Genomic DNA, 144,179 nt, shown 5'->3' on the forward strand with positions numbered 1-144,179 from the left:
CCACAAAGTTGGAGCATGAACTTGTCCAAAATGTCTTAGTATACTGATGCCTAAAGATTTCCCTTCACTGGAACTAGGGGGCTAAGCCCAATCCCTGAAGAACAACCCCACATCATAATCCCCCCTCCACCAAACTTTACACTTGGCACAATGCAGTCAGGCAAGTACCGTTCTCCTGGCAACAGCCAAACCCAGATACAGCCATCGGATTGCCAGACAGAGAAGCATGATTGGTCACTCCAGAGAACACGTCTTCACTACTCTAGAGTCCAGTGGCGGCATGCTTTACACCACTACATCTGATGCTTTGCATTGCTCTTGGTGATGGAAGGCTTGGATGCAGCTGCTCGGCCATGGAAACCCATTCCATGAAGCTCTCTACGCACTGTTGTTGGGCTCATCTGAAGGCCACACCAAGTTTGGAGGTCTTTAGCTATTGACTCTGCAGACAGTTGGTGACTTCTGCGCACTGTGCGCTTCAGCATGCTCTGACCCCGCCCTGTCATGTGACGTGGCCTACCACTTGGTGGCTGAGTTGCTGTTGTTCCCAGTTGCTTCCACTTTGTTATAATCCCACTAACAGTTGAGCGTGGAATATTTAGTAGCCAGGAAATGTCACGGATGGACTTATTGCCCAGGTGGCCACCTATCACGGGACCACGCTTGGAGTCACTGAGCTCCTGAGAGCGACCCATTCTTTCACCAATGTTTGTAGAAGCCGTCTGCATGCCTAGGGGCATGATTGTATACACCTGTGTCCATGGAGGGGATTGGAACACCTGAATCACATGATATGGAGGGGATTGGAACACCTGAATCACATGATTGGAGGGGATTGGAACACCCGAATCACATGATATGGAGGGGATTGGAATACCTGAATCTCATGATATGGAGGGGATTGGAATACCTGAATCCAATGATTTGGAGGGGTGTCCCAATACTTTTGGCAATATATGGTATGTAACAATTAAATTCTCTTCAACAAAATGGTGGCCATCTGCACACAGACCCCAACTCCCTGTTGCATAAATGTAATGTTATAGGTAAAAGATGACCTCAGCTCCTGTTCTCCACCTGTTGGGAACTCCTCAGACACGTTTTGCCCCTTTTGAGGTTTAATCCTAGAATGGCCACCATTTTGTTGAAGTCTACTGGATCCTGACAGCCTGTCTTGCACCAGAATTTCCACATGCTGATCCGACTGACACAGTTTGGAGGGACATTCGACCCATTCTCTTCTCTTTGTTTTGGGCTACAAATGAATTTCTCTTATTTGATTCCTTTTGGTCTGTTCAGTACACCATTGAAAGTGTTTTTTAGACAGTATCTGTTTGAGAAGAACAAAAATGTTGCAGAAGATCTCAAGAAGAAAGTAGGAGGAATACGTCTCTTCCTGTCTGCTTGAGACAACCTCCAACACTCTGGGGGTGTGGATGGAAGAAGAAAAGTGCAGACACTTCCCTGACAAATGACTTCACAAGTTTTCATTTTCTACTTCAGTTTCAGACTTTTTATGTAAAGAAACATGAAGCTTACCAGACTGATGTGATATTTCTCCTTGTGGGCACGGAGCGCAATTATAACAACACGGGTGATATCCTTCTCTTACAGATCTCCTGAACCCCGGAAGACATTCCTCGCAGCACCGACCTTTTGGGACCTAAGATAATATAAGATGATATGAACTATTCAGGAGCAATCCTGCAGATATAATAGTCCGATCTTCTGGTGTCCGAAATGTTATGTTAAGCATTTGCTTTGTGAATTTATCATATTTTTCACTCCATAAAACGCACCTAGATTATAGAGGAGGAACACAAGAAAAGAAATATTCAGAACCAATGGACTGTGGACATAGTACAGGGGATGACCAGAGACTGCGGACATAGCACAGGAGATGACCAGAGACTGCGGACACAGTACAGGAGATGACCAGAGACTGCGGACATAGTACAGGAGATGACCAGAGACTGCGGACATAGTACAGGGGATGACCAGAGACTGCAGACACAGTACAGGAGATGACCAGAGACTGCGGACACAGTACAGGAGATGACCAGAGACTGCGGACATAGTACAGGAGATGACCAGAGACTGCGGACACAGTACAGGAGATGACCAGAGACTGCGGACACAGTACAGGAGATGACCAGAGACTGCGGACACAGTACAAGAGATGACCAGAGACTGCGGACACAGTACAGGAGATGACCAGAGACTGCAGACACAGTACAGGAGATGACCAGAGACTGCGGACACAGTACAAGAGATGACCAGAGACTGCGGACACAGTACAGGAGATGACCAGAGACTGCGGACACAGTACAGGAGATGACCAGAGACTGCGGACACAGTACAGGAGATGACCAGAGACTGCAGACATAGTGCAGGGGATGACCAGAGACTGCAGACACAGTACAGGGGATGACCAGAGACTGCGGACACAGTACAGGGGATGACCAGAGACTGCGGACATAGCACAGGAGATGACCAGAGACTGCGGACATAGTACAGGAGATGACCAGAGACTGCGGACACAGTACAGGAGATGACCAGAGACTGCAGACACAGTACAGGAGATGACCAGAGACTGCGGACACGGTACAGGGGATGACCAGAGACTGCGGACACGGTACAGGAGATGACCAGAGACTGCGGACACAGTACAGGAGATGACCAGAGACTGCGGACATAGTACATGAGATGACCAGAGACTTCGGACACAGTACAGGAGATGACCAGAGACTGCGGACACAGTACAGGGGACGACCAGAGACTGCGGACACAGTACAGGAGATGACCAGAGACTGTGGACATAGTACAGGAGATGACCAGAGACTGCGGACACAGTACAGGAGATGACCAGAGACTGCAGACAAAGTACAGGAGATGACCAGAGACTGCAGACAGTACAGGGGATGACCAGAGACTGCGGACACAGTACAGGAGATGACCAGAGACTGAGGACACAGTACAGGAGATGACCAGAGACTGCGGACATAGTACAGGAGATGACCAGAGACTGCAGACAGTACAGGAGATGACCAGAGACTGCAGACAGTACAGGGGATGACCAGAGACTGCGGACACAGTACAGGAGATGACCAGAGACTGTGGACATAGTACAGGAGATGACCAGAGACTGCGGACATAGTACAGGAGATGACCAGAGACTGTGGACATAGTACAGGAGATGACCAGAGACTGCGGACATAGTACAGGAGATGACCAGAGACTGCAGACAGTACAGGGGATGACTAGAGACTGCGGACACAGTACAGGAGATGACCAGAGACTGCGGACACAGTACAGGAGATGACCAGAGACTGCGGACATAGTACAGGAGATGACCAGAGACTGAGGACACAGTACAGGAGATGACCAGAGACTGCAGACATAGTACAGGAGATGACCAGAGACTGAGGACACAGTACAGGAGATGACCAGAGACTGCGGACATAGTACAGGGGATGACCAGAGACTGCGGACAGTACAGGGGATGACCAGAGACTGCAGACAGTACAGGGGATGACCAGAGACTGCGGACCTTTGGGGAGCGAGGGGGTACCTGAATTTGACAGGTACCCACTCCCACTTCCACGGAGTTGTCCTCCCTTTAGTGTGAGCACCTGGCTGACAGCCGGGTGCCCAGTGTGCATGCGCGAGAAGCTTTTAGCTTTGCGATTGGTCCGGCATCTTCTGGGACCTGTCACGTGTCATGCGCACTGGGCACTCGGCTGTCACAGCCGAGAGCCCACACTAAAGATACCGACGTGGAAAGACAGCGCAGTGCTGGACTGAGGAACAGGTAAGGTCCCGCTGCAGAGAACAGCTGAGCAGCCGGCCACAGCGGTGGAAATACTGGACTGGCCGCTCCATATTCGCTCCATAAGACGCACTGACATTTTACTCCCTTTTTTTGGGGGAAAAAAGTGCGTCTTATGGAGCGTAAAACACGGTAATTAATAAATCTTTGCCATTCTATCATGTTATGTATTTGCAGAGGGGATGCCCCAAGAAATTCAAAAACGTTTGGCAATGTTGGACTCATCTCCTGCCGGATGAGACTTTCCCACTGACACATAAGTACTGATTTGGGTCTGGATGTTGCTGGATTGCTTGTTTGTCTGTATATGGAAGGATTATTTGGGGTTTTACTTCTGCAGTATAAGTTGCTGACGAAGGGTACCTGTCAGGGCTCCATCCTCTGCAGAGGTGTTAGGAGACCTTGCACCCCTACCAGTACCTTGCATGGCCGCAGAAGTTCACAGCGGCTCAAATTTGGCACCAAACGGCATTTATAAGGAAACCCTTCCCTACTCTCAGGTGCTGGTTGATCTCTGACTCCCCAGTACCTGGTTCCTGTTCCTGTGCTATTGTGATCTGTCATTTCCTGTTACCGACTCGGCTTGCTCCTGGACCTGTCTACTCTACTTAAATCCTGACCTGACCTCGGCTTGGCTAATGGATATTCTCTCTCGCTCCTCTGTGTATGACCTCGGCTTGGCTAACGGATATTCTCTCTTGCTCCTCTGTGTATGACCTCGGCTTGGCTAATGGATATTCTCTCTTGCTCCTCTGTGTATGACCTCGGCTTGGCTAATGGATCTTCTCTCTTGCTCCTCTGTGTATGACCTCGGCTTGGCTAACAGATCTTCTCTCTTGCTCCTCTGTGTATGACCTCGGCTTGGCTAACGGATATTCTCTCTCGCTCCTCTGTGTATGACCTCGGCTTGGCCAACGAATATTCTCTCTTGCTCCTCTGTGTATGACCTCAGCTTGGCTAACAGATCTTCTCTCTTGCTCCTCTGTGTATGACCTCGGCTTGGCCAACGGATCTTCTCGCTCGCTCCTCTGTGTATGACCTCGGCTTGGCCAACGGATCTTCTCTCTCGCTCCTCTGTGTATGACCTTGGCTTGGCCAATGGATATTCTCTCTCGCTCCTCTGTGTATGACCTCGGCTTGGCTAACGGATATTCTCTCTTGCTCCTCTGTGTATGACCTCGGCTTGGCTAACGGATATTCTCTCTCGCTCCTCTGTGTATGACCTTGGCTTGGCCAATGGATATTCTCTCTCGCTCCTCTGTGTATGACCTCGGCTTGGCTAACGGATATTCTCTCTTGCTCCTCTGTGTATGACCTCGGCTTGGCTAACGGATATTCTCTCTCGCTCCTCTGTGTATGACCTTGGCTTGGCCAATGGATATTCTCTCTCGCTCCTCTGTGTATGACCTCGGCTTGGCTAACGGATATTCTCTCTTGCTCCTCTGTGTATGACCTCGGCTTGGCTAACGGATATTCTCTCTCGCTCCTCTGTGTATGACCTTGGCTTGGCCAATGGATATTCTCTCTCGCTCCTCTGTGTATGACCTCGGCTTGGCTAACGGATATTCTCTCTCGCTCCTCTGTGTATGACCTTGGCTTGGCCAATGGATATTCTCTCTCGCTCCTCTGTGTATGACCTCGGCTTGGCTAATGGATCTTCTCTCTTGCTCCTCTGTGTATGACCTCGGCTTAGCCAACGGATATTCTCTCTTGCTCCTCTGTGTATGACCTCGGCTTGGCTAATGGATCTTCTCTTTCGCTTCTCTGTGTATGACCTCGGCTTGGCTAACAGATCTTCTCTCTCGCTCCTCTGTGTATGACCTCGGCTTGGCTAATGGATCTTCTCTCTCGCTCCTCTGTGTATGACCTCGGCTTGGCTAACGGATATGCTCTCTCGCTCCTCTGTGTATGACCTCAGCTTGGCCAACGGATATGCTCTCTCGCTTCTCTGTGTATGACCTCGGCTATCCCATCTCACTACTTCTGCTCTGCTCCCCACCTGGTACCTGACCTCGGCTTTTAACCATCTATCCAGTAATCCTCTGTTCCCCGGAAGGGCTTGCATACCTCACACAGGAGCCACCTGTCTGCAGACCTCATCTCAGTGCATCAGCTGTGCTCCTGGGTGGACCACCAACAAGCACCTCTACAGGTGACCTGTGCCATTTTGGGCCTGACTCCTGCTGTCCCACTCTCAGGGGAGTCTGGAACGTAGCCACAAGGGAAGCCCTCTCTCCATTGGCCTCTCATACCAGGTACGTGACAGTACCATGTGGCCTTTAAGGCCCTAGTCTTATGATTATGTTTCTTTTTGCTCCACACTGGACTGACCATGTTCCTCTCTGATCATGGCAGATGGTTGTGCAGGGGGAGGGGGGAGGGAGGTTTGTAGGAATTATAGCTAGGATGTTTTCTGTATAGATAGGCTTGGTCCTTGGGCCAATGTATGTCTATGTCTATGTTTTGTATTTTTCTTTTTTTACTGTAGAACAACAAACAGCATTTTCCCACCAAAAAAAGTTTGTTTTTGGAGCTAGATAACTGTGAACGGGGAGTTAGTACTCAAAACTCAGTTTCTTTTTGTTTTAAAAAGACAATTGATTTCAGTAAGCCTCAAAAGAATCTGGCCAAAGATTATATTAGCAGTCTTTTCTCTTCTTCTTCTTCTTCGTGGGGTCCTTCTTTGAATGTCCATGTCACTGCCTGTGTGGTAAGAAAGGGGTTAGGTTGTACCCCAAGATGGGCTTAAAGCTCAAAACTAGTCTTTTTATATCCTACAGTTCAAGTCTTCTGGTTAGAAATATTTGGAATCCTTTCACGGCTCTTCAATACCCCCAGAGCCCACCATGGCCATTCTGAATAACAAAGCTGTGACTATGACCCACCATCAATTCAAGCTTCTCCTCCAAATCACCGATCGTGAAAGCATGGAAATCTCCCACCCTCTGTGCCCATGCAGCTAAGCATAGAATAACACCATCCATGATCCACGCTAAGACAGAGGTCTTGCTGCTGGACGGAATGGCCAAATATGAAAAATGTTGGCACCCCTGGGGTACATAAATATTTACCATCTGGCTTTGACCAGTCACTGCTACTCCCTTAATCAGAAATACGGGCACACAACTCACTCGCTTAGCTGAAGTTTACCGAAAACCTAGCTACCCCTGAGGAAATCCCTCTCTTCCCTCCCCAGCCCACCTAGGGGGATCCTCCTCTCCTTTCTCTCCCCCACCAGCTACGGATAATTCCTCTTTCCTTCTCTTCTCTTCCTCTCCCTTTTATACTCTCAAGATGTTTCTGGAGGCCTCCTCCCCAGGCCGAGTGGACTAGCGACCCTTTGAGCAGGTGCCTCTCCTCTCCCAGGACAATCTCCCTGGGTGCAACTGCTTAGCCACGCTTGGAGGGGATGCCTTCACCGCCGCCACCCTCCTCCACCTTCTATACTCCACAGCATCCTGGCATAGTATATATGAGACACCCTCCGGAAGGCCCGGGATCTCTTGAAACCTTTTCCTCCAGCTTTCCTTCTTATAGGGTTCTCTTGAGGGTTACTCCCATCATCCCCTAGAATGCCTTCAGATCCCACATGATTCTAGAAAGACCTTTCCACTTTCACCTGTTGGGTCATTATCACTTGGTTTATAATCTTGTCTTCTTGTTACTAAACCCCCAACAGTGCAATCAGTCTGTAGATGCAGGAAAGCACGCTTGTTATACTCACTGTGGGACCTAAGGGGTTAATCCTCTGCATTGTGTAAAAAGGCTGTTTGTTCTGTGTACTGTGGGAGATCAGATATAGTGAACACCAGGTCCGGGGAGAGCGGATATAGTGAATGCGGGGTCCGGGGAGAGCGGATATAGTGAATGCGGGGTCCGGGGAGAGCGGATATAGTGAATGCAGGGTCCGGGGAGACCAGATATAGTGAATGCAGGGTCCAGGGAAAGCGGATATAGTGAATGCTGGGTCCGGGGAGAGCGGATATTGTGAATGCGGGGTCCGGGGAGAGCGGATATAGTGAATGCGGGGTCCAGGGAAAGCGGATATAGTGAATGCGGGGTCCGGGGAGAGCGGATATAGTGAATGCGGGGTCCGGGGAGATCAGATATAGTGAACACCAGGTCCGGGGAGAGCGGATATAGTGAATGCGGGGTCCGGGGAGAGCGGATATAGTGAATGCGGGGTCCGGGGAGAGCGGATATAGTGAATGCAGGGTCCGGGGAGACCAGATATAGTGAATGCAGGGTCCAGGGAAAGCGGATATAGTGAATGCTGGGTCCGGGGAGAGCGGATATTGTGAATGCGGGGTCCGGGGAGAGCGGATATAGTGAATGCGGGGTCCAGGGAAAGCGGATATAGTGAATGCGGGGTCCGGGGAGAGCGGATATAGTGAATGCGGGGTCCGGGGAGAGCGGATATAGTGAGTGCGGGGTCCGGGGAGAGGGGATATAGTGAATGCGGGGTCCGGGGAGAGCGGATATAGTGAATGCGGGGTCCGGGGAGAGCGGATATAGTGAATGCGGTGTCCGGGGAGAGAGGATACAGTGAATGCGGGGTCCAGGGAGAGCGGATATAGTGAATGCGGGGTCCGGGGAGAGCGGATATAGTGAATGCGGGGTCCTAGGAGAGCGAATATAGTGAATGCGGGGTCCGGGGAGAGCGGATATAGTGAATGCGGGGTCCGGGGAGAGCGGATATAGTGAATGCGGGTTCCGGGGGGAGCGGATATAGTGAATGCGGGGTCCGGGGAGAGCGGATATAGTGAATGCAGGGTCCGGGGAGAGTGGATATAGTGAATGCGGGGTCCGGGGAGAGCGGATATAGTGAATGCGGGGTCCGGGGAGAGCGGATATAGTGAATGCGGGGTCCGGGGAGAGCGGATATAGTGAATGCGGGGTCCGGGGAGAGCGGATATAGTGAATGCGGGGTCCGGGGAGAGCGGATATAGTGAATGCGGGGTCCGGGGAGAGCGGATATAGTGAATGCGGGGTCCGGTGTTCAGTAACACTTTAATGAACACCCCGCCTGGCATGTTCTCTGACATTACTATAGATCCCGTGGTCGGTGGCTCTTTCCGTGTCAGACACAATATCTCACAATACGATCATTCCCTTTATTGTACGCAGTTCTCTTGCACCCATAACATCTTTAATAAAAATATATGAACAAAAAACATTTTTTAGCCTTTTTTGTATACATTTTGAATCCACTTCTCCGGTGTCACTCACCTTGTCACCTTTCCATGATATTCGCTCTGGTTCCAGTGTAAGTTTCTGATCCTCTGAAAGGGACTCATCAAAGTGGCCCACGGGCCTCCAATGGATGACATTGTTACCTCCTCCTTCTAGTATTACCAGACTGTTGATTTCCATTGGGCTGGGCAGTTCTCCTTTATCATTAAATCCCACGACGTTGTCACCCGGATCCCGGTACCGCACTTTCTTTATATACCGGGGCAGCTTAGAGATGACAGAAACGATTATAGGTGACATAGACTGTCAGTACGACATTTCAGCGTTTTTGTTTGTTTCAGATTGATTGTCTAGTCGTACCTCATGTAGGGGATGCCATCGGTATGAGGTGACCTGTGTGCTGAGGGCAGGAGCAGGGCCGTGGATAAGGGGGTACAACCAGTCCTCCTGTATGGGGCCGGCCAGAAGGGGGCCCAGGCAGCTAGTTGAATCAGATGTTGGTTGGAGGGTGATTGGTGCAGTGGGGGAGGGGAATTACTGGAACCAATCCCCTATATGGCTCTCTCTGCAGCAGCTGAAGGTATAATTTATTTAGCTCTACCTCCTACCGGCTTTCAGCTGCTGCAGAGAGAGCCATACAGGGGATCGGTTCCAGTAATCCCCCCCCCCGCCGCACCCATCATCCAGCCTCCTCCCCTGCAGTGCTGCTATCTTCCCTCCTCTCCTTCCCACCAGCAACTGCAAGTACACATTAGGATCCTTCAGGGTGGAGAGTGGGGGAAGGGTCCAGTAAACATGTGACATTTACTAGCCCCTTCCTTCACTGAATGAACACAATGAGTGATTGGTATTGATTGCTCACTGTGTTCATTCTTACCTAATGCATAGTAACCCACATGGAAAAAAAATATATTTGAAGTATATTTTAAAAATATTCTTCCCAAATATATTGCCATATATGTGAAAGGCTACAATTGTGTCCGCATTCAATATATTTCAAAGCTCCGAAGAAGGGAGTACGTCTCCCGAACCGCGTTAGCACCCCCTGCTGTCAGAATTACCGTTTTCTCTGACCCTCACATTGGCTCTTAGCTTGTTTTATGAATCTGGGTTTGTGGGTATACATTTTTGTCATTTTTAAATAAATTCCTTTTAATCATGTAATGCACGAGGAGAGTGCGCCCCTTCTTCCTTTCTTCCAATATTTCAAAATATATTTCAATACATATATATATATACTGCATGTTGAAATGCGTTGTGTTATACAGTGGGGCAAAAAAGTATTTAGTCACCACCAATTGTGCAAGTTCTCCCACTTACAGAGATGAGAGAGGCCTGTAATTGGCATCATAGGGAGACCTCAACTATGAGAGACAAAATGAGAAAACAAATCCAGACAATCTCATTGGCTGATCTGGAAAGAATTTATTTGCAAATTATGGTGGAAAATAAGTATTTGGTGAATATGAAAAGTTCATGTCAATCCTTTGTTATATATCCTTTGTTGGCAATGACAGAGGTCAGACGTTTCCTGGAAGTCTTCACAAGGTTGGCACACACTGTTGCTGGTATGTTGGCCCATCCTCCATGCAGATCTCCTCCTCCATGCAGATCTCCTCTAGAGCAGTGATGTTTTGGGGCTGTCGCTGGGCAACACGGACTTTCAACACCCTCCAAAGCTTTTCTATGGGGTTGAGATCTGGAGACTGGCTAGGCCACTCCAGGACCTTGAAATGCTTCTTACGAAGCCACTCCTTCGTTGCCCGGGCGGTATGTTTGGGATCATTGTCATGTTGGAAGACCCAGCCACGTTTCATCTTCAATGCCTTTGCTGATGGAAAGAGGTTTGCACTCAAAATCTCACGATACATGGCCCCATTCATTCTGTCCTGTACATGGATCAGTCGTCCTGGTCCCTTTGCGGAGAAACAGCCCCAAGACATGATGTTGCCACCCCCATGCTTCACAGTAGGTATGGTGTTCTTTGGATGCAACTCAGCATTCTCTCTCCTCCAAACACGACGAGTTGTGTTTCTACCAAACAGTTCTATTTTGGTTTCATCTGACCATATGACATTCTCCCAATCCTCTTCTGGATCATCCAAACAATCTCTAGCAAACTTCAGACGGGCCCCGGACATGTACTGGCTTAAGCAGGGGGACACGTCTGGCACTGCAGGATCTGAGTCCCTGGCGGCGTAGTGTGTTACTGATGGTAGCCTTTGTTACGTTGGTCCCAGCTCTCTGCAGGTCATTCACTAGGTCCCCCGTGTGGTCATGGGATTTTTGCTCACCGTTCTTGTGATCATTTTGACCCCACGGGGTGAGATCTTGCGTGGAGCCCCAGATCGAGGGAGATTATCAGTGGTCTTGTATGTCTTCCATTCTCTAATTATTGCTCCCACAGTTGATTTGTTCACACCAAGCTGCTTGCCTATTGCAGATTCAGTCTTCCCAGCCTGGTGCAGGTCTACAATTTTGTTTCTGGTGTCCTTCGACAGCTCTTTGGTCTTCACCATAGTGGAGTTTGGAGTGTGACTGTTTGAGGTTGTGGACAGGTGTCTTTTATTCTGATAACAAGTTCAAACAGGTGCCACTGATACAGGTAATGAGTGCAGGACAGAGGAGCCTCTTAAAGAAGAAGGCCCAGGTCTGTGAGAGCCAGAAATCTTGCTTGTTTGTAGGTGACCAAATACTTATTTTCCACCATAATTTGCAAATAAATTCTTTCCAAATCAGCCAATGGGATTGTCTGGATTTGTTTTCTCATTTTGTCTCCCATAGTTGAGGTCTCCCTATGATACCAATTACAGGCCTCTCTCATCTCTGTAAGTGGGAGAACTTGTACAATTGGTGGCGGACTAAATACTTTTTTGCCCCACTGTATATTGCAAAACATATAAAAAATATTTTTAAAATGTATATTTTTTTTAAATATATTCTTCACATTTTTTTTAACATATAAAAAAGTAATTTTATCATATATGTTTACACATATTTGTAAATGCATTCCAAAAATGTTGATTAAATATATTTTTAATGTATGGGAATGTATGTTTCTAAAAATTGTTCATATATTTTGTAATAAAAACGCATTTCAACATACAGTGTATATATATATATATATATATTTTTTTTTTATTTCTTGAAATATATTTTGAAATATATTGATTACAATCAACATATTTGTAGTATTTCAAATTTATGTCAATATATTTGGGAAGAATATTTTAAAAATATATTTCAAATACATTTTTCTTCCATGTGGGTTTACATATATAAACCTCAGGCTGCAGTTAACGAAATAAAAAAATGGTGCGCTCATTGACCAAGAATCTGGTACAATAAATGTTTTCACCGTGTAATAATTAAACATTCACATCAGTCCCTAACCCTCCAGCAGTGTACAATCTAAAGTCCCTAACTTTTATAGCTTGGCCTGAAGAATATCTAAGTCCTCGTTTGCACATAGTTCTTGTCTTTGGAGAATTCCACCTAATTCCCCTCAACCCTATCCAAGTTCTCCAAAAAAATAAAAAAACATAAAAACAACCTCCCTAGACTGGCCATTGAAGTGAATGTGCTGAGTGCCTGGCTGCAGGGAAAGGTTTGTGGAGGAACCTGGACAGTATTCCTACGGGTGTAGCGCTACCTTCTTTTTGTCATACTTCAGTTTTCTTATTACTAGTGGTCTTCGGACAATGGACAATGGTCTTCTATTCTTTTGGACAATGGACAAAGGTCTACTTTTTTTGGACAATGGTCTTCTACTTTTTTGGACAATGGTCTTCTACTTTTTTGGACAATGGTCTTTTACTTTTAATTGGACAATGGTCTTCTACTTTTTTGGACAATGGACAATGGACTTCTACTTTTTTTGGACAATGGTCTTCTACTTTTTTGGACAATGGACAATAGTCTTCTACTTTTTATGGACAGTGGACAATGGTCATCTACTTTTTTTGGACAATGGTCTTCTACTTTTTTTGGACAATGGTCTTCTACTTTTAATTGGACAATGGTCTTCTACTTTTAATTGGACAATGGTCTTCTACTTTTAATTGGACAATAGTCTTCTACGTTTTTGGACTATTTTAGCTTTTTTGTTGTTTATTTTTAAAGAGGAATACATGTCATGCAAGGCTCGAGCCAAAATATAGACTGCAGAAAAAACTCTAAAATGTGTCTTATTTACAGAAAACTTTAAATTCAATGAAAGTCTCTCCAATGGTCTTCTACTTTTTTGGACAATGGACAATGGTCTTCTACTTTTTTTGGACAATGGTCTTCTACTTTTTTAGACTATTTTAGCTTTTTTGTTGTTTATTTTTAAAGAGGAATACATGTTATGCAAGCCCCGAGCCAAAATATAGACTGCAGAAAAAACTCTAAAATGTGTCTTATTTACAGAAAACTTTAAATTCAATGAAAGTCTCTCCAATGGTCTTCTACTTTTTTGGACAATGGACAATGGTCTTCTACTTTTTTGGACAATGGACAATGGTCTTCTACTTTTTTGGACAATGGACAATGGTCTTCTACTTTTTTGGACAATGGACAATGGTCTTCTACTTTTTTGGACAACAGTCTTCTACTTTTTTGGACAATGGACAATGGTCTTCTACGTTTTTGGACAATGGACAATGGTCTTCTACTTTTTTGGACAATAGTCTTCTACTTTTTTGGACTAGCTTTTTTGTTGTTTATTTTTAAAGAGGAATACATGTCATGCAAGGCTCGCGCCAAAATATAGACTGCAGAAAAAACTCTAAAATGTGTCTTATTATCGGAAAACTTTAAATTCAATGAAAGTCTCTCTAATGGTCTTCTACTTTTTTGGACAATGGTCTTCTACTTTTTTTTGGACAATGGTCTTCTACTTTTTTTGGACAATGGTCTTCTAATTTTTTGGACAATGGACAATGGTCTTCTACTTTTTTGGACAATGGTCTTCTACTTTTTTGGACTGTGAACAATGGTCTTCTACTTTTTTTGGACAATGGTCTTCTACTTTTTTGGACAATGGTCTTCTACTTTTTTGGACAATAGTCTTCTACTTTTTTGGACTAGCTTTTTTGTTGTTTATTTTTAAAGAGGAATACATGTCATGCAAGGCTCGAGCCAAAATATAGACTGCAGAAAAAACTCTAAAAGGTGTCTTATTATCGGAAAACTTTAAATTCAATGAAAGTCTCTCTAATGGTCTTCTACTTTTTTGGACAATGGTCTTCTACTTTTTTGGACAATGGACAATGGTCTTCTACTTTTTTTGGACAATGGTCTTCTACTTCTTTGGACAATAGTCTTCTACTTTTTTGGACAATGGACAATGGTCTTTTACTTTTTTGGACAATGGACAATGGTCTTCTACTTTTTTGGACAATGGACAATGGTCTTCTACTTATTTTGGACAATGGTCTTCTACTTTTTATGGAAAATGGTCTTCTACTTTTTATGGAAAATGGTCTTCTACTTTTTTTGGACAATGGTCTTCTACTTTTTATGGAAAATGGTCTTCTACTTTTTTGGACAATGGTCTTCTACTTTTTTGGACAATGGACAATGGTCTTCTACTTTTTTGTATTCTCTCGCACTCACCTTGTACTTTATTGTGTGTAAATCTATTTTAGCTTTTTTGTTGTTTATTTTTAAAGAGGAATACATGTCATGCAAGGCTCGAGCCAAAATATAGACTGCAGAAAAAACTCTAAAAGGTGTCTTATTATCGGAAAACTTTAAATTCAATGAAAGTCTCTCCAGATCGCATTTCTTAAGAGGCCTCCTAGTCGTGCGTGGAATCAGAGAATTTTTAATGCGGTTTTTTGAAAAGCATCCATATTCAGATATGAGAATATCTTCCATCAATGGGTCATCTGGGCGGCTGGATGGCTTACAACTATCAAAATATTTCTGCAATCCTTTGATGTTGAAATGGAAGTACGTAAACACCAAGCTGCAGTTAAAGAAATTAAAAAATGGTGCGCTCATTGACCAAGAATCTGGTACAATGAATGTTTTCACCGTGTAATAATGGGCGTTCCTCAATAAAAACTTGTAATAAGGCATAGTGACTGAGCCACAAATAATAAGGACTTCTGTGGTTGAGGTCCGCAGCTCTAAAGGAATTTTAATACAATTCTCTTTAGTCATCAGAATCTTGAATTCGATACAAATTCCACGATTGGATAAATGTTTTCCGAGTTGTTGGATCTCCCTCTCTCCGTATTCATCATCAGATGTGAGGATCCCAACCCAGTTCCACCTCAACCTTTCCAGTAACTTCGCTATGGCCAAATATTTCAGCTCATCATCCGGAACTGTCCGGAAAAAGGTTGGATACGTTCTTCTATCACTCAGTAAAGTGTCTCTCGCTCCATAACTAATCTACAAAGAGAGAAAATTGTCTGTTTAGTAACGAGCAACCTCATCCTACAGACATTCTAAGCTTTCAAATGTTTTAGTTCTTTTAATTAGACGTAGCGCCCTCTAGTGCGCTAATAGGATAGTGCTACAGGCAAAATCATTGTGGATGACTCCTGTGTGAGTCTGTGATTAACGATGGCCATACATTATACAATTTTCTTGAGATTTTTGGTTTAGATTTACCAAAAACCATATAATATGAGGTCAAACCTAAACAACACTGTCAATTGTATCCAATCAGGCCGACTACATAGTTGAAAGTAAATCTAAAGGAAATTGGACAGAAAATTGTATAGTGTATGGCCAGCCTAAGGTTGGGTTATTTAAGGTCAACTGGATGACTCAACAGGTTGTGGCTCTACTCACATTGAAGAAAAATATATTTTAAATACTTTTTAAAAACATTCTTCCCAAATATATTGACATACATTTGAAATACTACAATTTTGGCCGTATTCACTATATTAAAAAAAAAATATATATATATATATATATATTTTTTTTATATATATTGAATATATATTTACTGTATGTTGAAATGTGTTTTTATATATTACAAAATATATGAAAAATATTTTTCAAAATATATATATTTTTTTAAATATAGTCTTCAAATTTTTATAAAAATATAAAAAAAGTAATTTTAACATATATTTGTAAATGCATCCCAAAGATGTAGATTAAATGTATTTTTAAAGACATACAGTATATTTGAAAATGTGTTTTTAAAAATATTTTCATATATTTAGAAATATATAAAAAATGCATTTCAACATACAGTAAATATAGATTCAATATATGAAAAAAAATAAATTATATATATATATATATATATATTTTTTTAATTTTATTTTTTTATATATATTACACATACACAATGATTTATGGCCAGGACCTGCTGATCAGCTTAACGAATGACAGTACAGAGCCCTGTGTCTCCCACATGGAAGAAAAATATAATTTAAAAATATTCTTCCCAAATATATTGACATATATTTGAAATACTACAATTCTGGCCGTATTAAATATATATCAAAATATATTTTTATATATACATATACTGTATGTTGAAAAGCATGTGTGGTGACAACCAGGTGAGGAGTACAAAGACAAGTGTGTCTTGCCTACAGTCAAGCATGGTGGTGGGAGTGTCGTGTTCTGGGGCTGCATGGTGGTGGGAGTGTCATGGTCTGGGGCTGCATGGTGGTGGGAGTGTCATGGTCTGGGGCTGCATGGTGGTGGGAGTGCCATGGTCTGGGGCTGCATGGTGGTGGGAGTGTCATGGTCTGGGGCTGCATGGTGGTGGGAGTGTCATGGTCTGGGGCTGCATTGTGGTGGGAGTGTCATGGTCTGGGGCTGCATGATGGTGGGAGTGTCATGGTCTGGGGCTGCATGATGGTGGGAGTGTCATGTTCTGGGGCTGCATGGTGGTGAGAGTGTCATGGTCTAGGGCTGCATGGTGGTGGGAGTGTCATGGTCTGGGGCTGCATAGTGGTGAGAGTGTCATGGTCTAGGGCTGCATGGTGGTGGGAGTGTCATGGTCTGGGGCTGCATAGTGGTGGGAGTTGTATGGTCTGGGGCTGCATGGTGGTGAGAGTGTCATGGTCTAGGGCTGCATGGTGGTGGGAGTGTCATGGTCTGGGGCTGCATAGTGGTGGGAGTTGTATGGTCTGGGGCTGCATGGTGGTGGAAGTGTCATGGTCTAGGGCTGCATGGTGGTGGGAGTGTCATGGTCTGGGGCTGCATGGTGGTGGGAGTGTCACGGTCTGGGGCTGCATGGTGGTGGGAGTGTCATGGTCTGGGGCTGCATAGTGGTGGGAGTGTCATGGTCTGGGGCTGCATGGTGGTGGGAGTGTCACAGTCTGGGGCTGCATGGTGGTGGGAGTGTCATGGTCTGGGGCTGCATGATGGTGGGAGTGCCATGGTCTGGGGCTGCATGAGTGCTGCCGGCACTGGGGAGCTACAGTTTATATGTCAATATATTTGGGAAGAATATTTTATTGAGGGAACCATGAATGCCAACATGTACTGTGACATACTGAAGCAGAGCGTGATCCCCTCCCTTCACAGACTGGGCCGCAGGGCAGTATTCCAACATAATGACCCCAAACACACCTCCAAGACCACCACTGCCTTGCTAAAGAAGCTGAGGGTGAAGATGATGGACTGGCCAAGCATGTCCCCAGACCTAAACCCTATTGAGCATCTATGGGGCATCCTCAAATGGAAGGTGGAGGAGCGCAAGGTCTCTAACATCCACCAGCTCCGTGATGACGTCATGGAGGAGTGGAAGACGGAAGGTGGAGGAGCGCAAGGTCTCTAACATCCACCAGCTCCGTGATGACGTCATGAAGGAGTGGAAAAGGACTCCAGTGGCAACCTGTGAAGCTCTGGTGACCTCCATGCCCAAGAGGGTTAAGGCAGTGCTGGAAAATAATGGCGGCCATACAAAATATTGACACTTTGGGCCCAATTTGGACCTTGTCACTTAGGGGTGGAGTCACTTTTGTTGCCGGCGGTTTAGACATTAATGGCGGTGTGTTGAGTTATTTTTAGGGGACAGCAAATTTCCATGTTATACAAGCTGTACACTGACTACGTCACATTGTAGCAAAGTGTCATTTCTTCAGTGTTGTCACATGAAAAGATGGAATCAAAGATTTACACAAATGTGAGGGGGGGGGGCTCACTTCTGGGAGATACTGTATATATATATACATACATGTCAATATATTTGGGAAGAATATGAAAAAAATATGTTTAAAATATATTTTTCTTCCATGTGGGAGACACATCACTTAGTAAAAGCAGCACATATTACACATTGGTAGGCACACATTTAACCCTTTGATTGCCAATAGATGCTAACTCATTCCCAGCCAGTGTCATTAGTACAGTGACACTGTATCGGTGTGATTGGTGGTCAGTGTTAATTAGTCAGTTCCCACTCAGCGTCATTTAGTGTCAGATTGCCCATCGTACTATCACAGTCCCATTATAAGTTGCTGATCACCACCATTACTAGTATAAAATAAATAAATTAAAAAAGTTTGTAGACGCTATAACTTTCACACAAACCAATCAATATACACTTATTGGAATTTTTTTTTACATGTAGAAGAATACATTTTGGCCTAAATTTATGGAAAACATTTGAGTTTTTAAATGTTTTATTGGATTTGTTTTATAGCTAAAAGTAAAAAAATATTGCTTTTTTTTTTTCTTTTATATAATGAAAAATAAAAAAAACAGTGGTGAGCAAATACCACCAAAAGGAAGCGCTATTTGTGTGAAAAAAAAATTATATAAATTTCACAAAGACATGTAGAAGAATACATTGTAGCCTAAATTTATGAAGAAATGTGATTTTTTTAAAAAAAAGTTTTATTGCATATGTTGTATAGCCAAAAGTAAAAATGATTGTCTTTTTTTTTTCTTTGCTTTATATAATAAAAAATAAAAAAACAGTGATGATCAAATACCACCAAAAAAAATGAAACAAAATTATATCAATTTCACAAAGACATGTAGAAGAATACATTTCGGCCTAAATTTATGAAGAAATTTGATTTTTTTATTGGATATTTTTTATATGTGGATATAAAGGTACTGGGGGCATCTCATGGGTCCCCATACTGACCCCGGGCCCTTGGGCAGTGCCTGAGTTTCTAAATGGTCAGTGCGCCCCTGAAACCCACACAAACACAAAACCTCCGGATCACAATCTTACACCCACAGTTGATCCAGAGGAAGGCAAAGAAAACCCAGCAAAGCACGACCCAATTTGCTCCTGCAGGGGAAAAATTCCTTCCTGATCCCCCGAGAGGCAATCGGATATTCCCGGGATCAACTTTCCCTATAAATGTTATATCCAGTTATATTCTGTGTATCCAAGAAAGAATCCAGGACTTTCCTACAGCAATCCACTGAGCTGGCCACAACCAACTCTGGAGGGAGTCTATTCCACATTCTCACAGCTCTTACTGTGAAGAAACCTTTCCGTGTTTAGAGATGGAATCGCTTTTCCTCCAGACATAGTCTCATGGCGCGCTCCCAGCACAAAGTTCCGGGTGTCACTGAGAGCCCCAAGTCCCGTACTAATGATCGGGATTCGGAACTCACAATTCCAAGTCACCTGATGGCTGTGGTAGCCTTTGATTGACTATCACAGTGATTGGTCGGGCAGCACAATGGCTGAATGGTTAGCACTTCCACCTGGCAGTACTCGGGTTGTTGGTTTGAATCCCTACCACAGCACCCCCTGCCTGGAGGTTCTCCCTGTGCCTGCGTGGGTTTCCTCCAGGTACTCTGTTTTTCTCTCACACTCCAAAGACATGCTGGTAGGTTAATTGGCTCCTGTATAAATTGGCCCTAGTATGTATTATGTGAGTTAGGGACCTTAGATTGTACACCCCTTGAGGGTTAGGGACCTTAGGTTATACGCCCCTTGAGGGTGAGGGACCCTAGATTGTACACCCCTTGAGGGTTAGGGACCTTAGATTGTACACCCCTTGAGGGTTAGGGACCTTAGATTGTACGCCCCTTGAGGGTTAGGGACCTTAGATTGTATGCCCCTTGAGGGTTAGGGACCTTAGATTGTACACCCCTTGAGGGTTAGGGACCTTAGATTGTACGCCCCTTGAGGGTTAGGAACCTCAGATTGTACGCCCCTTGAGGGTTAGGAACCTTCGATTGTATGCCCCTGGAGGGTTAGGGACCTTAGATTGTACACCCCTTGAGGGTTAGGGACCTTAGATTGTACGCCCCTTGAGGGTTAGGAACCTTCGATTGTATGCCCCTGGAGGGTTAGGGACCTTAGATTGTATGCCCCTGGAGGGTTAGGGACCTTAGATTATATGCCCCTTGGGTTAGGGACCTTAGACTGTACGCCCCTTGAGGGTTGGGGACCTTAGATTGTACGCCCCTTGAGGGTGAGGTAACTTAGATTGTACGCCCCTTGAGGGTGAGGGACCTTAGATTGTACGCCCCTTGAGGGTGAGGGACCTTAGATTGTATGCCCCTTGAAGGTGAGGGACCTTAGATTGTACGCCCCTTGAGGGTTAGGGACCTTAGATTGTACGCCCCTTGAGGGTTAGGGACCTTAGATTGTACGCCCCTTGAGGGTGAGGGACCTTAGATGGTACGCCCTTTGAGGGTGAGGGACCTTAGATTGTACGCCCCTTGAGGGTGAGGGACCTTAGATTGTACGCCCCTTGAGGGTTAGGGACCTCAGATTGTACGCCCCTTGAGGGTTAGGGACCTTAGATTGTACCCCCCTTGAGGGTTAGGGACCTCAGATTGTACGCCCCTTGAGGGTTAGGGACCTTAGATTGTACGCCCCTTGAGGGTGAGGGACCTTAGATTGTACGCCCCTTGAGGGTTAGGGACCTTAGATTGTACGCCCCTTGAGGGTGAGGGACCTTAGATTGTACGCCCCTTGAGGGTTAGGGACCTTAGATTGTACGCCCCTTGAGGGTGAGGGACCTTAGATTGTACGCCCCTTGAGGGTGAGGGACCTTAGATTGTATGCCCCTTGAAGGTGAGGAACCTTAGATTGTACGCCCCTTGAGGGTTAGGGACCTTAGATTGTACGCCCCTTGAGGGTTAGGGACCTTAGATTGTACGCCCCTTGAGGGTTAGGGACTGATGTGAATGTACAATATATATGTAAAGCTCTGCGTAAATTGATGGCGCTATATAAGTACCTGAAATAAATAAAAAAACAGCCAGCTTCTTTAGCAATGACCTTTTTTGTGACTTACCTTCCTTGTGGAGGGTGTCATTGGCAATCTTCTATCCTCCCAAAGACTGTAACCTACTGAACCAGACTAACCCCCGGGTCACATTAAAAAGGTTGTGAGAACCACAATCGGGCTCAGGGTAGGATTTCTGCTGCTGTTCCTAATTTTGAGATATGGATTGCGTGCCGGAAAATAATTACACGGACAACTGTCCAGTACAACCACCTTCACATCATCTCATCTCTGTTTATTGCAGGGCGGTGCTTAACCTTTTATACATAGACAACAATAGAGTACACGTCACTATTACGTATATACAGTCACATTCTGAAAGGCACATTTTGCTTGGTTGAAATTTAGGAGAAATGTAGAAACTTGATGCTTGCTTCTCATCCCGTTATCTCTTCACCCCCCCCCCCCCCCCACATTCCCAAAGTAAAAGGTCCTCTCAGTGCGAAGGGAGGGGTTGAGAGCATCGCTCTGAGCAAAACAAGTTAAGGAGGACTGCAAAGCCCAGCAGACAAAATATATATATACGCACAACACATATATTTAGAAATATAAAAAAGTATAAAAGTAAATATGTATAAAATGTATATTTTAAACAGAAAACAGAATAGGCATTTTACCAAATCCATCACAACATCTCTGCGTTCCTGAGGGCCGCATGTTGCTCGGGCACGAGATCCCGTTCATTTGAATGGACTCCCATGCCCGTGACACGCAGGGAAGAAGTCCCGGCACTTCTTTGTAAAACGCAGCCGAGGCTCCCAGTACAGTTGCGTTTCCCAGTGCGGGTGGCGTGTCACTAGAACTAATGGCACCCGCCCGAGTGTCCACCCTTTTCTGTGCGGGTGGTGCGGCTGCACGGCTTTTCATGGGGATCCACAGCGGCACCACCCACACACGTGTGACCCGAGGGGGAGAGACCATTACAGGTTCAGGAAACCTTTACAGGTGTTTTGAGTCAATTAGCTGATTAGAGTGTGACACCAGGAGGGAGATTTACTAAAACTGGTTCACTCAGAATCTGGGCAGCTCTGCATGGGAGCCAATCGGCTTCTAACCTCAGCCTGGTCTATTAACCACTTCCCGACCAACTGTTGTATATAAACGGCCTGACGGTGGCAGTGCAGGGGCGGGTGGATGTTTATAAATGGAAAAAAGAAAAAACTGATCACCTGCCCAGGTCTATAACTGGCTTTTTAACCATTTCAATACCGTGCAATTTTCCCCCTTCCTGTCCAGGCCATTTTTCAGGTTTCGGCGCTCTCACACTTTGAATGACAATTGCGCGGTCATACAACACTGTACCCAAACTAAAATGTTATCATTTTCTTCACACAACTAGAGCTTTCTTTTGGTGGTATTTAATCACCGCTGGGGTTTTTATTTTTTGCTAAATTAACAAAAAAAGACCAAAAATTTTGAAAAAAAAACACATTTTTCTTTGTTTCTGTTATAAAAGTTTACAAATAAATAATTGTTCTTCATAAATTTAGGCCGAGATGTATTCTGCTCCATGTCTTTGGTGAAAATAACCCAAATTAGGAAGTATTATTTATCTGTAGGAAAGTTATAGAGTTCACAAACTATGGTATAGATCTGAATATTGATCAATCCTGAAGTACTGACAGCCAATCTAATTTCTTGAGGTCCAAGAATGTCAGGACGGTACAGATATCCCCCAAATGTCAGGACAGTACAGATATCCCCCAAATGTCAGGACAGTACAGATATCCCCCAAATGTCAGGACAGGACAGATATCCCCCAAATGTCAGGACAGTACAGATATCCCCCAAATGTCAGGACGGTACAGATATCCCCCAAATGTCAGGACGGTACAGATATCCCCCAAATGTCAGGACAGTACAGATATCCCCCAAATGTCAGGACAGTACAGATATCCCCCAAATGTCAGGACAGTACAGATATCCCCCAAATGTCAGGACGGTACAGATATCCCCCAAATGTCAGGACAGTACAGATATCCCCCAAATGTCAGGATGGTACAGATATCCCCAAAATGTCAGGACGGTACAGATATCCCCCAAATGTCAGGATGGTACAGATATCCCCAAAATGTCAGGACGGTACAGATATCCCCCAAATGACCCCTTTTTGCAGAGTAGACAGTCCGACGTACTTCATAAGAGGAATGGCAAGTTTTTTGAAGTTGTATTTTTGTGTCATAATTTTTCGGAAAATTAAAAAATTAAAAAAATTATTTTCACTATTTTTTTTTTTACATACTGTCACCAGTGCAGTACAGCGTCATCATATAACTGGCATGGCGGTTAACAGGGACACTGACTGGTGACAGTATGAAAAAAAAAATATATATATATATTTTTTTTTTTTTTTATTATATTTAATTTTTTATTAAATTTTTTTTTTTTTTTTTTTAAGATTTTTTTTTCATATTTTACTATGACCAAAGTAGTACAATGTTACCATAGTAACACTGTACTACTTTGGGGAAGTGATCAGTATTTTTTTTTTTTTTACACAATTTGCTTATAGCAAAGAATTACTTTGCTATAAGCAAGCATTTACCTGAATGACATCGATTCATTCAGCTTTTTTTTTTTTTTTTTTTTTGTGCTTAGCTGTGATTTGGTCACAGCTAATCACATGACATGTGCATGTGACCTGCTGTGACCATTCACAGCTAGGCACTAGTATACAATGGATGGCATCATGAATGAAGCCATCCATTGTATACAACTGTCATGTGACCTGCTGTGATTGGTCACAGCAGGTCACATGGTACCAGCAACGGGAGCCGGTACTCGGATCTGTCATCGGCCGTGTCCGAGGTGCACGGCCGGTGACAGATCCCGCTGCTGCGCCGCTCTGCATTACCGCAAACTGCGCATGTGCGGGAGCACGCCAAATGGTGTGCACCCGGAATGAAGAGGCACATCTGAAGCCGCCAAACAGCCATTGGCCGGGCGGCTAATGGTTAAACAGTGAACATGGGGGGCTGTCACTATGTGAAAAATTTCCAAAAAAGTAGAACTATCCAGTTCAACTTGCCAGCCTACCCCAATCTAATAGCAGCTATTATTGGCAAGGAACAAGGATATGTACATCTTATCAACAGAGGGGGATAAGTAAAGCCAGTTCAAACTGTCAGCCAGTTAGCCAACTATCAAAAACCAAATTAACCTGTCTAGAAACACCCTCCCCGCACCCTGCTTGTGCACGCTCCCCGGGAGCACCGTAATCTGGTGCCTGCTGAATCCTCCGGACACAGTAAAACATCAATCGTCGGACGGGACCGCTGTACGAGGTCCCGATCATGTGACCACTGATTGGCTAATCAGTGATCACATGCAAAGTAGTAAGCAAGATGTCACTTCTGCCAGCATTGCTTACTACATGTGAAATCTGTGAATGATCACAGAGGTCATATGGTACAGGGCTATTCACAGCTCAGTCAGTAGTTCTCAATGGCTGAAGGAATGCAGACAAAGAGAAAGAGAAATGATTGCTTTTACATCCTATATAAAAGCAATCAGTGTAAAAGAAAAAAAATACTTCATCACCCCCCCAAAAGTGTGTCCGGAGGATTCAGCAGGCACCGGATTACGGTGCTCCCGGGGAGCGTGCACAAGCAGGGTGCGGGGAGGCCGTTTATAAACAGCCACCCGCCCCCTGCCACCGTCTGGGTGACAGTATGTAAAAAAAAATAAAATGGGGGGCGCATGCGCGACCAGGGATGATGTCGGACGCGGATTGCTGAACTCCGCTCATCCCCGGCCAGTAGTGACTCACCCGCTCCGCTCCACGGCATATTCTCTGCTACGGGTGAGTCACACAGTACAAGCACCCGGCCCAGCATAAGGGAGAGGCTTCCATGGGGAAGATAGGGCGCTGGAAGCCCCCCTCCCCGCAGCCGCAGGATCCGCGGCCCTCGCCGCTCCGACGATTTTTGACTAGGCCGCAATCCCCGGCCTCAAGTAGTGTCAGGAGTCCGAGGAACGATCCCGGACCCCCAGTGGCCGCGGAGGGTACTGCACCCTGCACTCTCACAGAGCAGCTGACAGCCTCTGCTCTGATCCATCCACAAATGGAGGCTCCCGGACCCCCGGTGGCCGCGGAGGGTACTGCACCCTGCATTATAACAGAGCAGCTGACAGCCTCTGCTCTGATCCATCCCCAAAGGGAGGATTCTGATTCCCAAGCCACAGCAGGAGGGGTTATGGACCACCCTACACCAGGGTATCTTCCTCCCCCTAGCCAAAACCCTCAGCAGGCTATATTGTCCTCTACGCTTACAATTTCTGCGTTGGACGATAAGTTGCAAATCTTTTTACGTAATATCACCGCCTCCATAACCGCTGAAGTTGGTAAATTGGCTATAGATCTCAGAGGGGAAATAGCCCAGATTGGAGACCGCACGGATAAACTGGAAAACAAGTTTGATGATTTGGTGCAATACGTTCATGTCTTGGAGGAAGATAACGCATATCTGAAACACTCCATGTCCCAAATGCAGCTCCAACAAGAAGACCTGGAAAACAGGGAACGGCGCCAAAATATCCGTATTCGCGGTATGGCCGAATCTATTGCTGATGCACAACTACACCGCCACCTACTGTCCTTCTTCATCGCAACTGCTCCCATGATCCCAGAGGCAGACTGGCGAATGGACAGGGCTCATCGCTCTCTGGGCCCTAAACCTGTTGAGGGCTCCAGGCCACGCGACGTTATAGTCCGTTTCCACTACTTTCAAAGCAAAGAAGCCTTACTATCATCGGTTCGCCACAAATCCTCCTTGGAATTTAAAGGTGACAGACTCCAACTCTTCTGCGATCTTTCTCCGATTACTCTTGCCAGACGGCGTGCTCTGAAGCCGATCACCACACACCTTCAGCAACATCGTGTCCTGTATCGTTGGGGGTTTCCCTTCAAGCTGGTCGTTTCTAGGGACAATACTCAAGTTGTTCTCCGGGATCTTCATGAAGCAGACTCTTTCCTAAAACAGTTGGGACTTCCACCTTTATCGGATGATGTGTCCTCTTTGCCGCCTACCCCATCCCGTCCTTCCGCCACCCCCAACAAGATCTGGACACCAGTCCGCGGAGGTCGGAAGAGACTCTCACGCACCCCGCAACGTCCGCGTTCTTCTCGATCAAGTGATCCACCTGCCTGATGATTCTCAGGGGTGACCTTCTGTAGCTAATCTGGTGCTGTTCTCTCTCTCCTGTTTCATACATGGTTTTTATACCATGTATGAAATTTTTGTCATTTTGGCCGGCCAAACCCTTGTTGGGTGCATTTTTTGCTTCTGTTTCTCCTGGCCGGGTTTGACGACCTCCCGGTTGTGTCGGATGTCGTGCTACCCCCGATCTTGTCTAGCCATTGGCCTAGACGACTTGGACTTAGTTGACGTTCCCAAGTTTATATCCTTGCGGATACCTGTTTTTCACTGTATATTCTTTTCTTTTGTGTTATTTGCTTGTTTTATGTTTTTTGTTTTCTATTCTACTACATCAATGGTATTTCACTCATTTGTCATGGTAATACATGTAGTTCAGTTGTTGTTATTTCATAATGGCTTTGAGGTTTCTGTCGTATAATGTTAAGGGCCTCAACTCCATTCAAAAACGGTGGATGGCTTTGAAGGAATTTCGATCCTCAGGAGCAGACATTATTTTTGTCCAAGAGACCCATTTCAAATCATCTGGCTCCTTTCGTTTTGCCTCAAGATTTTTTTCCCAAGCCTATTCGGCCTTTGATCCTTCCGGGAAGGCCGGGTGGCAATTTTGATTAGGTCACACTGCTCCCTTCGGGTTGTTTCCTCCAAGGTTGACCAACAGGGTCGCTTTATTATTTTGGAATGTATGCTTGGTGACACCCCCCTTGTTCTGTTGAATTTATACGCCCCAAATACGGGTCAATTGCAGTTCCTTTCCCAAACACTCGCTGACCTAGATTCCATTTCCACTTCGCAGGTGATTGTTGGGGGTGATTTTAATTTGATTTTTTCTCCTCATAAAGACAGGAAGGTTCTTTTTGAGTCCACCCCCTCGAGGCGGCAATGCTCCTCTTCAAAATCTTTTCGTAGACTGATAAGGGAGCATCGTCTCTTCGACGCCTGGCGGATTAAACACCCCCTTCATAAACAATTCACTTTCTACTCCACCCCTCACCGTAGTTACTCTCGTCTAGATCATTTTTTCATCTCTGCCCCACTGCTTTCACTTCTGGTTTCTTCTGAAATCAACCCCATCACTTGGTCTGACCATGCCTCTTTGACTTTAAACCTTTTTTTTCCTCCTGTCATACCCAAACCATGTCATTGGCGCCTTAATGAGACCTTTCTTTCCACAGACCATTTTAGAGATGAACTGTCGCAGGGACTTGATACCTACTTTACACACAATGTTGGCTCCGTTGCCTCTTCCTCAACTCTGTGGGAGGCCCATAAGGCGGTCTTTCGAGGACTCTGTATTTCTATGGGTTCTCGTTTAAAAAAGTCCTCGGCGAGTGCTAGGGCCTCTCTTATACATCAGCTATCTTTTGCGGAACGACGGTTACTGGCCAAGCCGTCCATTTCTGGGCTCCAGAGGGTAACATCTCTACGGGACCGAATTAAAGTTCTCGACTCCAGTAAGACTGCACAATCCCTCCTCTGGGTTAAGCAGAAATTTTATGAATTTTCCAACAAACCCCATCGTATGTTAGTCAATCGACTCAAAGCTCAGTCCCCTTCTACGATGCCTGACCTTTTAATACAGCCAAATGGAAGCCCTACCTATGACCCTCGGGATATGGCAACCCTTTTTGGCTCATTCTATGGGAAACTGTATAACTGTTTGACCCCAGACCTTCACCCGCCCCTCACACAGTCATCGTTTGATAATTTTTTTGACCCTTTGTCAGTTCCGAGAATATCACCTTCAGACATTGCCACCCTTAATGCTGACATTACGCTAGAGGAATTACTGGACACAATTAAACATCTCCCTTCTCGTAAAGCCCCGGGACCGGATGGATTGCCCTACTCCTATTATAAATCTTTTATTGGTATTCTGGCACCTCATCTCCTCTCTTTTTATCGAGATCTTTTCAAGGGGGTCACACCCCAGACTGAATTCCCCCGTGCATATATCTCGGTTATCCCTAAACCCGATAAGGATCACTCTATTGTAGACAACTACCGCCCCATTGCCCTACTTAATTCTGATTATAAGATTTTCACTAAAATTTTGGCCAACCGACTGTCCGGAATTATTTCCATACTCATACATAGGGACCAAGTGGGCTTTGTACCTGCCAGACATGCTGCAGATAATACCAGGAGATCTATTGATCTGGTTGACTTGGTTAACCGATCCTCTACCCCTGCTGTGTTATTGAGCTTAGATGCTCAAAAAGCTTTCGACCGTTTAAGTTGGTCTTATATGTTCATGGTCTTGGAGAGATTTGGTTTTAGAGGCCCATTTGTAGCAGCCTTGAAGGCCCTTTATTCATCCCCCTTTTCGCAGGTCAGATTAGCTTCTTTTCTTTCACTTCCCTTTCAGATGTCAAATGGCACACGTCAGGGTTGCCCACTCTCTCCCTTGCTGTTCATTCTTTGTCTGGAACCATTAGCCATCGCCATCAGGTCGAATCCGGATATTCGTGGGTTACAATCCCATTCCCATGAGTACAAGTTATCGTTATTTGCAGATGACATCCTCCTCACACTTACGAGCCCCCACACCTCCCTACCGATTTTGCATGAGACTCTGAAACAATTTGGGGCTATATCAGGCTACAAAGTCAACACGTCCAAAACTGAGGCACTCCCAATACATGTTCCACCTGCTGTTCTAACCTCGCTTCAGCAAGCCTTTCCCTACCGGTGGTGCACCCACTCTTTAAAATATTTAGGTACTAATCTTACTTCCTCTTACCAATCCATATACGAGGCCAATTTCCCCCCACTATTTATAGCAATTTCTCGCTCTCTGAAACATTGGGATACCTTGCCCATCTCTTTCCTCGGACGCATCAACGTCTTAAAAATGACCGTGTTACCCAAACTTTTATACCTGTTTGCAACTCTCCCCGTCCCCGTTCCTATGTCCAAACTTCACTCCCTTCAGAAATCTTTCCTACATTTTATTTGGCACAATAAGCGGCACAGGATTGCACGTTCTGTTCTGCTCTCCCCACGTTCTAGGGGGGGATTGGGGGCGCCGGATATAATATACTACTATGCAACCCACCTTCGTTTTCTCATGTCATGGTCCACCCACCATCCTCCCAACACATGGACTGGGATCGAATCATTGCAACTGTCCCCAGCTCATCCATGTTCCCTCCTTTGGTCGACCTCAGCAGTGGATGTCTCTTCCTTCCGCCACCTATTCCTAGGTCCCATGCATTTTTCACTGACTGTTTGGCAGAAATGTAAGGCTAAATTTACACTGGCCTCTGATTGCTCCCCACTGACAAATATCCTCTATAACCCTAATCTTCCAGACAATATGGCCATATCCCGGATGTCTCTTTGGGTAGTAGCTAACCTTTTCCAATTGCGTCACTTGGTACTCCCGGTGACTCGTAAGTTACACTCATTCCCGGATCTTCAGAAAAAGGCTCCTCTACCTCCTCATCACCTATATATATACCTTCAAATACGCCATTTTTTTTCTACCTTATCACCCTCATTGATCCTGGGGAAGCCTACTCCCTTCAAACGTTTATGTATGCAGGGTCCCCACCAAAGGGGTATTATCTCTAATACTTATAAACTCCTTATGGATGCCCCCCCTTTATCCAATGACACTCACCTTTACATGCGTAGGTGGTCTCAATTTGTACAACGTGATATTGATTTATTAACGTGGAAGAAAATCTGGTAAAATGCATCTAGATCTTCTGTCTGTGTGGTTTTTAGGGAAAATATATACAAGATCATGATGTTATGGTACAAAACACCTGAAGTTCTTCATGCTTATAATCCGAATGCTTCTCCTGCCTGCTGGCGCTGTAGTAGAGATCTTGGTTCTCTCTACCATATCTTTTGGACATGCAGCTCCATTGCCCCTTTTTGGGAAGAGGTCCGCTCCTTGTTGCAATCGTTGTTGCATATCTCTCTCCCATTTGACCCACTGCATTTTTTGCTGGGCTTGCCATTCCCGAGTCTACCTAAACCAGCTAGAAAACTTGCTGTACATGTTCTGACCGCGGCCAGGAGAAGCATTCCTATGTGTTGGTTATCTTCTACTCCCCCTTCATTGCCGATTTTGTACAAACTTGTTGCTGATGTAAGACAGATGGAATATTTGACTGCATTACATAATTGTTCGTTTGCTGTGTTTGAGATGATTTGGCTCCCGTGGGATACCTTCATTTCCTCTATGCCGGCCCAAAATGTAAGACCCTGATTACTTTCGCACTGTTATTATATGATTCCACTGGTCCTGATCATATGTAGTTTTACCATCGATGTACCTTTCTGATATGCTTTTTTTTTTTTTTTTTCCTTATCTTTTTTAAAAATATACTGTTTGTACTCACATGAAAACCAATAAAAATTGTTAATACAAAAAAAAATAAATAAAATTAAATAAATAATATAAAAAAAAAATAAAAATGTAATAAAAAATGTTTAAAAATGAAAATTTTTGGTTATAAACTAATTTGGGTTATTTTTATTTGTACTAAAAAGATAGCTGAATACATTTTGGCCAAGATGTAAGATGAAGTATTATTTATTTGCAAAATTGTATAAGAAAAACACTTTTTTTCAAAATTTTTGGACATTTTAAATACCACCAAAATAAAGTTTTGTCTGTCTCAAAAAAATGCTAAAAAATTCATATGGGTACAGTGTTGCATGACCGCGCAATTGTCATTCAAAGTGTGATAGCGCTGAAAGCTGAAAATTGCCCTGGTCAGGAAGAGGGGGGAGTGTCCGGACTGGAAGGGGGGGGGGGAAGTGTCCGGCCTGGAAGGGGGGGGGAAGTGTCCAGACTGGAAGGGGGTAAAAGTGTCCAGACTGGAAGGGGGAGGGAAAGTGTCTGGACTGGAAGGGGGAAAAGTGTCCGGACTGGAAGGGGGAAAAGTGTCCGGACTGGAAGGGGGGGAAAGTGTCCGGACTGGAAGGGGGGGAAGTGTCCGGACTGGAAGGGGGGTGAAAGTGTCCAGACTGGAAGAGGGGAAAGTGTCCAGACTGGAAGAAGGGAAAGTGTCCGGACTGGAAGAGGGGAAAGTGTCCGGACTGGAAGAGGGGAAAGTGTCCGGACTGGAAGCGGGGGAAAGTGTACGGACTGAAAGAGGGGAAAGTGTCCGGACTGGAAGAGGGGAAAGTGTCTGGACTGGAAGGGGGTGAAAGTGTCCAGACTGGAAGGGGGGGGAAAGTGTCCGGACTGGAAGAGGGGGAAAGCGTCCGGACTGGAAGGGGGCAAAGCGTCCGGACTGGAAGGGGGGGAAAGCGTCCGGACTGGAAGAGGGGGGAAAGTGTCCAGACTGGAAGGGGGGGGGAAATGTTCGGACTGGAAGAGGGGGGAAAGCGTCTGGACTGGAAGGGGAGGAAAGCGTCCGGACTGGAAGAGGGGGGAAAGCGTCCGGACTGGAAAGGGGGGGAAAGCGTCCGGACTGGAAGGGGGTGAAAGTGTCCGGACTGGAAGGGGGGGAAAGTGTCCGGACTGGAAGGGGGAGAAAGTGTCCGGACTGGAAGGGGGGGAAAGTGTCCGGACTGGAAGGGGGGAAAGTGTCCGGACTTGAAGGGGAGAAAAGTGTCCGGACTGGAAGGGGGGGGAGTGTCCGGACTGGAAGGGGGTGAAAGTGTCCGGACTGGAAGGGGGGGAAAGTGTCCGGACTGGAAGGGGGGGGAAAGTGCCCGGACTGGAAGGGGGGGAAAGTGTCCGGACTGGAAGGGGGGAAAGTGTCCGGACTGGAAGAGGTTAAGCTTTGACAATAAAACCTGGAAGCTGATTGGTTTCTGTGAAGTGGACCTGATTTTGCACTCTCGGTCTTTAGTAAATAAACCTTCATGAGACTACAACAGTGAACTTTTTTACAATATTCCAATTTTCTGAGATAATACATTTTGGGTTGTCACTCTCTGTAAGCCATAATCATCAAAATGAAAACAGAGAAATGCGTGAAACATATCGCTCTGTGTGTAATGAATCTAAAGAATATATGAGTTTCACTTTTATAATTGAACTACTGAAATAAATTACATTTTTGATGATATTCCAATTTATTGAGATGCACCTGTATATCTGGTATTATCAATATGTTTATATATATTTTTTTAATTTTAAATTTTTTTTTAATCTTTTATTTTTTATGTCATATATAATTTATGTCACGTATGATTTATGTAAATTTTGTATTAATATGTTTGCATATAGAGATTATCAAAAGGAATTAGTGTATCACAGACACATAATTATCACCAGTATTGGGAGTGGTGTTGTTTGGAAAAAGTTTGACATAGTATTTAAAGTGGCAGCTTACTGGATATAATATTGAATATTTAAAAGCATCAAATGGTGCAGTTTAGTGATTAACATACCTTTTAAATAACTCTATAAAATAATAAAAAATTGTAGCACCCTTCTAGGTAGCCAGGGGGAGCTAGACTCAAATTGTTAGGGGCTGAGTAGCAGCCCAGCTGCAGCAGTAAAAGGAAGGGTAAATTCGGGTCAGAGCTGAAAGGCTCACAAGCCAGCTCTCTGAGACTTCCCCCTTGCTCTAGAACTTTGGAGAAAGTTCTATAAGCAGTGGGCAGAATTAAGGTGTGGCTGGTCTGCACTCTTGAGGGATCCTGACCAATCCCCAATGGGAGGCTTGTCATGGGGTCAGGACTGCCCTTAAAAGTGAGAGCGCCTGCTCAGCTGCAGGAGAGTTGTTGGAGAAGAGGCGAGGAGGATGTGAGGCTGAAGGTCAGGAGCCTGGGAGGGAGCCCAGGACTGTTTTTACCCTTTTTTTATGTTGCAGACACTTGATCCCCTGTCCCGGGATTCCCCCAGGCAGCCATATAGAGTAACATCTGGGCTCTGGGGTGGTACTACAGGAGACACTGGCTAGCTCTCCAGAAGAGACTGTTTGCTATAACCATAGTTTAGGAAGTTGTCCTCAGTTTCTCAGTTCCATTGGACATCTCATACACCCCCTACCCCATACACATTCCACATCCCCTAATAAAACTTCAAAACAAGCTCAAGGATTGGTTACTGACTCCTGGGTGCAAGTCTATGTTGAAATGTGTGTTCCATGGCTGTGCAGGACTATAGGGGCCCAAATCTCAGCAACTCCTAAAGGGATTATTGTATGTTAGGTTTACTTCCTTGCTGGCCATGGTGTCATGTCAACGGATCCTTTATCTACAACACTCCAGCTATCTGAGTATTTGTAACAGTGTCAAAAATCGCACTACTTATATGTTGCCCTTTTTTATTTTAATAGTGATCTGCCCAACTTTTCCTGCCCGACTTTTCCTGCCCAACTTTTCCTGCCCGACTTTTCCTGCCCGACTTTTCCTGCCCGACTTTTCCTGCCCAACTTTTCCTGCCCGACTTTTCCTGCCCGACTTTTCCTGCCCAACTTTTCCTGCCCGACTTTTCCTGCCCGACTTTTCCTGCTCATCAGCTCTTCTTATTGTTAGTGGTTTTATGTGCGGCCCAAGACAATTCCTTTTCTTCCAATGTGGCCCAAGAGAGTCAAAAGGTTGGACACCCATGCTGTATATTACCTAACTTGTGCTTCTGGGGTTTTTTTCCTGACTTTTTTTTTGTGAATTTAAGAAGGTACATAGCTTGTTATAACATAAAGAAAAATGCTGCTGTAATGAGATAATAAATCCTTTGTATAGAAAAGATGCATGCCATGGTCCTAAAATGAAGACATAAAATACATAAGCACAGGAAAATCATAGTATTATTATTATTAGTAGTAGTAGTAGTAGTAGTATTAGATATTATTAGTAGTAGTAGCAGCACCGTAGTAGTAGTATTAGTATTAAATATTAGATATTAGTAGTAGTATATATTATTATTATTTTTATTATTATTATTATTATTAGTAGTAGTAGTATTAGTAGTAGTAGTAGCACTGTAGTAGTATTAGTATTAGGTAGTAGTGGTATTAATAGTAGTAGTATTATATTATTATAATTAGTAGTAGTATTATATATTATTATTATTAGTAGTAGTAGTATTTTATTATTATTATGAGTAGTAGTAGTAGTATTATATATTAGTAGTAGTAGTAGTAGTAGTAGATAGCAGTAGTATTATATATTATTAGTAGTAGAATTACATTATTAGTAGTATTATATTATTATTATTATTATTATTATTATTATTATTATTATTATTATTAGCAGTAGTATAATATTGTAGTAGTAGTAGTAGTATTAGTAGTAGTAGCTTAGTAGTAGGAGATAGTAGTAGTATTATATATTATTATTATTATTAGTAGTAGTAGTAGCACTGTAGTAGTAGTAGATAGCAGTAGTATTATTTATTATTAGTATTATTTATTATTAGTAGTATTATATTATTATTATTATTATTAGCAGTAGTATAATATTGTAGTAGTAGTAGTAGTAGTAGTATTAGTAGTAGTAGCTTAGCAGTAGGAGATAGTAGTAGTATTATATATTATTATTATTAGTAGTAGTAGTAGTAGTAGCTTAGTAGTAGGAGATAGTAGTAGTATTATATATTATTATTATTATTATTATTAGTAGTAGTAGAAGTAGCACTGTAGTAGTAGTAGTAGTAGATAGCAGTAGTATTATTTATTATTAGTAGTAGTATTATATTATTATTATTATTATTATTATTTTTAGCAGTAGTATAATATTATAGTAGTAGTAGTAGTAGTAGTATTATATATTATTATTAGTAGTAGTAGTAGTAGTAGATAGCAGTAGTATTATTGATTATTAGTAGTAGTAGTATTATATTATTATTATTATTATTAGCAGTGGTATAATATTATAGTAGTAGTAGTAGTAGTAGTAGTAGTAGCTTAGTAGTAGTAGTATTATTTATTATTATTAGTAGTAGTAGTAGTAGCAGCAGCACTGTAGTAGTAGTAGATAGCAGTAGTATTATTTATTATTATTAGTAGTAGTATTATTATTATTAGTAGTAGTAGTAGTAGTAGTAGCTTAGTAGTAGTAGTATTATATATTATTATTATAATTATTATTAGCAGCAGTAGTGGTAGTATAATATTGTAGTATATTATTATTATTATTAGTGGTAGTAGTAGTATATTATTATTATTATTATTATTATTATTAATTATTATTATTTATATTTCAGGATTTATATGGTCACAACAGTTTGCGCAGCGCTTTACAATATAAGGGGGGCAGTACAATTACCATACAGTTCAATACAGAAGGAATAGGAGGGCCTTACTCATGGAGCTTACAATCTAAAGGTAGGGGAAGGTGGTACAAAAAGGTGATAGCTGCGGGGGATGATCTGATGGTGGTGACTCCTGTACAGTTTTTAGGTGGGGGTGGGGTAGGCTTCCCTTAATAAGTGAGTTTTCAAGGCTCATCTAAAGGCAGACAGGTTAGTAACCAGATATACTAGGGCAGGGAGTTCCAGAGGATGGGAGAGGCTCTGGAGAAGTCCTGAAGGCGAGTGTGGGAGGAGGTAACAAGGGAACTGAAGAGCAGTAGGTACTGGGAGGAGCAAAGAGGGTGGCTTGTGCAATATATGCAGATGAGGTTGGCGATGTAGCCGGGGCGATGTTGTGGATGGCCTTGTATGTTATGGTTAGTATTTTTATACGTTGGGTTAGTGGAGGCCAGTGAAGGGATTGGCAGAGAGGGTCAGCAGTCGCTGATTGGTTGGTAAGGTGTATAGGTCTAGCAGCAGCATTCATAACAGACTGAAGGGGGGATAGCCTGTGTAGGGGTAGGCCAGTGAGGAGGGAGTTGCAGTAGTCAAGGCAGGAAATAACCAAGAAGTGAATAAGCTGCTTTGTGGTGTCATTAGTCAGGAAGGGGCGAATTCTGGAAATGTTGCGGAGGTTAAGGTGGGAAGATTTAGTCAGTGATTGGACGCGGGGCTGAAGGAGAGGTCGTATTCTAGGATTACACCAAGCACCCTGGCATGTGGAGAGGGACCAATGGTCTCAGTAGTAAAGTCAGGGGGAGGGGATCGGGGAGGAGGAACTATTAGAAGCTCAGTTGTAGAAAGACTGAGTTTGAGGAAGTGGTGTGACATCCATATGGATATGTCAGTCAGTACATTTGTGATGTGTGAGGAGATTGAGGTTGTGAGTTGATGAATAGAGAGATAGATCTGGGTGTCATCAGCATAGGGGTGCTATTGGAAGCCATGGGAGGCTATCAACTGGCCCAGGGAGGAGGTACAGAGAAAGAAGAGGAGGAGCCCAAATACAAAGACTTGGGGTACCCCAACAGAAAAAGGAAGAGGAGATGGTATCATTGGAATAATCGCTATGCTAACAATAACATTGATGTCTCAGAGAAAATGAAGTGTGAACGTTGGTGAGCTGGATTCATCTAACTCTAGGATTTCAGTCACGTAGATATCACATGCCGGGTGCAAGGAGGATTGGTTGTGTACATTACAAGACAACACAGCATTTGTAGGACAATTTATTACTTTACAAAGGTTTGGCTTTTCAATCCCTTTTGCTCCAGCACCCCATAAGATCAGTGGTGTATAGAGGTTTTGTGCTGCCCTAGGCAACACAAAAATCGGCGCCCCCCACAAAGAGAGCCTTTGACCAACAACACCCCTGCCTCCCACCCAAGAGAGCCTTCCACTACCACTGCTCCCCATATACCAGCCCCCATCCCCCATGGTGAGAGAGAGAAAGACACTCACCTTCACCTTGTGCTAATACACCCCTGCATAAGGTGGCTAGCTGTCCTGGCCTTGTATAAAATAGAAAATTCTGCTTTCCTTACCTGGGTGTAACCGTATAGATTCAGCAGCTGTGCCATTTGGAGAGTGGTGTCAGAACCGAGATCTCCAATGAACCCAGCCAAGGTACCCTGCTCCATGCAGGAATAATTTGGAACTTCCTTTGTATGACCAGACAATATCTGTAGAACATCTTTTATAGTTTTAATCACACATCCACAAGAATCGTACACATGATATCCCAGAGTCACATTAGGCAGAATATTTGGAGTGCGGTTCATCTCATTGATAGCAAATATAAAAGTCAGCAGATGTCTGTATTCTCTGTGGTAAACCCTGCAGGAAACGGGTCCGCATTAGTTCTGTGTGAGTCTACAGGGATTGAAGCAGAAATTTTCTATAGCAAACCATAGAACACATTTCGACTGCATCAGGGTAGGCCTAGGTGGGATTGGTGGCCCTCTACGTGGCCCTCTACATTGCTATGTGAGTCACAAAGTAAAATTCAATCATTCCTACATTTCTTTGACATAGAAGAGGGCTTGTCGATACAAGATATCAGAAGACTCAATGCCAACCGTATCCCTTCTGGGGATATGATGCATGAGAATGCTAGAGATCACTGCCATTACAGGCCCATTACAAAATCAACACTCCCAATGCTCATTGTTGGGGTTGGTTGGGGTTGGCTGTTGGGGTTGGTTGAGAGACCACATGGCAAGCAGGCCTTGGGCTATATGTTGGGCACCAGGAAAGGATCTAGGGGGTGCTGGGGTGGCCTGTACCCCCCCAGTTTTCAATCATGCCCCCCCTAGGCTGCTATTGATACTGTTCTCCATGCTCTGAGCTCTTCCTTTCTGCATTTCCACATAGGGCTCCCTAGGTCCTCCCAGATACAACCTGCTCTTGAGTGTCAGTGCAAACCTGGCTACAGCAGCTGCACTACTCACAGGTTAGACTCCACTCTAAATGTGGGTTTTTGCCCCACTCATTAGCTATCTGCTGTGAGAGGAGGAGGAGCTCTGCTAACTGTGCTGGCAGCAGTGTCAGCGCCTATGAATGCCGAGGACTAGTGACATTTGGGACAGGTTATAGAGATATGCAAGAGGAAGACCCTGTCAGTGATTGTGCCATCAAATTAAATCGAAAAATAGTTCCCATATTCTGCTTCCAATCCTCCATAGTAGGAGGAGTTTCTGATTTCTTGGAGAGGGCTTCTAATATAAATGTATTTTGAGTAACAACATAAAAAATACCCAAGAGGCATTGCTTAGGGTCTAGAATTAAGTTAGTTTGAAACACTAAATTAAGAGTGTTGACCACCTTCTCCCAATATCATTGATGTTTTGGGCACCGCCATAGCATGTGAATAAGATCCCCATGGTCCCACTTACATCTACCACAAAGAGGGTCCCGGCGTAGCCCCATGGTACACATGTTAGCTATAATGAGCCCTAAGTATTATATACAATTGGGGAAAACCATCTTATTGTCAAAGCTTAACTGAACAAGCTGAAGTTAGAAGCTGATTGGCTACAATGCACAGTTGCACCAGATTCTGACTGCTCCAGCTTTAGTAAATCCCCCCCCCCAATGAGTCCTGCACATTATCACACATATCTCCTAAAGATACTGTTAGGAATGGACTGGCCAGCAATGGTGGGACTCACCTGCCTTTTGATCTGCAGTACCAGGGCTGGCCAGCGGGTGCTCCCAGCAATCAGAGACTCAACTTTGCAGCCAGCTAACACCTGGAACTGATGATGCTGGGGTATTTAAGGGATGGCCAGACCCACAGACTCTGCCTTGGTGTTGTGTTTGTCCTGGGCCCTGTATCTGTCCTGCATCCTGTTTCTGTCCCTCTGCCTGACCCTCTGTACTACGCTGCTTGTTACCTGTTTTGATCTCTGGCTTGTGACCCTGACCATCCCTCTGCCTGACCCTCTGTACTACGCTGCTTGCTACCTGCTGAACCTGGCCTGTGACCCCGACCATTCTCTGCTTGCTCCCCCTGTACCTACCTGCCCAATTGATATTGACCCGGCCTGCCTGACGACGCTTGCTTGTATGTACTGTTATCTGTGGGTGATTGGTTTGGTTTGTTTGCACTGTATTATGTTTAGTATTGCACTGCGTTTATGTTTGTATGGTTAGTGTTAATAAATTATATTGTTTATCACATATCTGAGGTCTGCGTTTCCCTGCGTCAGTCACACACCTCTGGTCATACCTGGGAGCCCTGACATTACACCAAGGCCAATCCTGACCAGAAGTGGCTGCACAGGGAAGCCATCTTGGCTTGTTGATGGGAAGGATGGATCTTGATGAGGTTGAATATTTATATCTGCTGGTTTTTGATGACAGAGAATATGCTTATCAGGCTCTGAGGGAGTATCCCCGGGATCAACTACTAGAATGTATACGGCTCGCTCATGTTCTAGTAGATCAGGGCACAGAGTTCTCTGAGGTGCAGCCATTGATTGAGGTTTGTGCTGAGTTGGTTTCATCTGGTTCCCCCGAATGCAGGGATGAATTTTTGCCACCATTTAGTGCAGACCAGGTAGAGTCCCTGGTGTGGTTATTAGAGGATGATGTGGGTTACTTTCTGTAGCGTTATTCCACATGTTCACCACAGACACTGAGAGATTGTATAAACGCAGTGCAGTCATTGGTCAGACAGGCTTTGTGTAAGCTCAGCTTTGTTCAACCCATACTGCAGACATGGACAGACTTGTTGCACCCAGCCTCAGTCAGCTTACAAAGACCCAGTCCTGCTTCTAATCTATTTCCTCAAAACTCTATTCCTGCATTCCCAACAGCTCCTCCAGTTACAGCCCAGTATACCCTGCTATCTACCGCATGTCAGTACCCTGTTCCCACTCGCTGCACCTATCCTGCCTTTAACCCTGTAAAAGAGCCCTCTGTAGCAACCGCTCCCTCTCCTGTTCCATCCTCCAGTTCTTCTCTGTCTCCAGCTGCTCCATTCGTTTGCAGACCTGCGTTTACTTGCAGTGCTCCAGTAGTTAAAACCAGAAAAAAGCGAAAATTCTTTCCAACCAATACCATCCTGCCAGTATCCAAACCGGTGAGCCTGCCTTCCGTGGTTCAGCCTGAAGCCTCTACTCAGCCTGAAGCCTCTACTCAGCCTGAAGCCTCTACTCAGCCTGATGCCTCTACTCAGCCTGAAGCCTCTACTCAGCCTGAAGCCTCTACTCAGCCTGAAGCCTCTACTCAGCCTGATGCCTCTACTCAGCCTGATGCCTCTACTCAGCCTGAAGCCTCTACTCAGCCTGATGCCTCTACTCAGCCTGAAGCCTCTACTCAGCCTGATGCCTCTCTTCAGCCTGATGCCGGTACGCAGCCTGATGCCTCTTTTCAGCCTGATGCCTGTATGCAGCCTGATGCCTCTACTCGGCCTGAAGCCTCTACTCGGCCTGATGCCTCTACTCGGCCTGAAGCCTCTACTCGGCCTGATGCCTCTACTCGGCCTGAAGCCTCTACTCGGCCTGAAGCCTCTACTCGGCCGGACGCCGGCATTCAGCCTGATGCCTCTACCCAGCATGATGAACTGATCCAGCCTGACGATCCTATTAGGCCAGTTGACTCGATGCCCGCTGTTGATCCAGATGATCCGGTACCTGATCCGGTGCCCGCTGTCGAGCCAAATGACCTGATGCCTGGTGACCCAGTGCCCGCTGTCATACCTGGTGACCCGATGCCCGCTGTCGAGCCAGACAATCCGGTACCTGATGACCCGGTGCTCACTGTCGTGCCTGTTGACTCGGAGCCCACTGCCTTGCCAGATGACGCGGTGCCCGCTGTCGAGCCAAATGACCTGATGCCTGGTGACCCAGTGCCCGCTGTCCAGCCAGACGATCCAATGTCTGACCCAGTGCCCGCGGTCATACCAGTTGACTCGGAGCCCACGGTTGTGCCTGGTGACTCGGTGCCCGCCGCCCCGCCTGGGGGCCTGAGACCTGTCATTCCGCCTGGGGGTCCGGCGCCCGCCACTCCGCCTGAGGGTCCGAGACCTGTCGCTCCGCCTGGGGGTCCGGCGCCCGCCGCTCCGCTTGAGGGCCCGAGACCTGTCGCTCCTCCTGGGGGTCCGGCGCCCGCCGCTCCGCCTGAGGGCCCGAGACCTGTCGCTCCGCCTGGGGGTCCGGCGCCCGCCGCTCCGCCTGAGGGCCCGAGACCTGTCGCTCCGCCTGGGGGTCCGGCGCCCGCCGCTCCGCCTGAGGGCCCGAGACCTGTCGCTCCACCTGGGGGTCCGGCGCCCGCCGCTCCGCCTGAGGGCCCGAGACCTGTCGCTCCATCTGGGGGTCCGGCGCCCGCCGCTCCGCCTGAGGGCCCGAGACCTGTCGCTCCTCCTGGGGGTCCGGCGCCCGCCGCTCCGCCTGAGGGCCCGAGACCTGTCGCTCCGCCTGGGGGTCCGGCGCCCGCCGCTCCGCCTGAGGGCCCGAGACCTGTCGCTCCATCTGGGGGTCCGGCGCCCGCCGCTCCGCCTGAGGGCCCGAGACCTGTCGCTCCGCCTGGGGGTCCGGCGCCCGCCGCTCCGCCTGGGGGCCCGATGCCTGTCGCCCCGCCTGGGGGCACGATGCCTGTCGCCCCGCCTGGGGGCCCGATGCCTGTCGCCCCGCCCGGGGGCCCGGTGCCTGTCGCCCCGCCCGGGGGCCCGGGGCCTGCTGCTCCGCCCGGGGGCCCGGTGCCTGCTGCTCCGCCCGGGGGCCCGGTGCCTGCTGCTCCGCCCGGGGGCCCGGTGCCTGCTGCTCCGCCTGGTGGCCCGCTGCCTGCTGCTTCGCCTGGTAATCCGATGTGCCTCTGCCCGGAGTCCTGCCCGATGTGCCTCTGCCCGGAGTCCTGCCTGATGTGCCTCTGCCTGATGTGCCTCTGCCTGATGTGCCTCTGCCCGGTGTGCCTCTGCCCGGTGTGCCTCTGCCCGGTGTGCCTCTGCCCGGAGTCCAGCCCGGTGTGCCTCTGCCCGGAGTCCAGCCCGGTGTGCCTCTGCCCGGAGTCCAGTCCGGTGTGCCGCTGCCCGGAGTCCTGCCCGGTGTGCCAGTCTTTGATATCCCACCAGTTACCAGACCCGGGCGGGGGAACATTTTGCCCAGCTAGGACTGTTTGGAGCATCCTGAGGCCGCTCCTTGGGGGGGGGGGTACTGTTAGGAATGGACTGGCCAGCAATGGTGGGACTCACCTGCCTTTTGATCTGCAGTACCAGGGCTGGCCAGCGGGTGCTCCCAGCAATCAGAGACTCAACTTTGCAGCCAGCTAACACCTGGAACTGATGATGCTGGGGTATTTAAGGGATGGCCAGACCCACAGACTCTGCCTTGGTGTTGTGTTTGTCCTGGGCCCTGTATCTGTCCTGCATCCTGTTTCTGTCCCTCTGCCTGACCCTCTGTACTACGCTGCTTGTTACCTGTTTTGATCTCTGGCTTGTGACCCTGACCATCCCTCTGCCTGACCCTTTGTACTACGCTGCTTGCTACCTGCTGAACCTGGCCTGTGACCCCGACCATTCTCTGCTTGCTCCCCCTGTACCTACCTGCCCAATTGATATTGACCCGGCCTGCCTGACGACGCTTGCTTGTATGTACTGTTATCTGTGGGTGGTTTGGTTTGTTTGCACTGTATTATGTTTAGTATTGCACTGCGTTTATGTTTGTATGGTTAGTGTTAATAAATTGTATTGTTTATCACATATCTGAAGTCTGCGTTTCCCTGCGTCAGTCACACACCTCTGGTCATACCTGGGAGCCCTGACAGATACATCCCTGTAGATCATATTGAAAGCTTTGCACTTCATATTTCACTTACGCTGAACACATGTAATTGTTAATCAGCCTTCTGTCCCGATTCAACTGAGACACTGCAGCATGAACAGCGAATATCCCTCCTATAATGATGTCTCCATCCCGAGAATACTTGTACTCAAATGTATAATTCCTCATAGTCATAGCACAGGGGTGAGCAGAGTTGTGGGTGTCAGATGTGCAGGGGGTCACACACAAAGCCAACAGCCACAATATTCTATACGGACATCTGAAAACAACATGGCTAAGTCTCTGATAGACTCCAATGATTTCTTCCTCTTCTCCCACCTCATTATCACTGACAGCAGCACTGGATCCTGACACTGATATCATGGCTCCTCTGAAAGAGGAAGAAAAAAAAACAACAAGAATGCAAAGTATTTGAGATCTGGAATATAGAATATGAATAGAATATGGCATTTAATAAAGATTCCTAAAGTCAAGCAATTGCACATACACCATATTACCAGAAGTATTGGCCCGCCAGCCTTTCCACACACATGAACTTTAATGGAGAATTGGTCATTACAATGTGTGACAAGCTTGGTAGGAACATCCTGTGTTCAGTGTTTTGTCTATTTGAGTACCTTGAAAATGCTTTGAATGCATTTTTCATGATGAAAAAAGGCTCTGGACAGCAGCAGGAACTGGAAGAGTTTAAAAAAATTATAAACGCGATTTGCCACGTTTAGCAATCCTATCCTTCATGACTAAGTCCCGGATGTGACGAAACGCGTCAAAGGAAGTGACGTCAGATGCAGAACAGGAACCGGAAGTGGTACGGCAGCCATCTTAGGTCTTGGAAACCGCAGAGTAATCCACCTGGAAGCTGCCTGGTAATCCCTTGAACAGGGAACACATCTACCACGCTCGTTTTTTATGTGTTTGATGTAAGCAGATTGATTAAAAGGTATTGTTCCATTTACCATACGTGTCACACTATTATATCATTGCTTTTCACCTATATACGCTTTGGAGGAATCTGTATGAGATCTGGGCAAGGCTCATGTGGGACCATGAGGGGAAGGTAATCAAAGTGGAAAGTTTCAGGAGTAGAGGAGAGGAGAAGAAGCGTTTCTGGTGATACCTTCTATTGATATAAAAGGCGTTTTTTCCTATGATTTCTGGGAAGGGTATACTTGCTGATTTCAGTAGAGGTGACACATCACTGGAGTTGTGTTTGGCACGGAGTGAAGCACATCACTGATTTTGCACAGTGTTGGATTATTTTGTTTTTGGTTTTGCACACTTTTTGCACTAAATATAGAGTGATATGGAATATTGTCATTGAGATAATGCACTATTGTGAGTTTGTTTTTCTTTGAGGCATTTTCCAACCTTTGGGAGCCAGAGGAAAGGCTCAACATCTTTAAAGAAATATCAAGTTGGAGTTTGGACATTGTTTTATTTATTTAAATTTTGGACTTTAAATGACACTGGGTATCAATTTTACTATATTTGTGGAAAAGACTTAATTTACTTCATTTTAATTTAACACTATTTGCTTGTATATTTGTATATTTTGGAGATTTATTTTTTAAAGATTTGATTGTCACTAAATATAGGGTGGGGATTTTATAAGGTGGGGACCCATTCATATTGTTATTTAATTATTTACACTTTCAAGGGTGAAAGTTTCTTTGTGAATATTGGGATAGCTTAGTAGATTTATTGGGTACCGTATTTCACACTTAAATATTCTCTCTTTGATTGCCACTTTTCATCTATTCTAATAAAAGCCTTTTTTTTAAATTTTACTATCAATCCTTTTTTAGTTCTTGGTGGTTTTATATTTATAATTATTTTTGTAATATTTTTTAGTTAAATTTTTTGGTTTATAATTTGTGTATTATCTGATCCATGGTTGTTTCAAATGATCTGGACAGATTTCACCTTTCAATATTTTTTCTTTGCATCATTCATTATTTTTTACTGAATTTTTCTTGTTTTTATTGTTTGCAGTTGTACGTGCACCTGTCAGACGGCGAGTCGAGCAAGCAGTGGCTTGGTCTTATTCCTCCCCTCTGATTCTCCTCCACCTTCCCACCTTGTTGGCTATTTAAAGCTCACATTTTCACCAATTCAATTGAAAAAGAGGGTGTAGTCCCTTGAAATGCGTCATGTCCACCCGCTTTCCCAACATCATCCAGGCAATCAGACAGCTGTCACCCCTCGATTGCGGCTGGGAATGCCACCATTACATCTCATACCACAGGCTGGTTTGGCACCTTTCATTCCCTACCCTCATTATAGCCTCATTATGCCATCCAAGGACCACAGCTCATAGTGTGGGCAGTTTAGGTGACAATGTGTTCACTAGAACTCCAAATGATGAAAGACCTGCTATGTCCATTGAAGAGCATATGTTCCTTGATGTAGTTGAAACCAAGATGTTTGTGGATGTCACAATCCACTGGGTAGCACCCCAACACTTTTGCTCACCATGCCCTAGACTACCAAACAACAGGGAGCAAGAACAGAAGAGATACTTCGTTCTACAGTGCTCCTTTGCAAGAAAACCTGAAATGAAAGAACATTTTGCTAACTTTATGCAAAAGATCTTTGACCATGACCAAGCAGAACCTACTCCACCACTTAAACCTGGTGAAGAGATTTGGTACCCACCAATCTATCACCCTCAAAAACCAAGGCAGAGTAGTTTTTGATTCTAGTGCTCAGTATGACGGCATCTCATTGAATGACGTACTTCTTAGCGGCTCTGATTTGAATAATACACTGCTTGGTGTCCTCATACGTTTCCGCAAAGAGCAGGTTGCAGTTGCTACCGGTGTGCAGCAAATGTTTTACTGTTTCATGGTTAGAGAAGATCACCGCAACTACTTGATGCTGCTTTGGTTTCAGGATAATGACTTCAACATAGAAATTATAGAGTTCAGGATGAAAATGCATGTCTTCAGAAATAGTCCTTCTCCTTCCATTGCCATTTATATTCTAAGACAAATAGCTAGGCAAGGAGTGAGTATGGAGACGATCTACAGTTCATCCTAAGAACTTTCTATGCAGAAGATGGACTTATATCTGGGCCTACTGAAGCCGAAGCATTCAGTCTCCTGCAGAAAGCTAGGGAGATGCTTGCAGGATCTAATCTTAAAGCGGAGTTCCACCTGAAAAAAAAATTAAAATCAGCAGCTACAAAAACTGTAGCTCTATTTTTAAAATACAGTCACTTACCTGTCCCTCGATCCAGCGGTGTCCTCACAATAGCTGGTTTCACCAGCCGTCTTCTCTCCCTGGTGCCGGCATCTTCAGTGTGGGCACCCAGTGACAGCTTGTGGCTTCAGAGCCGGGTGCCCACTGCGCATGCGTAAAAAGCGCTGCACTTTATGAATGGCCCCGTAGTCTTCTGGGACCTGTCACGTGTCCCAGAAGACTATGGGGAGGGAGGGGGGTGGACAACTTCTGCTTCCGATCGCCTAGGCGATTTGGGTACCCGCTCCCCCCCCCCCCACTCCCCAAAGGTGCCAAACCTTAATGGGGAGTGGGGGACAAAGGATTAAAGAGGAACTTCCCTTTTGGGTGGAGCTCTACTTTAAGTTACACAAGGTGGCATCCAATAGAAGCTCAGTAGTAGAAGCATTTCCTGCAGATAACAGAGCTAAAGAGTTAAAATATTTTGTTCTAGGTGACGATCCTTTGCCCCTTCAAGGAGGAGGAGTAAGTTGGAATATCCAGACCGACAGTTTTACCTTTCAAGTGTCCAGAGAGGTGAAGCCATACACACAGAGAAGTGTCCTAGCCACAGTAAATAGTCTTTTTGGGTGTGCAGCCCTGAACACTATGCAAGGCAATGCCTTAGTTAAAGAGCTCTCAATAGATCATTGTAATTAGGACTTCTCACACTCACCAGAAAGGGAAACTCAGTGGAGAACATGGGCAGAGGACTTCATTCATCTTGAAGATTTCAGTATTCCCGGACCTTATGTGCCAGTGTTACTAACATCTACAGTGCGAAGAGAAGTATGTGTCTTTTCTGATGCTTCTACTGTGGCGATAGCAGCTGTAGTATATCTCAAGGTCATAGACAGCGACTTCTGTTCCTCACTGTATTTAGCTATGCCAATCATTTTCACCCACACTCCTCCCATATGTGATGAGTGGAGAGCATTGAAGGTCCAAGTGCATCTCTGACCTAGAAGGTAATTCTGGATCTCAGGATCTTCTGAGTGTATTTGGAATCCTTTGCAGGCTCCTACGAAGTTTGTTCCTTTGTCGGATCAGAATTGCTTGGCTGGTCCATGGAGAGACAGGAATCTTCAAAAGGATTTAATACAGTTTGAAGATTACATTGATTCAATCACTTCCAAATGAAGCACTCTAGTATTTAAAAGAGTGAAAATCACAGCCCATCTGTTACTGTCTGTAGAGTGTGCCCTAGTATGATGAGATGTTATGTTCCAAGGCCCAAATACATCAAGTCCTACATCTGAGAATGGAGGAGCTACGGCAAGTCTGTCTGGTGGGAGATCTGACATTTTCTGTTCCTGCACGTTTCCTCTCAACTCCCTGCAGATGATACACTTATGGACAACACTAGAAATGATTTTTTTAGCTCCATTGATCCATAAGCCTGACGAGCGTAGTGCACCTTCGGTAAAATGACAGCCGTGATGTGCTACCCCCTCATAGTAGCATTTGACTAACAGAGTGTCTATGTGATGGTTGGCTGGAATTACAAGAAGTACAAGATGGTGTTTCTCATTCTCGGTCATGTTTGTAATATGCATACGCCCTTCTACTCTGATTAGTCAACCCTCCAAACAAGAAAACAAGTGGAAAGAGGAGAAATAAAATGTTCAAGTAGGAGATCCTATTTTGTTGAAAGACCCTCAAGCCAAGCACAATGTATGGCCAATGGGTCTTATTATGAAAGCCATTCCAGTAAGACATAAGCGTTGGAGCTCCCTTGATTTAGTATCAAATCCAGAACACACACCTTCTGATCATCAAAGCAATGCCTTCACAGCTTGGCAGACCTGCTTTTCAGGTCAGGCTTTCATGGGGATGTCGATCACCACACTTGCTGGTAGCCATTTTCCACTTTACATCACTGGGGTGCAGCAGTGAGGTCCATCTTGCTGGTCTTTGGCGTGTTGTCTTGGTGATTTGCTTGTAGAAGGGAGGAATCCTGGACAAGCCCCCACGTGTAGCACTACCCCCGAAGGAGTTATGATGGACTGCTGGACTCGACCTTCCCAAAGACTTCAGATCCTCTGACACCCCAGACTGAGTATACAAGTTTCACAAATAAATCACTGAGTGACACTAGTACCCAGCTATAATGCTTTTTTTCAAAAAATGCAAACACCATACCAATTAGTAAAGCAACCAAATATATTGTCATAAAATAAAACGTGTTAAGGCAGGAAAGAATTAAAGATGAAATGAATATTAGTGGTAGCAATACACTTAATTACATGAAAATTGTGAGTAACTTGGCCCAGGCTTTACCAATCAGCTTACACTCTAATACAGGCACCTATAGTATCATAAGGGCAGCCCGGAATGGATATTATGAACTTCCAGAGGCTAGGCTGCCTTAGGCCCTGGAGTGGCTGATAGGTTCACGTTTACCTGAAGGACTTCAGTGTTCAGAGAGGTGAAGAACTGCTAAAGTCTATAAAAATACTATAAAACAGGGAGAAAAAAAATCTACAACAATGAAAAAAAAAGTAATATCTGCTGGCATGGTTGGGGCCCTTTTGGTAGTGCACTAATGGTGACGCTGAGTGACTGCCAGGTGCTCCCAGTTCAAGAAGGTGAGAATTTGAGGAACAGATCTGGCAAGAATAACTTGAATGAGACTTAACAGCAATAAAAAAGACAAGCAACTAATGCAGGGAAGGGTTAGATGAGTCTGAGCTACGAGGGTAATCCAGAACAGGTGACGTGGCACTGTTCAGTGATATGCTGCGTAAGTATGGTAATGTCTAAGGAGCCTGACAGTAAACTGTGTAACTGAGGTTTGGCTGGGTTTTGTAGTGCAGGGTGTTTGGTGGGTTGGTGACCCTCTCACCAATCCTGTGCTCCAGAAGTGGGTTCCAACAGCAGAGGGGCTCTTCATGGATCAATGGCTTGAGCTCTGGTGAACCTGCTCTGTACTGCTGCAGGTGATGATCGGCAAACCCACTCTGGCTGTGGATGTAGATGATGACTGGGTGGCCTGCTTTGTAAGCCTGTGGATGCAGATGATGACTGGTTGGCCTGCTTTGAAAGCCTGTGGATGCAGATGATGACTGGTTGGCCTGCTTTGTAAGCCTGTGGATGCAGATGATGACTGGGTGACCTGCTTTGAAAGCCTGTGGATGCAGATGAAGACTGGTTGGCTTTCTTTGTAAGCCTGTGGATGCAGATGATGACTGGGTGGCCTGCTTTGTAAGCCTGTGGATGCAGATGATGACTGGTTGGCCTGCTTTGTAAGCCTGTGGATGCAGATGATGACTGGTTGGCCTGATTTGTAAGCCTGTGGATACAGATGATGACTGGTTGGCCTGCATTGTAAGCCTGTAGATGCAGATGATGACTCAGTGGCCTGCTTTGTAAGCCTGTGGATGCAGATGATGACTGGTTGGCCTTCTTTGTAAGCCTGTGGATGCAGATGATGACTGGGTGGCCTGCTTTGTAAGCCTGTGGATGCAGATGGTGACTGGTTGGCCTGCTTTTTAAGCCTGTGGATGCAGATGATGACTGGGTGGCCTGATTTGTAAGCCTGTGGATGCAGATGATGACTGGTTGGCCTGCTTTGTAAGCCTGTGGATGCAGATGATGACTGGTTGGCCTGATTTGTAAGCCTGTGGATACAGATGATGACTGGTTGGCCTGCATTGTAAGCCTGTGGATGCAGATGATGACTCAGTGGCCTGCTTTGTAAGCCTGTGGATGCAGATGATGACTGGTTGGCCTTCTTTGTAAGCCTGTGGATGCAGATGATGACTGGTTGGCCTGCTTTGTAAGCCTGTGGATGCAGATGATGACTGGGTGGCCTGATTTGTAAGCCTGTGGATGCAGATGATGACTGGTTGGCCTGCTTTGTAAGCCTGTGGATGCAGATGATGACTGGTTGGCCTCCTTTGTAAGCCTGTGGATGCAGATGATGACTGGTTGGCCTGCTTTGTAAGCCTGTGGATGCAGATGATGACTGGTTGGCCTGCTTTGTAAGCCTGTGGATGCAGATGACGACTGGTTGGACTGCTTTGTAAGCCTGTGGATGCAGATGATGACTGGTTGGACTGCTTTGTAAGCCTGTGGATGCTTAGCACTCTCCCTGGACATTCGTTCCTTTCTCAAGTGCCTGACTTTTCCCAGGCAGACAGTAAAGACAATCCCCTCATTTCCCCCTTGAGTCCTCCAGCCTCCTAGGATTTGTAGTTTCTGTAACCATCCAGCAGCATAACAGTCTCTCCCCGTGTGACTACCTGTCTCATATTGCTTTGCAACATCGCTGTATTCTTCTTTCGGCTGCTGATTTGCTGAGCACCGGCTTCTGATGGAAAGGTGGAAGAGCAGGAGTGGGAGGAAGATGGCGGCAGCCACACACAAGCCCACCGCTATAGAGCAGAGCGGCTCTAGTCCTTGTGCAGGGACTTTTGCGGGGGAGGAAAGCAGAGCGCTCATGTGTCTCTCTGATGCAGGCAGTTGGGGAAAGAGATGGTTTGCACCAAATAGAGGCACCTGGCTATACTATGAATATTAGCAGTGATTAGCAACTATGATCTGTGTTGTTTAAAGAGAGTTTGTAATCTTGTACTATGCACAATGATTTTTCTGTTGTAAAAACTCTACTGCTAATTCTGACCCCCTAATGGAGTAATAATTTTCTGTAAACACATGTTAACATACAACATTTAGTGAAAAATATACATCCTCATATTCCAGCACTGGATGCCAATATGGAAAATACCTCCACAGCCACCATGTATTTCCTCCTGGTGCTCAGATATGTCGGGATCAGGGGCAAACTGACCATTTGGGAATTTGGGCACTGCCAGAGGGCCCGGGGTCAGTAAGGGACCCCATGAGATGTCCCTGGTACCTTTTTATAGGCTTTTTTGGGTGTGGTTTGAGTGTGGGCTAGGACACAGGGGCCCCATGATCCCCTATTGTCCGGGGACCCCGTGAGTTGTCAGTCCACCCCTGGTCGGGATCATGGCAATCCAGATGCTGGAAGTGATGTAATTGGCTTCATTAAAACTGTCCAGTAATGTCCTCACTATGAACAAAACTCACATCTGCCAGAAACCCCATATAACCCAACACAGAGTAGAACCCGATAACTGACCCTTCATTACACCGAATGATGATCTTCCCAGGATAGGAGTCCACGTCATACTCTTGGTAGGGATGAGAAACCCACAACCAAATATCCCAGATCAGAACTTGGACAGAGGAACAGGTCAGGACAAAATAATTAGACATTTTGACTTTGACCCATTTTTTCCAGTAGCTGCCAGGTTTGGTGATATAGCAGAAGATGCCACGCAAAGTCTGTCTCAGCATGCAGGTGATATCCACAGGATGTCCGAGGAACAAGAAGACACAGAGGAAGCTCAGCAAGATGGAGGTCAGGAGGACGGAGCTCACAATTCTGATGTTGGCTTTCACAACAGTGGTGCCCCAATGATAAAGAAAGGTTTTAAAAATAAATAATGCAGTAATTGAAAATAATGAAGGCTCCAATGAACAGATTACAACCATCACATTATTTTCATAGAATAAAAATTCATATGTTCTGGAAACACGTATCTCTTTCTTCTCATCAAGCCACTCTTCATCATATTTCAAACAGTTTTTGCCATCTGCAAAGAAAAACAATAAAGTCGCCATTTTTCTCTAAAATGAGTAGAAGGATAGAACATTTTGAATTCAAAAGAAAAATCTCTCATGTTAGACTTTTTTTTTTGGGGGGGGAAGGGTCATTGGAAGTCCTATTGCCTGTAGAGATTTTCCTAAATTTTGGTAATTTTTTTAATTCATAGAAGATTACCACAATTTGCAGTCACTATTCTCATGTGTAGTGCACACCACCCTTCTGTCAGTTTGAAGGTATGTCATGGTATTCTTGGACACTTCGCTGTCATTTCTCAACTGTTTAACTATTGTTCAGTGCTAGCTTACTCTGCTGATGGCCAGTCCTGTTTATTTCTCAAGTCATCAGAGACTCAATCCTTCTTCTTGACTGCATGTCTCAGCTAGGGTCCTTCCCACTGTACTGCCTTATGTGGTTGAGTGCAGGGGCGGACTGACAACTCATGTGGCCCACGGGCAATAGGGGATCATGGGGCCCCTGTGTCCTTGCCCAAACTCAAAAAAGCCTATGAAAAAGGTATCAGGTGCATCTCATGGGGCCCCCTACTGACACCGGGCCCTCGGGCAGTGCCTGAGTTTCCAAATGGTCAGTCCGCCTCTGGTTGAGTGTACAGAATGCATTAAGGTAAAAAACCGTCTGTCTTTTGAAGCACTTTAATCCCCTCCTGGTGTACTGAGCATGTGCAACAAAGAGAGAAAAAAGGAGACGCCAAAAAAAGAACAATGATAAAATAAAGCTCATCTGTATAAGACCGCTCTCCTCCATCCTGTAGGGTACCGCCGGGCAAGGAGCTAGAGGATCCGAGCGCGTAGCCTGCTCTGTGTTCCCGAGATCTTCCTATCGACCCTCCTCACTTCCGGTGACGTCACTTCCGCTGGTGCGTTCCACGCTGGTCATGTGGCCATTTCCTGGATACAGACGCCGTTGTTGGGCTCCAGCTCAGCCACATACCCAGGGGAGATTCCCTCAACTATACCCACGGCTTCAGCTGTCACTTTGGCTTGCCCGGCGGTACCCTACAGGATGGAGGAGAGCGGTCTTCTACAGATGAGCTTTATTTTATCATTGTTCTTTTTTTGGCGCCTCCTTTTTACTCTCTTTATTTCTGCATACAGAGTTGGCCTTGCTCTATAGGACGGCAGCCATTAACCACCAATCATGCCATTATACAGAGGCTCTTTATGGACTTTTTTACCATTTGTGTATCTATACCACTTATCATGGTTTTCTGCTAGTTCATGTTGAACTATACCACCTTCCTTATCCTTATTCCCCTAATTCCCCCCCCCCCCCTATTCCTTCTACTGTATGGGGGAGCGCCAGATCTTTTTCTGCTTTAAGCATGTGTAACACCCTGCTATAATGCAAGTTGCAGGATGTTAAGAGAAACACTAGATGGCGATGTCCTGCAATTCATTGGCACTCACACTCTGGAGAACAGCCCCATGGACCTTGTATGCTGAACCACAGGACTTTGCTGGGGAGAAATGTATCAGAGGACTACATTTCCCAGAGGATCTGGTGTGTGGGCGGGGGTATTGATATACAGAAGCCCAGGAGACTAGACAGGATGTGAGAGGGGAGAGAGTTGGAGAGCAGAAGTAGAGAGAGCGTTGTGCTGACTGCCAGAGGACCGGACCAGGCCTGCAGAGCTAGAGAGGAGAGAGGCAAGGAGGGGTCACTGACTGTCAGCCTTCCCACCCTGTTCAGTGAGACAGTCTGCCAGAAGGTGACCCGGAGCACGGTGACCGGAAGGAATGCTGCAAGTGAGACTGGAGAACCTGTGGGGGGCCCCATCTGCTGAGAGAGAGACGCAGCCAGGACCTGCTGTAACCCACCAATAGAGTGAGACATTCTTCTCAAATCTGCCACTTTCCTGCACACAGATGCGGACATTGCATATAGCTACCACGTGTTGTGGCCTAGCTCCCCCGGCCACTACTAGTGAACACATTTGTAGCATAGTTCAATCATCAGAGCTGACCGCAGTGCATGCCTTCTGCAGGCCAATCCACATCAGCGTTCCCTTAACCAATGGCCTTCCTTCTGAACTACTTGGTAACCGTATAGCTGAATGATGGCTACAGTGCGGATACCCAGTTCTGGAAGGGAGTCATATGACGTCCTCCCAGAATGCGCTCTCCTGTGCGCCCCCAGGCGATCTCCGTGATCGATGTGTCCTACGGACACAGCTCATCACGTGATGAGGTACAAGGCCAATCACAGTGGCTTCTTATGATGTGATGAGCCGTGTTCCACAACACCGCAGATCACGGAGTAAATACAGTTGCTGGTTATTGGCTGCACTTTCCTCACACTGTTACAGCATGAGGAAAGTACTGCCAATAGCTGGCAGCTGTCACAGAGAAGATCGGCACTGATCATCAAGGCACTAGTGCCCTGCAGTGCCAACCACCAGTGCCACCCATCAGTGATCATTAGTGCCCTGCAGTGCCACCCACCAGTGCCACCCATCAGTGATCATCAGTGCCTTGCAGTGCCACCCACCAGTGCCACCCATCAGTGATCATCAGTGCCTTGCAGTGCCACCCACCAGTGCCACCCATCAGTGATCATCAGTGCCACCCACCAGTGCCACCCATCAGTGATCATCAGTGCCTTGCAGTGCCTACCACCAATGCCACCCATTAGTGATCATCAGTGCCCTGCAGTGCCACCCACCAGTGCCACCCATCAGTGATCATCAGTGCCTTGCAGTGCCACCCACCAGTGCCACCCATCAGTGATCATCAGTGCCCTGCAGTGCCACCCATCAGTGATCATCAGTGCCTTGCAGTGCCACCCACCAGTGCCGCTCAGCAGTGCCACCCATCAGTGCCCCCCCAGCAGTACAGCCAGTCAGTGCCATCAGTAAGTGCTGCCAGTCAGTGCCACCAGTCAACGCCACCCGCCAGTGTCGCCCATCAGTACCCCCTATCAGTGGCCATCATTGCTGCTTAGCAGTGCCACCTCATCAGTGCAGCTTTTTATTAATCTCAGATTTAAACCTTGCCATCAGATTCTGGGGGCCCAAAGTGAGTTAGTTCAGTCTTTGATAATTTCCCTTGTTACATAGTTAGTCTGGCTGAAAAAAAACAAAAGTCCATCCAGTTCAACCATTAAAAAATAAGTTATAATCCTCCACCCACAGTTGATCCAGAGGAAGAAAAAAAAACACGAAGGAAAAAATTCCTCTGCTGTGTGACCGAGCTTACATGGAGGTTTAATAGGAACGTCATATCAGGTGACTGCGATCCGTGTGAGTCTACTGTCTGGTGATAACTTACTCCGGTCAGAAGAGTACAGAGGTGTCAGCTGGGGTGTATTTTAGTTTTCTGCTAACCTAGGCAAGACTAAAATCGGGCACCCCCCCCAGATCTAAATTTGCCCCACCCCTTCCTGTTTAAGATCCACCCCTTCATCTGTAAACTCCACCCATTCTGCTTTAGGCTCCACCTCTTCCTATTAGAGCTCTGCCCACTGACAACACTAGGGCACTATTGGGCACTATTCCTCCCACTGATACCAATGATGGGGCACTATTCCTCCCACTGACACCAATGATGGGGCACTATTCCTCCCACTGACACCAATGATGGGGCACTATTCCTCCCACTGATACCAATGATGGGGCACTATTCCTCCCACTGACACCAATGATGGGACACTATTCCTCCCACTGACACCAATGATGGGGCACTATTCCTCCCACTGATACCAATGATGGGGCACTATTCCTCCCACTGACACCAATGATGGGGCACTATTCCTCCCACTGATACCAATGATGGGGCACTATTCCTCCCACTGATACCAATGATGGGGCACTATTCCTCCCACTGACACCAATGATGGTGCCCCATCTTAACTTCCTTCTGCCTTTCCAGACTTTTCATTTCGGCTTCCATTTTATGACGCTGAGCATCCATTTTATGACGCTGAGCTTCCATTTCCTGGCGCTGAGCCTCTATTTCGGCTATCTGTAGACGCTGAGCCTCAATGGCAGATTCCATCTCTACTTCTGCTCTTTTGGCAGCGAGTTGTTCAGCTAATTCCTTTCTTTTGGCTGACGTACTTGAGAAAGTCTGTTATGTGGCTGGCACTTCTGCTAGTGATGGAAGTCACACTTGAGATTGTGGTTCCTCCTAAGGACCTAGCATAGTCTTTCATGAAGAGCTCATTCATTCCCTTTCGTGCCTTGACTTCATCATACTTTGCTGCAGATGATAGTTCTCTCATAAGCTTCACTAAATCCCTAGTGACTGCTGTACATGTATCCATGTTCCTTACAATATCCTGGGAGGGTGTCAAGGACGACCGCAAGTTGACATATGCTGTCATAAACTCTGACTCAGAATCTTCTACTGTCTCTATCATTTCACTCAAATTCTCCTTTATGCTTTCTTGTTTTAGCTTTCTGCGAATGTCTATGGTGTATACTTTCCATCTCTCATACATTCGGGCAAACATTTTTCCTTTTAGTGCTGCCTCTTGCTCCAAATTTTCTAGCACCTTTTGGGTCGGTTTTCTGTCCCGTGATGAACGTCTTAGTTCACCTGTTTCAGCTATATTTGTTTGGGGCGAGACTACCGTTACATTGCACCTTTCAGATTCAGACAGGTTCTCTTGCTCTTCACCTTCTACCATATCTATCATTGCATCCGCTAACAGTGGGGTGGCAATGCTAGGCTCAGCCATTTCTGAATGCTATAACAATTAATATGAATAATAAGGACCTGTCACTTTAAATGCAATACTAACAAATGCAAGAATAAATGACTTTCACTTTACATGTAATAGCACCAAAACACAGGCATTAAATGACTTTCACTTTACATGTAATAGCACCAAAATGCAGGCATTAAATGACTTTCACTTTACATGTAATAGCACCAAAACACAGGCAATAAATGACTTTCACTTTACATGTAATAGCACCAAAACGCAGGCAATAAATGACTTTCACTTTACATGTAATAGCACCAAAATGCAGGCAATAAATGACTTTCACTTTACATGTAATAGCACCAAAACGCAGGCAATAAATGACTTTCACTTTACATGTAATAGCACCAAAACGCAGGCATTAAATGACTTTCACTTTAAATACATCAGAGTCATATACTATAACTATCTCTCTTTTATTAAAAGTCTGTATTCTCTTGAGCACAAAAATGTCTCTTGCAGAAACCTATGTGCATAAGTGAGTAATAAAGGAAAGCTCTGACCTTAATTGGAAAGCAGGATACCGTGATCTGAGGGTTGCAGAAACAAACGTCAGTCTTAAAGGAGACTTTTCTTGATGCGATGACTTGCGATGCTCTGCGGTGACTTGTGATGCTCTGCGGTGACTTTGCGATGCTCTGCGGTGACTTGCGATGCTCTGTGGTGACCTTGCGATACTCTGTGGTGACCTTGCGATGCTCTGCGGTGACTTGCGATGCTCTGCGGTGACTTGCGATGCTCTGCGGTGACTATACGATGCTCTGCGTGAACTCTCTGGATGCAACACGTGGTCTCTTGATGGATAGCGGTGCGGGCACTCTAGCTCTGGACTCTGGCCCTCCCCCCATGCATCTCTTTCTCTCTCTAGGGGTGCAGGAGGTTTGGCGCTCTTTCTCTGACTGTCTTGCCTTTGCAGTTATGCCACTTTAAGAGTCGTCTGCAGTCTGACTAATGCGCACGTGCTATGGCCTGTACTGTTCCGCTGAGGTGTCTTCACGCGGCGGTATATGCTGGCGCTCTGTTCCTCTAGTGTACTCTTTACTGTGCAAGTTGAGGAGCGCTGTTGCTTGACCTCTGAGGGTAATAGTTCCACTGTGGCAGGCGCAGCACCCTTTGGTGCCTAGTGCGCTGTGGCATTAGAAAAATTATGCAATTGTTGTTTCTTTGTTTGATTAGACTGACTTTACTCTGTAATTCCTCCAATGCCGCTCTATGGATGCAGTAGGTTTATAGAGCACACCGAATACTTTAGTTAACTTCTTTAATAACTTCAATCTTCTTCATATAACAGCTTACAATGGCTTGTTTCATTTATCATACAGTAGCTTATTTCTTTCATATTACAGTGGTTTGATTTGATAGCTTATCTCGATAGATTCAATAGATTCAATAAATTTGTTCTGTATATTTCGATAGATTGATAAATTCGTTTGGATTCATAAGTTTGTTAATTACTCTACAGTGACTTGATTCGTAAGTTCGGTGGAACTACAAGTAAACACATACAACAGTTTTACATACAGATCTACCTGCCTTACTAAACAACAGAGGAACACACATGTGCATTAAATACCTATTTGGCCTTCTCTGCTTCCATAAAGCTTTTCTGATTGGAACTGTCTGTTTCCTCCTCTGTCTGGTGAGCATGTGTCTCTAGAAAATCCTAGCAGGGAGTATTACACAGGCACAAATGTGAAACTGGCTGGGATTGGTTAAGGCCCTGTACAGTGTGAGGCTGTCTGTGATTGGCTCACCTTTAACTAACTCTTAAAGGCATATTTTCCTTTTCTGCTTCTGCTAACACAATGAATATATAAATGTCATATAACAATCAAAGACATAAATCACAGCAATGATTCTGCTTTTGGCTTTAACATATACACATATATACTGTACTGAGGTGATTGGCAGGTTTGGTATACACATATATGTGACCATATTAACAACCGAGGACTGGTCTTAGCTGGCCAGCTACAATTAGAGCCCCCCCTCTACTCTCCCCTAGATGACGTTCCTTGTAGCCATCACCTCTGCCAGGCAAGGATCAGTATTTTTTTGCTGCAGTGATTCCTTTTTCTGGCTCTTGTTTCAGGATGGGGGGGGGGGGGATTTTGGTGTTTGCTTTTCTTTTTGGGTACATTGATTATTATTTTGTGCTGATAGGACATCTCTTTTATGCTGGACTGATGTTTTTGCAGCGGGGCTTCTCTATAGAAAAGTGTTTCCTGTGTGGCTGATTTCATTTGTCTCTGTGGATCCGAGTTACCCGGCTGATGTTTTATGTACAACAAGCGCTCTATGACCGACTTATTCATTGAAGAGGTCAGACTTATAAGGTGAGTGGATGATGGATTGGGGCGGGGGGTTTGTGGAGAGATTGTTTGAAGAACTCAAAGTAGGGAGCTTCTTCCATGTCACTGAGGAGGGGGATTTATTGCACTTGGCATTGTGGGGGACTTTCATCATTTTGCACATTCTTTATTCATACATTTTTATTGTGGGATGAGTTTTTGTATGTTAAATCCTTGGAGATCTACGTATTCATCATACATTGTTTGGCACTTTTTTTTTTGCACATTTATTATGTTTTGTTTAAGAGTGATTATATTTATTTGAGGGATATTACTGAATAATAGCTAATATCTGGGGGGGTTATTTATTTTTTTTAATTATTTTTATGCAGCATTGTTCTTAGTGCGTATGATTTGAATACTTATAGGAAGGGACCGGGGGGAGGGGTGGGGGGGGGGGTCTACTTCTTAATCTTTTTAAGTTTTTCTTTGACATGTCTGAATAGAAGATCTTGGAGATGCAGACATCCCTCTTATGGGGTCTTTATGAATGAGAAAAGCTGATGCAAAATACATGAAGCTCCTTGGTTGTTGTAATTCTGATGTTTGATGTCTTCTTCAGAATCAAACCTCTGATTGATCGATGAGCTCCTGGAATAAGTTTTTAGCTTTAGAAGTTTTCCTATCAGGATCTGGGGAGGTCTGGGGTAGGAGTGTTGTCTCTGCAGCATTGTATGGGGAAGCCCAATCCTCCCTTGTGGCCGAAGTTTTCAGAGACATTTATACAAAGAGAAGGATTTTGTATTAGACCCGATAAAAGAAAACATCCTGAAATTATTATCAGCTTATAACTTAAAGTCTGAACTGGGAACGGGATCTCATCAACTTTATCTAACATTAAAAATGATTTTTGAAAATGCCAACAAAATGTATTTATTAATATAGCCGGATACATCTACATACAATATAATTAATGTGATTGTGACGCTAAAACAATGACATCACAGTCAGCATATAAAAGAACATGTTTAATATTCTTTTCACCGGCCTACCCCAGTGCAGGGTCTCCCCACTTCAGACCATCCTGAACTAAGCGGCTAGACTCATCCACCTCACCAACCGCTCCACCTCTGCCACCCCCCTCTGCCTCTCCCTCCACTGGCTCCCGGTTACCCAACGCATCAAATTTAAACTTCTAACCCTGACCTACAAAGCCGTTCACAACACTGCCCCTAACTACCTCTCCAACCTGATTCCCAAATACCACCCTACCCGTACCTTTCGCTCCTCACAGGACCTCCTTCTATCCTGCTCCCTGGTCTCCTCCTCCCACGCACGACTGCAAGACTTCTCCAGGTCCTCCCCCATCCTCTGGAACTCACTGCCCCAATCCATCAGACTGTCGCCTTCCCTCCTCACATTCAGGCGCTCATTCAAAACCCATCTCTTCAGGGAAGCCTACCCCACCCTCACCTAACGGCCATTCTCCCTCACTCCTCCTACCACTTCATTCCCCACAGCCACTTCCTGCTGTACCCCACCCCGGCTGCTGTGATTTCTCTAAATGTAAGATTTTATATCTAACAGTGTTCATTCTCAATTCACTACTAAAATACTAAAATCACCAATAATAGAGATAATTATATAACTACAGGTAGCCCAGTGTTGCTCCATACATATCAGCGGATAACTGTCTTTGTATTCAGGTCAGGTCTGAACAGAATTATGTAACATTTTGGGAAGAATATACAGCCAAGAAGTCCAGAACTTGATGCTATTATAGCAAAGACCTCCACAGCCACCATGTATTTCCCTCTGGTGCTCAGATAGGCCGGGATCATGGCAATCCAGACACTGCAGAACACCAGCATGCTGAAGGTGATGTACTTGGCCTCATTAAAACTGTCCGGTAATGTCCTGGCCATAAAAGCGATAATGAAGCTCACAGCTACCAGAAGCCCCATATATCCCAGGACAGAGTAGAAGCCGATAACTGAACCCTCATTACACTGAATGATGATCTTCCCCTGATAAGAGTGAGTGTCTCGATCCTGGAAGGGGGGAGAAATAGACAACCAAGTGACACAGATTATGACTTGGACCAGTGAGAAGACACAAATGATACAATTGGGCAGTTTGGTTCCCATCCATTTCCTCCAGGAGCTCCCAGGTTTGGTGGCCTTAAAGGCAATACACACCATGATACTTTTGGCAAGTAGAGAAGAGACGGCAACTGAGAAGATGACACCAAAAGAGGTGACACGCAGCATGCAGGTCACATCTACTGGATGGCCAAGGAACAAGAAGACACAGAGGAAGCTCAGCATGATGGAGACCAGGAGAAGGTAGCTCAGGTTCCGGTTATTGGCTTTAACAATGGGGGTGTCCCGGTAATGTATAAATATCCCCAATATTAAACCAGTCAGAACGCAACAGAGGATGGAGATGGATGAAAATACGGCAACAATGGTGTCATCAGTGTAGGAGAGAAATTCCACCACTCTTGGAACACACCGATCCTTCTTCTTATTTGGCCATTCTTCATCAGCACATTTTATGCAGTTTTCACTGTCTGCAGGAAGAACAATACAAACACAATGAGCATCGGGGTCAGGGCATTATTATTGGTTTTATAACAAGCTAAAAGCATACTGACAAACATAGTAGTATATGGCGCGTGAAATCAACACTTGTGGCACTGAGGATGTGAAGACCCAAGTGGACCCAACGCCAGAAGATGCGCTGTCCAGGATCCACAACATCTTACGCATTTCGAGAGTACCCCTCTTCATCAGAGATCTTTATACAACCAATAAACCCACAGGAATAATGCACTCGGCTGAGGCGCACTTTCTCTTATATTTGGTTTAGATACTTATTAAGATCAAGCATGTGATCAGTAATGGGCCAGTATAACATTTTCAGGTACTGATTCCATTTCAGTCTTTGCAGATGACACCAAGCTGTGCCGGGGAATAACGTCCTTACAGGATGTCTCCAACTTACAAGCCGACCTCAATGCTCTGTGTAATTGGGGGACTATGGGGCCAATGAGGTTTAATGTTGATAAATGTAAAGATTTCCACTTGGGGGCTAAGAATATGCATCATACTGGGGGGGTACAACTAGGGGGGGGGGTCAATGGTGGAGAAGAATCTGGGGGGGGGGTCAATGTTGGAGAAGGATCTGGGGGGGGTCAATGTTGGAGAAGGATCTGGGGGTTCTCGTAGATCACAAGTTTAATAATGTCATGCAATGCCAACCTGCGTTTTCTAAAATGAGCAAAATCCTCTCTTGTATTAGGAGAGGTATAGACTCCAGAGAGAGATATCACCCCCCCCCCCCTCCAGGTACAAATCATTAGTAAGACCTCATCGGGAATATGCAATTCAGTTTTGGGCTCCAATTCACAAAAAGAACATTGGGGAACTGGAGAAAATACAGAGAAGGGCAACTAAACTGATACGAGGCATGGAGGAGCTCAGCTATGAGGAGAGATTAGAGGAACTGAATGTATTCTCTACTGAGAAGAGGAGATTAAGGGGGGATATGATCTCCATGTATAATACATAAGGGGGGATATGATCTCCATGTATAATACATAAGGGGGGATATGATCTCCATGTATAATACATAAGAGGGATATGATCTCCATGTATAATACATAAGGGGGATATGATCTCCATGTATAATACATAAGGGGGGATATGATCTCCATGTATAATACATAAGGGGGGATATGATCTCCATGTATAATACATAAGGGGGGATATGATGTCCATGTATAATACATAAGGGGGGATATGATCTCCATGTATAATACATAAGGGGGGATATGATCTCCATGTATAATACATAAGAGGGATATGATCTCCATGTATAATACATAAGGGGGGATATGATCTCCATGTATAATACATAAGGGGGATATGATCTCCATGTATAATACATAAGGGGGGGATATGATCTCCATGTATAATACATAAGGGGGGATATGATCTCCATGTATAATACATAAGGGGGGATATGATGTCCATGTATAATACATAAGGGGGGATATGATCTCCATGTATAATACATAAGGGGGGATATGATCTTCATGTATAATACATAAGGGGGATATGATCTCCATGTATAATACATAAGGGGGATATGATCTCCATGTATAATACATAAGGGGGGATATGATCTCCATGTATAATACATAAGGGGGGATATGATCTCCATGTATAATACATAAGGGGGGGATATGATCTCCATGTATAATACATAAGGGGGGATATGATCTCCATGTATAATACATAAGGGGGGATATGATCTCCATGTATAATACATAAGGGGGTATGATCTCCATGTATAATACATAAGGGGGGATATGATCTCCATGTATAATACATAAGGGGGGGGAAATGATCTCCATGTATAATACATAAGGAGGGATATGATCTCCATGTATAATACATAAGGGGGGTATGATCTCCATGTATAATACATAAGGGGGGATATGATCTCCATGTATAATACATAAGGGGGGATATGATCTCCATGTATAATACATAAGGGGGTATGATCTCCATGTATAATACATAAGGGGGGATATGATCTCCATGTATAATACATAAGGGGGGATATGATCTCCATGTATAATACATAAGGGGGGGATATGATCTCCATGTATAATACATAAGAGGGGATATGATCTCCATGTATAATACATAAGGGGGGATATGATCTCCATGTATAATACATAAGAGGGGATATGATCTCCATGTATAATACATAAGGGGGGGATATGATCTCCATGTATAATACATAAGGGGGGATATGATCTCCATGTATAATACATAAGTGGGGATATGATCTCCAGAATTGATTCTTGCAGACTTGTGGGAATTTGACAGATTCACTTTACATATACCATGCAAACAAATACTTTTTGATTCTCTCAGAAAAAATGAGAGGGGAGCGATTCAGTAGTTTGGTAGTAGCGGTAGTAGTAGTAGCAAAACACAGTTGGGCAGGGCTGACACCATTTCTTTTGATTTCAGTCAACAAACTCCTGAGTGTTGTCAGCCCACAGCAGGACTTAGACGCTGGCTCCATTTCTGGCAGGATCAACAGGTATCATTCTGTACTGTCAGGGTCTTTAAAGGGATAAAACACGAGGAAACTTGCACACGTTGCAGAGATGGACTTCATGCGTTTTTTTTCCCTGACATACACTTTAATTACAGCGGTAACTTCTGCCGAGTCCAACAATCCCTTACTAACAAAAACAAACTGTACCGGAAATGTTGGATATCTCTCCTTCTGGACACGGGACGCACTCATAGCAGCATTTATGTATGGAAGATCCAATTTTTTTTCTGCTGCCGGGCAAACAGGGATCTGAGCATCGAGATACCGGAACCTGAAATCAGACATTATTATTATTATTATAATTTTGTAAAAGTCCATCTTATCTCATGAGGCGATACAAACTAAATGTTACAAATAGGACTGAGGTTGGGGTTTGTCTCTACCATGGGTTCAAGGTGAATTCTGCAGGTTTGGGCTCCATTCTTTGAAGCCTCTACCTATGCTCTTTGTCTCTAGTAAATTTGCTCCCAGCCTTACAATTGAAAAAGATCCTTTTTATGAAAAAGCGTTGCCCCTCCTCTATTCTATTCTATTTGCTATGGTAACGGAACAATTAGCGTAAGCAATCACAGCTCTATTGATTCTATTGGACATAGAAATAGGGAACATAAAGTACGCTTGTTGGCTGAGGATGTGACCTTCATGCCATCTAAGCAGCTTGGCACCAGAGCAGGAGATGGTAGCAGAGCCAGTATGCAGGCAATGACCAGCGGCAGCCAGGGAACAAGGAACCGAGTCAGCAGGCAGAGCGAGTCCAGGAGGCAGGCCAAGGTCGGTATCAGCTGAGCAGCGCAGCACACAATCAGCGGGCAAAGACAAGTCCAGTAAACAGGCCGAGGTCAGAAGGAGGAGAGGAACAAAGTTAATACAGGAGCAACAGCAAAGTCTAGGAGATAGCCGGGCCATACACAGGTAAGCAGGATCAATGGATCAAGTCTCAGGAATACAGGCACAAGCTGAAGACCATTCAGCAACTGCTGACCACAATGAACTGGAATAGTACATCTAGGATTTAGTGATTGTCTGCTTGGTTGCAGTTGTGACCTGCAGGAGAAGCTTGAATTGTTGGAAGGTGAGGTCAGGGTTTTTTATATTGAGTAGAGTTATTGCTGGATTGACTATTGAGTATCAAAAAGCATGGATAGTGTATGAAAAATTTCAGTACAGAAAGAATGGACTATCGGGCATTATCACCAGATATGATGGTGGCTACCTGGTATGGTGTGGCCATTGAAAAAAGAACTGGCAGGCACTAGGTACCATCTAAAGCGGACTTTACAGTTGATTTCCATGGCGATCTTGATTTGAGATGAGGATTTAGTGGCAGACCAAATTGTGGGCAGGTCTTCTGGCTCCAACTGAAGTCCAAAATCTCTCTTCCATTTGGTGATATATAAAAGGTGTTGGACAAACAACACAGTAGTCAGGCATAAAGGGCAGAGATGAGGCCTCGGGCATGGGGGTCTCGCCTACAGGTATGTTCAAAGCTGGTTAAGTGGGGGGAAGGATGGGTCAGATTGTTAAGAGGGATGAAAAAGTATTAAATCTGGAGGTATCTAAAGATGTCAGTAGTGGGAAGATCAGAAGTTTCGCACAAGGCAGGAAAGGATTTAAAGGAAGTAGGGGTCATGAGGTTGTGGGCATGAATGAAAACAGGCCTCAAAAGAGGTCACGGACCAGGAAGAGGCAGGCAGAGGAACAGACCTGAAAAGAGGTGGGTGAGGTCCAGGCTGGCTAGATGGCAGCGTTGCATAGAAAGGATAGCAATGAATTGTGAGGTGATTGGAGGTTATATTTGAACTTCAATCTATCCCAGAGGGTCATAAAGTGCCGCATAACTTGGTTAGAGAGGTTTCTGTGATCAGAATGGTGGAGCCAGTGTAGGTTGGCAACCGAGAGTGGGTCCCAACCTACAGATTGCCAAACTACCCAGAGTAGAGTTTCAACAGTGGTAGGCATTTGGGCAGTAGGACTAGATGTGCTGCCTGATAGTACTTAGTGAAATAAAAAAGGCCAAGGCCATCCTTAAGTTTAGGAGTGAAAATAATAGTTTTAGGTACATGGGGTCTAGTCTTATTCCACACAAAGATCAGGATTCAACATTGCAGGATCCTGAGGAAATGTGTTGGAACGGGAATAGGAAGAACTTGAAAGAGGTATAAAATCTTTGGAAGAATGGTCATTTTGACAATGATAATACAATCTAGCCATGCTAGAGGAACCGTAGACCAGGAGTTCATGAGGGTTGTGAGGTGAGATAACATAGGAGGATAGTTCAAGGAGTACAGGTCATCTGAGTTAGCAGGAAGCTGTATGCCAAGATAAGGGATAGATTTTGTCAACCAAGTAAATGGCAAGACTTCCTGCATTTGTTGTAAGAGAGAAGGCGGTAGGGTTAGGTTAAGAGCATGAGGATTACGTTTCAGGCCAGAGATTGCTGCAAAATGGTCCAAGAGTTTAAGAAGGTTGGAAGTGGAGATTAAGGGTGAGGTCATAAAGAGAAGGACATCATTAGCAAATAAACACAGTTTGTGATGATGGCCTCCCAATTCCAGACCCTTGATATTAGGATTTTTCGTGAATTAGCTGAGTCAAGGCTCAACAGCCAAAGTGAAATAAGGAGAGGAGATAGTGGACAGCCCTGTCTGGTTCCTCTACAGATATTAAAGATGTCTGACTTACAACCTTCAAATTTTATTAATTATTTAGGGTGCATGTAGAGAGAAAAGGTCCAATTAAGGAAATGGGGACCAAAACACCAATGTTTAAGGACATAGGGCATGGAGGTAAGGCCATGAGACAATATCAAAAGTTTTTTTTTTTACGAAAGTTGTCTCCAGCTTAATGGAGTGGTATAAAATCCATCTGAACTTTATGGACTATGTGGCTAGCATCTTAGCTAGGAGCTTAACATCAAGATTGAGGAGAGAGAGAGGTCTGAAACTGGCACATGAGGTATCATCAGAATGTGGTTTAGGGATCATGGAAATTAGTGCAGTAAGCGTTTCTGGGCGGAAGGAGTGAGCATCTAAAGGGAAATTAAAAGCCTTCATCAGTAGAGAGCTAATAAGTCAGACATTTTTTATAATGGGTAACTGAGAAGCCATCTGGCCCAGGCATTTGTTAGATTTACAAATTTTAATGGCCTCTAGGAACCTTTAAATCTGTGATTGGTTTCTCCAGTTTCTCACGTTGGGAGAGAAAGAGGGTCGGAAGAGTAATCAAAGGTACCGTTGGAGGCATAGAGAGTGGCTAGTTGGCTATGAAATTCATGCAGAACCTTTGAGGGGTTGCTAGAATAGGAATTTTTAGAGATTTTCTGTATAATAGGTTTAGGCGGGCAGTTAGATTTAAGGAGGGTCAGTGCTAGGAAAGTATCTGGCTTGTTGGCTTGTGGCAAGATCTGTGTAGTGCCTTCTCTGTGGACTCAGTCAAGAAAATATCTAGTTCAAGTCTGGTTTTGTCTAAGGTCTGCCAGTTGAAAGAAGTGTGGTTAAAATGAAAAGCTTCATGGGATTGGGTTGTCAATGTGTAAGGGAGGATCACGGAGGAAAGTGTGATGGGTAGGTTCTGACAGATAATAAGATGTGGTCAATTCAGGAGAATGTTTCGTGTGAGTGAGAGTAATACTGTAGATATATTGGTATCTGGAAGGATTAAACTCATGCCAGGAATCTAGAAGTGAGTGCTGGTTGAGAAGTTGTCAGAATGACAATCTGTTGGAACTATCTGAGACAGGAACCGGGATTTTTTCCAGGAAAGGATAAGGGACCAGATTGGAATCTCAGCATACTAATAGGGTATCTTTCTCATGTGGTTCCACTAGTTGCAGGAGGTGGGAGAGGAAAGAGATCAGACTTTTATTTGGAGCATATTATGAGATTCACAGTAATTTTAGTGTCAAAGAGATGTCCTGGTGAAATAATAAATGATCCTTCAGGGTCTGCAATCTCTGTCGAGGGGGTAAGAGGGGTAATACAATGAAATGCTATTAGGACACCTCTACGCTTGGAGTCAGCAGAGGCAGTAAAAATGTAAGTAGGTAGGAGCTCCTGTAGAGTTTTGAGGTGTGACGTTTTGTGAAACGCATCTCCTGTACGCAGACAACGTAAGGTTTAGATGAAAGATTTGAAGGCCTTTACACATTTACTGGGAGAGTTTAGTCTCTGTGCATTGAGAGTAATCACATTTAATGTGGCCATGGAAAATAGTGAACAGTATGCTCAACTGGGATGGTGCATGGAACCATCGACCTCTCCCCGGGAGGAAAAAAGTGAGAAAAAAGGAGAAAGAGGAAGTGTCATGGGTCCCCCACACGCCACGCCCACAGCGACTAGCTAACCGAGGTGCGCACGTGCGTCCGTGACTTGCGGTAAGAGGGAATAAAGTGGACTTAACTTTGAATATATAAAACCTTTCATAAGATCAGCTGTGATATACTTACACAGCCCGCTCTACCATTTGGCCACCACCAGAGGGAGACTCCACTCCAATCCAGCTGGTCAACCACACACTGGCAGATACAAATCTTACATACAATCTGGTGCACTGATTAGAGTTGAGGACCAGTTTAGCAATTACACACCCTTCTAGAGTCCCTCCAGCTATCCTACAGCTGGGCCTCGTTAGGAGGAAGTAGGTGTGGCTGCTGCACAGACTGCTGGAGGTGCAGAGTTTGTGTCTCTGCAGGCAATTTAGGCCAAACTTGAAGCCTGGGCTTTTATTTTACTGTAAGGCCCAAGGCTGGATGGCCGAGCCCGGCCATGATCTGGGCGGGGGACCTCCCTCAGGGTGAGCCTAGTACCGGTCCCATGGAAGTGGAGGACCTGGGAAGTGCCCCTAAAGAGGGGGAAAGCTACGCTACATATCGTGGGCGAGTGACGGCTCATGTGGCCAGAATCAAGAAGGAAGAGGAGAGGCTGAATAAGATGCGGCTGGATCTGAAAAAGAAAAGATCCGGGTATGAGCGGGTGTGGAGCACCAAGAGGCAGCTGATGAGGCCCAAGATGGACGCCATGGAGCAGGCTGTCCGTCGGCAGGCCAACCTCGTGTCATCCCTGAAGCAAGCCAGCGGGATCCTGATGGAGAAATTCTCCAATGAGGAGCACTTCAGACAAGCCAGGAAACGATCGATGGCAGAGGTGAGACCTATGGAGGAAGTCTCGTCTGCGGACCTATCAGAGCCGGCCAGAGCACCAGTGACGTCGGATGGGCTTTCCCCAGCCAATGGTGGTGGAGGTGGTTCTGGAGGCCGGAGTGGAGCAGATGCCAGGAACTAACCCTGCCCATCAGCAGGCGCAACTGGAGTGGAGGTCACAGGAGACTCCCGGTGATGGTGCGGCGGGGCTACGCTTCATAACGGAGTTGGAGTCTCCGCTACATGGCCGGCAATTTGCCTTCACATCCGAGGAGTCAGGTGATGAGGGGTGTAGTCAGCAGAAGCCGGTGAAGCAGCGGGGGAGGGAGAAGGCTGTGTATGTGCGGCTGGAACGAATCTCCAGTGAGCTGCTGCCAAAGGGGCGGGGGGATGAAGTGGCAGGGAAGACAGCAGGAAACCTGCAGAGTGGGAGGGTGAGTAATTTTGCAGGGGAGCAGGTTGCTGTGCAGAGTATTGCTTCTGAGGGGGAGGTGTCAGCTGCTGACCAGAGTATTGCTCCAGTGGGGGAGGTGTCAGCTGCTGTGCAGAGTATTGCTCCAGTGGGGGAGGTGTCAGCTGCTGTGCAGAGTATTGCTCCAGTGGGGGAGGTGTCAGCTGCTGTGCAGAGTATTGCTCCCACAGGTAATGTGTCAGCTGCTGTGCAGAGTATTGCTCCCACGGGTAATGTATCAGCTGCTGTGCAGAGTATTGCTCCCACGGGTAATGTGTTATCTTATGTGCAGAGTATTGCTCCAGTGGGGGAGGTGTCAGTTGCTGTGCAGAACATTGCTCCAGTGACGGAGGTGTCAGCTGTTGTGCAGAGTATTGCTCCCATGGGTAATGTATCAGCTGCTGTGCAGAGTATTGCTCCAGTGGGGGAGGTATCTGCTGCTGTGCAGAGTATTGCTCCAGTGGGGGAGGTATCTGCTGCTGTGCAGAGTATTGCTCCCACGGGTAATGTGTCAAGTGCTGTGCAGAGTATTGCTCCCATGGGTAATGCTCCTTCTATGTCAAGTGTTGTGAAGGGGGTGTCTGCCTCCTCTCCCCCCCCTGTACTGGATTATTCTGCTGCCCTAAGAAGGGGGCAGGCTGCGGTGTATCCGCCTGTAGTAAGCATGGGGGGGCCTGCGGCACAAAGAAGGAACGTTGTGCAGATAAGATGGGAAGGGAAAGCCCCGCCCCCAATCAGAAGGGAAGTGGTGGATCGCATCATTGAGATGGGCTTTAGGGCTCATGACATATTTGCCTTCATAGCCCCATTGGGGTCCGGCGAATATGACATTTCTTTTCAGAGGCCGGAAGGTCTAGAAACATTCTGGATAAAGTTTGAGAACCAGTGTAAAGGGACCCCAAGGTGGGAGGGGCTAGTACCTAAAGTGGTGTCGCGTCAGTCGTTAACCAAGAATATAACCATCTTGGTGAGGAATGAAACCATCCCGGCAGCTGACATTACTATCTGGTTGGGGAAATATGGGGATGTTTTGTCCCCCATAAGGAAGATTACAGATGATGGGGGGATATGGACAGGTGGGGGGATATGGACAGGTGGGGGGACATGGACAGGTGGGTGGGCAGCAACAGTTAGACTACATACGGAGGATAATAAGATCAAGCATGTGCCCACTTCAGCATTCCTGGGAAGACAGGCTGACCATTTTTTACGCCGGCCAGCCTAAAGTCTGCCACCGGTGTGGAAACAAGGGGCATTTTGCAGCGACATGTGAAATCCTGAAATGTTCTCTGTGTCAGGGGGTGGGGCATACAGCCAGAGAGTGTCATTTAATAAGGTGTAATCTTTGCCAACAGCTGGGGCACTCATACAGTAAGTGCCCAGAGGCACTCCACAATTTGTCCGGGCTCATGGGGGAGCTGGACCGGATGGATGCTGAGGAGAGGGGTGAGGAGCCACCCCCCCTCCCCCCTTCCTCAGACAAATCTGACACCGAGGGTTCTTTGGTGCTGTCGATGCCTGTTGTGGCCCCTAATGTGTCTGTACTCTCTCCCTCTGGAGAGTCTCCCACTGTCTCTGTGTCCCCCCAAATATCTTTCCCAGTGTTGTCTACCCCTGCCCCCAGTGTTCCTATCCCCCCTGTTAGGAAAAACCGAGGCGTTGGAGCCAAGAAGGCATCTGGAGCGCCTTCGGTGATGCTTCCCCCCGTACTTCTCCCACGGCGCCGCCGAAAATCTGGTGGGGATGTGGTGGCATCTGAGGTGGTTGGCAAGGAGGCAGGATTGGTATCTGTCCCTAAGGAAGGTGGGTTAAGTAAAGTGACCAAGGGAGAGGGGTGGTCTGTGGTTGGGAAGGGATGGAGCAGGGTAGGGTTGTCCCCTGCATCGTCTGTTTCCTCTTTGGAAGTAGAGATTGTATCTGGCAACAAGTTTGAGGTCCTCTCCGGGGAGGAAGGGGATTCTGGAGGTACCCTCTCCCCTATGGATGATGGGGTTGGAAAGGGAACCCAAAAGAAAGTCAGGTCCTCTGCAAAGCAGAGGAAGACAAAGGCTAAGAAACGACCATCTCAATTACCTTGATGGCAGTTCCCGCTCCGATAAATGTGGCAACCATTAATGTTGCCAGCATAAAGTCTGTAGGTGCTAGAAGTGCGGCCTTATTTTTGCTCAGCAGTATTTGTGCTGATGTTTTGTTTTTGCAAGAGACCAGGCTCAGCAGTCTGGCTGATGTCCATCTGGCGAAGAGGGAGTGGAGGTGTGGTCCTTCCTTCTGGTCTCTTGCGGCTGAACCTTACAGCGGAGTTGCAGTACTTTTTTCCGGCATGGTAATGTGTCGGCGGGTCATTGAGGTGGAGATTGGAAGATGTATGGTCTTGGACATCCTTGTGAAGGGGCAAGAGCTAAGGCTCATTAACATCTACGGTCCCCAGTCTACGTGGGGTAGGAAATGCCTCTTTACAAGGCTTAAGCCTTTCCTTTTTACATCCCGGCAAGTTGTCTTTGGAGGAGACTTTAATACTGTCACTAGGCTTAAGGACAGGAAGGGCTCCAATGACAGGCTGGAGTATGACAGCGTTTTTTTAAATGCAATAGTTAGGGAAGCAGGTCTGGAGGATGCCTTAATTAAGCGCAGCCCGGAAAGCACGGGATTCACTTTTAGGCGAGGTAGAAGTGAGAGTAGAATAGATAGTTTTTTTTTAAAGGGGGACTCCGCCTTCTCGGCACCTGTGTGTCAGGTGGTGGAGTTTTCCGACCACCTTTTGCTGACTGTGTCTTTGAATGTTTCAGATACGCCACCAAAGGGGAGGAATTTCTGGAGATTGAATTCAACTCTGCTGGACGATGAGGAGGTGAGACAATCCTTTGAGGATTTTTTTCAAGCTCAGGAGACCATCCTGGATTTCTGCAGCAGTAAGTCGGAGTGGTGGGAGCTTACCAAAGTGTGGATTGGCAGGTTTTTCAAGGCCCTAGGTAAAAAAAAACAATTTGATAAGTATGTTGCCTACCAACAGCTGCGGAGGAGGCTTGATCGCCTTGTCTCTGAGGGTGGAGATTCGGGGGCAATCTCAGAGATTAAGCTTCTCCTGAAGAAGTATCTGTATGACCGGCATGCCTCTTTGGTTCTGGAGAGGGATTATGGGAAATACCATTCGCCTGACCCTTACCAGAACTGCAAGCAAGGTATAGCGATTAAAACGGTCACCGGTCTGAGAGATAGTATGGGATCTCTAACAAAATCCAGGGCAGGGATCTTGGAGGTCTCAAGGGCATTCTTTGAAGATCTCTTGGGGGAGAAGCACCTCAACCAGGCAAGGATGTCAAGCTTTTTGGAGTCTACGCCAGGTCTGGAAAACAACATTCCACCCACAAGTTTGACAGGTGAGATCACAGTTGAAGAGGTAGTCAAAGCCATAGATAGTCTGGCCATCAAGAAGACGCCTGGGCCAGACGGCTTGACAGCAGAATTCTTTCAGATTTTTAAGTCCAGATTGGCACCTCGCCTTGCGGAGGTCTTTAATAGCTGTCTGGATGAGGGTTCACTCCCTCCCTCCATGAGGAAATCGGCTGTGATATTGCTGTCAAAGGGTAAGGACCCCTCGATAATTGAGAATTGGCGCCCCATCATCCTTCTCAATGTCGATAGGAAGATTCTGGCCAAGATCCTTTTCTGGCACTTGACGTCAGTGGCAGACGGGTTACTTTTGCAGCGTCAGCACTGCTCGGTTCAGGGCAGAAGTACGTTCACAGCGGTGTTACCTGTCCGGGAGGTTCTGGAGCGATGCAGGGCTGATGGCAGTGGGAAGTATTTGCTGGCACTGGATCAGGCCAAGGCCTTTGATCGAGTAGATCATAAGTACCTCTGGCATCTCCTTGACCGGTATGGCCTGGAAGGGAGGTTTATTGGCTGGTTGAAAACATTGTACAGAGGGGCGGAGAGCTTCAATGCTTGGGCGACCCTTGGAGGTTGGCTCTAGGGTGCGCCAGGGGTGTCCGCTGAGTCCCTTGCTCTATGACTTTGCCATTGACCCCTTCATCAGGAGGCTAGATGGTGGGGCTTTGGGTGGGGTGCCAGTGGGTGCTACTGGTGAGCCGCCTTTGAGAGTCGTGGCCTATGCCGATGATGTGTCTGTTTTCATCTCTGGGACTGAAGAGGCGCAGGAGGTGGTCTCAGAGATGGAAAAGTATGCGGAGGCATCAGGCTTCAAGATCAATCATGAGAAAAGTTTTCTGGATGGGTAGGGAAGGTGAGAACTTCTCGCTTCCGGATACCTTCCCGGAGCCCCAGCGAAAGATCAAAGTGTTAGGCATCACATTTGGCCCTGATGATTATGGTAAATCGAATTGGGAATCCAGGTTGTCTGATGCTGAGGTTAAAGTGAGATGCTGGAAGGGGTGGCGACTCTCCTTAAGGGAAAGGGTCGATCTGATCAGGACTTACCTGATTCCAGTCTTTTTGTACGTCAGTTACGTTTGTCTCTTGTCAGAGTCTCTCTATACTAGGGTCTACAGCTGTTTCTTCCAGCTATTATGGGGAAGCAGACTGAACCTAGTGAAGCGGAATGTGACCTACCGGTTCAGGAGGGAGGGTGGCCTAGGGATGGTAAACCCGATCGTTTTCTTCTCTGTTATGTTTGTAAAACATAATTTTGGTAATATGCTGAAAGAGAAGCCGCCTGCATGGGTAGGTTTGTTTTGGGCTTGGTTTAAACCCTTTCTGAGCTGTTGGGAGAGTGGCGGGCCAGTGAGAAGCCTGAGAGTCAAGCACGGTAAGCTCCCGGCTTATGTTGCCCTGAGCTTGAAAATACTTAGGCGGTGGTGAGTGATGGCGGAGAAGGTCAGATCTGGTCGTGGCCACTGCTTTTCATGCACCGCTGGCCTTGAAGGATTGCCCAGGCCATAGTCTGTGGGAGGGCTTAAGATTGATAAATACGGAAAGGATTCCCTTACAATTTAGGGACCAGGCCTGGCTCGCGTTCCATGGCAGGCTATATGTGAGGGGAAATTGAAGTGCCGTTCTCTGGACAACCGTGGTTGTCCGAGGACGGAGTGTGGGGGTGAAGTGGAGACTATGGACCACTTCTTGCTTCAGTGCCCTTTCAATATAGAGGTGTACAAAGAGGTGGGGAGGGCTCTAGACATCCCCTTCCTGCACTGCATGTCTTATGCAGAGTGGGTATATGGGACATTTGAAAGACACGTGGATTTTAATTTTGACACTCTTTTTCTAGTTTGTCTAGTGGTTCGATATTTCACTTGGAATGCACGGTGTCAGGTTTCCATTCGGCAGAAAATCCTTCCTGTCTCGGTGGTTGTATATGACATTCTTGGTGAGGTTGGGAAAATTCGGGGTCTTGAGAAAGATAGACTGTGGCGAAGGGCCTGGATAGAGTCGTGGAGGAATATCAGGTCTGTAGCCGTGGTCTGTTGATCTCTGGGTGAGGATGCTGTTCTTTTTTTTTTCTCTGAGTGTTCCACTCCCTTAGATTTTGGATGAAGAATTTTTGAAGAGAGGCTACGTACATTTGAAGACCTGCGTTTCTCAGCCTTTGTTCTGCATTTTTTGTTTTGTGTGTTAAATACATTTATGATATTTCCAAAAGGGCCTAAGTATGTGTATAGGTGGATGAGGCATAAAGGCCTCTTTTTTGTCTGACAGGCCGAAAGGCCCTTTGTCAAAGCCTGATAGACTGAATAAGCTGCTGTTAAGATTTTTCCTCCCCGAATCTCAGACAGGCCAAATACCTCGTCATGAGTAATATGGGCCATAATGGCACCGCCCCTACCTTATGGGCCAAAAGGACCTTTGGGATTTTTTTTTTTTCTTGTGAAAACTTATCCACATAGCGGAAGACTCCCATACAGGCCAGTGCTGTGATATAGTCCATAAAGGCCCTGACATTTTTATATTATGCTTTCCTATTTTTTGCCATAAAGGCGTATATCGATTTATGTTATATTTTTTGATTATGCTTTGTGAATTATTACTGTATTTAGTTGATCTTTGTTTAGACCATTCGTATGGTATTTTGTATTTATTTATTTGTATATATCAACTTTATATTTTTGTAAGAAAATGTTTTTTTGTTGCTGGTGGCAAGACCTTTTAATAAAAAAATTTCCAGCTATCCTACAGCTTTAACCCCGGTGTTAATCACTCTTCCACTTTCCACACCCCCCCACACCAGACACACCACAAAAGGAAGCCTGCCACCACCCAACAGTTTATCCGCAGAACGGTCTGCTGGGACACCCCACACACACAGATCTCCGTCTGGCCGATCTGTTACCTTTTACAATCTGCATGCAATCTGCCCACACACAGTGCAATTGCATACAGATTGGCAATGAGCTTGACCGAGCATTTAAAGGCACTAAAATACGATACAATCTAATCCAATCTAATCTCTCCAATCTAATCTCTCCGGAGATACGAGCATGTGCTTAAATACCCAGAAGTCAAAAATTAATTTTAAGATTTAATTTCCCGAAGTGGGCAGTGCATAAAATATGTACAAAATATAAAAAGTTACAGAAATACAAGAAGACACACAAATGACTATTCACTATAAAATAAAAAGGGAATAAAAGACAGAATAAAACTTTACCAGGATTTACCCTGCGACTGGAGCAAGTCAGAAAAGACAGCAATCGATCAACCAGCTCCATACGAATCGCCATGTTCCAATGTCCGGGTACTCCATTTATGGGGATATAGACGTAGGAGGGACATTAGTCTTCGGCCAGTGGACCCTGGGGGTGTTCCTGCACCCACCCACAGGATGTTCTGGGTACTGACTTGCCCAAGTTCAATTGGGCCAAGACTGGCTTGAAACACCAAGTTGGGGATTGGATTTCCGACACCAGCGCATCAGTCTGATCGCGAAAGTACCAAATACTGTTCAACTGTCGCACTCCAGCGCCATCTAACCATTTCCTGCATTTTCCTGACCTTCTACGTAATCCACAAATATGGTTTTCATACATCGGTGTGGCGCACAGCATGCACTAGTGGAAGGAAGCATGCTCTCTGCCTGCTTCACTTGAACTCTTCTTGTGCTGACCTCACACCAAACCCCCTGTTGGATTACTTGCTACATAGACTCTCCCTTGGCTCTCGGTGTTGGACTTTAAGTGTGTTGGTCCTTCCATCTCGCCCTGGACTGGCGTATTCACCCTCCCTGTGAACTTCCCTATTCGGTGACTGTCATCTGTTTGCCTCAATAAAGCTTTGTGCATTTGCCATCTACTCTGTGTGTTCGGTCCTGCCTACGCTCCGTCACAGGGGATATGATCTCCATGTATAATACATAAGGGGGATATGATCTCCATGTATAAATACATAAGGGGGGATATGATCACCATGTATAATACATAAGGGGGATATGATTTCCATGTATAATACATAAGGGGGGATATGATCACCATGTATAATACATAAGGGGGGATATGATCTTCATGTATAATACATAAGGGGGATATGATCTCCATGTATAATACATAAGGGGGATATGATCTCCATGTATAATACATAAGGGGGGATATGATCTCCATGTATAATACATAAGGGGGGATATGATCTCCATGTATAATACATAAGGGGGATATGATCTCCATGTATAATACATAAGGGGGATATGATCTCCATGTATAATACATAAGGGGGGATATGATCTCCATGTATAATACATAAGGGGGGATATGATCTCCATGTATAATACATAAGGGGGGATATGATCTCCATGTATAATACATAAGGGGGGATATGATCTCCATGTATAATACATAAGGGGGGATATGATCTCCATGTATAATACATAAGGGGGGGATATGATCTCCATGTATAATACATAAGGGGGGATATGATCTCCATGTATAATACATAAGGGGGGATATGATCTCCATGTATTATACATAAGGGGGATATGATCTCCATGTATAATACATAAGGGGGGATATGATCTCCATGTATAATACATAAGGGGGGATATGATCTCCATGTATAATACATAAGGGGGGGGGGATATGATCTCCATGTATAATACATAAGGGGGGATATGATCTCCATGTATAATACATAAGGGGGGATATGATCTCCATGTATAATACATAAGGAGGATATGATCTCCATGTATAATACATAATGGGGGATATGATCTCCATGTATAATACATAAGGGGGGGATATGATCACCATGTATAATACATAAGGGGGGGATATGATCTCCATGTATAATACATAAGGGGGGATATGATCTCCATGTATAATACATAAGGGGGATATGATCTCCATGTATAATACATAAGGGGGGATATGATCTCCATGTATAATACATAAGGGGGGGTATGATCTCCATATATAATACATAAGGGGGGTATGATCTCCATGTATAATACATAAGGGGGATATGATCTCCATGTATAATACATAAGGGGGGATATGATCACCATGTATAATACATAAGGGGGATATGATCTCCATGTATAATGCATAAGGGGGATATGATCCCCATGTATAATACATAAGGGGGGATATGATCTCCATGTATAATACATAAGGGGGGATATGATCTCCATGTATAATACATAAGGGGGGGATATGATCTCCATGTATAATACATAAGGGGGATATGATCTCCATGTATTATACATAAGGGGGGATATGATCTCCATGTATAATACATAAGGGGGGATATGATCTCCATGTATAATACATAAGGGGGGATATGATCTCCATGTATAATACATAAGGGGGGGATATGATCTCCATGTATAATACATAAGGGGGGATATGATCTCCATGTATAATACATAAGGGGGGATATGATTTCCATGTATAATACATAAGGAGGATATGATCTCCATGTATAATAGATAATGGGGGATATGATCTCCATGTATAATACATAAGGGGGGGGGGATATGATCACCATGTATAATACATAAGGGGGGGATATGATCTCCATGTATAATACATAAGGGGGGATATGATCTCCATGTATAATACATAAGGGGGATATGATCTCCATGTATAATACATAAGGGGGTTATGATCTCCATGTATAATACATAAGGGGGGATATGATCTCCATGTATAATACATAAGGGGGGATATGATCACCATGTATAATACATAAGGGGGGGATATGATCTCCATGTATAATACATAAGGGGGATATGATCTCCATGTATAATACATAAGGGGGTTATGATCTCCATTAGAGATGAGCGAATCGAACCAGGCGAACCGGAATTCGAGTCGAATTTCAGGAAATATTCGATTCGCGGCGAAACCGAAATTTTGCCTACTTCGGGTGCGCGAATCGAACATTTCCCGATCAGCCGGCAAAAGTGTCCCTGCAGTGAGCTCCGCTATTTCTGACAGTTCTCTGACAGAAGGAACACATGTTTAGCGGTTGAAACATTGTATCTATTAGTTTCCATTTAGGATACAGATGTTTCAACCGCTGTACATGTGAAGAAGCTGTGAGAGAACTGTCAGAAATAGAGGAACTCTGCACATACACTTTTTGCCGGCTTGGAATTATTCTTCTTTTCATCCTAATTCTTCTTCTTCTTCTTCTTCATCCTCATCCTCTTCTTCTGAGGATGAGGATGAGGATGAAGAAGAAGAAGAAGAAGAAGTAGGATGAAAATAAGAATAATTCCAAGCCGGCAAAAAGTGTATGTGCAGAGTTCCTCTATTCTGCAGATACACTTAGAGGAGCTCTGCAGATACACTTAGAGGAGCTCTGCAGATACACTTAGAGGAGCTCTGCACATACACTTTTTGCCGGCTTGGAATTAATCTTATTTTCATCCTACTTCTTCTTCTTCTTCTTCATCCTCATCCTCAGAAGAAGAAGAAGAGGATGAGGATGAGGATGAAGAAGAAGAAGAAGAAGTAGGATGAAAATAGGAATAAATCCAAGCCGGCAAAAAGTGTATGTGCAGAGCTCCTCTAAGTGTATCTGCAGAGCTCCTCTAAGTGTATCTGCAGAATAGAGGAACTCTGCACATACACTTTTTGCCGGAAATCGCTGTATGGAGTGAATGTCCCAGAACTGTCAGAAATAGACTATTTATGACAGTTCTGGGACAATCACTCCATACAGCTGTTTCAACCGCTGTATGGAGGGAATGTCATGGAACTGTCAGAAATAGACTATTAATAACAGTTCTGGGACTGTCCTTCCATACAGCGGTTGAAACATTGTATGTATTTGTTTCCATAAATTTCTGACAGTTCCATGACATTCCCTCCATACAGCAGTTGAAACAGCTGTATGGAGTGAATGTCCCAGAACTGTCAGAAATAGACTATTTATGACAGTTCTGGGACATTCACTCCATACAGCGGTTGAAACATTGTATCTATTTTTTTCCATAAATGACATTCTGCAGATACACTTAGAGGAGCGCTGCAGATACACTTTTTGCCGGCTTGGAATTATTCTTATTTTCATCCTACTTCTTCTTTTTCTTCTTATGAGGATGAGGATGAAGAAGAAGAAGTAGGATGAAAATAAGATTAATTCCAAGCCGGCAAAAAGTGTATCTGCAGCGCTCCTCTAAGTGTATTTGCAGAATGTCATTTATGGAAAAAAAATAGATACAATGTTTCAACCGCTGTATGGAGTGAATGTCCCAGAACTGTCAGAAATAGACAGAAACTGTCACAGAACTGTTCTTCTTCTCATCCTTCTCCTTCTTCTCATCCTTCTTCTCATCCTTCTTCTCATCCTTCTCCTTCTTCTCATCCTTCTCCTTCTTCTCATCCTTCTCCTTCTTCTCATCCTTCTTCTCATCCTTCTCCTTCTTCTCATCCTTCTCCTTTTCCTTCTTCTCATCCTTCTCCTTCTCCTTCTTCTCATCCTTCTCCTTCTCCTTCTTCTCATCCTTCTCCTTCTCCATCTTCTCATCCTTCTCCTTTTCCTTCTTCTCATCCTTCTCCTTCTCCTTCTTCTCATCCTTCTCCTTCTTCTCATCCTTCTCCTTCTCCTTCTTCTCATCCTTCTCCTTCTTCTCATCCTTCTCCTTCTCCTCATCCTTCTCCTTCTACTCATCCTTCTCCTTCACCTTCTTCTCATCCTTCTCCTTCTCCTTCTTCTCATCCTTCTCCTTTTCCATCTCCATCTTCTCATCCTTCTCCTTCTTCTCATCCTTCTCCTTCTTCTCATCCTTCTCCTTCTCCTTCTTCTCATCCTTCTCCTTCTTCTCATCCTTCTCCTTCTCCTCATCCTTCTCCTTCTCCTTCTTCTCATCCTTCTCCTTCTCCTTCTTCTCATCCTTCTCCTTCTTCTCATCCTTCTCCTTCTCCTCATCCTTCTCCTTCTCCTTCTTCTCATCCTTCTCCTTCTCCTTCTTCTCATCCTTCTCCTTCTTCTCATCCTTCTCCTTCTTCTCATCCTTCTCCTTCTTCTCATCCGTCTCCTTCTCCTTCTTCTCATCCTTCTCCTTCTTCTCATCCTTCTCCTTCTTCTCATCCTTCTCCTTCTTCTCATCCTTCTTCTCATCCTTCTCCTTCTTCTCATCCTTCTCCTTCTCCTTCTTCTCATCCTTCTCCTTCTCCTTCTTCTCATCCTTCTCCTTCTCCTTCTTCTCATCCTTCTCCTTCTCCATCTTCTCATCCTTCTCTTTCTTCTCATCCTTCTCCTTCTTCTCATCCTTCTCCTTCTCCTTCTTCTCATCCTTCTTCTCCTCATCCTTCTCCTTCTTCTTCTTCTCATCCTTCTCCTTCTCCTTCTTCTCATCCTTCTCCTTCTTCTCATCCTTCTCCTTCTCCTTCTTCTCATCCTTCTCCTTCTTCTCATCCTTCTCCTTCTTCTCATCCTTCTCCTTCTCCTTCTCTTTCCTCATCTCCAAGGGCATTTAAATTAAAGGTACAGTGTTCTGCACTAATTTAAAGGCTCTCTGAAGCCTAGAAACCCTATTTATAAGTCATCTTCGTAGCGAAGAAATTCACATCGAATCGAATTTCACACTGGAATTCGCCGAATCAGCCGAATCGAATTTTTGAGAAATTCGCTCATCTCTAATCTCCATGTATAATACATAAGGGGGGATATGATCACCATGTATAATACATAAGGGGGGGATATGATCTCCATGTATAATACATAAGGGGGGATATGATCTCCATGTATAATACATAAGGGGGATATGATCTCCATGTATAATACATAAGGGGGGATATGATCTCCATGTATAATACATAAGGGGGGGATATGATCTCCATGTATAATACATAAGGGGGGGATATGATCTCCATGTATAATACATAAGGGGGTATATGATCTCCATGTATAATACATAAGGGGGGATATGATCTCCATGTATAATACATAAGGGGGGATATGATCTCCATATATAATACATAAGGGGGTATGATCTCCTTGTATAATACATAAGGGGGATATGATCTCCATGTATAATACATAAGGGGGGATATGATCTCCATGTATAATACATAAGGGGGATATGATCACCATGTATAATACATAAGGGGGGATATGATCTCCATGTATAATACATAAGGGGGGATATGATCTCCATGTATAATACATAAGGGGGATATGATCTCCATGTATAATACATCAGTGGGGATATGATCACCATGTATAATACATAAGGGGGGATATGATCTCCATGTATAATACATAAGGGGGGATATGATCTCCATGTATAATACATAAGGGGGGATATGATCTCCATATATAATACATAAGGGGGGTATGATCTCCATGTATAATACATAAAGGGGATATGATCCCCATGTATAATACATAAGGGGGGATATGATCTCCATGTATAATACAGAAGGGGGGATATGATCTCCATGTATAATACATAAGGGGGGGATATGATCTCCATGTATAATACATAAGGGGGATATGATCACCATGTATAATACATAAGGGGGGGATGTGATCTCCATGTATAATACATAAGGGGGATATGATCTCCATGTATAATACATAAGGGGGGATATGATCTCCATGTATAATACATAAGGGGGGGATATGATCACCATATATAATACATAAGGGGGGATATGATCACCATGTACAATACATAAAGGGGGATATGATCTCCATGTATAATACATAAGGGGGGATATGAGCTCCATGTATAATACATAAGGGGGGATATGATCTCCATGTATAATACATAAGGGGGGATATGATCACCATGCATAATACATAAGGGGGATATGATCTCCATGTATAATACATAAGGGGGGATATGAACTCCATGTATAATACATAAGGGGGGATATGATCTCCATGTATAATACATAAGGGGGATATAATCTCCATGTTTAATACATAAGGCGGGATATGATCACCATGTACAATACATAAAGGGGGTATGATCTCCATGTATAATACATAAGGGGAGATATAATCTCCATGTATAACACATAAGGGGGGGATATGATCTCCATGTATAATACATAAGAGGGATATGATCTCCATGTATAATACATAAGGGGGATATGATCTCCATGTATAATACATAAGGGGGGATATGATCTCCATGTATAATACATAAGGGGAGATATAATCTCCATGTATAACACATAAGGGGGGGATATGATCTCCATGTATAATACATAAGAGGGATATGATCATCATGTATAATACATAAGGGGATATGATCTCCATGTATAATACATAAGGGGGGATATGATCTCCATGTATAATACATAAGGGGAGATATAATCTCCATGTATAACACATAAGGGGGGGATATGATCTCCATGTATAATACATAAGGGGATATGATCATCCGGCAGAGACCGAAGGCTGCCTAGGACATCCCTTCTCCCAGAGCTGGGGAAGACTGCCTGCTAGCCACCAGAGATCTGTGAGTACATGCTCACTCCCTGCTTCACTTGAACTGTTCCTGTGCTGAACCCATACCACCCCCCTGTTGGATTACAATTGCTACAGAGACTCACACCACCCCCCTGTTGGATTACTTGCTACAGAGACTCTCCCTTGGCTCTCGGTGTTGGACTTTAAGTGTGTTGGTCCTTCTGTGTCGCCCTGTACTGGCGTATTCACCCTCCCTGCGAACTCCCCCTATTCAGTGACTGTCATCTGTTTGCCTCAATAAAGCTTTGTGCGTTTGCCATCTACTCTGTGTGTTCTGTCCTGCCTACGCTTCCGTCACAGTTACGATTACATATTGCTACTGATCACATCTTATCTACTCAAATCTGTATATTTATGTCACATGCACGTTACATCATGTCACAGGCAGGGGCGGACTGACAACTCATGGGGCCCCTAGGCAATAGGGGATCATGGGGCCCCTGTGTCCTTGCCCAAACTCAAAAAAGCCTATGAAAAAGGTACCAGGGGCATCTCATGCGGCCCCCTACTGACCCTGGGCCCTCGGGCAGTGCCCGAGTTTCTAAATGGTCAGCCTGCCCCTGGTCACAGGTACGTTACAGGGAGAAAGAGTAGCTGCCCAAAAAGAGGGAAAGAAGTGACAGTGTCACATTGTAGGAAGATAAGAACGGAGGAGAAGGGTAGTGCAAAAGAGACAAAAATAAAAATGAGAATATTAGTCTTCATAGGTCAACCAATGAGGAGAATACAAAGATTCACCTGGTGGTCAATTCTGGGCCTGGGAATAACCCACACAGGTATTTGAGAGACTAGAGTAAGGGAACAATGAAGGGGGTCTGCTGTGCTGGTGGAGAGGTTTATGGGAAGGCTGGGGGAGTATTTAAACTAGGATTGAGGGGGAGGGAGAATTAGATTATAATGGGGTAGAAAGATAAGACAGGGGTCAGACCCTATTGGTGGGAGGAATGGGGAAAGATGGGGGGAAGGCTTTGGCAAGTGATAAGAAGGTTCTTATGTTACAAACAACCAGTGGAATTGGTAGCATTTATATGAAAAAAAAATGCAAAATACGTGTACGCAAGGTGTCATTGCATTAAAGTGTTTGTTCCCCAATGCCAGAAGTCTGTCAAGCAAAATAGGTGAGTTGGAAGGTTTGGTGCATGAAGAGAACTATGATTGAATTGGTATTGCTGAATCTTGGCTTCATTCTTCACATGACTGGGCCATTCATATTCCTGGTTATGTTCTCTTTTGGAGAGTGACGAAGTAAATAGGAAAGGTAGTGGTGTCTGTCTCTATGTGAGAAGTGATCTCAGAGTGAGTGTGAAAGAGGACCTAGTTGATGGAGAGTGTGATGAGGCTGAAGTATTATGGGTGTTACTGCACATGGGGGTGCGTACTACAAAGATAACCATTGGAGTTTGTTATAGGCCTCCCAGTGTTAATAAGGAGGTGGAGACTCAGTTCCACCCTCAGATGGAAAGGGCTGCAAGGGCTGAGACAGTGATACTAATGGGAGATTTTAACTACCTGGAAATTGACTGGAGTAATGGTACTGCAGGAACAGTTAAAGGGCAAAAATTTATAAACCTTCTACAGGAGAATTTTATGTTACAGTTCATAAAGGCCCCAACTAGGAATGATGCAGACCTTATTACTAATGTTCATTTTAAAGAGCATCTGGGTAGCAGTGACCATAACATGATTTCATTTATTGTTAGCTGTAAACAACAAGCACATACGGGAAAAATAAAAACATTCAACTTTAAGAGAGCACATTTTCCAAGGCCGAGAGATGCTCTTCTAACTTAGACTGGGGGAGGGGGGAGAATTGGCATTGATAAACACAGCACAGAAATGGGAGTTCTTCAAAGAGACTGTATATGACCACACTGCAAAATATATTCCCATGGGCAAGAAGTATAAAAATCAAACCTATGTGGCTTACGACCAAAGTTACAAAAGCTATAGATAATAAGAAAAGAGCTTTTATTAAATATAAAAATGAAGGAACGTGATCATCGTTTACACATTGCAAAGAATATAAAAGAATATGCAAAAAGGAAATTAAAGCCACAAAAATTGAAAACGAACAATAGATTGCAAAAATCTTCCCCCAAAAATTCTCTAATATATGAATAGTAGAAAGGTCTGGTCCGAGCATGTAGGCCCTTTACAGAACCATCTAGAGGGGGTGACTGGGGACAAAGAGAAGGCCAATATATGAAATCCCTTCTTCAGCTCTGTGTATACAAAGGGGCATGGGGGGCTCCTGTCCATAATGGGTGTGGTACTGACACAGCTCCAGATGATCCACATTGGCTCACAAGTGATATGATCCAGAAATATTTAGACAGAATAAAGGTGAATAAAGCCCCTGGACCGGATGGCATACACCCACGGGGACTTAAGGAATTCAGCTCTGTCATCTCACAGCCATTGTTTCTCATTTTTAGGGACTCTTTAATGACTGGCATAGTACCGCTGGATTGGCGTAAGGCCAATGTGGGGCCAATATTTAAAAAGGGGTCAAAATCTTTTTCCAAGTAATTATAGACCTGTTAGTGTAACGTCTATAGTTGGGAAGATACTGGAGAGTTTAATAAAAGACCACATAGATTAGTTCTTGCTGGAAAAAAATATTTTAAGCAACAGACAGCATGGATTCATGAAAGACAGAAGTTGTTCAACAAATCTGATTGCTTTTTATGAGGGGGTGAGCAAAACCTTGGACAGAGGGGTGGCTGTGGACATGGTATACTTGGACAGAGGGGTGGCTGTGGACATGGTATACTTGGACAGAGGGGAGGCGGTGGACATGGTATACTTGGACAGAGTGGGGCTGTGGATGTGGCATACTTGGAGAGAGGGGTGGCTGTGGATGTGGTATACTTGGACAGAGGAGTGGCTGTGGACGTGGTATACTTGGACAGAAGGGTGGCGGTGGACTTGGTATACTTAGACAGAGAAGTGGCTGTGGATGTGGTAAACTTGGACAGAGGGGTGGCGGTGGATCTCGTATACTTGGACAGAGGGGTGGCAGTGGACGTGGTAAACTTGGACAGAGGGGTGGCGGTGGATCTCGTATACTTGGACAGAGGGGTGGCGGTGGATGTGGTATACTTGGACAGAGGGGTGGCAGTGGATGTGGTATACTTGGACAGAGGGTGGCGGTGGACGTGGTATACTTTGACAGAGGGTGGGCGGTGGACGTGGTATACTTGGATTTTGCAACAGCATTTCTCACAGTTCCCCACACACAGCTAATGTGTAAGGCAAAGTCTACAGGCTGGAAAAATCCATATGTAAATGGATAGAAAACTGGCTAAAAGATCGTATTCAGATATGGTTCAGTGTTATTAGTGGAGTACTCCAAGGTTCAGTGTTGAGACCCTTACTTTGTAATCTATATAATCTATATATCGGGGATTTCAGTCTTTGAAGATGACACCAAGCTGTGCCGGGGAATAACGTCCTTACAGGGTGTCTCCAACTTACAAGCCGACCTCAATGCTCTGTGTAATTGGGGGACTATGGGGCCAATGAGGGTTAATGTTGATAAATGTAATGTTCTGCACTTGGGAGCTAAGAATATGGATCACGGGACACTGGGGCCACACTCACCCTAGTCCAACCCCAACTGGTACCAGACTGGTCCAAGACTGGGCGGTCTGTGGCTGCACGGGTAGCGGGAGGCCATGTCTACCGGATTCCTACTACAAGGCTTCATCTGGATTGAGGGGCCAGGGCCAGGGACGTTGAAATTGGAGTAATGCAGAACTTGCCAGCTAAGGTTCTCCTTGGAAATGATCTGGGAGTCCTGGTCTCCACTTTTGGCACCGAGACCCCTGCTGAAGCTCATCCAGTCACCACTCGCCACCAAGCTAGAGCGCATGCTGCCGCTCCACCTGCCGAGGTTCCGGTAAGAGTCGAGTACCCACCCCCTGCTGAACTTGTCCCTGCCCTGACCTGGGATTCCACCGCTGATTTCGCTAAAGAAACAGCCAGGGACCGGACCTTAAACCCCTATAGACAGAGGGCTGGAAGTGATCCTGGGGGATTTGGAGATGTGAGGTATGAGTGGGACCAGGGCAAGTTGTACAGGGTCCACGGGGGAGCAGAGGTGGGAGCTGCCCAAATAACTCACCAGCAGATGGTAGTACCGAGGAAGTATTGGCGTGACCTCCTCCAGATTGTGCATGATATTCCCCTTGCTGGGCATTTGGGCAAGCGACAAACCCTGCATCGCTTAACCCAGAGTTTCTTATGGCCAGGAGTATCGGGGGATGTGTGGGACTACTGTAGGTCTTGTGAGGTCTGCCAGAAGGTAGGGAAGCAGGGAGACAGGCCCAGGGCCACTCTGAGGCCCCTACCCATAGTCAGGGAACCTTTCAGTTGTATCGCCGTGGACCTAGTGGGGCCCCTGAAATGGCCTAGTCCCACAGGCAAGAAGAATATCTTGACTAATGTCGACTACGCCACCCGGTACCCGGAGGCCGTAGCGCTGAGAGATGTGCAGGCAGAAACAGTTGCTCAAGCCCTGCTGCAGATCTTTACTCGGGTAGGATTTTCTTGGGGGATCCTGACCGACCAAGGCACGTAGTTCACGGCCGAGCTTACCCGACAACTTTGGAAGTTGTGTGAGATCAGACCGCTGTACAGCTCTCCCTACCACCCCCACACCAATGGGCTCTGTGAACGGTTTAACGGTACACTGAAACAGCTCCTCCGAATGTTCACCATGTCCCATAAGGGCTGGGAGCGGCATGTTCCCCACCTCCTGTTCGCTTACCAAGAGGTAACGCAGGAGTCCACAGGGTTCTCTCCCTTTGAGCTGCTGTACGGCTTGAGGGTTCAGGGACCCCTGGATCTCCTACGCAAACACTGGGAGGGAGCAGTGGCTGAGGAGGGGACCTCAGTGGTGGCCTATGTGCTGGAGCTCAGGGAGAGTCTACAACGGTTGATGACCTTAGTACGAGACAACCTTGAGGCCGCATAGAGCAGACAGAAACGGTGGTACAACCGGTCTGCCCGAGACCGAACGTTTCACTTAGGACAGAAAGTGTTGGCCTTGAAACCAGTCAGGCATGACAAATTACAGGCTACCTGGCAGGGCCCATACCAAGCAACTCTGTGATACCACGTACATTGTAGCTCGCTGATCGGATGGAAGGATCCAGTGAACCTTCCATGTGAATATGCTGAAACCGTTTATCGAGGAGGAGAGTGTAGCTGCTATATGCGCTCCGGCTACAGATGACTCAGAAACACTTCTTCTGCCAGGGCTCCCGGGGGATGGACAGTCCCAGCTGAGTGTAGCGGATGTAGATATTAGCACACGGCTGCCTCCCAAGGCCCAAGAACAGGTCCGTCAACTGCTCCAAGAGCACCAAGGGCTGTTCTCGTCTCTGCCCGGTTACACCACTACAACTGCCCACCGGGTAGACACGCAGGGTCAGGCCCCCCTGAAGCAGGCAGCCTACCGGGTGCCCGAGTCCATCAGAGAAGGGATGAGAAGAGAGATTAAGGAAATGTTAGATTTAGGTGTGATAGTACCCTCTGACAATCCCTGGGCCTCCCCAGTAGTTCTGGAACCCAAGAAGGACGGAACATCCTGTTCTGTGTGGATTACCGCAGGCTCAATGACCGGACTGTGACCGATGCATACCCCATGCCCCGGATAGATGAGCTGCTGGACTGGATGGCCAGAGGTAATTTTCTTACCACTATCAATCTCTGCAAGGGGTACTGGCAGATTCTGCTGGATGCGGACGTGGTACCAGAGTCGGCATTCATCACTCCTTTCAGCTTGTACCAGTCCAGGGTCATGCCGTTTGGGATGAAGAATGTCCCAGCTACCTTTCAGAGAATGGTAGATAAGCTGCTGGATGGACTGCTGGACTTCTCCTGCGCCTATCTAGACGATATAGCTATCTACAGTGATAGTTGGGAGGATCACCTCCGACACCTCAGGGAAGTGCTTGATCGCATTGGGCAAGCAGGGCTGACCATCCGACCTGACAAATGCCGTGTTGGGGTGTCTGAGGTCAAATATCTAGGACATCGGGTAGGATGTGGGAAGCAACGACCGGCACCGGCAAAGGTAGAAGTGGTAGCAAATTGGCCCACTCCCCAAACTAAGACCAAGTCCTTCCTAGGCACTGCAGGGTACTATCGTAAATTTATCCCCAACTACAGCGCCATTGCTAAACCCCTAACGGATCTGACCCGGAATAATCTGCCCCGACAAGTTGTGTGGTCCCCAGAGTGTGAAATGGCTTTCTAAAAGCTCAAACATGATCTGATCCATGCTCCCATTTTGGCTGCTCCAGACCCTTCCAAACGGTTTTGTGTTCACACAGATGCCTCCACCTTTGGATTGGGCGCTGTTCTGAGCAAATCGGGGATGATGGGAACGACCATCCAGTGGCCTACCTAAGTAGAAAGTTGTTACCCCGGGAGGTGGCCTACGCTGCTGTGGAGAAAGAGTGCCCTGCCTTGGTATGGGCCCTCAAGAAATTGCAGCCCTACCTGTACCGTACTCACTGATCACAACCCCCTGGTATGGCTAAATCGGGTCTCTGGGGATAATGGTCGTCTGCTGTGGTGGAGCTTGGCACTCCAACCCTATAACTTTACAATCCAGCACCGACCGGGGAAGCAAAATGCCAACGCGGATGGGATTTCTCGGCAAGCCGAGTTGGAGAAGTGACCCTCTGAATCGACCAGCCCCAAGCGGACCCGTTTGAAGGTCTCACCGGGTCTGACGGGTGTTACACAACAGGGGAGCCTTGTAACGAACTGTCCCTGTGTGATAACATTTTGCCCTTTTTGTTCTGGTTTTCTCCCCTTTGTAAAGCTGGACATGTTTCACAGACATTCTACACTGTTTGATTAGGGAAATGTGGCCTTGTAGTCTTTCGCTTCTATAGAGTTCACACTGTATTGCTTGGTTGTAGGGTTTGTTGTGGGTGGGAAAAACCCGGTGCCAGGCTGTCTGGTGGGGGTGGGGGTGAAGCTGTATATACTGAGCTGTGTTTAATAAACAGTCATTCATTTTCACCCTACACAAAGTTCCGACTCGTGGTTTGGGAGGGCAGGGAAGGGAGTGTTTTTAGCTCTAATACCTGCCTTGGGAGAGTGCTGGAAGACTTGCCAAAAAAGGGGACCATTGGGTGAGACGCACTGCTCTGCACGAGGAAGCCCAGTCGTAATGGTGATCTCCATGTAAAATATTTAAGGGGGATATGATCTCCATGTATAATACATAAGGGGGGATATGATCTCCATGTATAATACATAAGGGGGGGATATGATCTCCATGTATAATACATAAGGGGGGATATGATCTCCATGTATAATACATAAGGGGGATATGATCTCCATGTATAATACATAAGGGGGGATATGATCTCCATGTATAATACATAAGGGGGATATGATCTCTATATATAATACATAAGGGGAGATATGATCTCCATGTATAATACATAAGGGGGATATGATCTCCATGTATAATACATAAGGGGGGATATGATCACCATGTATAAAACATAAGGGGGGGATATGATCTCCATGTATAATACATAAGGGGAGATATGATCACCATGTATAATACATAAGGGGGATATGATCTCCATGTATAATACATAAGGGGGGATATGATCTCCATGTATAATACATAAAGGGGGGATATGATCACCATGTATAATACATAAGGGGGGGATATGATCACCATGTATAATACATAAGGGGGATATGATCACCATGTATAATACATAAGGGGGGATATGATATCCATGTATAATACATAAGGGGGATATGATCTCCATGTATAATACATAAGGGGGGATATGATCTCCATGTATAATACATAAGGGGGATATGATCTCCATGTATAATACATAAGGGGGGATATGATCTCCATGTATAATACATAAGGGGGGATATGATCTCCATGTATAATATATAAGGGAGGATATGATCTCCATGTATAATACATAAGGGGGATATGATCTCCATGTATAATACATAAGGGGGGATATGATCTCCATGTATAATACATAAGGGGGATATGATCTCCATGTATAATACATAAGGGGGGATATGATCTCCATGTATAATATATAAGGGGGATATGATCACCATGTATAATACATAAGGGGGGGATATTATCTCCATGTATAATACATAAGGGGGATATGATCTCCATGTATAATACATAAGGGGGGATATGATCTCCATGTATAATAAATAAGGGGGGGGATATGATCTCCATGTATAATACATAAGGGGGGATATGATCTCCATGTATAATACATAAGGGTGATATGATCTCCATGTATAATACATAAGGGGGGGGGTATGATCTCCATGTATAATACATAAGGGGGATATGATCTCCATGTATAATACATAAGGGGGATATGATCTCCATGTATAATACATAAGGGGGGATATGATCTCCATGTATAATACATAAGGGGGGATATGATCTCCATGTATAATACATAAGGGAGGATATGATCTCCATGCATAATACATAAGGGGGGATATGATCTCCATGTATAATACATAAGGGGGGATATGATCTCCATGTATAATACATAAGGGGGGATATGATCTCCATGTATAATACATAAGGGGGATATGATCTCCATGTACAATACATAAGGGGGGATATGATCTCCATGTACAATACATAAGGGGGGATATGATCTCCATGTATAATACATAAGGGGGGATATGATCTCCATGTATAATACATAAGGGGGGATATGATCACCATGTATAATACATAAGGGGGATATGATCACCATGTATAATACATAAGGGGGATATGATCTCCATGAGTAATACATAAGGGGGATATGATGAACATGTATAATACATAAAGGGGATATGATCACCATGTATAATACATAAGGGGGGATATGATCTCCATGTATAATACATAAGGGGGATATGATGAACATGTATAATACATAAAGGGGATATGATCACCATGTATAATACATAAGGGGGGATATGATGAACATGTATAATACATAAGGGGGGATATGATGAACATGTATAATACATAAAGGGGATATGATCTCCATGTATAATACATAAGGGGGGATATGATGAACATGTATAATACATAAGGGGGATATGATCTCCATGTATAATACATAAGGGGGGATATGATCTCCATGTATAATACATACGGGGGGATATGATCTCCATGTATAATACATAAGGGGGGGATATGATCTCCATGTATAATACATAAGGGGGGGATATGATCTCCATGTATAATACATAAGGGGGATATGATCACCATGTATAATACATAAGGGGGGATATGATCTCCATGTATAATACATAAGGGGGGATATGATCTCCATGTATAATACATAAGGGGGGATATGATCTCCATGTATAATACATAAGGGGGATATGATCACCATGTATAATACATAAGGGGGGATATGATCTCCATGTATAATACATAAGGGGGGATATGATCTCCATGTATAATACATAAGGGGGGATATGATCTCCATGTGTAATACATAAGGGGGGGTATGATCACCATGTATAATACATAAGGGGTGATATGATCTCCATATATAATACATAAGGGGGGATATGATCTCCATGTATAATACATAAGGGGGATATGATCTCCATGTATAATACATAAGGGGGGATATGATCTCCATGTATAATATATAAGAGGGATATGATCTCCATGTATAATACATAAGGGGGGATATGATCTCCATGTATAATACATAAGGGGTGATATGATCTCCATATATAATACATAAGGGGGGATATGATCTCCATGTATAATACATAAAGGGGGATATGATCTCCATGTATAATACATAAGGGGGGTTATGATCTCCATGTATAATACATAAGGGGGGATATGATCACCATGTATAATACATAAGGGGGGATATGATCTCCATGTGTAATACATAAGGGGGATATGATCTCCATGTATAATACATAAGGGAGGATATGATCTCCATGTATAATACATAAGGGGGATATGATCTCCATGTATAATACATAAGGGGGGATATGATCTCCATGTATAATACATAAGGGGGATATGATCTCCATGTATAATACATAAGGGGGGATATGATCTCCATGTATAATACATAAGGGGGATATGATCTCCATGTATAATACATAAGGGGGGGATATGATCGCCATATATAATACATAAGGGGGGATATGATCTCCATGTATAATACATAAGGGGGGATATGATCTCCATGTATAATACATAAGGGGGGATATGATCTCCATGTATAATACATAAGGGAGATATGATCTCCATGTATAATACATAAGGGGGGATATGATCTCCATGTATAATACATAAGGGGGGATATGATCTCCATGTATAATACATAAGGGGGATATGATCTCCATGTATAATACATAAGGGGGGATATGATCTCCATGTATAATACATAATGCGGGATATGATCTCCATGTATAATACATAAGGGGAGGTATGATCTCCATGTATAATACATAAGGGGGGGATATGATCTCCATATATAATACATAAGGGGGGGATATGATCTCCATGTATAATACATAAGGGGGGATATGATCTCCATGTATAATACATAAAGGAGGGATATGATCTCCATGTATAATACATAAGGGGGGATATGATCTCCATGTATAATACATAAGGGGGATATGATCTCCATGTATAATATATAAGGGGGGCAAATGATCTCCATGTATAATAAATAGGGGGGGGGGGTTGGATGTGTTCTCCATGTATAATACATAAGGGGGATATGATCACCATTCCTACCCAGTGCCATTAGTACAGTGTCATGCCTTTTTCTTTAGTACTGATCACTGTATTGATGTCACTGGAGGTGTCAGTGTCACCATTTCAGTTCAGCTAAGTTTCAGAATGCCTGTCGAAGTCCCGCTATAAGTCGCTGATCGCCATCATTACTAGTAAAAAAAAAAACCAGTATCTAGACCACCATTTGTAGTCAATATAACTTTCACGTAAATCAATTAATTTACACGTATTGGAATTTTGTTTAGCAAACACCCGGAGCAGATTACATTTTAAGATATTTTTACATATATTTGTAAATGCATTCCAAAAATGTAGATTTGTATTTTTAAAGACATACAGTATAATTGAAATTTATTTTTACATTTTTTTTTCATATCTTTTGTAATAAAAAAATTTCATCATGCAGTATATATATATATTTATTGAAATATATTGCATACGGCCAAAATTGTAGCATTTCAAATATATGTCTATATATTTGGGAAGAATATTTTTCCAATATATATCCAATATTTTTCTTCCATATGGGTGGAATTGGTAGCGGGAAGCCCAAGTAAGCCCCTGAGCCTACTGAATTGGGGTCTGAATTGGCTCCTGCTAAGGAAGCAAAGTGGAGATCCACCACTCAGCGCACTGCAAGGGATTTGGTGATCGATGTATTTTATTGGTGGATTGTTCGTTATTCATAGATATCAAGCTGTGGCCGACACAAATAATAAAGTATCATCGCAGTTAGAAGTCTCTCTGTGGTCAGTGTGGTTATTGGAGTCAATCTCAGGGTGAAGTGAACGATGTGCCAGTCATGACGGATGTCTCTGAATACAATGTGTTACCAACTGCCAACCTTGTCATAGATTTTACAACGTCAGGCGCCATTCATCCAGGAGACGCCTCTAGGAGCTCGGAAGGTTCTTATGGGATTTATTTCCATCAAAACATGGAGAACACAAAGAGGCGCCCAGTTATATTTCTTTTCTTTCTATTTCTTTCATACTTTTTATGGAATGCTAAGGACATGTTATAAAGACATCCTGAACTACTTAACCACTTCCAGTCCGGACACTTTCACCCCCCTTCCAGTCCGGACACTTTCCCCCCCTTCCAGTCCGGACACTTTCCCCCCCTTCCAGTCCAGACACTTTCCCCCCCCTTCCAGTCCGGACACTTTCCCCCCCTTCCAGTCCGGACACTTTCACCCCCCTTCCAGTCCGGACACTTTTACCCCCTTCCTGACCAGGGCAATTTTCAGCTTTCAGCGCTATCACACTTTGAATGACAATTGCGCGGTCATGCAACACTGTACCCAAATGAATTTTTTAGCATTTTCTTGAGACAGATAAAGCTTTATTTTGGTGGTATTTATTCACCGCTGGGATTTTTATTTTTTTTGCTATGTAAATGAAAAAGTCCAAACATTTTGAAAAAAAGTGCTTTTTTTATAAAATTTTGCAAATAAATAATATTTCATCATAAATCTTTGCCAATAATTATTTCGTTATCTTTTTAGTAAAAAAAAAAAATCCAAATTAGTTTATAACCAAAAATTATAATTTTTAAACATTTTTTTTTACATTTTTATTTTATTTTTTTATATTATTATTTATTATTATTTTTTTTTTTTTTTACATACTGTCACTCTAGCAGTACAGTGTCACCATGGTGACACTGTACTACTTGTGGGGGGTGATGAAGATTTTTTTTTTTTTTTACACATTGCTTTTACACCCATATAGGATGTAAAAGCAATCATTTTTCTTTCTGTCTGTCTGCATTCCTGCACTCATTGAGAAGTACTGAGTGAGCTGTGATTGGTCACAGGTTGTCACATGGTACAAGGCTGTTGTGAATAGGCTTGTACCATGTGACCTCTGTGATCATTCACAGATTTCACACGTAGTAAGCAATGCTGTCACAAGTGACATCTTGCTTACTACTTTGTATGTGATCACTGATTGGCCAATCAGTGATCACATGATCGGGACCTCGTACAGAGGTCCCGTCCGACGATCGGTGTTTCACTGTGTCCGGAGGACACAGCGGGCACCGGATTGCGGTGCTGCGCGCTCCCAGGGAGCGTGCACAAGCAGGGTGCGGGAAGGCCGTTTATAAACGGCCATCTGACCCTGCACTGCCACCATCTGGCCGTTTATATGCAACGGCCGGTCGGGAAGTGGTTAAGGTCTTTGTTGGATATATTATTGATTCTCTCCTGATTTCAGTATTGCTGTTTCCTTTAATAGGTAAATCCCACGTCATATATGTCCAGAGTTTTACACACACCCCCTCCCCCCCGATATGTTCAATGCCAACTTTACTCATAACACATACATACATACAATAGAAGGTTATCTTATAGGAAACTTTCCACATGCACAACATTCTCACAATTGACAACCTTCATGGACTCCAGGAATTCAATCCTTTTCATGAACTGTATATCTTAAAGATGTCCCTATAAATCCTAATCATGAACCTTCTCAGCAAATGATAGAAATGAAAAACTATTAAAAAACGACTTGCTTTGCCTCTTTTCCAGAAGTTGGGATCACTCATATCAGCAAATCTTCCCGGCTCGTAGTTTGGGGCTCGTGAAATGCTAATTAATTCATAAGAATACGAAGAATTGTGATCCTTAGCCGAGCTCCATAAAATGAGTTTGGTTGGAACTTCTCTTCTCTCATTGAAGTAGATCTCGCCTTCGTCTGGGTCGGTGTAATGAACATTTCTCACATATTTGTGCAGCTTTTCATGGAAGACAGAAATACTCACATTACTATATACAGGTAGAGGAGTTCCGGAATTATATTCTGCTTAACCAGTTGCTGACCGTAGATAGCCAAATGACGGCTACACTGCAGCCGGCCAGTTCTGGGAGGGCACCCAGCGATCTCTATGATTGCTGTGTCCTACGGACACAGCTGATCACGTGATGTGTTAAAAGGCCAATCACAGCGGCTTTTTACCACGTGATCAGCCGTGTCCAATGACACGCTGATCACAGGGAAATGCAATTGCCGGTTCTCGGCTGCACTTTCTTCATGCTGTCAGAACGTGGGGAAAGTACTGCCGAGAACCAGCAGTTGTCAGAGCGGGGATCGGCACCGATTATCAGGGCACTGATGATCAGTACCCTGATGATCGGTGCCCACAAGTGCCACCCACCAGTTCCACCCACCTGTGCCCAGCAGTGCCGCCCACCAGTGCCCAGCGGTACCACCCACCAGTGCTCAGCAGTGCCACCCACCTGTGTCACCCACCTGTGCCCATCAGTGCCATCCACCTGTGTCACTCAACTCTGCCCATCAGCGCCACCCACCTGTGCCCATCAGTGCCACCCACCTCTGCCCATCAGTGCCACCCACCTGTGCCCATCAGTGCCACCCACCAGTGCCTTTCAGTGCAGCCCAGCAGTGTTGACTGTCAGTGCCCAGCAGTTGCGCCAGTCAGTGCTCAGCAGTGCCGTCAGTCAGTGCCCAGAAGTGGCGCCAGTCAGTGCCGCCTATCAGTGCTGACTATCAGTGCCCATCATCAGTGCCGCCTATCAGTTCCACCTATCAGTGCCGCCTATCCGTGCCACCTCATTAGTGCTGCCTATCAGTGCCTATCAGTGCTGCCTATAAGTGTCCATCAGTGCTGCCTATCAGTGCCCATCAGTGCTGCCTATCAGTGCCCATCAATGCTGCCTATCAGTGCTGCCTATAAGTGCCCATCAGTGCTGCCTATCATTGACCATCATTGCTGCCTATAAGTGCCCATCATGCTGCCTATCAGTGCAGCCTCATCAACACACATCAGTAAAGGAGAAAAATTACCTGTTTGCAAAATTTTATAATAGAAACAAAGAAACCTTTTTTTCAATTTTTTTGCTCTTTTTTTGTTTATAGTGCAAAAAATAAAAACCCCCAGCGGCAAGTAAATACCACCAAAAGAAAGCTCTATTTGTGAGAAAAAAATGATAAAAATGTCATATGGGTACAGTGTTGCATGACCGCGCAATCGTCATTCAAAGTGCAACAGCGCTGAAAGCTGAAAGTTGGCCTGGTGAGGAAGGGGGTATAAGTGACCGGTAGGCAAGGGGTTAAAGAAAGACAAAAAGTGACAGTTAGATCCAAGTTACTAGGCGGTCTCTCTATAAAAGCCAGGTCTGGAGTGAAGGAAGGAGAAGCCTAGATGCAGGGCCGACATGACTGTGGTGAAAGTTTCATGAGGCTGAAGTATTATGGGTGGAACTGCACATGGGGGGGCGTACTACAAAGGTAATCATTGGAGTTTGTTATAGGCCTCCCAGTGTTAATGAGGAGGTGGAGACTCAGCTCCTTGCACAAATCGCAAGGGCTGCAAGGGCTGGGACAGTGAAAATAATGGGGGATGGTAACTACCCAGAAATTGACTGGAGTAATGGTACTGCAGGAACAGTTAAAGGGCAAAAATCTATAAACCTACTACAGGAGAATTTTATGGTACAGTTCATAGAAGCCCCAACTAGGAATGATGCTCTGCTGGACCTGGTCATCTCCAACCATACAGAGCTTATTACGAATGTCCATATAAAAGAACATCTGGGTAGCAGTGACCATAACATGATTTCATTTATTGTTAGTTGTAAACAGCGAGCACATACAGGAAAAATAAAAATGCTCAATTTCAAGAGAGCTAATCTTCCAAGGCTGACAGCTGCTCTCCAAGACTTAGACTGGGAGGGAATATTGGCATCGATGAACACTACACAGAAATGGGAGTTATTCAAAAAGCCTTTATGTGACCACACTGCAAAATATATTCCCATGGGCAACAAGTATAAAAGGCTAAAAATCAAACCTATGTGGCTTACGGACAAAGTTAAAAAGGCTATAGATAATAAGAAAAGAGCTTTTATTAAATATGAAAATGAAGGAACGCGATCATCGTTTACACATTACAAAGAATAGAACAGAATGTGCAAAAAGGAAATAAAGGGACAAAAATTGAAAAAGAACAACAGATTGCAAAAGATATCAGGAGCGACCCCAAAACATTCCTCCAATCTATGAATAGTAGAAAGGTCCGGTCCGGGCATGTAGGCCCTTTACAGAACCATCTAGAGGGGGTGACTGGGGACAAAGAGAAGGACAATGTATGAAATCCCTTCTTCAGCTCTGTGTATACAAAGGAGCATGGGGGGGCTCTTGTCCATAATGGGTGTGGTACTGACACCCCCCAGATGATCCACATTGGCTCACAACTGATATGATCCAGAAATATTTAGACAGAATAAAGGTGAATAAAGCCCCTGGACCGGATGGCAGACACCCACGGGGCCTTACAGAATTGAGCTCTGTCATTTCACAGCCATTGCTTCTCATTTTTGGGGACTCCTTAATGACTGGCATAGTACCACTGGATTGGCGTAAGGCCAATGTGGGGCCAATATTTAAAAAGGGGTCAAAATCTTTCCCAAGTAATTACAGACCTGTTAGTGTAACTTCTATAGTTGGGAAGATACTGGAGATTTTAATGGAGTTTAATAAAAGACCACAGGGGTGGTGGTGGACATGGTATACTTGGACAGAGGGGTGGCTGTTGATGTGGTATACTTGGACAGAGGGGTGGCTGTTGACGTGGTATACTTGGACAGAGGGGTGGCAGTGGATGTGGTATTCTTGGACAGAGGGGTGGCGATGGACGTGGTATACTTGGACAGAGGGGTGGTGGTGGACGTGGCATACTTGGACAGAGGGGAGGCTGTGCACGTGGTATACTTGGACAGAGGGGTGGCAGTGGACGTGGCATACTTGGACAGAGGGGAGGTTGTGCACGTGGTATACTTGGACAGAGGGGTGGTGTTGGACGTGGTATACTTGGACAGAGGGGTGGTGGTGGATATGGTATACTTGGACAGAAGGGTGGCTGAGGACGTGGTATACATGGACAGAGGGGTGGCTGTGGACGTGGTATACATGGACAGAGCGGTGGCAGTGGACATGGTATACTTGGACAGAGGGGTGGCAGTGGACGTGCTATACTTGGACAGAGCGGTGGCGGTGGATGTGGTATACTTGGACAGAGGGGTGGCGGTAGACTTGGTATACTTGGACAGAAGGTTGGCGGTGGATGTGGTATACTTGGACAGAGGGGTGGCTGTGGACGTGGTATACATGGACAGAGCGGTGACAGTGGACATGGTATACTTGGACAGAGGGGTGGCAGTGGACGTGGTATACTTGGACAGAGCGGTGGCGGTGGACGTGGTATACTTGGACAGAGCGGTGGCGGTGGATGTGGTATACTTGGACAGAGGGGGGTGGCGGTAGACTTGGTATACTTGGACAGAGGGGTGGCGGTGGACGTGGTATACTTGGATTTTGCAAAAGCGATGACACAGTTCCCCACACACGGCTAATGTGTAAGGTAAAGTCTACGGGCTGGAGAAAATCTGAATGTAAATGGATAGAAAACTGGCTAAAAGATCGTATTCAGAGAGTAGTGGGTAATGATTCATACTCTGAATGGTCTAGAGGTGTCAGTGGTGTACCCCAAGGTTCAGTGTGATTAGTGGTGTACCCCAAGGTTCAGTGTTATTAGTGGTGTACCCCAAGGTTCAGTGTGATTAGTGGTGTACCCCAAGGTTCAGTGTAATTAGTGGTGTACCCCAAGGTTCAGTGTGATTAGTGGTGTACTCCAAGGTTCAGTGTGATTAGTGGTGTACCCCAAGGTTCAGTGTGATTAGTGGTGTACCCCAAGGTTCAGTGTGATTAGTGGTGTACCCCAAGGTTCAGTGTTATTTGTGGGGTACCCCAAGGTTCAGTGTGATTAGTGGGGTACCCCAAGGTTCAGTGTTATTTGTGGTGTACCCCAAGGTTCAGTGTGATTAGTGGTGTACCCCAAGGTTCAGTGTTGGGACCATTTTTTAATATATTTATAAACAATATAGGGTCTGAGAATAAAAATCCCATTTCAGTCTATGATGGGAGTCCCTTTGAGTGGGGGGCCCATGGAACACAGCTCATTTTGGATAGGTCGGGGGACCCCTGTCTCAGCTCCCCATATCCCTCTTATGTGTAAGGCACCCTGTGCCTGTTAGGGGTACAGGGTGATCTGTCCTAATATTGGGGTGGGGGTTGTTGATTGTTTAATGCCATGTGGTTGCATCCCAATGTTCTATATTGTGTCATGCTTGGGAGCAAACTATTATGAGATGTATGTGTTTATGGGTATTGGCTTGGTGGGGGGTGTCTCCAGCAGACCTCCCTCCTGATGGGACTGTCTGCTGGTGTGTCTCTTGTTACTAAATGTAGATAGCCCCGCCCTGTGTCATTATGCAGGGAGGGGGATTGCCCCGCCCTGTGACATTATGCAGGGAGGAGGGGCTGTCCGGCCCTGTGTCATTATGCAGGGAGGGGGGATTGTGCCCTGGAGTGTATATATCTTGTATCTGTGTTAAAATAAACTAGTCTCCTTCCTGGTTTATTTCAAGACTGGTGTCGTCTAGTCTTGTATGGTCAGTGGTGGTGTCTGTTGTCGGTGTTCGGTCGGGGAAGCGGGAGTACCCAAGCGCAGACTGGGTCGGTTCCGGTACAGTGCTGCATAGTACTAAGTCCATTGTTGGATCACATCAGCTGACATGTCTCAGGTGAAGGTTTCCGTGGCAGAAGCCCCCTATCCATGTCACTTTTATAAAGGGAAGTGTAACTGTTAAGATGAAGCTTCTTTCATTGATGAATATGGACGCACAGGTACAGATCAGGACACACATGACTGCATGCATGGAAGCTACCAAGGTGCGTATTATAGATCGGACGTATGCTGGACGGTGTAGGGTCTCTATCATTGATAATGACGTATCTTAAATGGGACTCTGAGGGCTGTTTGTTGTAATATTTTCACATATTCGGCTGGATCTTGTCATCTGTTGCGAGTGTCTTTATCCGAATACATTCATCTCTCTCTGGGAAAGAACCGTTGAACTGGCTGCTTCAGGAACAATAATTATAATGATCCTCATCCTCCACAATATGAGATATGACAACATTACTGAGAGCCCAAAGTGAGGAAGCCTCTCTACTTGTTAGTATTTGGGGAAGAAACGTCTCTGGACTGGGCCATCGTTCTGAATCTCCGGACATCTAGAACTGACTGAGATTGCGCTGTGTTGTGATCTAGGAGTGGAAGCTGGTATTTCATGCACATACTGTTCTGTTGTGGTACTGAGCTGACATTGGACCTCAGTACATCCAAGGTATCAGTTCACTCTAAGCACGGAGGCTAAAGGGTTAGCTCGTTCACCTGGCAGTACTCAGGTCGCTGGTTTGAATCCCAACCACGGCACCTGGAGTTTTCATGTTCTCCCTGTGCCTGTGTGGGTTTCCTCCGGGTACTCCGGTTTCCTCCCACACTCCAAAGACATGCTGATCGGTTAATTGGATCCTATCTAAATTGGTCCTAGTATGTGTACCTTTGAATGTAGGTTAGGGACTTTAGATTGTATGCCCCTTGAGGGTTAGGAACTGATGTGAATGTACAATATTTATTTATTTTTTTCCAAAAAAGTTTTATTGAAGTATGAAAGGCAAAACAAGTCATAGACAGATATGGATCGCAGTCCGTGCACCTCCTCTTACATGTTCTCCCGTAACGCAGACGGGATCAGGACATTAGATTAGATTGTAGATCATCATGAAACGAGGTCCCACAGTAATGCAGGCCATAGATGGGTCGAAAATCGGCCGATTTTTCGGCCGAAAATAAAATCGGCCGATTTTCGGATTGTTAGTGGGCTATTTGGTCGGCCGTTTTTCGGGATTTTGTCCGTTTTTTGTTTTCGGTAAAGTTGGAAAAAAATCGGCCGATTTTGCCGATCGGCCGATTTTCGCAGCAATTAGTGGGCAAATCGGCCGATTTTGTACCGATAAAAAATCTGCGCATGAGCAGTGACCTGCAAGAGGAAGACAAAAAGAAGAAAAAGAAGAAGAGGAAGAGGATGAAGATGAAGAAGAAGAAGAGGATGAAGAAGAAGAAGAAGAGGATGAGGATGAAGAAGAAGAAGAAGATGAGGATGAGGAAGAAGAAGAAGAAGAGGATGAGGAAGAAGAAGAAGAAGAGAATGAGGATGAAGAAGAGGATGAGGAAGAAGAAGAAGAGGATGAGGATGAAGAAGAAGAAGAAGAGGATGAGGATGATGAAGAAGAAGAGGATGAAGAAGAAGAAGAAGAGGATGAGGATGAAGAAGAAGAGGATGCGGATGAAGAAGAAGAAGAAGAGGATGAGGATGAAGATGATGAAGAAGAAGAGGATGAGGATGAAGAAGAAGAGGATGAGGATGATGAAGAAGAAGAGGATGCGGATGAAGAAGAAGAGAATGAGGATGAAGAAGAAGAAGAAGAAGAAGAGGATGAGGAAGAAGAAGAAGAAGAAGATGAGGATGAGGATGATGAAGAAGAAGAGGATGAGGATGAAGAAGAAGAAGAAGAGGGTGAGGATGATGAAGAAGAAGAGGATGCGGATGAAGAAGAAGAGGATGAGGATGATGAAGAAGAAGAAGAAGAAGAGGATGAGGATGAAGATGAAAAAGAGGATGAGGATGATGAAGAAGAAGAGGATGAGGATGAAGATGAGGATGAAGAAGAAGAAGAGGATGAAGAAGAAGAAGAGGATGAGGATGAGGATGAAGAAGAAGAAGCAGAAGAAGTAGGATGAAAATAAGAGGAATTCCAGTCCAGCAAAAAGTGTATCTGCAGAGAGCTCCGCTATTTCTGACAGTTCTCTGACAGTTCCTTCACATTTACAGCGGTTGAAACATTGTATCTATTTGTTTCTGTATAAAAACATCTGTATCCTAAATGGAAACAAATAGATACAATGTTTCAACCGCTGTACATGTGAAGGAACTGTCAGAGAACTGTCAGAAATAGCGGAGCTCTCTGCAGGGACACTTTTTGCCGGCTGTAGAAGGGATGAAAATCGGCCGATTTTTTTTTACCATTGATGGTAACGTCGGCCGCTTGAACAACTGAATTTTCGTTTTTTAAAAGAAAAATCTGCCGTTTTTCTCCCCGTCTATGGCCTGCATAAGGCAGATGCAAAAGATATAACCATAGCAGTACTGAAAACGATATGTCATTTAGATAAATACGGTATACACAAGTCTCTATGTAGGGAGAGCTCAAATAACAGGACTATGAAGTGCAAGACAAAAGTATCATCTCAAGGCATATATGTCCTATGTTTCCATATCCGAAAAGTGTGGGTTAGTTTTGTGGATTATTGTTACACCTGTACATCTGTGAGTGTTCCGTACCGTATGAAAAATATAGCTAGTTAGAGTATGAGAAAAGGGGGTGCAAAAGAGAGAAATAAAAGAAAAGAAAGAGATGAGCGTGGGAATGGAGGAAGAATATGAAAGGTAATATCATAATGAGGTGGGCGGAACATAGAGGACAAATAGATAGGGAATATGGGGGAAAAAAAAAAAAGAAAAAGAAAGAAAAGAAAAAAAAAAAGGGGGGGGGGAGGGGGAGGATGAGGTTTAGAATTAAATAGGCATAACCAAACCAATCACATCAATTGGCATTGGCCTGGCTGTAACAGATCCTATCTTTAATTAGGGATACAATTCAGTTAAAGTCCATTAATAGAGTCAATCCTGAGGTGAGAGTTCTAGAGGCTTTCCGTGTCTCCAGATCTTTCTCGCTCATTCCTTCATTAAGTATCAGTAGATTGGAAATGAGTCCAACAAGCCCAAGTCTTCCTGAATCGCTCGGGGTGTTCTTTTGCCACTGAGATCAACTCCTCCATTTCCGCGATCCTATTGATCCTAAGAATCCACTCTCGCACGGTGGGAGTATAGTCTGATCGCCAATGAACAGGAATACACTGCCTTGCCGCATTTATCACGTGTAATGCAAGCGACTTACGATAAGTCCTCACAGGAAGTGAGGAGTGATGGAGTAGACATTGTGCTGGGGTAAAGTCTAGGGTGTATGTAGTTACTTGTGTGATTATTAGAGATGAGCGAAGTATTCAAAAATTCGATTCGGCAGATTCGGCGAATTTCAGGAAGAAATTCGATTCGATGCAAATTTTTTTCGCTACGAAGATGACTTATAAAAAGGGTGTTTCTAGGCTTCAGAGAGCCTTTAAATTAGTGCAGAACACTGTACCTTTAATTTAAATGCCCTTGGAGATGAGGAAGGAGAAGGAGAAGGAGAAGGATGAGAAGAAGGAGAAGGAGAAGGATGAGAAGAAGGAGAAGGATGAGAAGAAGGAGAAGGAGAAGGATGAGAAGAAGGAGAAGGAGAAGGATGAGAAGAAGGAGAAGGATGAGAAGAAGGAGAAGGAGAAGGATGAGAAGAAGGAGAAGGATGAGAAGAAGGAGAAGGAGAAGGATGAGAAGGAGAAGGAGAAGGATGAGAATAAGGAGAAGGATGAGAAGAAGGAGAAGAAGAAGGATGAGAAGAAGGAGAAGGATGAGAAGAAGGATGAGAAGAAGGATGAGAAGAAGGAGAAGGATGAGAAGAAGGATGAGAAGAAGGAGAAGGATGAGAAGAAGAAGGATGAGAAGAAGGAGAAGGATGAGAAGAAGGAGAAGGAGAAGGATGAGAAGAAGGAGAAGGATGAGAAGAAGGAGAAGGATGAGAAGAAGGAGAAGGAGAAGGATGAGAAGAAGGAGAAGGATGAGAAGAAGGAGAAGGAGAAGGATGAGAAGAAGGAGAAGGATGAGAAGAAGGAGAAGGATGAGAAGAAGGATGAGAAGAAGGATGAGAAGAAGGAGAAGGATGAGAAGAAGGATGAGAAGAAGGAGAAGGATGAGAAGAAGAAGGATGAGAAGAAGGAGAAGGATGAGAAGAAGGAGAAGGATGAGAAGAAGGAGAAGGATGAGAAGAAGGATGAGAAGAAGGATGAGAAGAAGGAGAAGGATGAGAAGAAGAACGATGAGAAGAAGGAGAAGGATGAGAAGAAGGATGAGAAGAAGGAGAAGGATGAGAAGAAGAAGGATGAGAAGAAGGAGAAGGATGAGAAGAAGGAGAAGGAGAAGGATGAGAAGAAGGAGAAGGATGAGAAGAAGGAGAAGGATGAGAAGAAGGAGAAGGAGAAGGATGAGAAGAAGGAGAAGGATGAGAAGAAGGAGAAGGAGAAGGATGAGAAGAAGGAGAAGGATGAGAAGAAGGAGAAGGATGAGAAGAAGGATGAGAAGAAGGAGAAGGATGAGAAGAAGGATGAGAAGAAGGAGAAGGATGAGAAGAAGGATGAGAAGAAGGAGAAGGATGAGAAGAAGAACGATGAGAAGAAGGAGAAGGATGAGAAGAAGAAGAAGGATGAGAAGAAGGATGAGAAAAAGGAGAAGGATGAGAAGAAGAAGGATGAGAAGAAGGAGAAGGATGAGAAGAAGGAGAAGGATGAGAAGAAGAAGAAGGATGAGAAGAAGAAGAAGGATGAGAAGAAGGAGAATTCCAAGCCGGCAAAAAGTGTATCTGCAGAGCTCCGCTATTTCTTAGCGGAGCTCTGCAGATACACTTAGCGGAGCTCTGCAGATACACTTTTTGCCGGCTTGGAATTCTTCTTATTTTCATCCTACTTCTTCTTCTTCTTCATCCTCATCCTCTTCTTCTTCTTCTGAGGATGAGGATGAGGATGAAGAAGAAGAAGAAGAAGTAGGATGAAAATAAGAAGAATTCCAAGCCGGCAAAAATTGTATCTGCAGAGCTCCGCTACGTGTATCTGCAGAACTCCGCTATTTCTGACAGTTCTGTAACATTCCCTCCATACAGCGGTTTCAACCGCTGTATGGAGGGAATGTCACAGAACTGTCAGAAATAGCCTATTTCTGACAGTTCTGGGACATTCCTTCAATACAGCGGTTGAAACATTGTATCTATTTGTTTCCATAAATGAATCCATTTATGGAAACAAATAGATACAATGTTTCAACCGCTGTATTGAAGGAATGTCCCAGAACTGTCAGAAATAGGCTATTTCTGACAGTTCTGGGACATTCCCTCCATACAGCGGTTTCTGTCACAGAACTGTCAGAAATAGGCTATTTCTGACAGTTCTGGGACATTCCTTCAATACAGCGGTTGAAACATTGTATCTATTTGTTTCCATAAATGGATCCATTTATGGAAACAAATAGATACAATGTTTCAACCGCTGTATGGAAGGACAGTCCCAGAACTGTCATTAATAGTCTATTTCTGACAGTTCTATGACATTCCCTCCATACAGCGATTGAAACAGCTGTATGGAGTGAATGTCCCAGAACTGTCAGAAATAGACTATTTATGACAGTTCTGGGACATTCACTCCATACAGCGGTTGAAACATTGTATCTATTTATTTCCATAAATGACATTCTGCAGATACACTTAGAGGAGCTCTGCACATACACTTTTTGCCGGCTTGGAATTATTCTTATTTTCATCCTACTTCTTCTTCTTCTTCTTCATCCTCATCCTCTTCTTCTTCTTCTGAGGATGAGGATGAGGATGAAGAAGAAGAAGAAGAAGTAGGATGAAAATAAGATTAATTCCAAGCCGGCAAAAAGTGTATGTGCAGAGCTCCTCTAAGTGTATCTGCAGAGCTCCTCTAAGTGTATCTGCAGAATAGAGGAACTCTGCACATACACTTTTTGCCGGCTTGCAATTATTCTTCTTTTCATCCTACTTCTTCTTCTTCTTCTTCATCCTCATCCTCATCCTCAGAAGAAGAGGATGAGGATGAAGAAGAAGAAGAAGAAGAAGAAGTAGGATGAAAAGAAGAATAATTCCAAGCCGGCAAAAAGTGTATGTGCAGAGTTCCTCTATTTCTGACAGTTCTCTCACAGCTTCTTCACATGTACAGCGGTTGAAACATCTGTATCCTAAATGTAAACTAATAGATACAATGTTTCAACCGCTAAACATGTGTTCCTTCTGTCAGAGAACTGTCAGAAATAGCGGAGCTCTCTGCAGGGACACTTTTGCCGGCTGAGCGGGAAAATTTCGATTTGTAATATCCTCTCTAGATAAGAGCTTAGAATCTTTGAGGAATTGACGTACTGTTAGGTTATCTTCTCGGTTATACCCAGCGAGAAAGGTCGGAGACATCCCTGGAATAAAGTCCGGATTCATTTTGATCGGAGTAAGAGGGCTCGGAGAGGAAGAAAGTTCTTTTTTCTGGAACAATTGCGAGCTACAGCATAAAGTGGGACCTATAAGTGGGTGTTTCTGAAACTTAGAAGGGATGTTGGAGGTTTTCAGCCATGGGGAGGTGGAAAGTGGTATCTTTGAGAAATCAGCCTCCAAACCAACCCAGACCTTACGAATGTGGTTCGTGGTCCAGTCTACTAATCTGGCTAGGCGGCAAGACCTGTAGTAACGGTTAATATCCGGTAATCCAATACCTCCACTCTTCTTGGGCATAGTGAGTTGGGTGAAGCTAATTCTTGGGTGTTTATTATACCAAGGAAAGGAGGTACAGAGCGTTTTATAAGATTGAAAGAATGAGTTTGGTAATTGAATTGGTATCGTCTGTAGTAGATATAATATTCTGGGGAGCATGTTCATCTTAAGTATAGCTGCTCTACCAAACCAAGAGAACCAAGGTTTATTCCACGACTGAAGGTCTTTGGAGATGTTAGGTAAGAGGGGTAGAACATTTTTTGCATATAGTTCTGTAAGATGGGTTGGTAATTGGATTCCTAAATAAGTGATAGCCTCGCGTTGCCAGGTAAAGGGAAAATTTGATGTCGCTTGTCTAATCACATCCGGAGTTAATGATACATTAAGCGCTTGGGATTTAGAAAAGTTGATTTTAAAGTTAGCCAAATACTGAAATAACTTGAAATCTTGTAACAAATTAGGTATCGTGATATGTGGGTCTGTCAGGAAAAGTAGTACGTCATCAGCAAAGGCTGCCACTTTATGTATTTTGCCATTGATCAAAATCCCCTTGATGTTATCATTATCTTTTATGCAATTCAATAAAGGTTCCAGTGTAAGAATGAATAAGAGGGGTGACAGTGGGCATCCCTGTCTGGTCCCATTGCCGATCAAAAAAGAATCCGAAAGGCGTCCATTAACTCGCACTCGTGCTGTGGGGGCTTTATATAGAGACATAATAAATGTCAAAAAGCGCAAAGGCAGTCCCATGCCAATCAAAACTGCCTCTAGGTAATCCCATGCTAGTCTGTCAAACGCCTTTTCGGCATCTAAATAGAGAAAGAATCCAGACTGTTGATTTTGGGTTAACCAATGATGTATATTTATGGCCCTTATTGTGTTATCTCTGGCCTCTCTTCCCGGAACAAAGCCCACCTGGTCCGGTGATATGATGGATTCTATAACAGGTAGTAGACGGTTAGCCAGAATCTTGGCAAAGATCTTTAGATCAACATCCAATAGGGAGATCGGTCGGTAATTCGCTGGGGACGTGTGGTCTTTATTCTCTTTGGGTATAACCGTAATGTGAGCCTCAGAAAGATGGCGCATGGACTGCCCTGGCGTGTCTAATGAATTGAAGGCCTGTGGAAATGGAAGCGCTAAGACGTCAAGAAAAGACTTGAAATAAGAATTGATAAAACCTTCAGGTCCTGGACTTTTACCAGGTTTCAATTGCGTAATAGCCTGTTGTAGTTCCCGTGACGTCAGAGCTCCCTCTAAATCTTTTGCTTGTGATCTTGAGATCGATTTAGGAAGATATTGTGTGAGGAATGCCTGGTGTATCCAGGAATTGCAAAGTTATCATAATCGGGTGATGATCCGAAAGGATCTTTGGTTCGATCGAGGCAGACTTCAAGGTATATAAATCTTTTTGCGAGAGGAAGAAATAGTCGATTCTAGAATGGCGTTTGTGAGGAGCAGAGTAAAAGGTGTAATCTTTTTTCCGAGGGGTGAAGAGTACGCCATGTATCATGTAGGAGAAGGTCTTTCAATTCAATTTTAATTTGTTTAAGTGCTTGGAACGGTATGGATGAAAACCCCGAGGAGGTATCTTCCAATGGGTTCAGAGCTACATTAAAATTGCCTCCAAGAATCAAAATACCCAATTTGAAATGTAGCAAGTAACTTGGCGATTTTACGAAAAAAGCCTACTTGTGCTGTATTGGGACTATAAATGTTGACTAAGGTAAGTGGTTTATTAAAGAGGGTGCCTTTGAGAAAAAGGAACCTTCCCTCAGGATCCTCGAGCGACTCAGTAAGTTCAAACGGGAGCGTTTTAGAGAGTAAAATGGATACCCCCTTGGCTTTCACCTCCGCATTAACTGAATGATATGCCGTGGGATAGTGAACATTTGAGAATGTAGGGACTTGGTCTGCTCGAAAATGAGTTTCTTGGATAAAGAACACATCTGCATGAAGGCTTTTCATATAAGTGAGAAGTTGCGAACGTTTTTCAGGTACATTTAGGCCCCTCGCGTTAAGAGAGGCCACGGAGAGTGTGCGAATTGACCGTTTAGATGTGTGGTTGGTAGCCATTATGTAATCTACCAGAAAGGGTTGCTTAAGGGCTATAAGTGTACCAGATGAGTATCACGTAGGCAGGGAGAGAAAGGGGAAGGATAAAGAGAGAAAAAAAAAAAAGGAAAAGAGGGGGGGGAGGGGGGGTTCTAGAGGGGGGCAGGGGTGGTGATGGGGGGGGGGGGGAAGACTAGTATAAAGACTAGAAAAAAACTAGTATAAAGTTTCAGAAATGTTGGAATAGAAACAGAATTATAGAGGAAAAGGTTCAAGGAATTTGGCAAAGAAGAAAAGAAGTATCAGGTGTATTTCATATACAGCCATATGTATGTATTGATCTATGTTCCTTCAACTTCCTTTAAAGACTAGACTCCAGAGGCAGAATAGTCCAGCTACTCTATCTCATAGTACAGCTCCTGTGAAATGGTTGTTTGCAAGACGTTGTCTGGGAGTCTGAAATTACAGTTGGAGAGCTGTCAAACCCAGAGACGGCCATATTGGGAATTTACAGTATAATCTGAAAGAGGCCTAACTCTCCTGAATAAAAGGTGTAGAGGGGAAATAATCCAACATGAGGTGTCCTTGACACATATACGTAGGTGGGAAGTGGCCAACTTGTATCGAGAGATAGGTGGTGTGTAGCAGGGGAGGGATGCAGGCTAGAAGTATTACATGCAAAAGCATATTAAACAAAATGTTGTAGGTAATCACTTGGACCATATCAAGGCTCCTAAACATTGATGAGTAACAATAGGTGTGAAACTGAATGTGTGCCAAAGGATAAGACCTATCAGTTATGAATGTACAACATATTAATTTGGCCAAACACTGAAAATGCGTTATTCAATTGCGCGTAACATATTTTAACTTTGAATATATTATGTTATCACAAGTTAAACATAATGCAATCTGTAATCTGTCATTTCCTGAAAGGTACTTTAAACCGTGCTAAGTAAACAATCGAGTCACTTGAAAAGGGTCTTCATAGGCCATATCAATTTTGAATAAAGATATCTACTTTACATGAAACAGTGCATGGCAGTAGCAACAATATCACTTATGACTAATCTGGGATGTAGGCCACGGGCCAAACATCTCCATAAACCGTTTTCCAAAGACAATGTAAATATTAGTCCCAACCGGGGGATCTTGTATATTGCTTACGCTGCTTACGGAACAGAGATAGGATGTTGGGGGGAAAGCGTCCAAAATCCGTGGCCCAATATGAGACTGTTTCAAATCAGAGCAACTAAATGTTTAGGGCCAAACTGGACCCGACCACGGAGTGAACTATAAACGTGAATATCAAATAGGACGATCCCAAATTCCATGTCTGAGTTACCACCATATTCATATCTAGGTAGAGGGTATGTGACATGACAAAAACCGAATTGCATATTGAGGCATTCCAATTGCTATGTAGGAAGCAAATAATTTAAGAAGAGCGAAGGGATAGTGCGAGTAAAATATTAATATATTGTCTACATTGACCCAACTATAAGACAAGGATCAGTGATAGGTATGTATAATGGTACACGAAGATGGTACGGAGTCTCATGAATCCATATTACGGCATAATTTCCTAGGATACAGTAGAAGCGAAATACACCTCCCAGTACGATATTGATCTGTATAAGCCGCTATCCCTTGCCACATTAAAGATAGTAAATACTAGTGCAAAGGCTAGTCCCGAAGCAATTCAAAGCTTATAGAGAATTTGTCCTCAAGATCATGACAAAGAACTTTTCAAAACCATGTTATTAAGACACAAAAAGTAGGATCATAGAGATTTCCCATCCAACTGTACCATGTTCTCAGTACATTGGGATTCAGAGAAGCAGGCAACAGTCCAGAAAAGGGCTTAACCTGTGTCCCTGGATCCCAACCATATCTCCGCTCCTGTATCTGGCAGGGTTCGTAATGTGATATGTTAGGCCTTTACTGACCAAGCAAATAAGCTTCAATACCAGCAGGGACACAACCAAGGGTTCCAGTAGACTTATCCCACCCTCGCTCTTCCATACCACGAACGAGGATACCTCAGCAATTATATGCCAGCAAAACAAATATATATACAACTGATAAATAGTATACATAAGAATTTTGACAATTTGATGCGATACACATACCCTTAAGTCCAGACTTCATGAGTACCGGAGATGTTAGATATATCATATAAAGGAACCGTGGATAAAAAAAAAAAAAAAAACACATACTCGATCCACTAGAAGAGCAGCCTCAGATTGCGGGGGTGTTTATACTCATGAGCATTGATAAGTGAAAAGGGGGAGAAGTCATTCATGACGCGCCTTGCGGTGTGCAGGTGATGCTGGTAGACTGTCACCAGTAATGAGCCTTCTACGTACCGGGGAAGTTGGGGCTTGGTGTGCTGACTTGCGTCGTCTTTCCCCGACAGAGAGGCCAGTAGATTGTGCTTCCATGGGGCCTTCATCTGGCTGCAATTGTAGAAGAGATTCACTGGACCAATTAGGTATATCCGGTAATGGGATATTCAAGGTTTCACAGAATGGTGCAAGATCTTCCGGAAATCTCATGAGAGCTGATCTCCCCATATGTGTTGCAGAGAGACCAAACGGGAACTTCCAACGGTAGGCAATACCTTTAGAGCGAAGTAGATCTAGTAAAGGACGCAGGTCTTTCCTGCGTTGCAGGGTGAGATGGGAGAGATCTTGAAATAGTTTAATTTCCGTTTCCTGGTATAACAAGCTTTGTTTGTCTCGAACTCTGCGAAGTATTTCCTCTTTAAGTCGGAAGTTGACTAGACAGCAAACTATATCTCTCGGTCGGTCAGTATCTCTGCCATTAGGACACAAGGCCCTGTGGAGGCGTTCGATCTCAATTGGAGATTCATGCGGTCTTTCTAAAAGCTCATTAAAGATAGATAAGAGAGCTTGGGCTAGTTGGCCAGGCTCTATTGCTTCTGGTACACAGCGCACCCTTAAATTATGTCGTCTTCCCCTATTATCCAAGTCTTCGATGTGATGATCGAGCTCTCTTAGGTGCATGGTGTGCGTGTCAACCTGCTTGAGCATATCATGAATAGCAAGACCTTGCATATTAACTTTATCTTCTACTGCGTCCAGCCTATGAGCCACTGCCTGCATGTCGATATGTAACTCAGCTATTGCCGCAGAAAGAGTCCCTTTAATATCGGATGCAACCGCTTTCAAATCCCCTATGGTGAGAGGGGGAGGGTCGGAACGTCCAGTTGTGGTAGCTGTTGTCAAACTCAGAGACTGTGAAGAAATCTCCTTCGCAGGCGAATGTAGTGGGGATGCAAGGGCGGAAGATTCTGCGTGATCCGGAGTGTGTGAGATCAGAATAATTCCGGAATGCTGCGATTGGCCGGACCACCTGTACGGCGAGGGGATCTGGAGCGAGGAGTGGCAGCTTTCCTATCTGCTTTCTCCATGTCAGCGGCGACTCTTGGTTCTGATTGCGTAGCCCCACCTATGTGTGTCAAGGCTCAAGGTATTATATTGCCATTTTCTTTGGGGTCAAACTGGGTCCCCCAAAACTGGAAAGTGAAAATGGGGATAGGTAGTGGAAAACAAGCCCAAAATTGCACTGTATGTCTCCGCGTGCTTGAGAGGATAGATAAAACAGGGGAGACACTGAATTTTTGCTGTGTAGATTATCACTGCCTTCCCCTTATATGAATCTGTAGGGGATGTATCTTCCGTAGGCCTAACCTCAGCACAGCTCCCTGCTGTATGGGCTATAGCAAGGTCTCCACAATATGCCGGTGTTCCCTGGGTTTGTGTGGGGGATGTCCTGATGGGTCATGGAATGCTGGTAGTTGTCTGTGGGAGGAGGTATATGTGCTTGGGTAGTGATCCTCCCTTGAATGGGATCGCTCCCAGCCTGTGCTATGATGGGAGAGGTCCTGGGCTCACTAGGCCGCACTAAGCCTCACCACCCCTGTATCACATATTGGGCTGAGGGAAGGTGACACTGATGCTCCTCCGGAGCGTCCCAACAGGCACGGAGGGACAACAAGCCGGCTGTCCACAGAACGAGTGGAAGGGGGGGCGACCAGTCCTCCCCCTTCCCACTCCTGCACTGCCCGTCACACCACCACCAGCTGGCCCATCATGCACCGGAGGACTCCGCGGCTCCACTCGGCCGCAACAGGCCGCACCGGATCGCCTCCTCAGAACGGCGCCAAAAGCGCCCGAAGCTGCCCAGCCGTGATGCAGCAGGGACGGGTGAGTATCCCACTCGCCCCTGCCCTCCTATACGACCTGGATGCCGGTGGATGGTGAGATGTGCCGCCAGAGCTCCAGGTCATGCGACTCGTCCGGTTGCCATCTTGGACACGCCCCCCAGTGAATGTACAATATTTAAAGCGCTGAGTAAATTATCGACGCTATATAAGTACCTGAAATAAATAAATAAAATGGCTGTGTGTTTGGTTTTTTTTTTTCAGCCAGAGAGTTCCTTTGACCAGAGGATTAAGGTGGTGTCAGCAGGATTTGGGCTTCCAGGGTGGGGTCAAGAGAGACAGGGAAACCCGAAAATTACTCAGCGGCCCCTGAGGGGGTAGAGCTACATCTATATACAAAACATACTTAGGATGCAAAATATCTATAAAGAGACACACTCTGGATAAACACTTTGATCTTTTTACACAAATAAATATATTACATAAATATATTGAATATAAATTCATCTAAACATATATATTGCATAAAAAAGATTATTTTGTTTAAAAAAATATATTTATTTTTAAATTATTTTTAAAAAATTATATAGAGAAACCAGAAATTTGGGTGATTGCAATTTTCCTGATTACCCAGGCAGTGAGAGGGAGGGTGGAGATAACTGACCTTTCACATACAGGTGAAACTTGAAAAATTAGAAAATGGTGCAAAAGTTCATTTATTTCAGTGCAGCAATTTAAAAGATGAAACTAATATATGAGACTCATTACATGCAAAGCAAGATAGTTCAAGCCGTGATTTGTCATCATTGTGATGATTATGGCTTACAGCTCATGAAAACCCCAAATCCACAATCTCAGAAAATGAGAATATTCCATGCAATCAATAAAACACGGATTGTACATAGAACAATATCGCACCTCTGAAAAGTAGAAGCTGCATATGTACTCAGTACTTGGTTGGGGCCCCTTTTGCAGCAATTACTGCCTCAATGCGGCGTGGCATGGAAGCTATCAGCCTGTGGCACTGCTGAGGTGTTATGGAAGACCAGGATGCTTCCATAGCGGTCTTCAGCTCTTCTGCATTGTTCGGTCTCATGTCTCTTATCTTTCTCTTGGCAATGTCCCATAGATTCTCTATGGGGTTCAGGTCAGGCGAGTTTGCTGGCCAATCAAACACAGTAATCCCACGGTCATTGAACCAGGTTTTGGTGCTTTTGGCAGTGTGGGCGGTGCCAAGTCCTGCTGGAAAATGAAGTCAGCGTCCCCATAAAGCTCGTCTGAGGAAGGAAGCATGAACTGCTCCAAAATCTCCTGGTAGACGGCTGTGTTGTCCCTGGACTTAATGAAGCACAGTGGACCAACGCCAGCAGATGACATGGCTCCCCAAATCAACACAGACTGTGGAAACTTCACACTGGACTTCAAGCATCTTGCAGTGTGTGCCTCTCCATTCTTCCTCCATACTCGGGGTCCTTGGGCCTCTCCATTCTTCCTCCATACTCGGGGTCCTTGGGCCTCTCCATTCTTCCTCCATACTCGGGGTCCTTGTGCCTCTCCATTCTTCCTCCATACTCGGGGTCCTTGGGCCTCTCCATTCTTCCTCCATACTCGGGGTCCTTGTGCCTCTCCATTCTTCCTCCATACTCTGGGTCCTTGTGCCTCTCCATTCTTCCTCCATACTCGGGGTCCTTGGGCCTCTCTATTCTTCCTCCATACTCGGGGTCCTTGGGCCTCTCCATTCTTCCTCCATACTCGGGGTCCTTGGGCCTCTCTATTCTTCCTCCATACTCGGGGTCCTTGGGCCTCTCCATTCTTTCTCCATACTCGGGGTCCTTGTGCCTCTCCATTCTTCCTCCATACTCGGGGTCCTTGGGCCTCTCCATTCTTCCTCCATACTCGGGGTCCTTGGGCCTCTCCATTCTTCCTCCATACTGGGGGTCCTTGGGCCTCTCCATTCTTCCTCCATACTCGGGGTCCTTGGGCCTCTCCATTCTTCCTCCATACTCGGGGTCCTTGGGCCTCTCCATTCTTTCTCCATACTCGGGGTCCTTGTGCCTCTCCATTCTTCCTCCATACTCGGGGTCCTTGGGCCTCTCCATTCTTCCTCCATACTCGGGGTCCTTGGGCCTCTCCATTCTTCCTCCATACTCGGGGTCCTTGGTTTCCAAATGAGATGCAAAAGTTGTTCTCATCAAAAAAGAGGACTTTGGACCACTGAGCAGCAGACCAGGTCTGTTTTTCTTTAGCCCAGGTAAGACGCTTCTGATATTGTTATTGTTCAGGAGCGGCTTGACAAGAGGAATACGACATTTGAAGCCCATGTCCAGGATCCGTCTGTGTGTGGTGGCTCTTGATGCACTGACTCCAGCCTCAGTCCACTCCTTGTGAAAGTCCCCAACACTTTTGAATGGCCTTTTCCTGACAATCCTCTCCAGGCTGCGGTCATCCCTGCTGCTTGTGCACCTTTTTCTTCCACAGTTTTCCCTTCCACATAACTTTCTATTAATGTGCTTTGATACAGCACTTTGGGAACATCCAACTTCTTTTGCAATGACCTTTTGAGGCTTTCCCTCCTTATGGAGGGTGTCAGTGATGGTGTCAGGTCAGCAGTCTGTCCCATGATTGTGATTCCTACTGAACCAGACTGAGAGACCATTTAAAGGCTCAGGAACCCTTTGCAGGTGTTATGGCTGAATGAGCTGATTAGAGTGGGACACTTTGAGCCGAGATTATTCCACCTTTTCACAATATTCTCATTTTCTGAGATTGTGGATTTGGGGTTTTCATGAGCTGTAAGCCATAATCATCACAATGATGACAAATCACGGCTTGAACTATCTTGCTTTGCATGGAATGAGTCTCATATATTAGTTTCACCTTTTAAGTTGCTGCACTGAAATAAATCAACTTTTGCACCATATTCTAATTTTTCGAGTTTCACCTGTAATTTATTTATAATCTAGGATATTATGATAGTAATATAAACATTTTATTATTATCCGACTTACTCTGTGCTGGAATCCATTTTGTTCAGATTTATTTTTCTTCATGTACATCCCATGTAGAGCGTGGGCCAGAACATATATAGCCGTGTACGTGTAGAAGGACAGATCTGAATGTTCAAACAATATGAATGAAACATCTTTGACATCTGTACAAGGCTTTGCGGAAATATCATTGAGAATTTGAAAAAAGACATTTTTGTACTGGTTTGGACTAAGGCAGTGAAAGAAATGAATCCAAATATCTTCCAGTATCGGGTCACTGAAGCAGCTGGAGAAGTTGACACCACGAGTATAAATATCGATGTCTATGTGCCTTTTCTGTAACCATTGAAACATGAAGACGTGGTTGATTCGTTCGATCATGGTAAATATCTCTCTTACATAAAACCACGCAGGTGGGTAAATAAATGTGATATTCTCCATAAGAGAGGGTAGACTACGCACAAAATCACTAAAGTTTACTTTGGAACTTCCACAAACGATGATAACCTTAGCTGATGATTCCCTAATAATTCTCAATGTATGACTCTCCCCCGATCCTTCACTGAGTTTAAAGATGTATTCTGTGCAGATCCCATGTTCCATCAACATCTTACTCAGTTCTCTGGCCTCCTCATCACCGCTGCCATCATATGTTGTTAATATCCCAACCCAGCTCCACCCAAAATGCTGCAACAATTTAACAATCACTGTAAAACGGATCCGATCAGCTGGTGTCAAACGGAATAAAGTTGGATATGATTTTCCATCACTGATGGGAGGCTCAATGACTCGATAATTGATCTGGATGATATGTTGGGAAATATTTGAATAGGATGTTATCATTCAAACATTGAAAATATGATTAATGCAAAATATAAATGGCAGACAAAGATCCCTTTATCATATTTGTTTTTTTTCTGTTCTAATAAAAAGAAGTCATTGTCAGAATGTAGAGATTTATGTATATGACAGCACACAATGCCTACGTACCTTCTCCACCAGCTCTTAACTCACCTACAACAACTGCTCACTCTGGGGCTACTGCAAAACAATGAGACTCCTGTGATGGGAGACACTTTGGGTGGGGGGCCCATGGAACACAGCTCACTTTGAGGGGTGGGGAGACCCCTGTCTCAGCTCCCCATATCCCTATTATGTGTAAGTCACCCTGTGCCTGTTAGGGGTACAGGCTGATCCGTCCTAATATTGGGGTGTGGAGTTGTGGATTGTTTAATGCCATGTGGTTGCATCCCATTGTTCTATTGTGTGTCTTGCTTGGGAGCAAACTATTATGGGATGTATGTGTCTATGTGTATTGGCTTGGTGGGGGGCGTTTCCGGCAACCCTCCCCTCTGATGGGATTGTCTGCTGGTGTGTCTCTTGTTGCTAGATGTGGTTTGCCCCGCCCTGTGTCATTATGCAGGGAGGGGAGATTGTTCCCTTGAATGTATATTTCTTGTATATGTGTTAAAATAAAGTAGTCTATTTCCTGGTTTCCTTCCAAGACTGGTGTCGTCTAGTCTTGTGTGGTCAGCGGTGGTGTCTGTGGTCGGCGTTCGGACAGGGAAGCGGTATTATACCAGAAGTACCCAAGTGCAGTCGGGGTCCGGTTCCATTACAACCCCCCCAATTTATACTGTATTTCATTTGGTCACATAGAACATACAATAGATCCAATCTGCTTTTCTATTGATCCAGTTGTCCATAAATCCTCCTCATCTGCGCAAAATAATTCTAGTTATATGGCACAAGAAATGCATGTAGGCCTAAAAAAAGGCACATAGATGAGGCGCATAGATCTAGTGCGATAAAAGAATTTATTAGTAAAACATTCAAGCTTAGTATGCACTCAGATGTGAGCAGGTAGAGGCCTCTGTGTCTAGGAGTGGAGGCCAACAATGGTGATAGATCTCTGCACAGTCCTCCTCTGCCTCTTACTGTCATGCCAGGCAAAGCCAATGTCTCCTCTGTCATGGCTCCCCCCACATAGTACCTGCAATCTTGGCCAGCTAGTGTAACGCCCACTTCTTGGTTTCCTGGCCAATCTAGGACCCAGGGGTGCTTAAAGGGTAAGAATATACAGACAAGGACCCTTGTAGGTTCCAACACACTGTGAAGTTTTTACAGTGAATCAGTTGTAAAGCATATCCTGTAGGAGCTGCTTCTGGCTATTAAATCCCACACTGGTAATCCCCATATCCGCGGGTGCAGTCACGGGAGAAGAGCCGGTCCTAGCTCAGCATGCTGATATCAGAGAGGAATAAATCCATACGCCGCACACCGGCTCACCCGGGATAGAGAATGAAGTCAGCATCTGTCTTAGCACTCCCCCTACATGCTTTCCCCCACTCACAAGACTTAATCATGGAGATGACTGCATGTAGTACAGGGATCAAGGGGTTAAAGCAGGCAGAGAGGGGTGATAGAACACCTCCTCATCACCTGTCTAATGCTTTCTGAAGAGCAATCTGAATGTGGTTTGCTCTTGAGAAAGCAAAGCTAGTGTGAATGAGCCCTGAGGATGAAAGGTGAAGCAGGCAAAGGGAAGGAGGCAAGGACAGAGCACACAGACATCCGGCATTCTTTTCTCCTAGTCAGAGATTCTCTGTAAGAAACGTGACTTCTGCTGGTAGAAAGGAATGCAAGTGTGTGTTGTGTCCCTCTGATGCTGAGCCTGGTGTCAGGGTAAATACATCATGAACATGCGTTTGTAGGAGCAATGTTCTCCTCGGCTCCTGGTCCTCTGAGTGTCACGTGCTCAGCATCATATCCAGAGGTTGTCTTTGGGAAATAGACGTATGAGTGCTGTGAGATACTGCAATTCCAGCCTGTCTAGATGCCATTTTGCAAGAGCTTTACTCCACCCATCAATCAGCAGCCATTTGTGGTTTACCTGATACTTGGAAGGTAATTATAATATATATTCTGGTAATTCTGCTTGACAAGATTAACCTCTTCATGCCGAGCGCACACAAATGGGCATCTGATGCCAAGCGGCTGCACATTTGCGTGCAATTAAAAAAAACACATGTGCTGAGTGTGCGCGCCCTGCGCTCCCAGCACACATGTACGGTACTCACGGAAAGGTCCCGATTTCCTTTTGTGATCAGGACCTTTCCCGATGATGTGACCGCCGAGACAGCGAATCACGGCGGTCACATGACTCTAAAACCCCGTCTCTCGACTTCTGAAACCCGGGAGGTGCCGGCACCAAGGATTTAATTTTTTTTTTTTGGTGGTAACCTAATTGTTCTCCTCATGATAACATAGCCACCCACATTTTTATATTTTAGTTTTATTGTTAATGTTATTATTATTATTTTGTTCTTGGGCCATATTGGCATACAGTTTGGCGTAGTTTAGTTAGTTATCATTGGTTATTTTGTCTACAGGAAGAATTTATTTATCAAATGTATATATATAAATATATATATATATATATATATATATAAATAAATCTTGGTACTTTTATGTGAATTATGTGGGTGTCTATGTGCATCACAATGGGCTATTATATTATGTGTTGTAAGTCACTTCTGTAAATAAATATTAATTTATTTCATAATCGAGTAATTATTCACATAGATCTGATCTGCGTTCCTAAAGGATTTTGTTTGATTCAAAGTTAACTGAGAATTATTAATTCAATCAGTTAAATTATTTTTATCATTTATTGTTCTATTTGGAAGCACATTTAACTGACTAAATTAATTGTCCAGGCATTTCCTGGCATAACACCTCTCTGAAACTGCTATATAAATCCTGTATAATAATAATTGCTATCTTGAATCATGTTTGCCATAGCCCATCTCCAAGTTTCTACAATAGACAAACATAGGATGCAGCGCTGAGAGATGACATTAAACAATCATTGCCCCAAGTCAAACAGCTTATATGATAAAAGCAAAGAGGCTACCCTGATCAGGGGCAGACTGACAACTCATGGGGCCCCCGGGCAATAGGGGATCATGGAGCCCCTGTGTCCTTGCCCGAACTCAAAAAAGCCTATGAAAGGGTACCAGGGGCATCTCATGGGGCCCCCTAGTGACCCCGGGCCCTCGGACAGTGCCTGAGTTTCCAAATGGTCAGTCCGCCCCTGACCCTGATATGCTTTTATTATATAAGCTGTTTGACTTGGGGCAATGATTGTTTAATGTCATGCGTTTATCACCAAGTTTTATGTGGGGGATAATTTTATACCTACGTTTGGCTCCATTTTATACATTTGTCTTGTATATGCATAATTTATTTGCACATTATTATGGGCTTTTAATTTTTTACCAATTCTCTCTGTTTTATACTTCAAATTATGACCCTGATGTTTTCATCACACACATTTATTATACATCTCTACTATTATGGGCTTTTAATTTTAAGCTTCATTTTAATTATAATGCATTGGTTCGATACATACACTTTAAGGTTCGGGCCCGAGTGTTTTTTATTCTTGCTTTTTATTCTTGCTTTTTTATATTTACTCTATGATTAAAAAGTGGAGTAGCGGGTTTAATGGCACGCATATTTTATATGAATGTTTTATCTTTTATACCTTTGTATTTATTGTAATGCTCATGTCAGAATTTCCTGCATGTTTTATTGTTTATTGTCTACATAATTCATTGTCTATATTCTTGTTATTATTTGAATGAAGCGATGTATCTAATCAACTTTACCAACTTAGACCCATAGGGGGCGTTTGAAGTTTATTTTTCATAGTATTTCATAGCATGATTTATGAATAGAACGCCAGATCATAATCACCATACTACTCAACCTTCTCACCCAGTCGTGGGTTGTAACACGTGTCTTAATCTACACCCTTAAAGCCTTTTTCATTCCTAGCTGCAACGACACCCCAATCCTGTAATCAGGACGCGGTCTTCAGTATTTGACATTACCTTTGCCCACTAAAATATGGCCGTCGCCAGCGCCTACTGCGCATGCGCGAGTATAGATTGGGCTCTATTACCCACAGCCGGCAAAAAGTTGCCCCTAATCACCATTCACCCACCGCATGGCCCTATTCATGCTTTGGCAGCCATATTGGAATTTTGTCATGTTAGTGTATGTTTTCTCATCATTTTTTGCTGTAATTACCTCATTTTGATTATTAAAGTATTACACTATTGGAGCGTTTTCTCTTTTGGGCTCATTTTTGGCACTTTTGAGCCCCCTTCCCCTAAGGTGCTCTGTTGCATTGGATCCATGCTTAAATGTGGGATCCCCCTGGTGGCCAAGATTGACACTGCTGGATATTGCTATACCTGATCTGCCTGATGTGGTGATATTGGAGAGAGGTAACCTGTCCTGGATGGATGACACCTGGTGGCTAATCCCTACCTGACGACTTCATCCCTATACAGAGTTCCCAAATCCCGAGCACCGTGGAGTAGGTCTTATTTACTCCAACGCACAATTATTTGTGCTATCTGGTTAGTGTAATATACATTCATTTTCCATAAGCCATGACAGCCACGAAAGTCACTATCTTCATGCTTTATTCCTCACCACTGTCACGTTGCACCGTATGGGTTTTACTAAGGACTTATTCTCCTGATACTAGACTTATTTAGCATTTATTTATGTGACATCTCTCAGCGCTGCATCCTATGTTTGTCTATTGTTTTTCACATTGGAGGTATTTGAGGTTTTCCTCTGGATGCTGGCTGCTTTCTATCTTTTTATTACCCAGCGCTCATATATCATCAACATTCCAAGTTTCTACTGTCCTTGCTAAACGGGACCTGTGGCTTCCTAAGTCCTGAAGCCTCTGAAGTTATGTCATTCCCCTCTGTGCTGATATTCATCTATCATTAGAATGTGAGGAACGCCTTCTATTTGACATGTTGCCAAGGTCAGGCTTCCATCCTGTTGGTGCCCATCAGTCCGCTCATATTTCTTTTTGTTTCTTTGAGTTGTCTATTACTGACAATGCTGCTCACTGTATGACATCATCTGTATCTGTTGCTTCGTATGTTTGTAACACTGAAAAAAGGATTCTTCCCAGCCAGTTTCTGAGAACATAATGTCTGTATTTTGGTGGGTCTTTTTTTTTTTTTTTTTATTTATTTACAAAAAAAAGGAAGCATGTAGAGAATGAAAATGACTGTCACTGTAAATTTAAATGCCTTTTTTTTCTTTGTAAATGCCACTAAATCCTAGAAATGCTCCACCACACAGGACAGATTAGGGGACCTCCCAAAAAGGTTTTTGAAAGGAATAATACAATTGTAATGTTTCACGTTAAGCAATATTAAAATCACTGCTCTGCCTAAAACAGCATTTTGTAAAACCTTTTGCGCATTTGTACATGTCCCCCAGGGCAATGCCCAGCCCCCTCCATGACCTTTTTTTACCAATGCCTTGCCTATGACCTTGAAAATGGGAATAATTGACCTCACAGATTCGGCTCCTATTGCCCTCAAAGGGGACTTGGCATCCAAACTTGTAATATTTTTGCCGAACATCCAGGATGCATTGGGCTCGTCCTTTCCTAAGGTACAGACAGACCTGATAGAGGGGTATCTGCCTCCCAAACACATTGCCTAGAAAAGTGGGCAGTTCAGAGACCTAACAACACGTCTGGCCCCAGTATTTACATAGACATAGAGCCGTGTACAAAGCACCTCTCTACCTGGTCACATCTGAGTCCATACTGAGCCTATGGTTCATTCATAAACTCTTCTATTGAGGTAGATCTCTGCTCTTCATCCCTTCTGCTTTTGTTTGAATCTGATGACATCAGATCATCTATCACATCACAAACACTAACTGAAAAAGAGGTAAGAGCAGAATATACTAATATACAATAATTGGTCTCCAGAAGAACGTATCACAGGACATATGTATTAAGATGCTGACTGTGCTGTGGTATGTATACAAAGCAACTTGAAGTACTTATAAATCCACAGAACAACAAACAATTAGGACTTTTAGAACAAGTATATTCAACACCCTATCCTCCCATAGTATATAAAGGGGTAGACTTAGTGAATCTGGTGCAGATGTGCATGGTACCCAATCAGATTCTAACTTCAGCTTGTTCAATGAAGATTTTGCACTTCCAGTTTTAGTAAAAACCCTCCATTTTGTAAAGTCAGGTGTGGTGAGAACCCATCCTGCCCTACAAGATGACTTCAGGTGAGCCTATGCTTTGGGGTCAGGAGCCAGGGGTTTCCACAAGGACTGTGACTGTTCTTACTGAGTCTCAGGTGGACTCGCTGTCCCCTCTACCTTCAGCAACATATAAGGATGCCACTGATGAGTTTATCCTTCAGAATCTGTCCTCCTGTACCAGCTGGAATTTTTGGATGATTGTGGGGGGCAATCAAACCCCATATTGGTCATACCTACAAATGTGTAATAATTTTATCAACCACAAACAGAGAAAACATTTCTTTAGACTACTTTTGGGTTTGGAATCAATTTGTCTTGAAGGAGTTGACCTTGGAAAAAGTCATTTTTGGTGCACTCCTGGGTGCAGCAAAAGAAACATAACGTGATTGATAGATTTAAGGATCTTTGGCAGATTACTCTCCAAACAAATATTTTGGATGGTCAGTGGAAAACAAACCTGTATTCTGTCATTCAAATGCTCCATCAGTACACATATCCAGCAAAATTCATGTAGGTATGCCACACCCACCAAAATACAAATATTTGTTCCTCCGATCACCTGACATATGCTGGAGATGTGGACAGACTAAAGGAACAATGCTTCATATATGGTGGCAATGCTCTTCAATAGCTCGCTCCAAACTGATGTGTGATGTCATTGTCCGCATCCCAGGTACAAAAATGAAACTCACTCTGGCATGTTGCCTGTTACACATCTCCACTTATTATCTTAGTAAATACAAACATTCCTTAACAAAAACATTTACTAAACTTAACTAAACCATTAATTCCCCAGTATTGGAAGTTCCATCGTTTAGGGACTGGTTACATAACGTAAACTCTATCTATGCTATGGAGAAACCTTGGCTATTGCCAAGGACACAACCTTTCGATTTCAGAAAATTTGGAGAGCCTGGTTCATATTTATATGTGCTGATGATAACAAGGCCTTGTTGAGCAGTTAAGGTGGGATTGGTACCTGCCTTGGTTACTCAGGAACCTGCAGGTGACTCTTTGTTCCCCTCTGAACCCCCTAGTTCTCACTTATTTTCACTACTGGCTATGACATGTGGAAACTGATGTTTCCAATCTTCTTCTCTTTCTAATCTTTTCTACTTTTTTCTTTAAATATACTGCCATTCCCTCATATAGTGGTATATACACTATATTGTATATAAAGAATATGGCCGCCGGCCGTTACACGCATATGAACTTTAATGGCCCCCCAGTCTTAGTCCGTAGGGTTCAATATTGAGTTGGCCCCGCCCTTTCCACACACATGACCTTTAATGGCCCCCCAGTCTTAGTCCGTAGGGTTCAATATTGAGTTAGCCCCGCCCTTTCCACACACATGACCTTTAATGGCCCCCCAGTCTTAGTCCGTAGGGTTCAATATTGAGTTAGCCCCGCCCTTTCCACACACATGACCTTTAATGGCCCCCCAGTCTTAGTCCGTAGGGTTCAATATTGAGTTGGCCCCGCCCTTTGCAGCTATAACAGCTTCAACTCTTCTGGGAAGGCCGTCCACAAGGTTTAGGAGGGTGTCTATGGGAAGGTTGGACCATTCTTCCAGAAGCACATTTGTCAGGTCAGGCACTGATGTCGGGGGAGGAGGCCTGGCTCGCAGTCTCCGCTATAATTCATCCCAAAGGTGTTCTATGGGGTTGAGGTCAGGACTCTGTGCAGGCCAGTCAAGTTCCTCCACCCCAAACTGGCTCCTCCATGTCTTTATGCACCTTGCTTTGTGCACTGGTGGGCAGTCATGTTGGAACAGGAAGGGGCCATCCCCAAACTCCTCCCACAAAGTTGGGAGCATGAAATTGTCCAAAATGTCTTGGTATGCTGACACCTAACACCGCACAAGGCTGCCCCTATAACACCGCACAAGGCTGCCCCTATAACACCGCACAAGGCTGCCCCTATAACACAACACAAGGCTGCCCCTATAACACAGCACAAGGCTGCCCCTATAACACAGCACAAGGCTGCCCCTATAACACCGCACAAGGCTGCCCCTATAACACAACACAAGGCTGCCCCTATAACACAGCACAAGGCTGCCCCTATAACACAGCACAAGGCCGCCCCTATAACACAACACAAGGCTGCCCCTATAACACAGCACAAGGCTGCCCCTATAACACAACACAAGGCTGCCCCTATAACACCGCACAAGGCTGCCCCTATAACACAACACAAGGCCGCCCCTATAACACAGCACAAGGCCGCCCCTATAACACAACACAAGGCTGCCCCTATAACACCGCACAAGGCCGCCCCTATAACACCGCACAAGGCCGCCCCTATAACACAACACAAGGCCGCCCCTATAACACCGCACAAGGCTGCCCCTATAACACCGCACAAGGCTGCCCCTATAACACCACACAAGGCTGCCCCTATAACACAGCACAAGGCTGCCCCTATAACACCGCACAAGGCTGCCCCTATAACACAGCACAAGGCTGCCCCTATAACACAGCACAAGGCTGCCCCTATAACACCGCACAAGGCTGCCCCTATAACACAGCACAAGGCTGCCCCTATAACACAACACAAGGCCGCCCCTATAACACAGCACAAGGCTGCCCCTATAACACAACACAAGGCCGCCCCTATAACACAACACAAGGCTGCCCCTATAACACAGCACAAGGCTGCCCCTATAACACAACACAAGGCTGCCCCTATAACACCGCACAAGGCTGCCCCTATAACACAACACAAGGCCGCCCCTATAACACAACACAAGGCTGCCCCTATAACACAGCACAAGGCTGCCCCTATAACACAACACAAGGCCGCCCCTATAACACAACACAAGGCTGCCCCTATAACACAGCACAAGGCTGCCCCTATAACACCGCACAAGGCTGCCCCTATAACACCGCACAAGGCCGCCCCTATAACACAACACAAGGCCGCCCCTATAACACAGCACAAGGCCGCCCCTATAACACAGCACAAGGCCGCCCCTATAACACAGCACAAGGCCGCCCCTATAACACAGCACAAGGCTGCCCCTATAACACAACACAAGGCTGCCCCTATAACACCGCACAAGGCTGCCCCTATAACACAACACAAGGCTGCCCCTATAACACCGCACAAGGCTGCCCCTATAACACAACACAAGGCTGCCCCTATAACACCGCACAAGGCTGCCCCTATAACACCGCACAAGGCTGCCCCTATAACACCGCACAAGGCTGCCCCTATAACACAACACAAGGCTGCCCCTATAACACCGCACAAGGCCGCCCCTATAACACAACACAAGGCTGCCCCTATAACACAGCACAAGGCCGCCCCTATAACACAGCACAAGGCTACCCCTATAACACCGCACAAGGCCGCCCCTATAACACAACACAAGGCTGCCCCTATAACACAACACAAGGCTGCCCCTATAACACAACACAAGGCTGCCCCTATAACACAACACAAGGCTGCCCCTATAACACCGCACAAGGCTGCCCCTATAACACCGCACAAGGCTGCCCCTATAACACAACACAAGGCTGCCCCTATAACACCGCACAAGGCTGCCCCTATAACACAACACAAGGCTGCCCCTATAACACCGCACAAGGCTGCCCCTATAACACCGCACAAGGCTGCCCCTATAACACAACACAAGGCTGCCCCTATAACACAGCACAAGGCTGCCCCTATAACACAACACAAGGCTGCCCCTATAACACAACACAAGGCTGCCCCTATAACACCGCACAAGGCTGCCCCTATAACACCGCACAAGGCTGCCCCTATAACACCGCACAAGGCTGCCCCTATAACACAGCACAAGGCCGCCCCTATAACACCACACAAGGCTGCCCCTATAACACAACACAAGGCTGCCCCTATAACACCGCACAAGGCTGCCCCTATAACACCGCACAAGGCTGCCCCTATAACACAACACAAGGCTGCCCCTATAACACAGCACAAGGCTGCCCCTATAACACAACACAAGGCTGCCCCTATAACACAACACAAGGCTGCCCCTATAACACCGCACAAGGCTGCCCCTATAACACTGCACAAGGCTGCCCCTATAACACAGCACAAGGCCGCCCCTATAACACAGCACAAGGCCGCCCCTATAACACAGCACAAGGCTGCCCCTATAACACAGCACAAGGCTGCCCCTATAACACAGCACAAGGCCGCCCCTATAACACAGCACAAGGCCGCCCCTATAACACAACACAAGGCTGCCCCTATAACACAACACAAGGCTGCCCCTATAACACAACACAAGGCTGCCCCTATAACACAGCACAAGGCTGCCCCTATAACACAACACAAGGCTGCCCCTATAACACCGCACAAGGCTGCCCCTATAACACCGCACAAGGCTGCCCCTATAACACCGCACAAGGCTGCCCCTATAACACAACACAAGGCTGCCCCTATAACACAACACAAGGCCGCCCCTATAACACAACACAAGGCTGCCCCTATAACACCGCAGCCTTGTGTACAGTATGTGGAGTGTGGACTTAGCCCCTGAGCCATCATTGTCTTGATCACTTTCGCCAATCATGGCTCTTCCTGTGAAATCAAGCTGTGATTGGCCAAAGCATTGCACCTGACCTGTGGTCAGGTGCAATGCTTTGGCCAATCACAATGAACCCTAGCAAATTGCATTATGGGGCCTGAACCTCCCACCAAACACCCCATACATTTGAGTGTACAGTGAATGGGATGTATCCCATCCCTATTCATAGGCTGTTTATAGGGGGGACATGACATCCAGACTAAAGATGTACCCCACCTTAGTATCTGTAACCTCCCTAGCGGTCTGATGATGTCAGTATTTCTGTGCTCAGAGCGGTACCATTATTTTGCATGGAAATATGTATTTTTTTTATTGTAGGCCTGTAATTCTCAGGAATAACTCACTGAAATCTGTCCGAACAAGAGTCTAGTAAACATCCCGGGGAGGATAAAACTTGAAACACAAAATCATAAATTATAATTTAATAAATAATCATAAAAATAATAATATAATAATAATAAATGTAATTCAATAATATAATCAAACCAAAAACACTGAAATGTGAAATATAGCGCCAAGTTCGCACATTGCTGAGCTCAGTCGCAGAATCGTTTTCAGTGTCTGATGAGGAATTTCCCCCACCAATCATTATCACTCAATTCTGCAAGTGGTTCTGATTTACTATCGCTGTTCTCTAGCTGGTCTAAAACCGCGTCTGACCTAAAGGGACGCTTTTTGGACGCCATGGACGTTTCTCAGTTTCCAGGCAGAAAGAACAGTAATAATGCAGGCAGGGCGCCGGACAAAGCACTCGGGACAAAATGTATGTGAAATGGTTTGATACAGGAATGTTTTACGATGTGATTTTAGTGTATTTAGTGAATGTCACTTTTTGTAATTTTTGAATTTCCTGCCAGTTCCGTCCCCCGTACGTCCCGAGGTCGCAGGGAACGGAACCCGGAAGACAGATGCCGGCATCGGCCGGATTACATTGCCGGGGACGCTGCAGGAGGGACATCGCAGGAGCGCAGGACAAGGTAAGTGATGGAGGGATCGCGGAGCAGAGCCACATGGTATTCCTGAGTGTAGCTCGCGGTTACCGCTTGTGGTACTGAAACTTTACCCCGAGCTACACTCAGGAATACCGCCAGGGGGGTTAATTTGTGTCCAGTGTTGCATGACCGCGCAATTGTCAATTAAAGTAACGCAGCGACGTAACACAAACCGCTTCTGTAACCGCTTCCTCACCGCCCTATAGCAGAAATACTGCTACAGGGCGGCACGGGTGCGCAAAATCACATATATATATATATACTGTATTTTTCGCTCCATAAGACGCACCTAGGTTTTAGAGGCGAAAAACAGGGGGAAAAAAAATTCTGAACCAATGGACTGCAGACATAGTACAGGAGATGACCAGAGACTGCGGACACAGTACAGGGGATGACCAGAGACTGCGGACACAGTACAGGGGATGACCAGAGACTGCGGACACAGTACAGGAGATGACCAGAGACTGCGGACATAGTACAGGAGATGACCAGAGACTGCGGACACAGTACAGGAGATGACCAGAGACTGCGGACACAGTACAGGGGATGACCAGAGACTGCGGACACAGTACAGGAGATGACCAGAGACTGCGGACACAGTACAGGAGATGACCAGAGACTGCGGACATAGTACAGGAGATGACCAGAGACTGCGGACACAGTACAGGAGACGACCGGAGACTGCGGACACAGTACAGGGGATGAGCAGAGACTGCGGACACAGTACAGGAGATGACCAGAGACTGCGGACACAGTACAGGAGATGACCAGAGACTGCAGACACAGTACAGGAGATGACCAGAGACTGCAGACATAGTACAGATGACCAGAGACTGCAGACATAGTACAGGGGATGACCAGAGACTGCGGACACAGTACAGGAGATGACCAGAGACTGCGGACACAGTACAGGAGATGACCAGAGACTGCGGACACAGTACAGGAGATGACCAGAGACTGCGGACACAGTACAGGAGACGACCGGAGACTGCGGACACAGTACAGGGGATGAGCAGAGACTGCGGACACAGTACAGGAGATGACCAGAGACTGCGGACACAGTACAGGAGATGACCAGAGACTGCAGACACAGTACAGGAGATGACCAGAGACTGCAGACATAGTACAGATGACCAGAGACTGCGGACATAGTACAGGGGATGACCAGAGACTGCGGACATAGTACAGGAGAGGACCAGAGACTGCGGACACAGTACAGGAGATGACCAGAGACTGCGGACACAGCACAGGAGATGACCAGAGACTGCGGACACAGCACAGGAGATGACCAGAGACTGCGGACACAGCACAGGAGATGGTCAGAGACTGCAGACATAGTACAGGAGATGACCAGAGACTGCAGACACAGTACAGGAGATGACCAGAGACTGCGGACACAGTACAGGAGATGACCAGAGACTGCGGACACAGTACAGGAGATGACCAGAGACTGCGGACACAGTACAGGAGATGACCAGAGACTGCGGACATAGTACAGGGGATGACCAGAGACTGCAGACATAGTACAGGAGATGACCAGAGACTGCAGACACAGTACAGGAGATGACCAGAGACTGCGGACATAGTACAGGAGATGACCAGAGACTGCAGACACAGTACAGGGGATGACCAGAGACTGCAGACACAGTACAGGAGATGACCAGAGACTGCGGACACAGTACAGGAGATGACCATAGACTGCAGACACAGTACAGGAGATGACCAGAGACTGCAGACATAGTACAGGGGATGACCAGAGACTGCAGACACAGTACAGGAGATGACCAGAGACTGCAGACATAGTACAGGGGATGACCAGAGACTGCAGACACAGTACAGGAGATGACCAGAGACTGCAGACACAGTACAGGAGATGACCAGAGACTGCAGACAGTGCAGGGGATGACCAGAGACTGCAGACAGTGCAGGGGATGAACAGAGACTGCAGACAGTAAAGGAGATGACCAGAGACTGCTGACCTTTGAGGAGGGAGGGGGAGCGGGTTCCTGAATTTGACAGGTACCCACTCCCACTTCTGCGGAGTTGTCCTCTCTTCTCCCACTGCGCATGTGCGAAAAGCGCTGCGCTTTGTGAATGGCCCGGCGCCTTCTGGGACCTGTCATGTGTCCCAGAAGACACCAGATCATTCACAAAGCGAAGCGCATGCGCAGTGGGCACCCGGCTGTCACAGAGGCCAGCGCGGGAAGACTGTACAGCGCTGGAGCGAGGAACTGGTAAGGCCCTGCAGGAGAGAACAGCTGAGCGGCCAGCCCGGTATTCTGACATGGTGGCGGCAGAAATACCGGACCGGCCGCTTAATATTTGCTCCATAAGACGCACTGACATTTTCCCCCCTTTTTTTTGGGGAAAAAAGTGCATCTTATGGAGCGAAAAATACGGTATATATATATATATACATATATATGTGATTTGTGCTCTCGTGGTTTTCACGGCCCTCCCACATGGCGTCAGATTGCCCGTCAGTACACCAGTCATCACATTTAACCCCTTGATTGCCAGGAGCACGGTCATGTACAATAAACCTCCATTGCTAGTATAGTGTCTTAACGGATCAATATCTTTGATCAGATCAGCAATATACCAGCATTCACATTAGTATAGTGTCCCCAAAAATGCAGCGTTAGTGAGATCAGCCCCAGCACCTGCCAGCACCTGTGTTTAGCCCCTACGATTACCCCCCCCCTTCTCCCCCAGCAAGTGCAGTGTCAGTAGGTCACTGTCACTGATACATTGTACACAAAACCGCAGTGTTGGCAGAATCAGTCCTGATCTCTGTTAGCACTTGCCGGTAAATTTTGATGACTCTCATATGCAGCCTCTTAGATTGTAAGCTCCCAGGATCAGGCCCCCCTATCCCTCTTGTATTGAACTGTATTGTTGCTGTACTGTCTCCCGTTATACTGTACAGCGCTGAGCACACTGTTGGCTCCATAAATCCTGTATAATAATAATAATAATACCAGCCCTGCAGTATGACTTGGTGACGTGACGAGTCCCATAAGTGCAGTACAAGCCGGTGTGATGGCGAGCACAAGTACTGTCCCACAGCCACCAAGAATTTGCACACAGGCCTGTAGAGCTCCTAGTATCCTTCCAGATGTGCTTACAAATCCCGATTGACAGCCCACAAATTCTGCAGCACCCGTACTTCCCCCATTCACTGCCCAACCTGGAATTCAGGTGGAAATAGAAAATTTAAATACTCCCCTTGATTTTTGGAGCTGTTTTTCACAGAATATCTGTATGCGTTGATTGTGGATCAAAGCATTTTATATGCACAACAATTTATCGCCACCAACCCAAATTCAAACCTTGCCAGACCATTCGCATGGAAACTCGTTACGGTTTCCGAATTTACTTTTTTGGGGGGCCTAACCCTCAACATGGGCATTACTAAGAAGAATGAATTGCGTTTGTATTGGTCCGCAGACCCGATTCATCATATGCCGTGTTCTCTGCTGTCATGGCCAGGCATAGATATGAGAGTATAATGTGTTTTATACATTTCAATGACAATACACTCTGTCATCCTCGGGGTGACCCTGAATTTGACCGGCTCCACAAAATTCAGCCCCTCGCAAATCACCTTAACCTAACATTTGCAGATGTCTATACTCCCCAGCAAAACATCTGCGTTGAGGAGTCCCTCATTAATTTTTCTGGTCACCTTCCATTCAAACAATTTCTCCCCAGCAAGCGTGCCAGATATGGGGTCAAGATGTAGAAGACCTGTGAGAGGGCAACAGGCTATACTTATAAGTTTTGGATTTATGAGAGAAAAGATAGTCACGTGGAGCCCCCCGGATGCCCAGACTACATGGGGAGCAGTGACAAGATAGTTTGGGACTTGGTGTCATCATTTCTCCATATGGGGTACCACTTATACGTGGACAAGTTTTATTCAAGCGTGCCACTATTTAGACATTTGTACAATCTTGGAACTGGCGCATGTGGCACCGTGTGACCTAATGTGTGCCCACCATTAGAGTGGGTGGATGCAGGGCGGTATATTCTAATGGTGGGCATACCACACACTTTTTTTTTTTTTTGGCAGAGATTTCTTCTCTCTTTTTCATTCAGTCCACAGGCTGCATACAAAAAAACCCCAAAAGAACGCAGCATATACACCCAACAAGGACCAGCAACGTACTGGTACATCACCTACAGCTGCAGGCATCATCCTGGAATCATTTTTTTCAGCTGGCGATCAGCTTTCATGTAAAAGCAATCCTAGTGGCTAATTAACTGCAGGATTGCTTTCAGGGGCCGAAATATGACCAGAGACGTGTGGACTGACATAGGGAACACCAGGCTTCAAGAGTAATGAAAACAATACAATTTATTCGAGAGGCACCAATATACAATGCACAGTGAAACACAACTAGATAACAAACCCTTCACCCAATATAAACATGAACAGCAAAAAGAGTAGTCAGGCTAGCCGGGGTCATGCACAGGAGATCAACCATGGGATGCAGTGGAAGACGGGACACAAAGCAGGGTAACAGGTAGCAGGGCAACGGGTTAGCAGGTAGTAGGTAACGGCTAACAGGTTAGCAGGTAACAGAGGCTCAAGAAAACAACACCAAGACCCTGCTTGCAGGCCTGGTTGCTGTTTAAATACACCTCCTGCAATCAGCCTCAGGTGATGACTTGATTGCAGGAGGTAAGATCCTGGCTGCTGAAAAGGCACCTGCTGGTACGTCCCGGTACTGCAACCAGCGGTGAGTCCATTCCTGACAATTGCTTTTACAAGCAGTGGGAGACAATACCCCCCCCCCTCCCCCGCTGCCTTCCACGGCCTTCTCGGGCAGTCTCGTGCCATTGGGGGAACCTGAGAACGCAGCCGGTTTTTCTGCCAGCGGACCATAGAGCTGATTGGAGACCAGAATGGTGCCAATCATCTCTATAGTCTAAGAATTCGGAAGCTACAAGCATTTCATCACTTCAGTTTCGCAGGATATAAACAGCGCCATTTGTAAATTGGGAAAGCATCTGATCACCGATCTTGGTGACATGAGATAATGTAAGGGCAGAGGAGAGATCCTGATAGACCCCAGATTTCTTAAAAAAGAATATATGACAATGCCCATTGAAGTTATAGGGGATATTTACATTCCCTGTTATAGCATTAAAAGTGATAAAAAAAAAAAAATTAAAAGTGACAGTGTAAAAATAATAAAAAAATCAAAATAACTTTAAATAAAAGTACCCTCACCTCCCGCGCATGCGCGCACCTGCGTTCATGAGCGTTGACCCTTTGTCAGTATGGAAACAGCGGTTGCACCATGCATGTGAGGTATCACCACGAACTTCAGATGAAGGGCAGTAATTCTAACACCCGACCTCCTCTGTAAATCTAAAATGGTGGCTTGTAAAGGCTTTTAAACATTGCCTATGGATATTAAAAACGTATGCAGTTTGTCGCCATTGCACGAGGCATGCGCAGTTTTAAAGCATGTCATGTTTGGTATCTATTTACTCGGCATACCATCATCTTTTATATTTTACAAAATAATTGGCCAATATATTGTGTTTTTGTGCATTAAAAGTAAAAAAGTGTATTTTTAAAAAAATTGCTTTTGAAAAATCGCTGCGCAAGTACTATGTGCCATAAAAAATTGCAGCACCCACCATTTTATTCACTATGGATTCTGCTTTAAAAAAATATATAATGTTTGGGGGTTTAAATGAATATCCTAGCAAAAAATACAGATTTTTTTCATGCGAACAAAAAGTGTCAGAAAAGGCTTGGTCTTCAGGTGGTTAGAAGAGTGAGTGATGTGTGGCATAAACTTCTAATGCTGGGCATAAAACGGCCCCACCCCCCAAAACGACCCCTTTTTGGAAAGTAGACACCCCAAACTATTTGCTGAGAGGCATGTTGAATAAATAGAAGAATTTATTTTTTTACCACAAGTTTTTGGAAAATGGCAAACAAAAAAATTATTTTTTTTACACAGAATTGTCACTTAAATGATTTACTGCTCACACAAGCCATGGATATATGTGGAATTACTCCCCAAAATACATTCTGCTACTTCTCCCGAGTATGGGGGCACCACATGTGAGAGACGTTTTGGCAGTCTAGCCGAGTACAGGACCCCAAAATCCAATAAGAACCTTCAGGCTTTTAAAGGGCTTTATTTCCTCATTACACTTCCAGACTATATATCACAGTTTCGGAGGCCCTGAAATGCCAGGATAGCACCTAACCCCCCCCCCAATGACCCCTTTTTGGAAAGTAGACACCCCAAGAAATTTGATAAAAAGCACAGTAAGTATTTTGCAGATCTCATTTGTTGCCACAAGTTTTTGGAAAATGAAGAAAAAAAAAAAACAAAAACATTTTTTCTATTCTTTTTTTATATTTCAAAACCTTGTGAGAAAAATGAGATCTGCAAAATACTCACCATGCCTCTTTTTAAATTCCTTGGGGTGTCTACTTTCCAGAAAGGGGTCATTTGGGGGGGTTTGGTACTATCCTGGCATGTCAGGACCTCCGAAACTGTGATAGGTAGTGAGGAAGTGAAATGAGGAAGTTACGCACCTTCAGGCTTTCAAAGTGGTCATTGGATTTCAGGCTCCTGTATGTGGCTAGGCTCCCAAAAAGTCTCACACATGTGGTACCCCCATACTCAGGAGAAGTAGCAGGATGTATTTTGGGGTGTAATTCCACATATACTCATGGCTTGTGCGAGAAATAAATCATTTAAATGACAACTTTGTGTAAAAAAAATTAAAAAAAAGTTTTAGTCATTCTCTAGAAACTTGTGGAAAAAAAATAAATCTTCCATGGACTCAATATGCCTTTCAGCAGATAGCTTAAGGTGTCTACTTTACGAAAAGGGGTCATGTTGGGGTGTTTGTACTATTCTGCTATTTTAGCACCTCAAGAAATGTGATGAGCAGTCAGAAAGTAAAAGCTGTGTAAATTCTCTTATCTATCCCATAGTTTGTAGACGCTATAACTTCACACAAAGTAATAAATATACACTTATTGGGATTTTTTTAACCAAAAACATGGAGCAGAATACATTTTGGCCTAAATTTATGACAAAATTTTAGTTTTTTTGGATAATTTTTATGACCGAAATGAGAAAATATTGTTTTTTTCAAAAAAAAGTTTTTTTCTTCAAAAATGTTTTTGTTTATAGCGCCAAAAATAAAAAGTGCACAGGTGATCAAACACCACCAAAAGAAAGCTCTATTTGTGTGAAAAAAAGGACATAAATTTCATTTATGTACCGCATTGCATGACCGCAGAATTGTCCATTAACCTCCTTAGTGGTATTCCTGAGTGTAGCTCGGGGTAAAATTTGAGTACCAAGAGCGGTAACCCCCCCCCCGAGCTACATTTGGGCTTACCATGAGGCGTTGCTCAGGGAGTCCCTGCAGCACTTACCTTGTCCTTCGCTCCCGTGATGTGTCCCCTGCAGCATCCCCAGCCATCTCCTCCGGCCGATGCCGGCATCCGGCTTCCGTGTTCCGGTCCCTGTGACGTCGGGACAAACTGGCGCCGGAACCGACGGCAAATTTGAAATTTTTTAAAAATGTCATTTTTTAAAAAATGATTATTACATAGTAAAACATTGCTGTTTCAATGCATTTCACATACATTGTGTCCCGAGTGCTTTGTCCGGCGCCCTGCCTGCATTTTTACTGTTCTTTCTGCCTGGAAACTGAGAAACGTCCATGGCGTCCAAAAAGCGCCCCTTTAGGTCAGACGCGGTTTTAGACCGGCTAGAGAACAGCGATAGTAAATCAGAACCACTTGCAGAATTGAGTGATAATGATTCTTGGGGGAAATTCCTCATCTGACACTGAAAATGATTTTGCGACTGAGCTCAGCGATGTGCGAATTTGCCTCTGTATTTCACATTTCAGTGTTTTTGGTTTGATTATATTATTGAATTACATTTATTATTATTATATTATTATTTTTTATGATTATTTATTAAATTATAATTTATGATTTTGTGTTTCAAGTTTTATCCTCCCCGGGATGTTTACTAGACTCTTGTTCGGACAGATTTCAGGGAGTTATTCCTAAAAATTACAGCCTACAATAAAAAACTACATATTTCCATGCAAAATAATGTACCGCTTTCAGCACAAAAAAACGGAAATAATCACACCGCCGAGGTTAAACTAGCGCAACGCTGTATAGCAAAAAAATGGCGTACATTGGAGTATCTATACCATAGTTTGTAGACGCTATAACTTTCACACAAAGTAATCAATATACACTCATTGGGATTTTTTTACCAAAAACATGGAGCAGAATACATTTTGGCCTAAATTTATAACCAACTTTGAGTTTACTATATATTCTTTATAGCTGAAAGTAAAAAATATTGTTTTTCTTCAACATTTTTGGTCTTTTTTTGTTTATAGTGTGAAAAATAAAAAGCGCACAGGTGATCAAACACCACTGAAAGAAAGCTCTATTTGTGTGAAAAAAAGGACTTAAATTTTGTTTGGGTGCAGCGTTGCATGACCGCGCAATTATCAGTTGAATTAGTGCAGTGCGGAGTAGCAAAAAGAAGCAAAAAGAGGCGTGGTCAGGAAGGGGGGCAAATCCTCTGGATGGCAAGGGGTTAAACTGCATGGATTGTTTACAAATACTTTAAACAAACAGCACTACTTTTTTCTTACAGCTACTAATTGTTGAGCGAATAGTAAAGGCGCTAGATCCAAAAAACACCAGAAGACAAATCTTGGAACCTACCAAAGGAACCTGGTGGGATTAAGCCAGCTGGATTGCCCAAGAAATGAAACTTTAAGCAAAGTGTGGGGCCCAGTAGGGATTTGTACATAATGATCACTTAACATTCCCCAAGTTACAATGTTCTGTGTCTGAAATACTCACATTTCTGGTAGTTCTGATCGGCACACATTGTAGAAAGGTGAGGCCACAGAAATTCCACCTAGACTGTAGTAGGTCATCTACTGAATACACCATATTACATACAATATATATTGCAGTGATCACTTACCTGTGTATACCGATACATATTGAGGAGCTGGGCCATCGCATGATTTGAATGGAAAGTACTGTCACCAATAAAACCGGCCACTTCTCCATGTTCCTTACAGTGATAGTTTGGGATTTCCTTGTCTTCGGACAATATATTCATGACAGATCCCAAAATTCTCTTTGGATCAGAACAAGTACTAAATATATGATAGCCCAGGGTGACATTGGGCAGAAGATTTGGATTCTTGTTAATCTCCTTGACAGCAGTGATGATCGCCAAGATGCTTTTGTACTCTAAAAGGTCTGCGCTGCAGGATATTGAGAGTGTTTCAAACTTCACAAAAAGGTAACTTTTTTAGCACCCCACTCCACACAGGTTACATTTCGGTTTTGGCGCCGGCATATTTAGATGAGCAGTAATTTATTTTCAAGTCTGCTCAGATCTGTACCTAAGCCTGGTGGATCATTGCTAGTGCCTGCTTCTGGAAGAAGCTTCCACAAATAAAGCAGGAGGGTCAGCCACTGGGTTATGCATATTTTTTCTTTCTTCAGCCAATCCCTGGAAGGGGGTACCCAGAAGGTGGCTGGGGAGAAGATAAATGTTATACATTAAATTATACATGGAGATCATATCTCCGCCTTATGTATTATACAGCTGATCATGGAGATAATGGTGATCATATCCCCCCTTATGTATTATACATGGAGTTCATATCCCCCTTATGTATTATACATGGAGATCATATCCCCCCTTATGTATTATACATGGAGATCATATCCCCCCTTATGTATTATACATGGTGATCATATCCCCCCTTATGTATTATACATGGAGTTCATATCCCCCTTATGTATTATACATGGAGATCATATCCCCCCTTATGTATTATACATGGAGATCATATCCCCCTTATGTATTGTACATGGAGATCATATCCCCCTTATGTATTATACATGGAGATCATATCCCCCTTATGTATTATACATGGAGATCATATCCCCCCTTATGTATTATACATGGAGATCATATCCCCCCTTAGGTATTATACATGGAGATCATATCCCCCCCTTATGTATTATACATGGAGATCATATCCCCCCTTATGTATTGTACATGGAGATCATATCCCCCTTATGTATTATACATGGAGATCATATCCCCCTTATGTATTATACATGGAGATCATATCCCCCCTTATGTATTATACATGGAGATAATATCCCCCCTTATGTATTATACATGGTGAACATATCCCCCCTTATGTATTATACATGGAGATCATATCCCCCTTATGTATTATACATGGAGATCATATCCCCCCTTATGTATTTTACATGGAGATCATATCCCCCTTATGTATTATACATGGATATCATATCCCCCCCCTTATGTATTATACATGGAGATCATATCCCCCCTTATGTATTATACATGGAGATCTTATCCCCCCTTATGTATTATACATGGAGTTCATATCCCCCCTTATGTATTATACATGGAGATCATATCCCCCTTATGTATTATACATGGAGATCATATCCCCCTTATGTATTATACATGGATATCATATCCCCCTTATGTATTATACATGGAGATCATATCCCCCCTTATGTATTATACAGGGAGATCATATCCCCCCCCCCTTATGTATTATACATGGAGATCATATCCCTCCTTATGTATTATAAATGGAGATCATATCCCCCCTTATGTATTATATATGGAGATCATATCCCCCTTATGTATTATACATGGAGATCATATCCCCCCTTATGTATTATACATGGAGATCATATCCCCCTTATGTATTATACATGGAGATCATATCCCCCTTATGTATTACACATGGAGATCATATCACCCCTTATGTATTATACATGGAGATCATATCCCCCCTTATGTATTATACATGGAGATCATATCCCCCCTTATGTATTATACATGGAGATCATATCCCCCTTATGTATTATACATGGAGATCATATCCCCCTTATGTATTATACATGGAGATCATATCCCCCTTATGTATTATACATGGAGATCATATCCCCCCCTAATGTATTATACATGGTGATCATATCCCCCCTTATGTATTATACATGGAGATCATATCCCCCTTATGTATTATACATGGAGATCATATCCCCCTTATGTATTATACATGGAGATCATATCCCCCCCTAATGTATTATACATGGTGATCATATCCCCCCTTATGTATTATACATGGAGATCATATCCCCCCTTATGTATTATACATGGAGATCATATCCCCCTTATGTATTATACATGGAGATCATATCCCCCCCTTATGTATTATACATGGTGATCATATCCCCCCCTTATGTATTATACATGGAGATCATATCCCCCCTTATGTATTATACATGGAGATCATATCCCCCTTATGTATTATACATGGAGATATTATCCCCCCTTATGTATTATACATGGAGATATTATCCCCCCTTATGCATTATACATGGAGATCATATCCCCCTTATGTATTATACATGGAGATCATATCCCCCCCTTATGTATTATACATGGAGATCATATCCCCCCTTATACATTATACATGGAGATCATATCCCCCTTATGTATTATACATGGAGATCACATCCCCCCCCCCTTATGTATTATACATGGAGATCATATCCCCCCTTATGTATTATACATGGATATCATATCCCCCCTTATGTATTACACATGGAGATCATATCCCCCCTTATGTATTATACATGGAGATCATATCCCCCCTTATGTATTATACATGGAGATCATATCCCCCCTTATGTATTATACATGGAGATCATATCCCCCTTATGTATTGTACATGGAGATCATATCCCCCTTATGTATTATACATGGAGATCATATCCCCCTTATGTATTATACATGGAGATCATATCCCCCTTATGTATTATACATGGAGATCATATCACCCTTATGTATTATACATGGAGATCATATCCCACTTATGTATTATACATGGAGATCATATCCCCCCTTATGTATTATACATGGAGATCATATCCCCCCTTATGTATTATACAGGGAGATCATATCTCCCCCCCCCTTATGTATTATACATGGAGATCATATCCCTCCTTATGTATTATACATGGAGATCATATCCCCCCTTATGTATTATATATGGAGATCATATCCCCCTTATGTATTATACATGGAGATCATATCCCCCCTTATGTATTATACATGGAGATCATATCCCCCTTATGTATTATACATGGATATCATATCCCCCCCTTATGTATTATACATGGAGATCATATCCCTCCTTATGTATTATACATGGAGATCATATCCCCCCTTATGTATTATATATGGAGATCATATCCCACTTATGTATTATACATGGAGATCATATCCCCCCTTATGTATTATACATGGAGATCATATCCCCCCTTATGTATTATACAGGGAGATCATATCTCCCCCCCCCTTATGTATTATACATGGAGATCATATCCCTCCTTATGTATTATACATGGAGATCATATCCCCCCTTATGTATTATATATGGAGATCATATCCCCCTTATGTATTATACATGGAGATCATATCCCCCCTTATGTATTATACATGGAGATCATATCCCCCTTATGTATTATACATGGATATCATATCCCCCTTATGTATTATACATGGAGATCATATCCCCCCTTATGTATTATACAGGGAGATCATATCCCCCCCCCCCCTTATGTATTATACATGGAGATCATATCCCTCCTTATGTATTATAAATGGAGATCATATCCCCCCTTATGTATTATATATGGAGATCATATCCCCCTTATGTATTATACATGGAGGTCATATCCCCCCTTATGTATTATACATGGAGATCATATCCCCCTTATGTATTATACATGGAGATCATATCCCCCTTATGTATTACACATGGAGATCATATCACCCCTTATGTATTATACATGGAGATCATATCCCCCCTTATGTATTATACATGGAGATCATATCCCCCCTTATGTATTATACATGGAGATCATATCCCCCTTATGTATTATACATGGAGATCATATCCCCCTTATGTATTATACATGGAGATCATATCCCCCCCTAATGTATTATACATGGTGATCATATCCCCCCTTATGTATTATACATGGAGATCATATCCCCCTTATGTATTATACATGGAGATCATATCCCCCTTATGTATTATACATGGAGATCATATCCCCCCTTATGTATTATACATGGAGATCATATCACCCTTATGTATTATACATGGAGATCATATCCCCCCCTTATGTATTATACATGGTGATCATATCCCCCCCTTATGTATTATACATGGAGATCATATCCCCCCTTATGTATTATACATGGAGATCATATCCCCCCTTATGTATTATACATGGAGATATTATCCCCCCTTATGTATTATACATGGAGATATTATCCCCCCTTATGCATTATACATGGAGATCATATCTCCCTTATGTATTATACATGGAGATCATATCCCCCCCCTTATGTATTATACATGGAGATCATATCCCCCCTTATACATTATACATGGAGATCATATCCCCCTTATGTATTATACATGGAGATCACATCCCCCCCCCCTTATGTATTATACATGGAGATCATATCCCCCCTTATGTATTATACATGGATATCATATCCCCCCTTATGTATTACACATGGAGATCATATCCCCCCTTATGTATTATACATGGAGATCATATCCCCCCTTATGTATTATACATGGAGATCATATCCCCCCTTAT

General features: G+C 44.6%; 3 protein-coding genes across 3 annotated transcripts; all 3 read right to left on the reverse strand.

Annotated features, from left to right (window-relative positions):
- Positions 1-9,058: 9,058 nt before the first annotated feature.
- Positions 9,059-43,016, reverse strand: LOC149429995 (vomeronasal type-2 receptor 1-like; the record flags this gene model as incomplete). The annotated part of the gene is made up of 3 exons (XM_089666272.1): positions 42,883-43,016; positions 37,110-37,401; positions 9,059-9,289 (listed from the first exon to the last, which is right to left on the reverse strand). Coding segments are annotated over exons 1-3 (657 nt in total), but the record flags the coding sequence as incomplete, so codon positions are not given.
- Positions 14,540-26,412, reverse strand: LOC149429996 (extracellular calcium-sensing receptor-like). Its single transcript, XM_089666271.1, has 2 exons — positions 26,299-26,412; positions 14,540-15,406 (listed from the first exon to the last, which is right to left on the reverse strand). The coding sequence occupies exons 1-2, from the start codon at positions 26,410-26,412 to the stop codon at positions 14,540-14,542; spliced, it is 981 nt and encodes a 326-aa protein (XP_089522397.1).
- Positions 43,017-60,397: 17,381 nt separating the features above from the next.
- Positions 60,398-68,622, reverse strand: LOC149429997 (vomeronasal type-2 receptor 26-like). The gene is made up of 3 exons (XM_089666273.1): positions 68,587-68,622; positions 64,005-64,128; positions 60,398-61,290 (listed from the first exon to the last, which is right to left on the reverse strand). The coding sequence occupies exons 1-3, from the start codon at positions 68,620-68,622 to the stop codon at positions 60,398-60,400; spliced, it is 1,053 nt and encodes a 350-aa protein (XP_089522399.1).
- Positions 68,623-144,179: the final 75,557 nt, after the last annotated feature.

Source organism: Staurois parvus, unplaced genomic scaffold, assembly GCF_062004578.1.
Source record: "Staurois parvus isolate SC_StPar_1 unplaced genomic scaffold, SC_StPar_1.0 ptg002664l, whole genome shotgun sequence".
Taxonomy (NCBI): Eukaryota; Metazoa; Chordata; class Amphibia; order Anura; family Ranidae; genus Staurois; species Staurois parvus.

What these genes read in the sequence shown, in the direction of transcription:
- LOC149429996 (XM_089666271.1), bottom strand. Translation starts at nt 26,412, where the DNA reads ATGTATGAAACAGGAGAGAGAGAACAGCACCAGATTAGCTACAGAAGG. An exon ending in ACGCGGACGTTGCGGGGTGC is followed by an intron (nt 15,407 to 26,298) that starts GTGAGAGTCTCT and finishes CTCTCTTTGTAG; the next exon opens with ATTAGTTATGGAGCGAGAGA.
- LOC149429997 (XM_089666273.1), bottom strand. Translation starts at nt 68,622, where the DNA reads ATGGCCGGGCTCGGCCATCCAGCCTTGGGCCTTACA. An exon ending in ATCCAGCCTTGGGCCTTACA is followed by an intron (nt 64,129 to 68,586) that starts GTAAAATAAAAG and finishes GTCTGATTTCAG; the next exon opens with GTTCCGGTATCTCGATGCTC. An exon ending in AGAGATATCCAACATTTCCG is followed by an intron (nt 61,291 to 64,004) that starts GTACAGTTTGTT and finishes TTCTTCCTGCAG; the next exon opens with ACAGTGAAAACTGCATAAAA.